Here is a 144,179-nt window from a genome sequence, read left to right on the forward strand (position 1 = left end):
GCATCAATAGATTTCTGTAGTAGTTAATTGCTCCTCTTCTAATGGGGTTCTTGGTGGAGTTGGTGGCTCAGGCCAAGCTTTGTGGTAGGTGATGCAATTTCTTGGAAACAAAGTGAGATTGATCCTTCCCCCACTATTAAGGCGTTGATTGAATGCTTCTTTCTGAATGTAAGCTCTACTTCAAAGGTTCCTTGTTAAACTCGTTAGATTTTCCTTGGAGATATAATTGCATATGACGCAAGAAAACATGATGTGATTTAAATAGTTGATGGTTGATGTAGAGAAATTTACTCCTCTTGATAAGTGCCTTAGGACTAGGTTGTCTCTTCTTCAAATTATTCTTTTGATGAAGACTTCTTCTTCTCAAAATATGGGGAGTGGTCATACAAATGATCAAAAAATGTTAATGTTGATGATTGATATGGATACTTTGTTTCGAATACTCAAGCTTACTAAGTCAAATAGAGGGTTTGTTTGATAGGCCCCTATGACAAAGTGCATCAAATTATATGGATAAATTCTCCTAATATGGAAACTTAATTTCACTAACTTGAATACCTAGCTAGGTATTGTTGCTGAGATAGTTGGATGATAAACTCTTGATCACTTGGTTTTGATACTCCTTTGTGTTGATCGGATGAAAATATTACCTAAAGATAGTTGAAATGTTGATAACCACCTTCAAAGGTGCGTGGTTGGATTTGAAAACTTCTCTCACTAATGACTTCTCCTTGTTTTTGAACAGATTTTTGAGTTTGATTTTGGATGTTTTTGCAAGATATTTGGGCATTTGTGACAAGAATACATGGCACACATGCAAACAATGGTCATCCTAATGCTAAACATTGAGTGTATGCTCTTTTGAGGATGTGTCCCCGATGTTTTCACTGGTTTGGATCACAATAAATACACATTAGATAGACTTTTTATTCAAAGGTCATTTACAATATCATAGATCACTAGTCTCGATACTCCGTCAGCCTGAACAACCTTGTCCCCCCTAGAGGGCGCCCGTTTTTTTGCCTTTTTCCAGAAATTAACCCAAATTGAATTGCTTCACAATTGGGTAGTTATCTTGGGAGATATATGGCGAGTAATCTTGGGGGCAAATTCTTGCCCACACTTGCACTATGATATTACCAATGTTTGGCAACTCCCTCGGCTCAAAACCTCTATCGCTATGACTTTTAGTAAAGGCTTATGTTCGAAGATACCTTTTGAATTTGCGCAAGCGCAATTGAGACCTATAGCCCAAAAAAGTACCAAACAATATGTAGTCACACAAGCATGATTGAGACTTCAAGGCCCTACAAAGTTCTTGATATGAGATAACTCAAATATTCTCTGTCCCTCGAAATTTTCATATCAAAAGGCGATTTGATTATAGTGAGTTAGAATACTTGGCTTTAGCTGTACTCACTTGGGTCGTTGTCTTCTCACTAGCCCCCTTAAGGCATTCAGGAAGACAAGCCCTCTAAAGGTTGTAAAATCCTTGAAGGTAAAGAAAGCATGAAAAAGAATGGGTTTGGATTTTTGGTCACTCAATTAAGGGGAGATCATATACCTACCACTTTCGAGACATAGAATACAAGTGTTCTTTTTACCCTTTCATAGCAATGTGATCTATCCTTTATTTGGAGATGTTGCTCTAACAAGCATGATGTTTATTTTAATCCCACATGACAATTTGTTTTCTAACTAGGAATGAAAATCCTGGTTAACGAAATGAAAGCACTTTGCTTGAAAGTAAATCGCTTTGTAAGAAATGGACAAGTTGATTGTTCTTTTTAATCCTGCAAGAAAATGTGGATTGTTCTTTTTACCTTTTGTTAGAAAATTGAAAGTTTGTTTATTCTTTTTAAGCACCAAAATGAAGCGTTTGTCCTAACTTGCAAGAAATCAAAAGTGTGATTTTGTTGTTCTTTTTACCTTGCAATGAGGATCTTTTCAAGCCCAAAGGAAAGTTTGATTTATTTTAAGCCCAAAATGAATGTATGAAGTTCTTTTTAATCCAAAGGAAAATGAGTTCTTTTTAATCCAACTTGAAAAGCTAGAAAGAAATCAAAATTCCTAATTCTAACTCCCCCAACCTGCAAGAAATGATTAGTAACTTGGAAGAGAAGGAAGCTAGTGAAAAATCAAAACCTTAGGTGGGCTTTAAACAAGCCTAAATTCAAACTTGGGTTACAAAATTCATCCTCTATCTCATATGCGCGAAAACAAAGATCGTATGCCCTATTTCATATGTGCTAAAATACAGGCCAAATGTGCCAAAATACGGATCAAATGTGCTAAAATAACTGTCATATGCGCGAAAACATCTGTTAAATGCGTCAAAATAATTGTCAAATGCACAAAAATAACAATCAGATGCGCAAAAATAACAATTAGATGTGCGATAAGAACTATTAGATGCACGAGAAAAACTGTCAGATGTGCAAGACTGTGGTGAAACTTTATGGGCATGAACCTACGCAAAAGAAAAATAGAAATTTAGAAATTTCAGGGGTCCAGCCCCACGATGTGTGCCAATTAATGTATGTTGGAAATGTGGTCTTCCACCTGCAAGAGGGAAAAGACTTCAAACACACCAATGAAACATTGCATTAGATGTTAGAAATCAAAACACATGAATAGATTAAAAACTCTAAAATCACCCTATTGTCCTCTATCTCTAAATATCTCTAAGATTCAAGGTGGTCGTCACTTGGAAGAGCACTTGATCCTTGATGCAAAGCATCATGAAAAACCAACCAAGAACCCCAAATCAACCATGGAGTCCCAATCATGGGGTGCTCAATGACCCAAAATAATTATCAATATGCAACCTTGATATGTTTGAGGAATCTAACAAGATTAATATCAACCAACCAATCCAATATCAAATATTTCATATCATTTATAACCCTTTTAACATTATTCAAGAACCAAACAATGCATTATGTTGTCCAAATTAATGACAGTCTGATAAACCCGTACTCAATTATTAATAACTTTCAAACCCGACCATATGTGAAAGATCGTTTCGGTGAGGATGTAGAAAACTAGGTTTCTAAATCCATATCAAAAATTGAGAACAATCCAATACTGGCGTTACGAGTTATGGTCTCTGCACTGAGACCATTTTGACAGTTACAAAAAAACAAGAAATTTGCATTCCCAGTCCGCCTAGGGCATCAAATATCTCATAAAATACTTAACTAATCACATTGAAACTGAATTAATTTGAAAGATAATTTAACCCTATATCAAACATCAAAGTTACAACAATTTCCAATGGTGCATTCAAAATATTTTAGTGAAACTCTCCACAAACCCCAATTGGAGGGTTTTTTGACAATTTTCACCAAATCTTGCATAACTTGCTTCAAAATGATTGAAATTAAATGAAACCAAAGGGAAAACAAAGTTAACTCATGCCATTATCATATCCAATACATTTCCAATTGATACAAATGATTTTCATAAAGAAAAACATGAATTCTCAAACTGCAATACCCAGAAAACAATGTGGAGTGTGTAAAAACTTCAAATGTTATTCATTTCCTTCCTCCAATTACACACACCCCCATTGGATTCGACCAAATCATGGTTTTTATAACCTCCACACATCTATATGGCAATTACAACTACCCAAGACCAATTAAATCCTTGGTTTGCAACTTTATAATGCATTTTGTGCTTGACAACATTTTTGACACAATTGACACTTTTGACATTTTGATAAATATGACCCCTAATCTTTGCCTGTGCACTTCAAATACATTTATATGGACTAAAAACAACCTTTTACATCTTATTTACCCTTCCATGGCTTGTTTATACAAATTTTACCTCCTAGACCTAATTAGGACTCAAATACACATCTTGAGCAAATGTCTTACAATGCTTCACAAAACGACTCAAAATACATTAAAATGACCATATAAACTCAAATATGAGTGAAATGATTCATGGATGATCTTTAACCTCCTAGTGTACATTTGGGTTAGGTTCTCCTCCACCATACTACCGACCTTGAAAGCTTTCCAAGTCCTTTGGAAACAACCTGCAATAAAATTTTGTGTCTTGGACTGAAACTTTGTCTTTGTCTTCATCTTTATCTCTGCCTCTTCCTTTCATCATTCTCTCATTATGCTCAGGCTGTTGCTACCAACTTCAAAAATTTAATCATCCTCTCAACTACTCACATCCATGGAGTATCCAATGGCTGCAACTCAAGGTATTCCTCAGACATCCACACAAACTCACACTTCCTTTGCCTCACCTAGGAGTCTCTTTTTCCTCTCTCCCTAGTCTTTTGGCAACCACAACCGGGCTCTCTCCTCAACCTGTTCCTTTACAGTTAGGTGGATTCAACACTTGCAACCAAACACAACATAAACAACCTTCCTATCCCAGATCTTTTGCTGGGCTCTGATACCAATTTGATGCTGAGCATCATGAAAAACCAACCAAGAACCCCAAATCAACCATGGAGTCCCAATCCTAGAGTGCTCAATGACCCAAAATAATCAGCAATATGCAACCTTGATATGTTTGAGGCATCTAACAAGATTAATATCAACCAACCAATCCAATATCAAATCTTTCATATCATTTATAACCCTTTAAACATTATTCCAGACCCAAACAATGCATTATGTTGTCCCAATTAATGACAGTCTGATAGACTCGTACTCAGTTATTAATAAGTTTCAAACCCGACATATGTGGAAGATCTCTTCGGTGAGGATGTAGAAAACTAGGTTTATAAAACCATACCAAAAATGGATAACAATCGAACGGTGGAGTTACGAGTTATGGTCTCTGCACCAAGACCATTTTGACTGTTACAGAAAAAACAAGAAATTTGCATTCCCAGTCCGCGTAGGGCATCAAATATCTCATAAAATACTTAACCAATCACATTGAAACTGAATTCATTTGAAATATAATTCAACCCTATATCAAACACAAAATTTACGACAATTTCCAATGGTGCATTCAAAATATTTTAGTGAAACTCTCCACAAACCCCAATTTGGAAGGTTTTTTGACAGTTTTCACCAAATCTTGCATAACTTGCTTCAAAATGATTGAAATTAAATGAAACCAAAGGGAAAACAAATTTAACTCATGCCATTATCATATTCAATACATTTTCAATGGATACAAATTAGTTTCATAAAGAAATACGTGATTGATCAGACTGCAATACCCAAAAAACAATGTGGAGTGTGTAAAAACTTCAAATGTTATTCATTTCCTTCCTCCAATCACACACACCCCCATTGGATTCGACCAAATGATGGTTTTTATAACCTCCACACATCCATATAGTAGTTACAACTAGCCAAGACCAATTACATCCTTGGTTTGGAACTTTATAATGCAATTTGTGCTTGACAATATTTTTGACACAATTAACAATTTTGACATTTTGATAAATATGACCCCTAATCTTTGCCTGTGCACTTCAAATACATTTAGATGGACTAAAAACAACCTTTTACATCTTATTTACCCTTCCATGACTTGTTTATACAAATTTTACCTCCTAGACCCAATTAGGACTCAAATACACATCTTGAGCAAATGTCTTACAATGCTTCACAAAATGACTCAAAATACATTAAAATGACCATAAAAACTCAAATATGAGTGAAATGATTCATGGTATGATATTTAACCTCCTGGTGTATGTTTGGGTTAGGTGCTCCTGCAACAATCCTCAAGATGACAACCTAGGGAACAAATTATATGAAAAATGCTACTAGAATCGAAATGGATGCAACTAGGATTCTAGTGAGTGCTAAGAGATGAAGATGAAGATGAAGGATGCAATCTAGGTGATTAGGAGACAAAGTATATTCCGAATTGAAAGATAAGTATTCTATGTGAGTTAATTAAACTAAGATGAGAATGCAAAACTTATAAAAGAAGTGAAATTAAGCTAGGATGGAAGGTTAAAATGCAACTAAATGAAGCTAAACTATGTGCTATGGATGCTTGAGGATAATGTTAATGCTTGGTGATAACAAAAAGAGCTCCTTAACCTACAATGTGACTATAATTTTGATGCACAAAATACTTGATCAATTGAAGAATGAATGGGCTCTATTTATAGGGAAAATAGAGAAATGGATGGTTGAGATTGAACAATCTCAACAAGGGCTAGGATTGAAAGTTATCAATCCATGGGGGAGATTCAATCCAATCCCAAGTTGACAAATGTCACCTTGAGAGGGCTTGAGAGGATGTTAAACAAGCATTAGATGCTTAGAAAGCAATTAGGGATAACCTCAAGGAGTGACATCACTGGATAATGTCATTAACCAGTGAGGCATGCTATTACCCAAGAGGTAAACTCTTGTGCAACATTGGAAAATGGTTAAAGGGGCAACCATCATGGCAAAGGGGTGTGGGTTTGTAAGAGGCATTAAATGACTTTTGAAGACATTGGAGGCTAACTTGCCCAAAGAGGAAAACCACTAGTGGTTTATGTAAGAGCCTTACATGTTTGGAAGACTCAACAAGTTAACTTGTTGAGATAGATAAAGGCTTAAATGCATTTGAAATACTTTCTTCCAAATTTGGAGAAGTGACTCCCCCAAATTTAGGGAAAGGACATGATTAGGAGATTAGACATGATTAGGATGGGATTAGGAGTTTCTAGAAGGATGATTATGGAGGCAAGTGGGAGATGTAGGATAATGCAAGTGGGTGAGGGAAAACAAGTTTTTTAGTTAAAAAACTTCTCTCACTAATGACTTCTCCTTGTTTTTGAACAGATTTTTGAGTTTGATTTTGGATGTTTTTGCAAGATATTTGGGCATTTGTGACAAGAATACATGGCACACATGCAAACAATGGTCATCCTAATGCTAAACATTGAGTGTATGCTCTTTTGAGGATGTGTCCCCGATGTTTTCACTGGTTTGGATCACAATAAATACACATTAGATAGACTTTTTATTCAAAGGTCATTTACAATATCATAGATCACTAGTTTCGATACTCCGTCAGCCCGAACAACCTTGTCCCTCCTAGAGGGCGCTCGTTTTTTTGCCTTTTTCCAGAAATTAACCCAAATTGAATTGCTTCACAATTGGGTAGTTATCTTGGGAGATATATGGTGAGTAATCTTGGGGGCAAATTCTTGCCCACACTTGCACTATGATATTACCAATGTTTGGCAACTCCCTCGGCTCAAAACCTCAAGGAGTGACATCACTGGATAATGTCATTAACCAGTGAGGCATGCTATTACCCAAGAGGTAAACTCTTGTGCAACATTGGAAAATGGTTAAAGGGGCAACCATCATGGCAAAGGGGTGTGGGTTTGTAAGAGGCATTAAATGACTTTTGAAGACATTGGAGGCTAACTTGCCCAAAGAGGAAAACCACTAGTGGTTTATGTAAGAGCCTTACATGTTTGGAAGACTCAACAAGTTAACTTGTTGAGATAGATAAAGTCTTAAATGCATTTGAAATACTTTCTTCCAAATTTGGAGAAGTGACTCCCCCAAATTTAGGGAAAGGACATGATTAGGAGATTAGACATGATTAGGATGGGATTAGGAGTTTCTAGAAGGATGATTATGGATGCAAGTGGGAGATGTAGGATAATGCAAGTGGGTGAGGGAAAACAAGTTTTTTAGTTAAATTAAAATGATTTAATTTAGCCAAAAGGGATGCAACTTGGATTTGTAGGATTTTGCAAGTGGGGGGATCTACAAATAAATTAATGATTTATTTATTTGCAAAGTGGATTTCCAATTAAATGTGAATTTAATCAAAAGGGGGAATAGAGATTTTAATCAAATAAATAAGATTTATTTAATCAAATGGCTAAGGGTACTTAATCAAACCTTAGTTTAATTAATAGGTTGGGCTAGAAGGAGACTTAATCAAATCTTTAATTTGATTAAAAGGTCAATTAGAAGAATAGGGCTATTAATTAAATCTTAATTTAATTAATTGAAAGAACTAGGGATAATTAAACGAATAAGATTCACTTAATTCATTGTGCAAAGTTTAGGTGTCTACAACACTAGCACCACTTAATCAAATCTTCATCGATCAATATGCTTATACTCAAGAACACTCAAACAACAACAACTGGGACTAGAAAGATAACCCCCATGGAGGACCAAATCACGAACCATCTGAATTGTAGATACACATGAACATCCTAAACATTCTCCCAAATTCGCAACTCAAGATACAATCATTTTGAAGCAAAATGAATCAAATACTAGAACAATACAACACTAAACACTAAAAAACCAATCCTCATATCAGAATCCATAACTCGATCAAATCACCACATAGAATCAACACATAATCAACTAGAGATACTTCATGTTGGCATGAAGTACTATTCCACTGACGCTTCAGTTGAGATTGATGATATTTGATGCAGGATATTTCTTAGGAGTTCTCATTGATGGAAACTTAGCCTATTGATCATATCAGGTATAAAGTTTGGGACATCCGCTATAGAGTTCTAGTGTAAGTCTATCAGTAATACTTTTTGTATAGCTTTGGTGAATATTTCACATTTCCGGTGATGTGGTTTTGGTTCCAGTGTTTTGAGTTAAGTTGATTGAGCATGAGAAGCAAATTATCATGTAATATTATCCTCCTGTGATGATTCTTTAGCATGTTAGAATTTCTGGTATCTAGTTGAGCAGTAAAATAGGGTTATCTTTATTTTGGTGGTGTAACGTGTGGACCGGTTTCCTTGAGGTGTTTCTGGTGGTTGTTAGTAAGTTCAAGGTGATTGGACCGACTTATGGAAAGCGTGTGATCATGTGTCTTGGATCTGGAATATGGTTTTGCGAAGATTTGAGCCCGCTTGAAACTACACATTTCATATTTTGATATTTTGTGAAGTCGACTTGTGGGAGATTAATTTTGCTAATGTGGATATATAAGATCAGCTTAGTTAATGTATTTGGGTGTTGTTATGATATGTGAGATGATTTTGGGAGTGGTTGAGCGTAGTTTCACATGTGCATCTTTAGCTGTGTTGATCTGGTAATCAGTAGCATGGTAGAACATAACAGTTTATCAAAACAGTGCAACAGATCACTTTGTGCCTAACCAGAACTGTTATTTGACATACTCAAATGCTTCTAATCAGTTCATCAATCATTGTAATCATTTAATATTAGCCTATAAGGAAGTGAGCCTTCCTCCGGGTTGTAGCCCTTTTGTAATTGAGTAGTGAGCTCTAGGCAGTGTTCTTGAATGCATGTGCATTGCCCTCATGTAATATTTTTTACTACTAGCGATAGTATAATAATATTGTGGGTTCCAATCCCATCGTGGTTTTTCCCTTTCCGGGTTTCCATGTAAAAATATTGGTGTTATGGTTATGTTCTTGAATGCTTTGTGTTTCTGCATTTCAGTTTCTTATCTATGCATCTGGTTGATAAAGAATTGGATTTACAAAGTCATAAATACCAAAAAATTAATTCACGCTCCCTCTCAATGTTCATTGATTCCAATACTTCATTACTAAAATTACAAGTCTGTACCAACTAAAACAACCAAACCAACTCATTGCAATCACCAGAACACCAAAACATAGGAATATGTTGATATCAATGACAACAACATATCCTAGCAGCAACAATATCCAATAGGTGATGCATTCATTGTATCTTTGGCCACTCATAGAGGTAATGATGCATAGTTAATTAAATTGGGTGCACATTTTCCATTTTCATATGACTTCCAATATGTTGCCATTTATTTTAAATTCAATCTTTGAAATTTTCAAAGTTAAGTCATTGTTTATTTGTCTCCTCGTCTATTAAATGATACCCTTCATAGTCAACCTTTTGCTTACCTTTTGAACCTAGTCACCAAGTTCTTTCATTCTGGAACCACTTGGTCACCCAATATTTTCTCAAGCATCTCATCTAATTATTGGTCATATAATAATCGTTCACCCCGACAATAAGAATAGTAACTCTAATTGAAGTCTCAACCTGAAGTTTGGACATTCATTTGGTAAAGTCACTATTTCTATAGCTAGTGTTCATTTGATTGTCAACCCGGGGACATAGTACTTGAAATGGGTCTGCACTATATATGCACTAAGTTCCTGCAACAACTATTCTGCATTATTGTAGCAACTAACATTATGAGGAAAAAGGTAAACAAGAATGGAAACTATGGAAAGGCTACATGAAGACTTATGCATAAACTCATAAAAGCAATTCTGGATAAGTTCAATGCTGATAAAAAGAAGTTACTTTGTTCTGGTTTGACTGCAAGAACAGTTAGTGGATCTGTTTCTAGTGGTTGCAGGAACAGTCAACACAAGAACTTCTACATCAACTAAGGAAAGAAAACTAATTTTAATGAATGCACAGGAACACTCACCAAGTGGGCCCCCTTGGATGAGTGATACCAGGCTTCCTGAAAACAACTCTTAAAGATCAAAATAACATAATTTTATTCATCGTTCTGGAAAGTCATTACATGATTCAATATGAAAATAAACTCAAAAATACTTGTGAAAATCCTCTGCTCAATTCTTTTCTCGTTTCTGTCTAACCTGAGAAGAAGAGCTTATTATTAAAAAGAAATTAATTACAATAGACAACACAAATCACACCCAGAAGAAGAGGTGGATGATTGATTGATAAAAGAGATAACTAGAGTTATGCTGCAGGAAACATGGATCTAAACCGAACCACAGTCATTGCATGCCGTGGTGGTATTTGCAAATTCAATGCCCACTGAAGTTAGACATTGGTAGTGTCGCTTGACTGCTCTGCTTATGCCGTCCCTTACGCTTGCTCAGCTCTTCTACGCTTTGATCTTCAATTATCTCTTATGTATCCTTCCCTTCATCAGGCTCGATAGGCGAATATCCATCGTGACATCATTTATTACCTACACTACAACAGAAATAACATACAAGGACATACATACGTATTTTATTTAATTAACACATCTATTAATTCACATATGATATTGCCCTAAATAATCCGCATGGTAACAAGTACAAATCACATGGTTGTAGGAATAAATGGCATGGCTGCAGGAATAGACTAGCGAAGATTAAACATGATTTAATAAGTTCAGGCTAAACATATGGAATACATATAGTCAATTTCCAATACATCACTACTATGCAAACTAAAAGATGTCAAACACTCGAGTTTTGAGGATAAAAATATGACAAAGTCTCAACTTATCATGCCCCCTAACTTTAAGAGCTTGCTGATCCTACATCAAAAGGAAAATTTTTGACTCTTGCACTAATTCTCAAATCACCAATGGTGCCCTGACCTGTTCCTCCTGAAGCCAAATTCCAATAAAATCCCTTCATTTTTTTCAGCCTGGACCATCTGGCTGATTCTTTTGTGACTGCATCATATGGCTGATCCATAGGCTAACATCCCAATAGTAGCCACATGAGAATAGGAGGCTGAAAGATTAGTGGTAGCCAGTTGTTGGTTTTCTTTTTGCCTAACTGTATATATCTGGGGGCTCTTTGCATAGCTGCCCAAAAATTCTGTAGTGAATAAGGTTCTCCTTGCTTCAACTTTTTTGGTAAGTTATTCCAGCGCTAAGTTAACCCTTCTATTGTAGTTGCCCTGTCAGTTTGAACTAAATGCTCAAATGCCTGGTAGATTTCTTCTCTCATTGGAAGCAGTAGTTTTCTAACATCATCCCTTACCAGTAATTTCTACCATTCATAATAAAGAACTCTTGGTTCTTTTGATTCTTTCCTTAATGGCAATGGACAATCAAACTCTAAATCTTTATATGCTCTGGCTTGTGCCCCCATGATGATCTCATTTTGGATCCATGACATTAAAGCTTTGACATGGATATCCCCAATATATAATAAAGTGTTCCACTCACTGTCTGAGGGTACAACATAGTTATGTAAATAAAATTCACATAGAAAATTCTTCACAGCTGGTGGAGAGGTCTGGTAAGCATAAAATAATTCTTCAGATGTTTCTAAAGAGGGGCTAAGGTCCCTAATAATGCGGTTCAATTTGAAATTCAAATACCGCTCCTTCAAATGAGCAACATAAACCCTTGGAGGTGCCCTACATTGCATCAACTCGGGGACCATACCAGCAATTGTTTCCACTTTAGCCTCTAATTCCTCAATTTTGTTATCCCTCTTTTCAATTTATTTTTGTTGTTTATCAATAATCCCTTGCAACCTAGCCCTCTCTATTTCCCATTGTCTATAAAATGTTGAAGTAATAGATAAACTACTTAAGGATGAAGGAGGTCTAATAGGTGTTACCTTAGGCTGTTGGATCTCCTCAATAAATTCCTCAATCTGTGTTGGCATCTCTCCAACATTTTCCTCAAACTATTGTGAAGTGTCTCCAACAATCTCTTCAAGCTGCTGCGAAATATCTCCAATAGTCTCTTCAAACTGCTCAGGAATCTCCCTAACAATTTCTTCAGGCTGCTGTAAAATATCTCCAACAGTTTCTTCAAGTTGTTGTGCCACAAAAGCAAGATTCGACAGTCTATCCTCATCAACCTCTACCTAGATTTCAACATCCATAGGGCTTCCTTCTTCTTGCATTTCAATATCTCAAGGGCTTCCTTCTTTTGATGTTTCGACCGCAATAACCTCCGCTAGATCACCTACAGGATGAGCCTTCTGTGTCTTACTCCATGTTATTCTCACATAAACCTTTGGAGTGGCTATAGGAAAGGTTTCCGTTGCTACAAGAGTTTTCCTTTTTGACCTACACCTCTTGGTTGCAGGAGAAATTTGAGTTGCATGCAGCTGGGCCATGGGTTCTTCATCTGTTTCATTCCTTTCCAACTCCTTCCCTTTTCTCTTAGCAATTGGTGACTCTCTTTGAAGAGAAGTGGAGGGTTGCTATACATTTGCTTCAGCCATCTCTTCCTCCACAATAATCGTAGCTCCTTCAGTAACAAGCAAATCATCCTCTGTAGCAACTACGGGGGAAGAGGGTTTTGCAACATTTTCTTTTTCAACTGGTGGATTCTCTGCAACAGGAGCATCTTCAACAGGGGCATCTTCAACCCTAAACTACAGTATATCCTCAAATACTCCCAATTCCATCTGTGAAATGTCTCTAAGGGAACATTCTACAAGCAAATTAACCAATCCATGATAGCTAACGAAACGATTTCCATTTTTCTGCATCTCCTTAGCACTTGTAGAAATGAGGTGGTATAGAAAATTAGGGACATTCACCCTCCGACCATGCCGTAAATGACTAAGTAATTTAAAATACGGTGAATGTAGATATGAATATCTCCCTTCACAAGTAATGTATTTCATGACATACAAAGCTACCTGAGGCCACTCTGCTGGCAGGGAAACCCTTCTAGTTCCTTGCTTGTCCACCGTTAGAGGTCCATCTGTGGGAATTGTGAACTTTGTCTTAGTGCTTCTTGCATCTTTTGATTCTGGAAATAATTCTCCTTCCTGCGGCAACCTTGTTACTTCAACTATTCGCTGCTCCATAGCAATAACCCTTAAACCTTTAACCATAGCTTCTCCTTCATTAAAGGAATGCATAAACTCTGCAGCTATTTCTTCATTAAAGTCTCTGATTTTCAAAAAGTAATCAATCCAGCCATGGTGTCTAAAATAATGCTCACAAATAGCATCTTGCAGCAACACCTCATGAACTATTGGCTCATGGTGGATTGGATCACCACCCATCTCTTACTTTTTTAGTATAGAACACTCTGCAGCTAAGAAACAGAGGAACAAAATATCCGATAGACTTGCTAAATTGAAAATTCCATACATATCTCAATTTCGGTGGCAAAATTTATTATTTCCTTGCGTGAAATAATAACTTGTTAAACAATGATGGCAAGCAATCAATTCTAAGTATCGAAAAGGACGGATAATCACTAACTTTGGAAACCGAACCATAAAGCACCCCCCCAACTTAACCTAGCACGTGTCCACACAAGCTGACGAGATTTCGGGGAGTGTACGGGGATTTAAAAAAGAATAATCATAATGAAATAATAAATGCATAATTAAAACAAAACACAATAAGTACATACCTGTAGTCGTACGAAAATTACGACGAAATGAAGTGAAATGGTAGATAAGAAAGTGGGATGGAATGACGTGGATGGAATTTTATTTATGGAGAAGAATATTCCCATAAGATATGGAGATATTTATTGTGAAATGATGTGAGAAGAATTATGAAGCGGCAAGCATGTTCACTGCAGTGGCTGCAAGAACCTTACCTTTTTTACTTTGCTCAATTGCAGCAGGAAGCTGATCAGTTGCTGTAGGATCCTTATCAGTTGCTGCAGGACCCTTGTTAGTTGCTGCAGGAACCTTTGTTTCATCCTTTTGGTCAAATTGTTGCAGGAACTCCTCTTTAGTGGCCGACTTATGATACAGGTGCAGTTGGTGACCATTCACCAAAAGCTTAAACCGAATAGGATCAATTGTGGTCAAACGAACAACTCCATTATTGAAAACTTCTTCTATCTCATATGGACCTAACCACCTGGTTTGCAGCTTCCCCATAGCATCTTTATATCTGGAATCATACAGTAATGCCCAGTCACCTGCTTTGAACTTCTTCTGTTTGATATACTTATCATGCCACTTTTCTCTCTGATTTTAAATCAGTTCTGTCTGCTGGACAACCATTTTCCTCCATTCGTCTAGAGTATTCAATTGCTGAATACGTTCTTTCTGTGCTTCAGATAATGGCATATTTAATTGCAAAGCTGTCCTCAGAGTTTTATGTTCAAATTCAATAGGCATAATTGTTGTTTTTCCATAAACCATCTCAAAAGGTGTAAAATCAATTGGTGTTTTCCAAGTTGTTCTGTATGCCCAAATTGCTTCTGATAGCCTATGAGACCTGTCTTTTTTATGAACAGATACTGTTGTGGTAAGAATAGCCTCAAGCTCCCTATTTGTAACTTCTACCTGTCCATTAGCTTGTGGATGATATGGAGTAGATTTTTTGTGCCTTATATTGTATTCATTGACCAAAGCTGCTATCAATGTTGAAGTAAATTGAGGTCCCTGGTCTGAGACAATCTCTCTTGGTACTCCATATCTTGTAAATATATCTTCATAAAGAAACTCAACCACCTTATTATCTCTTGCATGTGTCATGGCATGAACTTCCACCCATTTTGTTACAGTCTGTACATACCAAAATGTAGGATTTGCCATTAGAAAGTGGATCAATTGGGCCATCAAAATCTAATCCCCACTTATCAAATGGTGCAACTGATATTTGTGGATATAATGACATCTCATCAGATTTTGTAGGTCTTCCCATTCGTTGGCATCTGTCACATTTTCTTGTATACTGTGTTGCATCCTTATGTAATGTGAGCCAATAGTACCCTGTATTTAGTATTTTGAGTTTTGTTCTTTTGGTAGCAAATTGTCCTCCACATGGCGCATCATGACATGCATGCAGGATATCATATGTTTCATCTTCTCTCACACATTTTCTCATGACTTGGTCAGGCCCATTATAAAACAAACAATCAGCAATCCATGAGAAGTTAAAACTTTTTTCAACTAGCAACCTTCTTTCCTTAGGAGAAAACTGAATTGGCATTTTAGCAACAGCTAAATAGTTGGCAATATCAACATATCAGGGAGTGTGAGCTTGGATAAGAAATAAATGTTCATCTAGAAAAACATCATCTATCACTGTAGAATCTTCTTGTAACTGAAGTCTTGAAAGATAGTCTACAACCACATTAGACTTCCCTGGTTTATCAACAACTGTGATATCAAATTCCTGCATCAACAATAACCAATGAGCCAATCTACTAGTAATTGAAGGCTTATTCATGAGATATCTAATTTCAGTATGATCTGTATGTACAAATATGGGGTATCCCATGATATAGTGCCTGGATTTGTTGAGTGCATATATAACAGCTAACATTTCCTTTTCAGTGTCTGTGTAATTCAACTTAGGTCCCTGTAAGTTCTTGCTAATATAATATATTGCATTTTTGAATTTGTCAATCTTCTGTCCTAACACTACCCCTATTGCATAATCAGTTGCATCTGTATGGATTTGGAATGGTAAAGACCAATTTAGACCTTTAAGAACTGGTTTTTGAGTCAAGGTATGCTTAAGCTTCAAGAAAGATTCATTGCATGTTGAGGTCCATTTAAATTCCATATCTTTGGTAAGCAGTGAAAATAAGGGACTTTCAATTTTGCTGAAATCTTTGATAAACCTTCTGTAGTATCCGGCATGACCAAGAAAACTTTTTACATCTTTTTGCTTCACAGGGGCATTGATATGCTAAATGACTTCAATCTTTGCTGGATCCACCTATATGCGTTTTACAGAGGTATGATGACCAAGGACTATTCCTTCTTGCATCATGATGAAACATTTCTCACTATTTAATGACAAACTATAGTCCTCGCATCATTGCAAAACCTTTTTTAGGTTCCTCAATGCTTGTTCAAATCAGAACCATAAGTTGTAAAGTCATCCATATAGATTTCCATGATGTCTTGAAAAATATCAGAAAAGATACTAATCACTACTCTTTGAAAAGTGGCTAGAGCATTACACAACCCAAAAGGAAGAACAAAATATGCATATGTGCCCCAAGGACAAGTAAATGTTGTCTTCTCTTGATCCTCTGGGGCTATCTGAATCTGATTGTAACCACTGAATCCATCAAGGAATGAAAAGTATCTTTTACCAGCCAAGGAATCCAATACCTGATCCACAAATGGTAATGGAAAATGATCTTTTCTTGTTGCTAAATTCAAGGCTCTATAATTAACACATACGCTCCATTTTCCTCCTTTCTTAGGGACTATGACCAAAGGTGATACCCATTGGCTATTAGAGATAGGATAGATAAACTCGGCCTTTAACAACTTCTATGATTCTTCTTTAACTATCTCTTTTAAGGTAGGATTGATTCTTCTTTAAGGCTGTCTGAGTGGGCAACACTCTTCTTTTATATAGATACGATGGGTGAAAATTGTTGGCTCTATCCCATGCATATCCTTGTAATCCCATGCAAAAACATTTTTATGATATTTCAACAAGTCCACAAGGGACTCTTTTTGAGTATCTGAAAGATCTATATTGATATTCAAACATTTATTCAAATCAACTTCTATCTTGATAGTAAGATCAATCTGGTTCATATCAGAAAAATGAGAAGAAGATACTTCATGCAGCAACAGAGTATGCAATATATCAGTGGCTGCAGGAAAGTCCAAACCTGCAATATTTAGAACCAACTCCTGCAATTTATGTTCTTCTATTAACTCATTTATCATAATTTTATAAAGAATTGATTCTTCATCATGTAATTTTATGAATGACCCTCAATTAATCATCATAAGGTGATTAATAGAGTCAACTTCCTCAAATTCTTCTCCCAAAATAGGCCAAACAGCTTATTGTTGATCATACTGGGGTTGTGCAGGAGAATACAAGGCCAATGTTTTTGTAGATTTCCCATCTGAAATAGTCATATCCCCTGATCTACATCCAATATATGCATCAGCTGTGGCAAGCCAAGGTCTTCCCAAAATCATCGGATATCCTCCCAATGTTGCCTTTGGAGATAGAATCATAAAGTCTACAGGGTATTCCCAGGAATTCAAAATAACCACTACATCTTCAATCATACCACTAGGCCTCACTGTAGAGCTATCAACAAGTTGTAGAACTATGGGTGTAGGCCTTAGACTATTGATTCCAAGCTGTTTCATTACTTCTTTTGTCATCACATTAATGGCTGCCCCTAAATAATTCAAAACATTTCTTATCTAGTTGCCATTAATGACTATACTTACCACAGGACTACCTGGATCAGAATATTTTAGAATGACAATCTTGCCTAACATAATATCTGCCAGTTGACCCATAACATGCACTATTTGTGGATCCTTCTTCTTCCTGCCAGGTTTTTTTAGACATGCTTCTCTCAGTGCCTTACCATATATGGGAACATCTTTTATTGCTTTCAACAATGGAATTTTAACACAAATATACTTAAGTTGATCTATAATATCAAAGCCTTGCTCTTGTTCTGTGAGAACTTCCTTTTCTTGCAATCTTTGGGGAAATGGTGGTAATATCTTCTTCTGAGGTATTGTATCTGTTGGATTAGAGATTTCTTGTTCTTCTTGTACCTCGGTGATAACTAGATGAGATGGATTAGGTAGAGTTGTCCCAGATCGGAGGTGAATATCACTTAGAGATAGAGAATAGGTTGGGTATTGATTAAGATCAACTGAATAAGTTTGTTTTTGTTGTTGCGGAGGCTTAATATTAGGATTTGGCAGTGGTTGAGTAGGCAACTGCGTTGGTTTAGGTGGGACAATAGTGGCTGCAGGAGAAGGCATTAGTGTAGGAGGTTGTGGTTGTTGAATAGGCTGTTGATAACCAGAAGATTGGGCATTCCATGGCTGACTCCCCCTCCATTGAGAAGTGGGTTGCCAATTCCCTTGAAACTGACTTCCTTGGCCTTGAGGTGGGTACCAGTTCCCTTGTGGCTGCTGCCACTGTGGCATTTGATTACCAAAATGCTGCCCTTGGGCTTGAGAACCATACCAGTTTTGATAATTACCAAAATTTTGAGCATATGATGGTTGCCATTGGTTATTTGGTGCATAAGAATTTCCACTATAACCAGAAAAAGAAAGTGGATCCGGAGGCATACCTTGTCTTTGGAAATTCGACCTTCTTTGAGAAACATAGAAGACTTGCTTGTCCTCACCTTGTATTGTCTTGAAGTCAGGAACTTCCACATTTGCAACCATTTTACATCTGCAATCCTTCTTTCGTTGTCTACAATGAGGGCAAAATTCTGCAAGAAATGCATCAGCTTCTTCATGCTTCTTCTTAGCTGCAAGTGTATCCAATTGGGTAGCCATATTATTTATAATGTCCTCCTTAAAGTCCTTCAATAAATGACTAAGTTCCAATCTAGAAACTCCAGTAGTAGATGCTGATGATTGTGCTCCTGGCTTGAAATGCATGTTCTTCTTAGAAGCAGATCTAGAATACTTCTTACAAATTTGTCATATTTCAGCCCAAGTGGACTGTGTAATGTCACCTCCTCCCATAAGATCCAAAGAATCAGTGCATTCATCACCGATTCTCCTAAAAAATATCAACTTGAGGGAATCTTCATTGAGAGTACCATGTTTGGACTTTTTGACACTAAACAGGAACCTCTCCAGATAATCTTCAAGACTCTCATCTTCTTTATATGTCATTCTAAAGATATCATCCCCATGACGATCAGTGCCTCTACAATAATCTTTGTATTTTGCAAGAAACCATCTTAAGGATTGATTGTGCTACTACCCAAACTCATAAACCATCTCAAGGATGACTCCTTCAAGGTGGCAGGAAATTTTTTGAGTCTATGGGCATCTGTAGTATAGTCAAAACTCCTACAGAGAACATCAAACCCAAATAGAAATGTGTTTGGGTCCTCTATCACCAATCCATAGAATTTAGGGAGGGAAGATGATGGAATGTTCTTGAGATTAGCATTATCATGCTGATTAGATATGGGGAACTCAAACGTTGGGTCTGGTGGTGGTGGTGGTGAGTTATTTCCACCAGGAGGCGGGTTCCCTTGCATTGGACTTGTGGGGGTTGTTACTATATGAAATTCTTCTTCTTGAAGTCCAAAGAGAAACTAAAGACTACCTTCGAGAAATTCATATTTAGGGTGGTTCAAATTCTCTGGGGTTTGGTAAAGTTCAACAAAAGGATTTATATCTGGGAAATTATCTTTTGCATGATTAGGATGATTGGGCAGAAATCTACGTCGAACATCTCTTCTTCGTCTATGCATGTGGATTCATGAAATTTTTCGAACAATTAGGTGTACCAAAAAAAACAATTAATTGAAAACTGAAAAGATAATAACCATAGCAGGTTCTTAGTTTGTCACCATCCCTGACAACGACACCCAAAATGTTCACCCCAACAATAAGAATAATAACTCTAATAGAAATCTCAATCTGAAGTTTGGACATTCATTTGGTAAAGTCACTATTTCCATAGCTAGTGTTCATTTGATTGTCAACCCAGGGATGTAGTACTTGAAATAGGTCTACACTATATATGCACTAAGTTCTTGCAACAGCTATTCTGCATTACTGCAACAACTAACATTATGCAGAAAAAGGTAAACAAGAATGGAAACTATGGAAAGGCTACATGAAGTCTTCTACATAAACTCATAAAAGAAATTTTGGATAAATTCAATGCTGATAAACAGAAGTTACTCTGTTCTGGCTTGGCTGCAGGAACTGTCAGTGGATCTATTTCCAGTGGTTGTAGGAACAGTCAGTGGATCTGTTTCCAGTGGCTACGGGAATAGTCAATGCAAGAACTTCTACTACAACTAAGGAAAGAAAACTAATTTTAACGAATGCACAGGAACACTCACCAAGTGGGCCCCCTTGGATGAGTGATACCAGGCTTCCCGAAAACAACTCTTAAAGATCAGAATAACATAATTTTATTCATCATTCTGGAAAGTCATTACATGATTCAATATGAAAATAAACTCAAAAATACTTATAAAAATCCTTTGCTCAATTCTTTTCTCTTTTCTGTCTAACCTGAGAAGAAGAAGAGCTTATTATTAAAAAGAAATTAACTACAATAGACAACACAAATCACGCCTAGAAGAAGAGGCGGATGATTGACCGATAAAGGAGATAACTGGAGTTATGTTATAGGAAACGTGGATCTAAACCGAACCACAGTCATTGCATGTCGTGGTGGTATTTGCAAATTAAATGCCCACTGAAGTTAGACATTGGTAGTGTCGCTTGACTGCTCTGCTTATGCTATCCCTTAGGCTTGCTCAGCTCTTCTACAGTTTGATCTTTAGTTATCTCTTACGTATCCTTCCCTTCATTAGGCGTGATAGGCGAATATCCACCGCGACATCATTTATTACCTGCACTACAACAAAAATAACATACAAGGACATATATACACATTTTATTTAATTAACACATCTATTAATTCACATATGATATTGCCCTAAATAATTCGCATGGCAACATGAACAAATCACATGGCTTCAGGAATAAATGGCATGGCTGCAAGAATAGACTGGGAAAGATTAAACATGATTTAATAAGTTAAGGCTTAACATATGGAATACATATAGTCAATTTCCAATACATTACTACTACTATGCAAACCGAAAGATGTCAAAAACTCAAGAGTTCTGAGGATAAAAATATGACAAAGTCTCAACTTATCAGTAACGATGCTCTTCATTCTCGGTCGATCACAAGTTCTTTGAACCCTTGTACCCTGCATATCAACATTTCCATGATTCAACGATTGCTTGATCACCCGACTTAATAGGATTCCTACTTCTCAAGGTGTAATCTTTTTATGATGGCAACATATACAACACATTAATAACCATTAGTTGGCGAAAGACGTGGGGAAGTGTATTAGCACGATTTTTCAAGGAGGATGTTAGTGGATGTTAATGAGCTAGCTGATACTTCTCACTGCCAGAATTAATACTTCTTTTAAAGAAGCTTCCACCACGTCAATAATTCATTCTCTCCTAAAGAGTAACCAAAAATACTCAAGAGCTTCAACAATGAGAAAGAAGGCAAGGAGCACTAAAAACTAGGTTAGGCTAAAAATTCCTTTCTTGTTGGTGTCCTAATCCAAAGTGAGAATTCTTCTAAGTTGGCTAGCACAAAGGTTTTGGAATATCTCTCATGAGTTTGCATAGTGAGTCTCCTTCATGTATCTTGCAATCTGTCTAGTATTTTTTGGAACTATGAAAGCATTTATTAATTGTTTGTTATGTATGAAATTCAAATTCTTAGTTTCCTCAATGTTGCTCATAATAGAAAATGGCTTAGATGATGTGAAGAACACAAATTTGGGAAATACAAGGCTCTAGAGAATTTTGAGAAGAATGCAACAAGACACCAGTTCTATATTGGTAAGAAGATTGTTGAAAGTGGGCTTGTAAGTGCTGAAAGTTTCTTGCTTGCTATCCCATGCCCAAAGTTAGTCATTTAATGTGTTAATAATTACCACTTGAGTTCACAATAGATGCAAGCCTTTAATGGTTCTGTAATTGCAAAAATTGATTCTAAGGCTATCTCATAAGTATTAAGGATACCCATTCGGGAACAATTTGTGGGTGTGTCTATTAATTTAGGTTGGGACTACTTCAGTGATAAAAAGGATTGGCGTCTGAATTATATCACTAAGAAATGGCTAAAAAAGAAGAGAAAAGGAAAGTCTAGGCTCCCTACCTACCTCAAGAGATACCATTTTAGAGAAGAAATTGTTGATGACATCGCCTTGTTACATTGTGTTATGGAGAGTCCTGAAGTTGATGAGTTCCGACATTGGATATGTTAATTTATACAAATTATTTATGGAGAAAAAGTATATAGTTTGGGCCAAGCTTATGAGTGAGCATTTGCACAAGTAGTTGGTCAATTACAAACAAAGTTTTTCCTTCCACATGTGCTCTGTGTTTATTTACATTCTTGCCAGTAAAGAGGTTGTTTGGCCTGGATTGAGGACCCAAGGGTCTCTCACGATAGATACACCTATGTTGAATTTTTTCCCACAATTGCTAAAAGAAATATGGATGATAGATTTTCTCTGTGTTAATGATGCTTTCTTATGGGTCGTGATCAATTCTCTTATATAAAAATAGGGGGTTATGAAAATGCCCCATTAAAATTGCCAAGTTATGTCTCTAACTATCTTGTTTTCCTAGAGGTTTATCGTCGCCAAATGGCAATGGTAAATGTAAAATATGTTGCCATGAAAAATAAAAGGTATTACTTTCCTCTCTCTCTGATTTTTCATGCAAGAGTAATGAAGCTGCTAAGGGTGTAGAGAGGATTTTATAAAAAATCAATTTTCATTCTTTCTCTCCAAGATCACATTTCAACAACAAAGGATTTGATAAGTAGGAGATATTTTACACAACTAGTCAAATTATGATATTGCTATCAGGATTCAATAGTGTAGTTTTTGAATCAAACTCATTGGTCAACCCATGTTTCTTTATTAGTGGTTCACTAGAACCAATCTCTCATTAGAATGAATGATCCACTTAGTAATCATTGTATGTAGGTGATTCAAACAGAGGTGAAGCATTGAACCCTCTTGGGAGGTCAACCATCCTAGTACTACTCCAACTCAAGCACACTTAAACATAGAATTTCCTCCAAGGTTAAACACATGGATTCTATTCATTATATATCATTTGAAGGTAGCCATGCCTTGTAGATTAATCAGACTCACTATAAAATATCATTATCTGACTCGACTAGTTGTTTCATTTGTCATTTGTGTGGGCATGATAATATAGAGTTAACTGACAAATGTGCAAACAAACAGATTTTTGGTGACTCTACTGTGGATAAACTAATCAAAAAGTTATTATAATAGTTCACCTTATCAAGGTTAAAAATGACCTCGCCCCATGAAAATATATTTCCTCTTTTGTAGCTAGATTTAGCGTGGTGATATGAATAAGAAGACGTTATTTCTCAACTGAATACTCTCACTTGGAGAAGTAGGAGGAATGGTTGAAAGTATTTAATAATAAATTTTGTATTGGAAGAAGAATAAGAACACGCATAAAATATAGCAGTAGTTTTTGAAAGGGTAGTTGAAAGGTTCCATGTAGTCATCTTAGCAAGGAATCCATGACCCAATACACCTCCAATTCCAAGAAGAGAAAAACTGTTTCACCAAAGAAACTAGCCCAATAATCAACAAAATCCCCTTCCAAATAATGAGTAAGAGGTTGGAAACTCTATCTTATTCCTTTATCTTGTATAAATTTAGCTTCTAAGAAATAAACTAGAGGTGATAGAAGAAAAGGTATTTGTGATCTCGATTTTGACCTATTATAGTCTATGAAAATTTCTACATTCCCTCGTACTCGACTGGCCAAAACTTTAAGTAGGCCACCCTCTCCTCCTTATCAAACAACCCCTTCTAGTTCATCTTGGCAAGATTTGTTTCTTGTGGGAACCATCTTACCTATGCAAGTTAGTTTTCCCATTTCTAACTCAATCACATGGCTCAACAATTACCTATCCCATGGGGAGCTACTATTGGACCTCTCAATTTGGGAACCTAGTTAAATGATTTATCCAATGGATTAGGAAAGATAATACCTAAGTTCAAGGGAGATGGGAAGATTACACTAGAAGAATATATCAATACTTTCTTTGCAGCTTGCTCCATATTGGTTGGCCAACATGAAGATGTCGATGACAAATTATTTGTTGAATCTCTAATAGATGATGTAGTAGATTGGTTTTATCATTTACCGAATGCATCAATTAATAACTAGGCCACTATGAGTACTAAATTTTAAAGTAGATTTAAATATGTGGAGGATGAACACACTTTGGTAGCCCAATTTGTCTTCAATGAAGAAAGAAATATATGAGTCAATGTGTGATTTTGTGGTAAAATTTAATAAATTATCCAATAGGATCCCAAATAATATGAGGCCTGAAGATCCCCTTTTGAAGTGTTTCTTAATTAATGCTCTTCCTTCTGATGTCAGTTTCTCTACCAAGAGAGAAGGTGGTTGCCAATTTAGCAAAAACACAAGAATTGGTTGTTTCAATAGAAGTTGATTTGATAATGGTTGAAAAGTGGAAAAATGAGCTATACATAGGAAAGTCACAAACAACTAGCTCTACTGATCCTATGATCCAAAGATTGGCTAATGATGTAATTTATTGGAATTGAAAAATTCCCAAAGGCCTTAATTAGCCCATTTATCAAGATAATTGAAGAAAAGATCACGATCAACAAGGAAATTATCCCAAACGATTATACTAACTAGTCCTCCCCAAAGATTAGACGTCAAAGGACCTATAAAGGGAATCATATGGTGTGTAATTTTCACCTTACCATTGATCATGCTAATTCATCTTGTCCTCAGATGAAAAGACACATGCAAATGGTTTCAACAAATAAACAAGAGGGGAAGTATCAAGTTGAGGAAGAATCTTAGTCTATTGATGCTAGTGTTAATTTCTTTGAATACAAGTTTGATTCCAAAAGAGGGGAAGACGCATATACTTAGTTCTAATTGTGTGATTTTCAGTAGAGGGCAACATGCACAGAAGAAGGATCAAGAACCTCAAGGTTAAGTAACTTTTTTCAAACCCAAGTTTATCATGACAATGAATGGAAATTCTAGCCACAAAAAAGCAAAAGCAAATACTCTCAAAAATACTACTCTTGATGTATCTTCCAATCCCTCTTCTAATATTGTTCCTTGCCCTTTTGACATTGTTGAGTCTTGTAAAAATATTAAAATTCAAATATCTCAAGTTGAATATCTTAGGCTCAACCCCTCTAAATTGGATAGGCTTGTTAGATAGGTTAAACAAGAATCCCCAATGTCTACTTTCAATGCTCTAACATCTGATGAAGTTCCTCATGCCACTGAAAACAAAAATCATTCAAATTCCCTCTCAAAACCTTCTAATTCTAAGAATCCCTTTGAGAAACTAGAACCATTTTATGTATCCTTATACATAGCCAGATATAGGTTGAGGAATTGTGTAGTAGACTTAGGAGCTTCTAATAATGTCATGCCTGCTCAAGTAGCCAAATCCCTTGGTTTAACAATCACTTCAACTCATGGAAAATGTTATTCTATGGACTCTATTGAAGTACCCATCCTAGGCCAAATTAAAGATGCACAAGCCGCATTAGCCTTAGATCTGAAAAAGAGATTGAAAATCAGAATCATGGAGGCTGATATGCCTACGAGCTATGGGATGTTACTGAGTAGAAGTTTCTATAAAGACTTAGGAGGATAAATTGAAATGGATTGGTGCTATTCAACAATACCTATAGATGGAAAGAAGGTCTGCCTAGAACTTGAACCAAAAGAAAACTTGATAGTGCTGAAGTTTGGTGATCCAAGAACTAATATCTTGTATGTAGAGATTGGCCCCAGTACTTATATGTTTACTACTACTACTAAAGAAAGCACTACCATGATCTAGCCAGATTTATCTAATGAATTATGGACTTTAGAATTTTATTGAATTTGTTTCTCTTCTAGCTCTAGTTCTAGTATAGTTACTATCTCTTCATATGAAAACAAATTCCCTTTAGCCTACAAGCTAGAGTTTGAGAATGCAAACAATACGATAGGGCATGAAGCTTTGCTTTCAGGGTTAATAGTTGTAAACGAAAAAATAATCAAATAATTAAGAGCCAAGGGAGATGTTGAACTCACAGTTAAGCAAGTATTATATAAATTTTTAAGAATAAGAGGTTGAGACATTATAGAAATAGAGTGTGAGATTGCATTGAGGATTTGGAAGCTTTTGAAATAGAAGCAATGCTAAGAGACCAAACCAGTAGGGTTGGTTCTTTAGCCGTCTCAACATCTATCCTCTTTCCACACCTTGATTTTAAAGATAATATATATTATTGAGATGATATATAAACCCAACATAACTGATAATGTGAGCTATTGGTAAGTTTTCAATAATGAGAAAAATCATAGATTTTCTTGAGAAAGATGATGCTTTCGTCAACTTGTTCTTTAAAGGAAGCATTGAAGGAAGTAGTGACACCCTAGAAGGAGAAGTATAGTCTGAAGATGGAAAAATAAAAAATGATTCAACTTAAATGAAATAAAATTTCTAAACATTTGGTCTCCTTAGAAAATGGTTTTAATAAAAATGATCAATACATCAAACAAAAAAATATAAATTCAGTTAGGACATCTGTTGATATGAGCAAGTCTACATAGGAACCAAAGAAGACCCTTAACCTATACATATATTGAAAAAGGTTTCTCTCCATGATAAAAGGAGCGTTTAATTTTTTTGTCGACTCACTTTAAAGATATTTTTGCATGGTGCTATGCGGACATAAAATTCAAAAATGGAGAAGTACAACATTGCATCCCACTCAAGCTTGCCACATCCTCATTTAGATAGAAGTAAATAATATACAATGCAAAGATTGTCCAGGCCATTTTCAAGGAAATTGATAATATTCTCAATGCTAGAATCATTTAATGAATTTACCTTTCTACATGGATCGCTAACATTGTACCTGTCAAGAAGAAAAATGGTGAGATAAGAATTTGTGTGGATTTCCACAATTTAAATCAGACATCTTTGAATGACAATTATCCTTTGCCAATGATGGACCATATTTTTCAAACCGTCTTAGACTCAGAGATGATGTCTATGCTTGATGGCTTCTCAAGATATAACTAGATAGAGGTAGCACTTGAATATCAACATAAGACTACCTTCACTACTCCTATCGGTGTACCCTTCAGACTTATAAATGTAGGGGCTACTTTTCAAAGAGAAATGGATCTAACATTTGGTGACTTGAATAATAAAATTATTGTGGATTACTTAGATGATCTGAGTGTATTCTCTTAAAAAGGGCTAATCATTTATATGATTTATAAGTGGTGTTACAATGATGCAAAGATTATGGTATCTCTCTAAATCCTAAGAAATCTTTTTTTGCAGTAACTAAAGGAGAATTGTTAGGTCATATTGTCTCCAAATATGGAGTGAAAATTTATCTAGAAAGGGTAAGAGAAATTAAACAACTAATTGTTAGGGTTTCAATCAGATCCGAAGCAAATATGAACTAACAATTATATGCAGATTTAAATACAAAAGATAAAGAAATGAAACAAGACACAGATAACATAGAGATTTAATGTGGTTCACCCAGAATGGGTTACGTCCACCATACACAGTCGTCCAATCTTTCTTATTATCCATAAAAAATAGTACATCAACCTTACAATGCCTTAAGCATCCCAACCGCTTATAACATGCATTTTTAGGGCAACAAACAAAGTCAGCCTTTTTAGGGTTTTATTACAATGTCGGTTTTCATCAACGAAAAACGGCAAAAAAAAAATTTGCCCGAGGCTCGGCCCAGCCCCGGACCCCAGCGAGGATACATGTTGAGTGTACAGTACTTTGCTGATCAGTCACCACATTTCAACAATCTCCCACTTGGACACTGATTAGGCTCCACACCGAACAATCGCCCACTTGGAGACTGATACTACATGACACCACTGTACATGCAACATCCACTGGATAAAACACTAGGACTCGACTGGTATAAATTCCACAATTATCAATCAAGAAGACCAACAAAAACTGATGAAGAAATCAGCTTCTCCAGTGGAATTGCCTTTGTGAACATATCGACAGGATTCTCACTTGTGTGAATCTTCTCAAGCCGTAACTGACCCTCCTCCAAAACAGTCCCGAGCTGAATGTGCTTTGTCCTTGAATGAAAAGCAGAGTTCTTTGCAAGATGAATGGCACTCTGGCTATCAGTATACAATGGGCCATCCTCCTGTGTCTGACCCAATTCCTCCAGAAAACATTGTAACCAAATCATCTCCTTGTTGGCTTTTGTAGCAGCAACATACTCAGCTTCAGTGGTTGAAAGTGCAACAACTTTTTGCAGCCTAGAAATCCAACTGACTGCAGTTCCCCCTATAGTAAAAACATACCCTGTAGTACTCCTCCGTGAATCAATATCACCTGCTAGATCAGAGTCAACAAATCTACTTAGAGCAGCATTAGATCCTTTGAAACATAATGCCTTCGTAGTAGTTCCTTTCAAATACCGAAGAATCCATTTCACAGCATTCCAATGTTCCATACCCGGATTACTCATAAACCTGCTCACAACTCCCACTACATGTGCAATATCTGGTCTTGTGCATACCATTGCATACATCAGACTGCCAACAACTGATGAATACGGGATGTTAGACATTTTAGTAACCTCTTCCTGTGCCTTTGGGCACATCTCCTTAGTTAATTTGAAATGACTAGCCAAAGGCGTACTAACTGCTTTTGCATCCTGCATGTTAAATCTTTTCAACACCTTCTTTATATACTCACTTTGGGACAAATTCAAGGTTCTATTTTTCCTGTCCCGTGTAATCCTCATACCGAGAATTTGCTTAGCTACACCCAAATCCTTCATAGCAAATGACCTGGCTAATTTCTATTTAAGATCATTTATATGTTGCATGTTAGACCTAGCAACAAGCATGTCATCAACATAAAGCAACAGTATAATATAACTGCCATTATCAAATCTTTTAAAATATACACAATGATCAGAATGACATCTATGATAACCGTGTTCAGCCATGAAACTATCAAATTTTAAATACCATTGTCGGAGTGCTTGCTTTAGGCCATACAGACTTTTCTTCAACTTGCACACCAAGTTCTCCTTACTTTGACCTCATATCCCTATGGTTGCAACATGTAAATTTCCTCCTCCAGATCTCCATGGAGAAAAGCTGTTTTGACATCTAATTGTTCAAGATGTAAATCATCTATAGCCACAAGACTAAGTACAGTTCTAATTGAAGTCATTTTTACAACTGGAGAAAATATTTCATCATAATCTATACCTTTTTTCTGTGCAAAACCTTTTACCACAAGTCTGGCCTTATATCTTTTCTGACCTCCTTCCTCCTCCTTCAGCCGATAAACCCATTTGTTAGGCAAGGCTCTTTTTTCTGCAGGTAAAGGGACTAAGTCCCAAGTCTTATTTTTCATCAAGGAGTCCATCTCCTCTTTCATGCCTAGTTCCCACTGTTGTTTGGCATCTACCCGCATTTCTTCTTCATATTCTTTTGGTTCATCAGAATCCGTTAATAAAATAGAATACAAAGAAGGAGAAAATCTTTCAGGGGGTCTACTTGTCCTCGTAGAACGTCTAACACTTGCAGGAGTTTGTGGGACAATCTGTTGTTGTTGAGCATCAGGTACCTGTGGCATTTCATTTTCAGGAATCTCATCCAACACCACATATTCTTGTTTGTCCTATTCATGCTTCTTTTCCTGCATCTATTCTTTATACATAACCTTCTCATTGAATATAACATCTCTACTTCTAATTATTTTCTTATTTTCAAAATCCCATAATCGATAGCCATATTCATCTATCCCATATCCAATGAAGGTACATTTCTGAGATTTAACATCAAGCTTGGTTCTGTTTTCTTTATCAACATGGACAAAAGCTTCGCAACCAAAAGTTTTTAGAAAAGAATAATTTACCTTTTTACCAGTCCATGCCTCCTCTGGAATACCACCATCCAAAGGGGTTGAAGGTCCTCTATTTATCAAATAGACAGCAGTATGTACAACATCTGCCCAAAAAGGTAAGGGCAATCCAACATGCAATCTCATGCTCCTCGTACGTTCCATGATGGTCCTATTCATTCTCTCTGACACACCATTTTCCTGTGGAGTTCCTGGAACTGTCTTCTGCTTTCGAATCCCATTTAAGGAACAGTAATTTTCAAATGCTTTGCTGCAATACTCACCTCCATTATCCGATTTGAGACACTTCAACTTTTTTCCTGTCTCATTCTCAACCAAAGCTTTCCATTTCTTAAAAGTTTCAAAAACATCTAATTTTTGTTTTAGGAAATATACCCATGTTTTTCTGGTTGAGTCATCAATAAAAATAACATAATAACAAGAGCCACCAAAAGATGATACCTGAGCCGGTCTCCATACATCTGAATGTACAAGCTCTAACTTCTCACTCTTCTTCTCTTTCCCAACCTTGAGAAATCTGACTCTTTTCTGTTTACCATAAACACAGTTTTCACAGAACTCTAAATCAATCTTCTTTAGTCCTAGCAATAGATTTTTAGAGTGAAGGATTTTCATCCATTTCTCACTCATGTGCCCAAGCCTATGGTGCCACATTATCGAATCTGTTCTTGCAACATTTATTGTTGTTGTCCCTGCAGTAACTTTATCTGTAACAGCTAAGGTAGAGTAAGTGTTACAAGTACACAGATATAATGTGCCTACCTTCACACCTTTGGCTACTACTAATGATCCTTTAGTGACCTTCCACATACTGTCTGAGAAGGTAACTATGCAACCTTCACTACCCAGTTGCCCTGCAGAAATTAAATTTCTTCTTAAATTAGGAACATGTCTTACCTCCTGCAGAAACTAGTCATTACCATTCTGTAACTTGATCTTTATCTTTCATTTTCTAACAATTTGACAGGGCTCATCATCACCCAAATATACCTGTCCAAAATCACCTTGAACATAATCTAGAAAATATTTTCTATGGGGTGTAGCATGAAATGAAGCCCCAAAATCTATTACCTAGGAATCATTAACATTATTCAAACATAAGATTAAAGCATCTTGTAAAGTATTACTTGCAATATTAACTTCCTTACTATCATTTTCATTTTTGTCTCCTTCTTTGTTTTTCCGAGACCAACAGTCTTTCTTTAGATGACCAGGCTTTCTGCAGTACCAACAATCTTTCTTTCCTCTAGATTGAGAGCATCCTTTCTTTGACTTCCCTCGTGACTTCTCATTCCTAGGGCCTTTTCCTCTTTCCTTTGATCTTCCTCTGTTCTCCACATTCAAAACACTACCCGATGATGTTGAAGTCTCACCTGTGCTTTTCCTTCGCATTTCCTCGCTTAGGATAACACCAACAATATCATCAAATACCAAAGTATTTTTACCAGAGACAGAGTTACTTACAGCCATAACCAAGCTATTCCAGCTTTCTGGCAAAGAACATAAAATCAAGAGAGCCCTAACTTCTTCTGCAAAGGTAATTTTTACTGAAGACAATTGACTGGTAATTGTATTGAATTCATTTAAGTGCTCCGCTACAGATCCTCCTTCACTCATTTTCAAATTAAACAAACGCTTCATAAGAAATACCTTATTCGAAGCCGAGGGTTTCTCATACAACTTAGCCAATGTTGCCATCAAATCTACAGTCGTTTTTGCTTCTGTTATATTGAATGCTATAGACGACGCAAGGCACAATCGAATGGATCCCAGTGCCTTTCTATCTAAAATGTCGTACTCTTCATCTGATATTGTGGTCGGTTTCTTTGCCTTTCCTTCCAATGGCCGCCACAAATCCTTTTGATACAGGTAATCCTCCATCTGCATTTTCCATAACTGATAATTCTGGCCGTTAAACTTTTCGACCTTGAATTTGGAATCCTCCATTGCTCCCACTCAAATCCGAAAGTCCTGCCAATTTACATAAAACCTCGCTCTGATACCAATTGTTAGGGTTTCAATCAGATCCGAAGCAAATATGAACTAACAATTATATGCAGATTTAAATACAAAAGATAAAGAAATAAAACAAGACATAGATAACACAGAGATTTAATGTGGTTCACCCAGAATGGGTTACGTCCACCATACACAGTCATCCAATCTTTCTTATTATCCAGCAAAAACAGTACATCAACCTTACAATGCCTTAAGCATCTCAGCCGCTTATAACATGCATTTTTAGGGCAACAAACAAAGTCAGCCTTTTTAGGGTTTTATTACAATGTCAGTTTTCATCAACGAAAAATGGCAAAAAAAAAATTTGCCCGGGGCCCGGCCCCGCCCCGGACCCTGGCGAGGATACATGCTGAGTGTACAGTACTTTGCTGATCAGTCACCACATTTCAACACTAATCCTGCCAGTGTCACAGAGTAGTACTAGGTTTTTCTTCAGCTAGTTTAATTTCCTGAGAATATTTGTTCATAATTTTGTTGAGCTCACTAGACACATTATGGACATGATGAGACTTTCAAGTGGAATCAAAAGGGTAAGAAATCATTTGAATACATTAAAGTAGCCATTTCTAATGCCCCCACTCTAGTACACCTTGATTTTGAGAAATATTTCATTATATATTATTATGCCTCAGACCACACCATGTTAGCTATCTTGCTACAAAAGAGTGAACAAGGAATTGAAGACCCAATTGCCTTGATGAGTGTACCTTTGAAGAAACATGAACTAAATTATTCCCATATGGAGAAAAATGTTGAATATCCCAAACAACTAAGAGGGGGGTGAATCAGTTGTACATTAAAATATTTTAATTTTTTCACAGAAACAAATCTGGCAAACTAATCTCTAATTACTTAACCATAAGAAGATATAAACTTGAAATAACATGCACATGAAACATTGGATATGACATGGAAAACCCAAGAAAGGAAAAAACACGGAGAATATTATGAACCTCCAAAACACAAGAGCAATATCTCAAGGAAATATCCAACAACTTACCGACACATCATGAACACATCTACAACATATCAACAATGTAGAGAAAAACCAAACACTAAAACAAAAAATTAGTATGTTGACATTAATGACAACCATACTGACACATCAAACATCTTCACATTTGCAACAAAAAAATGCATATGTAATTGTGAAAGTGTTGAAAAACTTTAGGTTCTATATCCTTCGTTCTCATTATATAGTTTTTTTCCATGAATCTTTTGTCAAAGATCACATTGACTCAACAAGATATTGACTGCAATAAGAGAGATGCTTGGGTGACAAAAGTACAAGAATATGATATTGACCTGAAACGTACTACTCTAGTTAGAGGAAAAAGGTCTATGCAAGATGATATCTGAAAACAAAACCTAGTGAAGAGGAAAATTTGCCACTTGTGATATTTACAAGCACCATTGATGAATGGTTATCTAACATTGCATATTTTCTGATTTATGGTGAGTGCCCTCCTCATTTATCTACCAAGGAGAGAAGAAACTTGAAGTTGAAAGCAAACAAATATGTCCTATTTGAAGGGAATATGTACAAAACATGAGTAGATGGTACCTTCTTGAGGTGCATAGACTAAGAGAAATAAAAGAAACTATTGGAGGCATTTCATAATGAAGTGTGTGGAGGTCATTTCTCTACATCCATGACAGATTTCAAACTCCTTCGTCAATGTTTTTATTGCCTAGGTATATTTAAGTATGCTTATGAATGGGTATTTAAATGTGAGAATTTATGAAATTCACTAATAGAGCTTAGCTAGTTGCATTACCATTTAAGCTTGTGGCCATTGAAGAATCTTTCGAGTAGTGGGGACTAGATTTTATAGGTCCTATAATCCTAACTCGAGTGCAGGACACACTCACATTCTAACTGCTACAAATTACTTCACAAAATGAGTGGATTTCATTCCAGTAAAACAAACTACTTCTAAGGTAGCTCTCAATTTCTTGAAAGAGAATATTCTAGTGAGGTTTGGTGTCCCTAAGAAAATAGTAGCTAATAATGCTAGCAGTTTATCCTCTTTTGAGCTTTCTTTTTTCTGTTATGATTATGGAATCAAACTTTCTCACTCTTAAGATTACTACTGACAAGGAAACATACAAGATAAATCTTGAGTAATAAAAATCTCATCTCAATCATAAAAAAATTGGTAAATTAAAATCAAAGAGGATGGCATAAGAACCTTTATGAAGCTCTACGGGCTAATAAGATCTCACATAAGAGGACAATAGGAATATCTCCCTTCTAGCTAGTGTATGGGATTGAATGTGCTCTTCCTATTCCATTATAATTATCAGCATTGAAACTATAGAAATACATTGAAGATTAACACTTTCAGTCCTCATTAGAAAAGTGAATTATGTATCTGATCAAGATTAAAGGACAACGGGATGAGGTAGTATCTACAAAACAACTAAGCATTGTGAGTTTGTAAATAGGATCATTGATAGAAGGGCTAAGCAAAGGAGATTTTTAATTGGAGACTCAATTCTATTATGGGACCAGAGAAGAGAATCTAGAGGAGGTCACAATAAGTTTGATTCCTTGTGGAAGGGTCTGTTTGTGATCAGGTTAGTGATTGGAGAAAATGCTTTCCTTTTGGCATATCTTAATGGAACACCACTACCTCTTGCCTATAATGGGTAAGATATCAAGCTATATAACTGGTAGTTTAACCAGCTAGTCTTCCTCTTGTATTATACTTTTCTTTCCTTAGTGTTTTTAGGTTTTTGGTGTGACTCTCTACGCCCCTTAAAATAAGGTTTTTTTCCAAGCTTATTTTGATTATCTGCATGCTTTCTAGTCCTTGTCTCCCTTCAAAGCCTATTGTTGCCATTCATTTGAAATTCTATCTATGCAATTGTCAGATTGAAGTCATTGTTTATTTTCTCCTATGTTAAATCATACCCTTCATAGTCGACCTTTTGCTTACCTTTTGAACCTAATCAACAAGTTCATTCATTCTAGCACAACTCAATCACTTGACTTTTCCTCAAGTGTCTTATCTAATTATTGGTCATTATAGTAACGATTCTCTTCATTATTGATTGGTTGCAGGTTATTTGAACCCTTATACCTTGCATATCAATGCTTTTGTGATTCAGTCAATCACTCGACTCAATATGATTCCCGCCTCTCAAGGCATAGTCTTTTCATGATGTCAGAACGTACAACACATTAATAATAGTTAGTTGATGAATTAATTATTGTGGAGTTTACTTATATAGTTTTATTTGATTTATTATCTATCCCTTGGATTTTATTGGGTTTGATTTATTATTAATTTATTAATGTTTATAATATTATTGTTATTAAATATATATTAACCTTTGTTATTATATGGTTATTGGATATATTATATAACCTACCTAGCCTTTTACCCTATTGGTTGAGTTGTGGGTGTTGGCATTGAATTGTCATTGATGTCAACCAGTATTGCAGGCTACCGGTGTATTGCAGACTACTGGTAGAGGTATGTCACTCAGTATGAAGAAGATTGAAACCGACATAAGGAAGATTAACATGAAGGCTTTCCAACTAGTATGGTGGAAGACAAGTAGGTATTGAGACTATCAGTGACTTCATCGGTATGAGGTGAGATGCATGTGTGTGTTAGCATGTTCAATGATAATCGGTAGAGCGTAAACCGGTATGAAGGTTGGTTGCTTGTTTATGATGAAGAGGCAGAATGTTAAAATGATCACATATATCGGAGGTCAATATTGAAGCAGAATACCGAGGGATAAGGTGAGTTGCTGGTGTGCTGGGCGGTCAGTATGAGTAAAGTAACACAGTGTGTCGAACATACCGGTAAGAGGGTTTGCCAGATGATCAAGTATGAATCGACCCAAGTCGGTAAGTTGAATGCTAAGTTGTATGCCGACATGTGCAAAGAACAAGTACCAAGTGGTAATATGAAAGAGGTTGGTGAAATTTCCATCGACATGGTTGTTGGAACAATTAGTCGACATTAATGAAACAACCACAAATCACAGGATGATAATAGATTGATGCGGCTCGAGGAAGAATGAATGACAAAGAAAGATCATAGAGTGGTTGGCTCTTGGATCGAAGAAAAGATATCAGATTGCAAGAGGACCTCGAGAAGGAAACAACTAGGTCATAAATGAGTCTGACAAATTTCAAGGCTGAAAATCATGGTCGAGATTGCCATCTTTAGCAAATATGCATTGGATGATGGAAAACGCATACAGATGCATTCCTCCAATGCAAGTGATCGATCCAAGGAAGATTGGATCGGATCTGATGAAGATTTGATTGATGGAAGAAACCCTAACCACCTAGTTTTTTTTTTTTTTGGTGGGAAAGTCTGAGTTTAAATATAGCAACTTAAGATAGATAGAGTTGTTGCTGAAGAGTGAAGGTAAGGGTGAAATTGTTGTCTGAGAGCCGAAGAGATAAACACTTGAAGTGTTTATGAGTGAAGACTATACTGGTAAGGAGAAGCAGGGTAAACCGGTGTAAGGAACAAACCGATGGAGTAAGCATAGAACACAGAGGTGACAAAGCGACAAAATTTGTACTTGATAAAGAGTGATCAAGTGTGAGTTGAATGGTGAAGACATTGTGAGAGGGGACTTAGAAAAGTTATTAGCAAAGAAAAGTTATAGAGTGGGTGGAGAGAAAATAGATCGGTAAGGTTGAAACCAACAGAGAAAAATATTGTAAGGTTGCAAAACTTCTTTTGCAACAGAGATCTCATTTTGTATTTGAAATCTTTATATTGTTTTTCACTAAGTTGGAGCTTAGTGCAAGGGTTGTATCTCCTTTAGGTTGTAGCCTATAAATTGTGCAGGGGTTGGTGCTCCTTTGAGTTGGTGCTCATAAATTAGGGGCTGGTGCTCCTTGGGTTGGTGCCCTAAAATTGTAATCAGATCCTTTTCATTGTGAGGCTGGATTGGAGTAGAAGATCTCCAACAACTATTCTCATTGAGGTTTTTCCCACATTGGGTTTTCCTCATATATTTGATGTTGTGTGATGGATTCTTGTGCATGTGTTATGTTAATGTTATAGAAAATATTTTCACACACCTAGTTTGCACTATTTGAGCTACCGGTTAGCACTCAGTTTGTTTTATATATAACCGGTATATCTCTGTTGAAGAAAAAGTATTTAAATCACTGATTCACCCCCCTCTTAGTGATCCATTGTGTCCAATAGTGGGAGGTAAGTAAATTAATACTATTAAATATTATTTGCCTCGATATTGGGCATGGTAGGTATATTATATAGTTTTATAGAATATTTTGATTGTTTGATAATTTTCTATAGTTTTAAATTAATTGTTTATTTGTTGAGCTTTGTACTTGTTGTTGGGTTAGCTTCTGGGAGATTTTTGCTTGCACTTGGAGATTTGATTTCGTTGGAGCTTGGATTTGAATATTGTTTGCTTGGAATTGTTGGATTGGATTTTCTCTACCTCGAACTTTCTTGCTATCTCTCTGTTTTCCAAGTTGGAGCTTCAATTCAATTTTGTATATTGGTTTCCATAAAAGCTTTGTATTCACTGTGTCTTCTCAAAGATTGTTTTCAAGGATTGTTGAGGATTGGATATTGACATTATATTGTTTTTATTTGAATGGGAAAGAAATTTGTGGTGATTTCCTTGTTCAAGTATTATGGGATAGAAATATGTGACTGTAATGTTGTGTTTTGCTCTATGCTTGCTTGTACTGTGTTTAATATGGATTTTTCCTTCACTTTGGACTTGTGGGAACCATATTTATCCTTCTTTTTGGTGTTTTGAGTCTTCATCGAATCCTATGTCATGTTTTGAAGTTGTATTCTAAGTTTTGGGCAAGTCTGAGTAAGTTTGTGAGAAGGAGGTGTTGGGAAATGGTGTTGTTTTTTTATTATGAGATATTATAGTTTTGTTTTGAGCGTTCCTTTGGTTTTATTTTGGTGGCAATTACAAAATCTTTTGGAGATTGAAGTATGATGATAATGTTGTCTTTCCTTTCATTAAAATTAATCCCAATTCCAAGCATAAGAAAGGTGATGAACATTGTCTTTTTCATCGTAGTTATTCTCAATCTCTTGTAAAGCGTAACACATTTAGAACATTTATTAAAGAACAATATGTTAGAGATCGCATAGCTCTTAAAACTGATCTTGCACTCTTCCTTGGTGAAGAGGTAGTGCCTTATCACTCCATTCACCCTCTGTGTTTCTCCTCACCCTATGGCACTATTATTTAACTTAATTGGGGGCTCTTTGTCATAAGAGGTGATGCTATTTCAATTACAATCATCTTGGGGCAGCAACATAATTCATTCTTGCCTCTATTCTTGGGGGCAAGAATCTTATCTTATTCTTTCTCTCTATCTAAAATTTTCACTATTCCCTTAAGGATTTGCATTTTTCATACTTTGATGTCCTTTCTTGCATGGGATGGTATGTCTCTTAAGATTAATCTCCCCTTAGGGGAGTATGTGATCCTTCTTCTAATTATCTCTTCCTCTCTTTGAAGATTTCCTCTTCTTTAGAGTTGAATTTTTACATATTTTAATGTCTTTTCTTGCATTGAGTATTCCTTCATGTGAGTACATTGTGAATTTTCTTATGTCTAATCTCTCTTTAGAGGTTGCATAATCCTTCTCATTATCCCTTGGGGGGCATTTATCTCTCTTGTTCTTTCTAAGGATCCACTTTTCCTTTGTTGAGTGGTGTTTTCTTATGAGTTGATGTCAATCCTTGTATGAAGTTGTTGTTTGCTCAAGGATTCTTTCTTATGCAAGAGGTGTGTATCCTTGACTACAACCTCTTTTTCACTTGGAAATGTATATCTATTATAAATAAATACTTCACTTTGGGGTCAAAAGTGTGTCATCTTTCATCAAGGATCCCCTTCACCTAGCAATAGGCGAAAGGCAAGAATTCTTGTTCTCCTTCCCTTCTTTTGGTAGAAGATGTTATGTTTGTTCAAATACTCCTCTTGGAGGTGGATGTCTTTTGAGAAAATATCTCTTCTTCTCTAAGGATCCTTTTTACACTTGTTGCAAGATATCTCTTTTTCAACTATCTTATCCAACTATCTTATCCTTGCTTGTAAGAGTATTCCCTCTTTAGCTTGGATTTATGAAAATGGTTGCCTAAAAGGATATCTCCTTGGTGTTGAAGGTGGGTATCCTTTTTTCTAGCTTCCTTAAGACATGAACATAGTGCTATGTTGGCATCTTAAGGGGGGCATACATATCGCCCTCTTTGTTCTACATTGTACTATATTTTTGCATGCCTTAAACAAGGTGATCATTCTTGAAACCAGAGAAGACAAACTCTTACATGAGGTGATTCATGCCCAAAACTAGATGAAGCATTGATATATGTCTTAGATGAGGTGCACATTCTCGAAACCAGAGAAAACTAACTCTTACATGAGATGTCCTCAAAACTAGGCATATATCTATCTTACACATTCTTAAAACCGGAGTAAATGAACTCTTACATGAGATGTTCCCGAAACTAGACATATTTGCATTTTCATTTCATGTCTTACATAGGTTGTCACATTCTTGAAACCAGAGGAAACAAACTCTTATACATGATTCTTATCACTTAAAATGAAACATTACTTGCACACACACGAGGATGAGTGGAACTACCAAAACATAGCTAGACTATTCCTACTCTCCTCCCCAACATGGATCACCTAGGAAAACACATCTAGAATGTGTGTCCATGTCCTCTCTCATTCTTCTTCTCATGGATCACGTAGAAAAAAATATCTAGAATGTGTATCCATGTTTTCTCTTTCTTCTCATGAGCTCATAGCTTTGCTATTTGTAGTTCATGGATGATGCATGCTCTTTCTTTTTTATGTGGTCACTTGTGTTCTTGAGATGGAATTTTTCAAGAATGATATTAGTGGTTGAGATATTTTGATATTGAGGTCTCTTCAACTAGTTGACTTGAGGTCTTAGTTTGGGTTTTATCTTTTTGTGTGTGTCTTTTGACTTTTGTCTTTGTTTGACATTGTTTGTCTTTATTTGTCTTTTTGCTTTTGTCTTATTTCGTGTGCCCTTGCATGTGTTTGAGTGAGTTAAGATCCTAAGATTGGGGGCTTAGTTCCTTGAAATTAGTGATGTCTTATACTCCTTGTGATTATGCTCCTAATTTCTCATCTCTTTCATCTTTTTCGTCTACTTTACCGTGAATATTTGCATAGGCTCATACTCTGTCAAAGTGGGGGCTAAATGTAGCGTCATAAATTATCACTAGGCCTTTTACACCTCATGTTTGTGCCCCTACTTTGTCATTTTCCATCCTCATCACCTAGTTAGGTTATTTTTATGCTTATTCTCTAGTTTTGATGCCATGTACACCCACTGATTGATTTCCTGGATGGGTGTCCTTCTCCCTAGGGCTTAATGGTGGTCCCTTTCTAAGAAGGACCAGGGTGCCCATGACATGGTCCCTCTTATTTGGGCCCTATTGTGAAATGGGGGAGGGGTCCTATCTCTCTGGCAGGAATTCAATTTTGTGGCTCCGCATGACTATTGGAGGTCGACCTAATTAGTAAATGACCTGGATACCCCTATATAAACACATTTGATCAACCTAATTTTATCTCTCCATTTTAAGTCATGATCCTCAAACAATCAATCCTTGCATTCATGAAGAATTCATCATCAAACATTTTTAGAGGTCTTCAAGGTTGCATATTCTTCATTCAATCATTGTGGAGAAACATTACTTCATTCATATGGAAGCATGTGTGTGTGATTAGGGTTTTGTCATGTTCATGCCATTTCATACACCATATGTGATTGCAATCAAGAAGCAAAGCATCATCATCAATAATTACAGATCTAAGGTATATCTTTTCATTATTTATTTTAGTATTTGCATTATTTCGTTCAAGGTTAATTCCTAAACTAGGGTTTGGCTTAGGTAGACCCCTGTTCCCAACCATTTTCCCTTCTCTACTATGTGCAAGAATAGGTACAAAGTTGTAACTTTCATGATCAACATAATTCATAGAGACAAACAGGTTTCCCTTTGGACATCGAAAAGTGCGGAGAATTAGAGTGACATGCATTCTGGTCTTGATTATTCAGGTCAATCTTCCGGGAACGGATCCAAACACTCATATATTGCTTAGATCCAAGTTTGTGGCTTTGTTTGATGACTGTAGCTCACTATTTATGCATATTTTCTTCAACATCCACACATTTGCCCTAATTTCAACATCTTCACAATTCAACTTAAAAAGAGGGAATCAAAATCCAACCAGTGAATCTAATGAAAATTCTCAACCTTATCCTTGTTGGATTGAGGCTAGATTTATTGGATTCACCCATCTTTAATGTAATTGGTTTCTAAGCAAAAATTACCAGTTTTGTACTACATCATTGGGTGAAACCCTAATTTTCATCATTACAACATGCTATTTATGTTTATTTCTATTAAGTTTTTATAATTGTTGCAAAGATCTGTAAAGTTTTTTTGCATTACTCTCTTCTCAAGATTAGTGTAGGAAATTGTTCTCGCTTCATGGAAAACCTTAGGGATTTTTGCTACAAATAGGGGTTTTAGACAAGGAGTTCCTTTGTCTCCTCTTTTATATGTAATAACGGTTGACAACTTTGGGACGTTCATCTAGGCTATGAAAAGAGTGGGAATGTGGAAAGGATTATTGTGACTCCAAATGTGAAACCTATTAGTCATCTACAATTTGTATATGAGAATATGTTGTTTGGTACTATTTGTTTAAGAAGTAACTACTTGTCACAAAGGTAGTGGATAACTATTGGGCTTCCTTAGGGAAACAAATCAATAAAAGGAAGTCAAATGTATTTTTCTCAAACATGGGCCTTAGGAAAGAAAGCAAATTACAAACATATTGGGTTTCAAAATCAATTCGCTATCGAGCAAGTATACCTCTTTTTGCAAGGGAATTCAAGACACGTCTATGGAATCTTCTTTCATCTAGCATCTCCTAAAAAGAAGCATCTTAGAAAATTAGATGCTTTCCTTGGCTAGGATAATATAGTTATGTTAAAAGTAGTTTTTGTTGCCATTCCAAATTACACTTTCTCTTGCCTCATGTTGCCAAGGAAGACTTATATGAAGTGTTGAATAAAGAAGATGAGAGATTTCCTGTAGAGTGGTAATAAGGAGATCAATTATAAATTTTTCCTTGTAGCATGGGTAAGGGTCTATGTCCTGAAGGAGTTTGTTAGTGTAGGAATTAGTGATTGGCCAGCTCTCAACACTACTTTTTAAGACAAACTGGTATGGGACATATTTCAAACCCACAAAGGAAATGAGTTCAGATACTCCAAAATAAGTATCTAGACTCCCTAAAACTAGTGAGAATCCTTACGTTGAATCCCCCCAAGAGGCTTAGTTATTTGGAACTTGAACATGCTTTCATGTTGGGATCTAATTAAGAACCATATAACTTGGGAGATAACGAATGGTTGTTGGGCTCTATTTTATGCAGATTTGTGGAATATTGACCCTAAACTAAAGGAGATATATAAATTATTTTCAATTAGTGAAGTACTCTTGAATAGATGGGGTAAGAGGGTGTGCAATTATGCAATTAAGATTGAATTTGATGCAGGGCCAATATGGTAACAAAAATCTCTTGATGATTTTGAATTTGAAGAGAATGATAAGAACATCTTCAAAGCATAAATATAGAAACAAAATATTTTATTGTTTAAAGAGGACTATATTAGGTGGTGTGTTGCCTAGTCAGGGGTTTATAGTGTTAATAATGGTTATAAAATCATAGAAGATGATGAGGCCTCCCTTGATTGGCTAGGGCACATATGCTAGAGGAATTTGTGCCTCCCCAAAGTAGGGTTGTTTCATTGTAATCTAAAGCATAATTCTTATAGGAGATAGGTTGAGGAAGACTGGTGTCAATGACCCTTTTAGATGTCCCCTTTGTAAAGAAGAGGAAACAACAAACCTTCTACTCCTTAATTGCAAGGTGATGATGGTTTGTTGGCAAATAATTTTGCAAAAATTAAACTGGTTTGGAACGCTACCCTATGATCTATTATTTTTCTTTGGCACTTGACCTCCCAATTTCACATTTCTCCTAGTTTCAAATTTTGCAAGGTGGTGATGGTTTGTTGGCAAATAGTTCTGCAAAACTTAAATTGGTTTAGAATGCTACCCTATAATCTTTTATTTTTCTTTTGTACTTGTCCTCCCAATTTCTTATTTCTCCTAGTTTCATATTTCTCTTAGTTTGGGTTTAATATATTAATGTGTTCTCCTGTAACCTATTAGGTTTTGAATGTTTCTCATTGTTGGTGTAAATAATTATTCATCATGGATATTATTACACCTTACTTAAGTTTACTTAGGAAATGCATTTCATAGTAGTTTGGGTATGAAACACTTCTGTGTTTGTGCCACATTGGGATAGTGTGTGTAGGAGAATTTCCACCTTTTATGGTGTGATCTTATTACTACTTTATCCACTTATTGTGGAGTGATAATTCCACCTTCGGTGGGTGATCCACCTCATGTGGAATATTTTATTGTTTCTCCTACCTATTGCACCTATTTCCTACCTACCCTTGTTTCTTATTGAGCCACATGTCATGTTTGTGTGCTCACATATCCATATAGCCTTGCCCATATAAGCAGGCTCATGTTCATTGTATGTAACAATTAATGATCCAGTTGATCAGTATTTTCATCTTGATAGAATACAGTTTATTCCTATCGATATTTTGTCTCTCTATTGTACTTTTAATTGAGCTCTTGATCTTGGCAAAATCTCACCTGATATCATAGCCTAAAGGGCTTCTTTGATTTATCTTGGAGAGGCATTTTTAGAGGCTTCAATTTTTGAATTTGGGGAGGCGGTTGCATTCGGGAGGCCATTTCTATGAATTTTGACTATAAAGTCGGCCTATTTGGTGAGCTAATTTTTTTGCCAATTTTGCTATATTTGTACGGATTTTGAAAAAAAAAGAAGCCGTGTTTATATATATATATATATATATATATATATATATATATATATATATATATATATATATATATATATATTGGGGGGTCTACAGACCCCCTGTGACCCGTGACTCTGTACGCAGAATCATTTCTTTGCAGGGCTCTCGTACCTGCCACTGTCGCCACTGTACTTTCTGGTGGCCTTGCCATCGTGCTTCGTCCGACAGCTTCCTCTACCAACCGCTATTGTTCCCTCCGCCATCGTCGGCAACCATCTCGCAACAGCTACGGTCCCCGCTTTCAAATGTCGACGCAATAGCTCTGGTCCTCGCTTTCCGACGCCGACATCGTGCTTCTGTCGACGACCACTAGCTCCCCTCCAACAACGATCTCCTGGTCCCCGCTTTACCACTTCCTCCTGGTCGGCACCCACCCCACCAGTGCTCCACCGCTCCCAGCCCCGGTCCTTTCGATGCCGACTACCCTGCCAACACCGCCCACGTGGTGACAATACCACTCAGCCTGACACGTAAGCAACCACCTCTGCATACCGTATTGTCGTGCAATGTGTATGGAACCTCCCATTTTTGCCACGTCAGCATGTTCGTATGGTACAAACGCCATGCAGGGGGAGGTGAAGTTTTTTTTATGGCTAGACGGGTGTCAAATTTAAGCTCGTCATTTGTTGACTTCAGCGCCATGTCAGCAGTATTTTGAAATATTTTTAACCTCACTCTCTTTGAGCTTTTCAGTTTTGTAGTTCAACTTTGGAAGACCATATCTTGCTCATTTTTGCTCCTTTTTTGGTGCAATGTTTTTGAAATGGGCTAGAATTTTGTGCTCTTCGCAGTGGTGGAGGAATTTTATGATTTTGATGGACAGATTTTTCAGAATTTGCAGATCTTCATGACTGTACCTATCTAATTCTCAATTTTGCAACTTTAGAGGCTTCGTTTAGGGTCATACGACCTCCTTTTCAGGTGCTGCTTTTTTTGAAAGTGCATAATTTTTTGTCTACTTTCATAATCTATCATTTTTTTGTAGTGATTTTGAGTAGAAATTGTACTTTTAGTATTTAGTCATTTTTGGCCTATTTGGTACTTGTATTTTGCTTGGATCTCAATTTAGATCACTAGCAGAATTTGTTGAAGTCTCTTATATCTCATTTTAAGAAGTTGTAAATTGAAATCAAAAGTCCACTTTGTCTTGTTTTGCAAGTGGCCCATTATATATGCACTAAGTATAAAGTGTCAAATAACCATTTGGGGGGGGGGTTCTTGATTGAGTATTTTTGGGGGGTATCTTGTGTGATTGTGCCTCTCTCTATCTTGTGTTTTTTTTTCATTTTGGTGCTATGGGTTCTCCTAAATTTCCACTTTTAACTCCTCATAATTATGCTTCATGGAAGATTAAGTCTTGGAGTAAACTAATGGAAAAATGACTCATTTATTATGTAAATGAAACTATTACAACACCACCTGATCCTAAGGCTTATCCTAATGCTCAAATTGAATGACTCACTAAGAATGCTATGACACTTGGAACTCTTAGAAAGTATGTATCAAATGACCTCATTTTTCACATTGAGAAGTGTACAACAATTAAAGAGGCTTGGGATATTTTTGAGAAATTGTATGGTCAAGTTGATGAGATTAAGGGCTACAAGCTTGATAGTGAACTCACAACTTTGGATCCCAAGGATTTTGATACAATCCAAGATTATGTCACAAAAGCAATTGAGCTAAGAGAAAAGCTAAAGGATTGTGGAATTGACAAAAATGATGATCAATTGGTTTATAACTTGTTGGACAAGCTTCCTTTAGAGTATGCAGCCTTTGTATCTAGCTTTCACACCCATAGGTTAGCTCAAGGTTCCTCATACACTTCTCCCTCATTTGATTCATTGACGGAGATGTTGATATTTGAGCAATCTAAGTTGACCAAGATGGGGATTCTCAAATCGTCAAAATCACAAGCTTTGGTGGCTAACAAAGGGAATCAAAGCAATCAAGGAAAATGCAAGAATCAAAAGCAACCTAAGTCAAAACCACAACAAGATGGAGCACAATCATCCTCTCCACAATAAGGTGACTCACCTAAGAGGAAATCATATAAGGAGAATCTTTTTTGTGCATATTGCAAGAAGTTGAGACATGATGAACATCATTGTTACAAGAAGGATATTGATGAGTTGAAGAATCTTTTTGAGGAGAACAAAATCAACCTACCTTCTAGAATGTCTACATTGGCTTCTTCCAATGATAAGGATAAAGGAAAGGATCACTCTTTTGGGACAGATAAAGGAAAGGGACAAGCTCTTTGTGCTACTACAAGTCATGATTCAGGGAGATGGCTTCTAGATTCAGGGGCTTCTCATCATATGGCATCTTCGTAGTCTATGTTCTCTTCATTTGAGCCTTGCCACATGCCACAAATTTTGATGGGCAATCATACATACATGGATGTGATTGGGAAAGGATCTATTGCCATTGGGGATAACTCCTTCAATGATGTGTTGTGTGTACCCCACTTGACAAACAATCTTCTTTCCATCTATCAAATCACACATGGGGCAACTAGCAAAACTGTGGAGTTCACACTTGATCCAATTATCATTAGAGACTTGGAGAGTGGATATATCATTGCGACTGGGGTGGTTGATCATGCATCTTGGTTGTACTTTTTTTCACATTTTGGTCCTATTGATGAGGTTGATTCTTCCTATGTTGATGATTCAGATTTTGAGGAGAACTTTGGGTATTTGAACTTGGGGATTCTCACACGTGACCCCGTTCTTGAGTCTTCTATTTTATCTCCTCCTATTAATATCACACCACCTATTGTACTTGATGATGTAGGTACTGCGGCAATTTTGCCTTCTTGTGATTCGGTGCAACAGGATATTTCATGTCTTCTTGCTTCAGTTGATTGGGATGCCTACTTGACAGACATTGCAGGTTTGTTTGTAGAGTCCTACATTGCAGATTTGGGAGACATCATTGATGACATTCATCTTCTCTTTGATGAAGATGATCCTTCTTCAATTGTTGTGAGGGAACACTCTGGCCCTCTTGTGCATTCTCTATGTGATCATTCTTTTGAGGTTGACATGATTGTGGATACTTTTGTACAACAGTTTGAGGAGGTCTCTTTATCTTTAGAGGAGAGATGTGAGTTTTTGGATATTGTTCTACAATGTTCTCCAGTAGATCTTGGAGTACCTTTTTCAGCAGTGTGGAGTAGTTAACCAGCTTTGGAGGGGGTATCTTTCAACATCGACATGGCGACACTTGAGTAGTTTTTAGAGATTCCATTCATCATGAGTATTTTTCCTACATCTTCCCTTCATGATTGGGGAGACTTCATGGATACACCTTTGATTTTGTTTCTTCTTAAGGGGAGGAACGTTGTTCGACGTTCATGGAGCAGTTTCTTCATTCATCATCGAGCTTTTATCATTAGTGCAGATTCTACATTGAGGGGGGGCTACCTAGTCTGTCTTCTTCTTCTCTCATATGGGGGGGACTTTTTCCTCACATGGGGTTTTTTCCTTCACATACTTCTATGAGAGTTCTTTGTATATGGTTTTCATCTCTCTTTTGGGGGAGGGTTTTTCTCTCTTTCCCCGCTTTGTGAGAGATTTCATTGCATTGGTTTGCATGCATTTGCATTTGTACATGGGTACCTAACATGGCCTAGTAGTCGGGACCCATCTTGCTTTGCTTAGTTGCATTGTAGACTTAAGTGCATTCCCCTAAGTTGCACTTAAGGTGGGGGGGGGGGGTGTTGGTGTAAATAATTATTCATCATGGATATTATTACACCTTACTTAAGTTTACTTAGGAAATGCATTTCATAGTAGTTTGGGTATAAGACACTTGGGTGTTTGTGCCACATTGGGATAGTGTGTAGGAGAATTCCCACCTTTTATGGTGTGATGTTGTTACTACTTTATCATATCCACTTATTGTGGAGTGATAATTCCACCTTCGGTGGGTGATCCACCTCATGTGGAATATTTTATTGTTTCTTCTACCTACCACACCTATTTCCTACCTGTCCTTGTTTCTTATTGAGCCACATGTCATGTTTGTGTGCTCACATATTCATATAGTCTTGCCTACATAAGCAGACTCGTATTCATTGTATGTAACAATTGATGATACAGTTGATTAGTATTTTCATCTTGATAGAATACAATTTATTCTTATCAATATTTTGTCTCTCTATTGTACTTTTCATTGTGCTCTTGATCTTGGAAAAATCTCACACTCATTCTTGTAGCTTGCATAAGTTTTTTGATGGCCTCCATGAAAGATGCTTATATAATTTTTGCAAACTTTTAATATATGATCATAAAGCAAAATTCCTAACAAAGAAAAGAGATTATTTTATGTAGAGGATGGATTTGCTAGTCTCGAAGTGATGAACTCCAAGGAGCAAACCAACCTTCACTCTACCTCACTTTACTGGCGCTCTAGTGAGCCAGGGGATACAAAATATAAAACTTAGTAGGCAAACTACAGAGACCTTTGAATGACCTCTGCTAAGCCTCTATTCTCAAGACAAACACGTAGAATTGGGACACCAACACGACGCTTTAACATCATGTATGAACAAAGTACATAAGTCATAAAACGAATGTAGATATAACAAAACTACTAAATGAAAGGTACTTCATTGAATAAAATCACTTAGTATGAAATGACAACAGTTTAAAGGGAAACACAAAAAGATGAAGAAAGCTTACAACTGGTCCATGATTGAAGCCTCCAACAAAGCAATCTCCCTCTGTTGATAATGAACCTGCACACAAGCAAGAGAAAAATTGTTGGGGCTTTGTTAAGAGGTCTGCCTCAGTCAGACCCCCGCTTCAGTGTTTCGACCTCCACGAACAACCAAGATAATAGCCACAAATAAAGGAAGGATGACAAAGATACAAGTAGATAATCAAAATAGCAAATATGCTTGATAGAAAGCAATGGACGTGTAAATGAACAAAGAGAGAGAGAGAGAACTCCCCTTCAACACTCCAGGAGCTATCACCCACAGGAATGAAGTTGAGCATCAAGAACTCTCCAAAACTGTGATAATGGTGCACATTGAATGCTAGAAAACCCATGAAAGATGAAGAATAGAATGCCTAGAGCTCAAGAATTCTCAAAATGATTAAAAAAGGCTCCTAATAAGTTCAAAAGAACAAGATATGGAGCTCAAGGAAGAATCTCAACATCGGTGGCCACAAATAGAGGTACAAACTCTTCCATATGTAGACGTAATGCTCAAATGACCACCTGCAGGCTGACATATTCGCGGGACGATTACATGACGCACATATGTCTTCATGACATGCTAGCGTCCATAAGTCAAATGGTAAACATGGTCGGGAAAATGCCAGATTCTAAGTTGACAAGATAGTCTATGAGAACAAACTGACAAAGATACGAAGAATGACTCCAATCGACCTAAAGCGAAGACACTTATGTGACGTGAAATTACACTAGATGCAATTTAAGATATTACATTTTATATAATTCATAAAAATATCTATTTAATTAATTGAAAAATACTAATAGTTAACTAACAAAGACATTGCTAAATTAATTTTTAAAAATTAATAAAAATAAATAGATTTTAAATGTCTACATATAATTTAATATATAAAATTGTCTACTCCCTAATTTGGGCTCCACTATGCGGATGTTATGTTAGAATGCCCAATTTGTTTATCCCCAAAAGTAGGTTTCAACCTTTGATATGGGACACTGATTTTGGCCTTTCCTTGACCATTGATATGACCTGTGGAAGGGAAAGAAAATGAAGTTCTTGGAGTTTTCCTAATGCAATCTTCTTCTCTTTCTTAATAATAATAATTTATAAGAACTGATTTGGTAAGACTTCAATCAAGAAATGGCGATGAAATTGTACCGTTGGATATGTCCCATTTCAATTGCTGTACCCATCACTACTGTTGAAAAGCAAACCGCTAAACCGCTTTATTTTGACATGGATACAACTGTTATACTGTTCTCATAATGATAAAACTTTATATGTCTGGTTTAAAGCCCCATTGTTGGGGCCGGTTCGGGGGATATAGTCTCTCCTTTGGAGCTTCACACCATGCTTTAAGGCAATCCAGACTCCACGTGCCTTTTCTCTACTCACTCCTGACCAAATGAGTTTGATGTAGCCTTAAGAAGTAAATTATATTTAATGCAACATTAGCTTTAATTCTACTCTGCCAAATTCAATGGGTTTTTGACTGCCGTGCCAAATTGGCAATCCCGGATTGGTTTTAGAGTATAACGGCAGGGGAAAAGACGTGAGAAATAGTTTCCAGCGTTCACACACAAATGCCTCAACAACCACTGTGTAGCCTATAAGATATGCCTCTTCTTATTGCACCCTATGATATCTCTCTTTCATCTTCCATGGCAGAATTTAAATGGGCTTCTTTACTTGTCCTCACATGTTTAGTGCTAGGGTTTACTGCATACGCTGACGCGCAGACACTTTCTGAAGCCGAGGTCGATCCTCTCAGTATTGTGTTGTTTCAGGTCTGCAGCACTTCAACCTCAGTTTTACCTAAATGTTTTTATTTATTTATTTCTGATATGGTGACTTCATTTGGAGGGGATTCAGCTGCCTGTTTTGGAGTTAATTTATATTGATCAGATAAGTAGTTTTTCTTTATGTATGAGGGGATTTAGAAATCTGATGTTTAAAGAATTAAGTCATTCTTCTTAAAATTTCCCTTTTGCTGATTCATAGAGTGAATTGTGGAGATTCAAGGTTAGATTGCAGGTTGGCATCCATCAATCAATCTAATTCCAAAAATTCATCACAATACCTGTTTACATATATTATTTTTACAAGTTAAATGAAATTGAGTGTGACAAAATTTTATAAGTAGATCATATTTATGTGGAAGCAGGGAGTCGTTAAACATGTACATGGCTAAGTAATACTTGAAAAAATAATCTTCAAAATGAATTCAGATTTTGAACAAGTTCTGATTAAACTTAAACAGTACTTGAATACCTACTCGCAGGAGAGACTGTTTTTAAGCATGTTGTGTGTGGACTGAGTAGTTCTTGAAGAAATGACCTTAGGAAAATCTCAGTAATTAAATGTCCTGTTTAAACTGAATTAGTACTTGAATAAGTGAATTTTAAATTGAATCGATATAGAACTTAGAGAACTAATTAGATGCACATGGATAAATGAGGTTGAAAGAAATTTCTGTAATAGGTTTAATGATTTTTTTATTTTTTTAGGAGTAAATAATTGAATCATTTATTGAAATAAATAATTTTATAAATATTTGGATAGAAAAGACATTAATTTTTCACAGTTCATGCTGAGTGAGTACTTTCTGGAATCAATGTATTGATGCAAAAAAATCGCACAGTTGAATCCAGAAATTACACTCACTCAAAATCATTTCCATCACATCTATTATACATCATTTAAATATCATAAATATGAAATAAACTATTTGGTATTTCACTTTATGAGATTCATCTTTTTAAGAGGGACGACCTTTTTAGATATCTGAGAGACATAAAATTATGTAAATTTTCTGGATTGGATTTTTTCTCACAATGTTTCAGATCACACTCTATGATCCATCTTCTGTTCTCTTGCTTGCTTAATCTGATGAATGTGACCCATGTACAAAGAGAAAAGTCACATATTCTAATCTAAAAACTATTCAAAATAGTAATCTAATCCCAAAAAAAATTCAAAGAAACATCTCAATAGAAAATTGAGATACTCAGAAATTATGAATCAATATAGATTGGCTGTGAACCTGGAAAAGGAGCCCCTGAAATCTTAAAAATACAGCTAAATCCTGAAAAGTAGACAGTTTAACCCTGAAATATGGCAGCTAAACCCTGAAAATATATGCAATTTGTTTGAAAACACTTCTTGAATTAAACTGTGAAAACACTTCTTGAATTAAACTGTTTATTTGTGTTAAGTGACACTACCAAACGCCATTGTTTTCCAATCCAATTTGACCGGACTAAAACCATTGATGCAGGGCTTCAATTGGGAATCATGGAAGAGCGAATCGTGGTACACGGTGCTCAAATCTATCGCAAATTCTGTAGCAGAGGCAGGCATAACAGACGTCTGGTTTCCTCCTCCTAGTCAATCCGTCTCATCCGAAGGTAAGCTAGCCAATCCATTTACAAAACTACTACTTATACTCCCCTCTTCCTCTTATCCCATTTATCCTCATAATTAAAAAAATCCCCTTTGCAGGCTATTTACCAGGAAAGCTTTACGACCTAGACTCCTCAAAGTATGGAACAACAGAGCAGCTGAAGCAGGCAATACAGGAGTTCCACAACAACGGTGTGCGGTGCGTGTGCGACATAGTGATAAACCACAGAACAGGGTCAAAGCAGGACGAAAATGGCTACTGGTGTATTTTCGAGGGCGGCACAGAGGATAGGTAATCAAAATCAAATTTTAAGTAATAAAAGAAAAAACTTGCCATTAATTGTCTGATCATCGAACTCTTTGATATTTAAATAGTGCCCTAGACTGGAGCGGATGGGCCGTTCCGCCCAGAGACCAGCCCTACCCGTGCGGAACCGGCAATCAGGACACAGGCGAGGACTACACTCCAGCTCCGGATGTGGACCACGCAAACCCTAAAATTCACTCCGAGCTCTCCGACTGGATGAACTGGCTCAAATCCGACATCGGCTTCGATGGCTGGCGGTTCGATTTCGTCAAAGGCTACGCCGGAAATCTGCTGGGCCTCTACATAAAAAATACCGGCCCGGCTTTCGCAGTGGGAGAGTTGTGGGACACGCTTTATTTTGGAAATGGGCAAGAGGATGCTCACCGGCAGAGGCTTGTCGATTGGATACACTCCACGGGTGATGCTTCTTCCGCCTTTGATTTCACCACCAAGGGAATTCTTCAGCAGGCTGTGCAGAATAACGAGCTTTGGCGTATGAGGGATTCAAATGGAAAACCCTCCGGCTTGATCGGCCTCCTCCCTGAAAAGGCTGTGACCTTCATTGATAACCACGACACTGGATCTACGCAGAATTTGTGGCCCTTTCCTTCTGACAAACTGTTGCAGGGTTATGCTTACATTCTCACCCACCCTGGAGTGCCTAGCATTGTAAGCCCTTTAATTGTTCTGTTCTTTCTTGTTTATTTCTTTCTGTGTTTGAAGGATAAGTTTATACTGTACAGCAGTTGTTTTTGTGTTTTATTGGATAAAATTATTCTGTACAACCGTTTTTGTTGATGAATTGTCTCTCTGAGCGTAAATATAAACCCTTGTTTGTTTTTCCTCGGGATAAATTCAGCCACTGTCTGTTCGTTCTATCTTTCTTTCTCAGGAGAATTTTTTGTACCCAAAAATTTTATTGCCCAGATTCGAACTGTATTGAACTGTTTTTTCAGACATATTAACTAGTTAAGGTCTTCGGTTATAGCCAATGGCAGTGGTGAGCATAATTCAAACTAGGGTAATAATCACCATGGAGTTAACAGGGTAAAATAGAATTGTAAATTACAGAATCACAACCTTAAGCTATTATGGGGTCACTAACCTAACTCAAGCTATGGTTATTGTGGGGTTTGGCTTCTTTTTTTTTTTTTTGAATTATAGAAGCTTAGTTCTATATATTTTTATTATGCAATTCATATATTGTCATTATGTTTATTTTATAATTATAGTTTAAGGTTGATTTTTATCAATCTTGTTGTCAATCAAGGTTGATTTGGTAATTTTTAGCTAAGTCAAAATCAGAGCATAACATGTTGTCAAGACATGTTTTTGGCCCACCTTCAAGGCTCATGTATAATAATGGCATCTAGTTCTCTTGCATGAATTTATCATTTCCTCCACTCCCCTCAAAAGCATCAAGGGCTTACTCTTATTCTAAATCTATTAAAGTTAGTGTTATATTTGATCAGATCTTATTCATGTATCAATTGACATTGGAGGTCTTGGCAATGTGTGTAGTTTTATGATCATTTCGAGGACATGAACCTGAAGGATGCCATTCAAAATATGATAGCCATTCGCAAGAGGAATAACATAAAGGCCAATAGTGCTTGTCGAATAATAACTGCCGAGAACGACCTCTACATGGCAAGCATTGATGAAGTGGTTATCACCAAAATTGGAGCAAGATATGATGTTGGAAAGTACATGCCTTCACAAGATTTTCAACTTGCGACTTCTGGAGATAATTATGCTATATGGGAAAAAAAGACCTATGAGCCAATTAGTTTCTAATCATAAGTAGAAGTTGACATCATTCAATCCATGTTTTGTTGTCAAATTAATATTGATACACTTTCTTTAAATGTGTAGTACCATTGGGAATGCTTTAATCCATTTTAAAATATAAAATTGAAAGACATGCATAAGAAGAGTAAAATCTAATTTAATCATTAAAAAAGTTATCTTTGTGATTAAAAAGTTCTTTCCCTTAGAAGTGGAATATCTCTAATAAATTGAGAACCAACTAAAAAATATATAGATCTTACAACTGTATAATGTTTGACATATTTATCATTAGGCTTGAAAGCATAAAAAAGTATTAGTTTTGTTTTGTTTCATTTGTTAAAAAAATTGAGGACAATTTGGAAAACAAGAAAAGAAAAAAATTATAATCTTCACATATAAAAAAAACTTCAAGTTTTGATTAAGTGGAAATGGATGTTTCAACAATTATTTGTCAAGTTTATTTGTGTAATGGTGAAAATTGCATACCCATCCCTTGTTCCTTGTGTAGATTTGGGTCCACTTTGATTATAGTTGCCTTAATGCAATGGCTAGTCTACAAGTGACAATTTCTTGCATAGAATCCAAATCATGACATCACCATATCCCATTTCCATTATTGGCCATCTTGAAATATTGATAACGATCTTTGTATCTCCCATTTTCCACCTTGGATTAGATCTACAGGTTTAGACTTGACAAGGTTACCCCTTATTAGAACTCAAACAATGAAGATTGAGATGAACAAATTGCAAAAGTTAGATTTCTACCAAATAATTTATGTGATTTACATTCTAGATTTGTAGACTAGGTTTAGTTCTACACTAATAAATGCAAAGAATGAATTATCCTATTCTTCGTGAATGTCTTCACTAAGTAAACACTTTGAAAACTTATTCTCCTTGAATGTCTTTTAGACCTTACTTCAAGGTGCAAAATGATTCCTTTGATTGTACCACATTAGATGTAGGAAATAAAGGTTTAGGTTAGATGAACAATTACAAAGATATTGTTTATGTTAATTTGCATTAACCAAATGGTCAATCTCCATGTACCAATATTATTGGTCATTGCATCTCATTTTGTGTATAAGTAATGATGAGATTTGAGAAATATTTGATTAGCTAGGTAACCAAGGTCAATAGATCAACATAACCATCAATAGATCAACATAACCATGTTATTACATATTTTTCTATGTAAACGTTTAAGGTGAAAAATGACAAACATAGAAATGAGACAGATAAAAATATAAATCAACTAAGAAGATCTAAAATTTAAAGACATCTTAGAAATTTGTTACAAATGAGTCATAATTTAATTGATAGAGATGTAGGCTCATGGAATGCAAATATCAAAGGATGTGTACAACTTAATTTGTTTAAAATGGTCTTGCAAGCTTATAAACAAATGCACTTGGTAGGTATAAGGCTAGTCTCTACAACCTTTACTAGAGTCCTTCCAGTTTTTGGAAGAATGGGAGCTTTGCAACAAGGCATTGTCATCAGCGTATAGCATCTATGAATTTTTAGATGCAAGATTGTAGGATATACACAAAATATTTATTTTTTCCACAACTTTTTCACTACATTTTGCTTTCCTTTGCAAGAATAGTAGCTTCTAAATAGGATATGGACATTTATCAAAGGGTAAATAAAGGGGAGTTTTTAGATGTTCCAGTTGCAACTGTGGTAGGAATCCATGCAAAATGAGGATGCATGCACATGGCACATGTACTAGTTGAGTTTCATATTTTGGCAACAATATTTGACAAAACTCTTCTATGTATTATGCTTTGATAGATGTCGATAGTCTTATCCAGAGCTCACATTTTTGCAAAAGTGGCTAGATCATATATACTAGCTACTATTGATGCTATAAAACAACAAAAAATTTCTTAAATGAAATCAAATACAATAAAAAATGATCTAGCTTTGTATCAATTCCTTAAAAAACTCGTTGAAACCATGGCAAGCGACTTACCTCAATTATTTGCACAAATTGTATCATACAGTCAACAATGCCGATGAAGAAAATGGGCAGAGTTTGTAGGAAAAATATCACAGAGTTCACTAGCAAACTAGAATTTCAATTTTGAGATTGGGTTTGTTTTCACAATGAATAAACTAGACATGAGAAGAGTCAAACAAGCAATAAAATTCATAAATGAGCTCTCTATTTTAGTTTTTGTATACATGCATCCCAAGCTTCTTGATTTTCAAACCCTCAATTTTCCTTATCCTGAGTAGGGTAAGTGCACCAAGATGGTGAAAAAAAGGGGGGTATAAGTGGCCACTACTTTTTTTTTTCCTGAAAATAGGTAAACCTGAACTTCAAAGAGATATTTGAAGGTCATGCACTCAAAACTAGGAGTTGAGAAAAGAATAAGAATTGTAGTACTCTGAATCTAGTTTCTAAACTACTATTTAAAAAAAAAATTGGATAAGATTAAGAGGGCCAAACCTTTCAGCACGAAAAATTGTTCCTGATTTTTTCATAAAAATATAACATAGCTGTTTTCGTGTGTTGCACAAAATATATAGTTAGATTTAGTATTTTGCAAAACCTTTTGGTAGGATGATAGGTAAGAGTGAGATCTAGAAGTTGTGTATTATTTTGTAATTTTCTGTTGAGTATTTTTTTTTTATGATTTTTTGAAGTGACTGCATCCTAAAAATTTGGTACCTGTTCGTGCACTAGGCATAACTTGCATCAAAATAATAAAAAATGCAAACTTTTTTAAAAAAGAAAGTGTATAGAATATAGTGTAGAACAATAATATGTAATTTATTTTGAATTTGGTCAAGTATATCAAAAGTTATTAAAAAATGGTAGACATGTCTGTGAGGACTGTCAAGGCACTGATAAAGAAAATTAAAGTTTACTATGCTAATGTTGTCCAAAAATAGAAAAAATTATATGATTAGAAAACTAAAAAGATGTGTGAGATTATGGTGGTAATTTTAGAGATACCCACTTGATCATTTGGAAACCTGATGACGATGAAGTCGAGAAATCATGTTGGAGGATGAAAAAACGTGTAAAGGGGCAAAAAAGGGGCCAAAATAGGCTTGCAAGCCTTAGGGTCGTTTTCCAACCCTCTTACCAAGCCAAAACCTGGACGGGTTTTGAAAAACAAAAAGTAGTATTTGCAGTTCTAAATAACCCGTACGGGTTATGTAGAACTAAAAGCATTATTTTGTGTTTTACAAAACCCGTATGAGTTATGTAAAACTAAAAACATTTTTTTTTGTTTCACAAAACCTGTACGGGTTATGAAGACATAATAATGTATGCTTGTAAACTTAGTATTTACTACACATGTTTTAGACATACCTATATAATATTTGTTTATTTATGTATATATGCATATCTATAGTTATATATACATATATTTATATAGATATATGTATATATGTTTGTATACATGCATGTATCTCTTCTTTTCCTCTCTCTCTCGTCTTCCTTCCCCCATCATTGTCTTTGTCTATTCTAAGCCCTAATTATCTTCCTTGAGTTCTATCTCATCTCTCTCCCCCTCACACTTCTCTCTTTTTTAATTCTCTCACCCTTTTCTCCTTCTCGTTGTCTCTCTCTACCTCATGTCTCTCACCCTCTCCTCCTCTCTCTCTCTCTCTCTCTCTCTCTCTCTCTCTCCCCCCTCTCCCTCCCCCTCTCGTTATCTTATCTCTCTTTCTCTCTCCTATACTCTCTCTCTCTTCCTCTCCCTCTCTTTATCCTATTCTCCCCATCTCCGCCCTCCCTCTCCTTCTTCCTCTCTCCCAATTTCTCCTCTATCTCTCCCCCTGTCTCTCCCTCCCCCTCTCCTTATCCTATTCTCTCCCTCTCTTCCTATCTCCTATTCTCTCTCTCTCTCTCTCTCTCTCTCTCTCTCTCTCTCTCTCTCTCTCTTCTCTCTCTCTCTCTTCTTTTTCCAATCTCCCTCTCGCCCTCTCCTTTTCCCAATCTTCCTCCCTCCCCTTCTCCTTAACCCCTTCTCTCTTTGTCTATAACTCTCTCTCCATCCCCCTCTCCTTATCCTATTCTATTCCTCTCTTCCTATCTGCTATTCTCTCTCTTACCCCCTCTCCCCACTTCTCTCTCTCTCTCTCTCTCTCTCTCTCTCTCTCTCTCTCTCTCTCTCTCTCTCTCTCTCTCTCTCTCTCTCTCCTTTTCCTAATCTCTCTCTCCCTCTCCATCCACCCCCTCCCCCCTCTCTCTCTCTCTCTCTCTCTCTCTCTCTCTCCCTCTCTCCCTCTCCTTTTCCCAATCTCCCTCTCCCTCCCTCTCTCCCTCCACCTCTCCTTCTCTCCCTCTCTTCCTATCCCCTACTCTCTCTCTCTCCCTCCCTCTCTCCCTCCCCCTCTCCTTCTCTCCCTCTCTTCCTATCCCCTACTCTCTCTCTCTCTCTCTCTCTCTCTCTCCCTCTCTCTCTCTCTCTCTCTCTCTCTCTCTCTCTCTCTCTCTCTCTCCTATTCCCAATCTCCCTTTCTCCCTCTCCCCTCTCCCCCTCTCCTTTTCCTAATCTCCCTCTCCCCCCCCTCTCTCTCTATCCCTCTCCTTTTCCCAATCTCCCTCTCTTTGTATCCCCTATTCTCTCTCTCTCTCTCTCTCTCTCTCTCTCTCTCTCTCTCTCTCTCTCTCTCTCTCTCCTATTCCCAATCTCCCTTTCTCCCTCTGCCCTCTCCCCCTCTCCTTTTCCTAATCTCCCCCCCCCCTCTCTCTCTCTCTCTCTCTCTCTCTCCCCCTCTCCCCCCCCCTCTCCTTTTCCCAATCTCCCTCTCTCTCCCTCTCCCCCCTCTCCTTTCCCCAATCTCCCTTTGTCTCCCTCTCCCCCTCTGTCTCCCTCTCCCTCTCCCCCTCTCCTTTTCCTAGTTCTACATAACCCGTATGGGTTATGATAAATTGTGAACATTGACATAAAAGGTTTCCATAATCCATACGGGTTATGGGAAAATCTTAATATATTTTAGTCCCAATGGCCTAAAAATTAGCATTGCAAGTTGTTTGAAGGCCCCACTGCTTTTGCACATGATTTTATGGGACAGTAACAGTCAGGTTTTCATATTCTTTTGTCACTTTTGCTTTGGAATGATTGATTTGACTCGTATATTGGATTGTTTTTGAAGTTATTTTATCATTATTACTTTAGATTATAACAAAATCATGATCATTTGTTGTTTTTTTTCTTTGATCATGATTGATTTGTCTTGTATTTTGGTTTTTTTGAAGTTATTTTATTATTGTTACTTTAGATTATAACAAAATGATGATCATTTGTTGTTTTTTTTTCTATTTTATTGTGGATTATCATCATGATGTTATATGTAGGACAATGGGAAAGAACAAGAGAGGAACAAATGAACAAAGAGAGGCAACAAAGGGAGCGTATGAGGAGATTATGTGAAGGTACGTCATCTAATGCACCTAATGAAAGTGATGAACATTCAACAATTAAAATTGATATGATGAATGCACCAAATCAAAATGATCAACATACACCAATTCAAATACATATGATGAATGCACCTAATGAATGCAATGAACATACACCATTTGAAAATGATTCGGTGAATGCACATGTTAATGAAATTGAAGAAGATACCATTTGAATTTGATGTGATCAATGCACATAATGCACCTAATGAAAATGAAGAGCATGCACCAATCTTAACACCTCTTAGAATAATTCGTAGAAAACCAAAGTTCCTAATAGATATTGATGAAAATATTGTGAAGCCAATGCATGATAAAATATCTGAAAGAACTTGTAGAAGAACGGTTAGAAGAATTTGGAATAACTATTTTGAAAACTTAAATCAAAGTGGAAGATGCCAATTAGTTGTTGAAATAATTAAAAATCTGAAATTTAGAGAGACAATGAAAATTTTGGGGTTAAGAACATCCAAAAATAATAGTGAAAGAACCATTCTGAGAAATCTTTTTGATGCATACCAAGCCATTGGTTCGAAATCATGCACTAAAGATGCTAATGTTACTCGTCGTGTGCTCACGTCAACCATAATGGGAAAGGAAATGAAAAAATCTCGTTTATAAGCAAAACAAGCAAGTCATTAAGGATAAGTAGAACCACATTACACTATGCCTTAGAGAGGCGAGAGAAAATTGAGGATCCTAATAATAATTCTCTTTGGGCATTCTCGGGTAGACTCCCACGCAAGGACAAGGTTGTTGTTGATGCACTGAGAACGTTAATTGAGAAATATTGGCATGACAACACAAGGGTTTCACCCAACCAAAGATACGTTGTTAGAAGGTGAATTGGAATTAGTAATCATGAGCCACATCCAAAACACTATTTAGATACCACTCAAACACAATTTTATGAAAGGTTTCTTCAAAGCTTTCCTCAGATTAAAATTAGTCAAAGATTTTTTGAGATGACAAAACCATTTTATGTTAAGATTAATCATGCACATACTACATGTTGTTGTAGGGTCCATGTTGAATTTTCCATGCATTATGATATTTATCGCTATATTTGTTGTACTTTGCACACTAACGATGTTTTGCAGGAATGTGGTCTACAAGCACCTCCTAAGTCACCGAGAGAATTTATTTCAAGTGTACTATGTAGACGAGACGACAGGTGCATTTAGTATAAGATGATGTATTTGAGAGGTTTTTGTCCTAAATGTGGCTGTTTGCAACAGTTGCATAGATGCCTACATCTAGATAGCACAGATGAAATTGGTAAGGAACTAGTTTCTATTGGAAAATATAAGTCAGTTACATATGGTGTTAAAGATGGAAAAGAATTAAAGAGGTGTGAGTTAGTGAAAAGGGATATATGCGTCGCTGATTTTATAAAGATGTTTCAAGAGAAACTAGTGTATGAGTATATAGGTCACACACATAGAGCTAGGTGGTTAGATGAGCAATTCAAGTTGTGTAAGGACACTTTCCCCCTTGGCACTATTGTCTCTGTCGTTGATTTTGCTAAGAATTATACACTAAAGCTACAAAATGAAGTACAATCTGTGTATTACCACTCTACACAAGTTACAATTTTTGTACACATAGCATTCATGCATGCACATGATAGCACCGAGGAGGACAGAAAGGTTATAAGAGAATATCACTTCTATATCAGCGATGATCATACTCATTCCTCAGAGTTTGTGCAAGGATGATTTATAGTCTTCTATGATAGTTTAAGGGAAAGAGATATAAGATACAACCAACACTTAATATGGTCGGACAATTGCACCGCACAATTCAAGAATGCAAGGATGTTCTACTGGTTGACTAGGATGCACGTGACAAGTGGTGTGCAACATTTTTGGAATTTCATTGAGGCAAGGCATGGAAAGGGAAAGCATGATGGTGCGGGAGCATGTGTGAAAAGAGCTCTTACCAGAGATGAATTGAAGTACGAAGTTGGTGCAATGTTAATAGATGCAAAAAAAAATTGTGCAATGGTGTAACTCTATGATGGGACCAGGTAATGCAAGTAAGTCTATGGTTTCTAGATATTTTTGGTTAATAAGTGAATCTAACAGTGAAAACTATCTAGATTGTTGTACACTTACTGGATCAAGTGACATGAATTCATTTAGAAGTTCAAATGCAACATCACTAGTTATTTATACTAGATAGATTGCATGCTTTTGCTCTTCGTGTATGCATTTTGTGTGGGATGAATATGAATCAAAAGAGTGGGTAGACCAATGGTCTTGTAGACCTTTCCAAACCCTAGATACATATCAACTTCCTAGAGTACTACAAATGAACTAGATTGAAGCATCAGTGGATTTTTACCATGTATCAGACATAGTTGAACCAGGTAAAGGGTTGCAATTTGCTACAATTTTAAGCTTAATTTATTAGTATTAACTTATGCTGATTTGTGGTATTAACTTATATCCTTCTATTAAATGCAGGTCATGTATATGCAGTTATTGAGGATGAGAACAACGAAGAAGGAACATATTAATTTTTGTGTCATTGTATTGAGGCCAAAAATAAATTGATTTCTACAGTGGTTGATGGAGAGGGTATTGAGTACTCAATATGATCTGTTGTTGTGATAGGGACATGGCTTAGAAGGTACCGTTGTTGTGTCGAGTTGTATTGAGACCTCTTAAACTCATTTATTTAGAAGTCATTGTATTGATTTTGGCATTAAATTATCCTTCTATAAAATACAGGCACCCTATCAAAAATTCTAATGCTTGGTTGTTTGAGGACTTTGAGACACATAGACATATTCTTCATTACTCAAACCTTCTTGTTGCCACAAACATTCATTTGATTAAATATCGTGGTAGACCTCTTAACAAGGATTTGTGGAAAGTTCGTGAATCAGACCACGAGACAATACTTAAAACACTAAGGGTTAGAGTTGATCTAGAAGGTTCACTTGATTGATTTTGGACCATCTAGAAGAATAATTCTACAATATGGTAGAATAATTTTGACAATTTTTTTATATATCTTTTTCGAAACGTTGTAACTTTTCTTTTTTGGATGTGCTCTACATGCATATGAGCTGTAATGTGCATATGTAGATGCCAAATTTTGTACATAAAAATATCAAAGAGTTGTAATGTGCATATCTAGATGCTAAATTTTGTATAAAAAAAGCAACAATGAGTTGTAATGTGCATATCTAGATGCTAATTTTTGTATAAAAAAAAATGAGTTGTAATTCACATATTTAGATGCATAATTTTATAAATATAAATAGTAATGAGCTTGATCATTTATATTAGATGCCAAATTTTATATATGAAAGTTTCCATGGGTCTGATTTGCAAATTTTGAGAGCCCAAATTTGTACCATTTGATTATAAATACATTTGTAATAAACTTGTACCATTTGATTATAAATTTGTACTATTTGATTATAAATAACAAAGTCTGATTCTGACATATGTTAAATAACTTGCAAATGGGTATCTAAATATGCAATTTTTTTCCAAGTGTTTTGGGAAAGTTTTGAGTTATTGTTGAATTACCCGATTTGAAGGGCTAGTAGGAATAGTCGGAGACCAAGAGAGGCCTTTTTAGGCAGTGACAAAATGACCTCATAGGTTCAAATGGATCATCCATAAGTGCCACGGTCTTTGAGTTATGCGACGTCAAAGTTTGACCCTTTTTTCCACTTTGAGCGCTCAAGGGAAAACGTCGCTATGAGGTGGCTCAGAATGATCAGACATCTTGGGGAGTGAGACAAGGGCACACCTAGCATAAAAATGGCCACCTAGACATGCTCGCACTGATGGTTCATTCCCATGACAAGCAGAATGAAAGATGCACTATTTTGCCACCTCTCACTAACGGTTTTTGATGCGACAGAAAAAAGCTCACCACAAGAAAATGGAATCGAGTTTCCTGAAACCAATAGAGGATTTTTTAGGAAGAGAAAACATGACCCCATAGGTCCAAACGGATCATCCATAAGTGCCACAGTCTCCGAGTTACGCGACGTCAAAGTTTGACTATTTTTTCTACTTTGAGCGCTCAAGGGAAAACGTTGCTACAAGGTAGCTTAGAACGTTCAGACGTCTTGGGGAGCAAGACAAGGGAACACATAGCATAAAAATGGCCACTTGGATGTGCTCGCACTGATGGTTCATTCCCACGACAAGCAGAACGAAAGATGCACTATTTTGCCACCTCTCATTGACGGTTTTTGATGCAATAGAAAAAATATCACCACAAGAAAACGAATTCGAGTTTCCCAAAACTGAGAGAGGAATTTTTAGGCAGAGACAACATGACCCCATAGGTTCAAACAGATCATCCATAAGTGTCATGGTCTCCAAGTTACGTGATGTCAAAGTTTGACCATTTTTTCCAATTTGAGCGCTTAAGGGAAAACGTCGCTACGAGGTGGCTCAGAATGATCGAACATCTTGGGGAGCAAGACAAGGGAACACCTAGCGTAAACCTAGCCACCCAGATGCACTCTTGCTGACGGTTCATTCCCACGACAAGAAGAACGAAAGATGCATTATTTTGCCACCTCTCACTGACGGTTTTGATGCGACAGAAAAAATCTCACCACAAGAAAACGGAATCGAGTTGCTCGAATCTGAGAGAGGCCTTTTTAGGCAGTGACAACACAACCCCATAGGTTCACATAGATCATCCATAAGTGTCACGGTCTCTGAGTTATGTGACATCAAAGTTTGATCGTTTTTTCCACTTTGAGCGCTCAAGGGAAAACATCGCTACGAGGTGCCTAAGAACTATCAAACGTCTTGGGGAGAAAGACAAGGGCACACCTAGCGTAAAAATGGCCACTCGGATGTGCTCACACTAATGGTTCATTCCCATGATAAATAGAATGAAAGATGCACTATTTTGCCACCTCTCACTGACGGTTTTTGATGCGACAAAAAAAATCTCACCACAAGAAAACGAAATCGAGTTGTCCAAAACAAAGAGAGGCCTTTTTGGGCAGCGACAACATGGCCCCATAGGTTCACACGGATCATCCATAAATGCTTCAACTCTTCTTTTATAGGCAATTTGGATGAATAGGTGTGTCTCTTACCCTAAGGCCGACTTGTTATGGAATAAAACTTAAATGAAAACCCTACCTAAGCCGACTCATCCTTAGATAAATTTCAAATCTTCTTTGTGCGCTCAAATATTGTCTTAATTGGTTCTTGAAATGATGAACTTCACTCCAATCTCTTCATGCACGAAGGACTCAAAGAAAATTCACTCCATCAAAATACACAATATCAACATTACCGATGTCAGTACTTGGGTTTACACAATATGAGCAATAGATAGTTTAAAAGTATACGCCAAATGAGTTACAAGTAATGAACAAATTGGATCACATTTCAAGACATATACACAATGAACAAGTTTGATCACATTTCAATAGCAAATAACTAAGTTTCAAGTTGTGTCAAGTTTCATATATATCAATGAACAAATTTGATCGAATATCAAAATGAACAATAATTGTGTACATAACAAAAAATGGCATAGATGCCAAATAAATAATAGTTAAAAAAAAGTGACATGTGCCATGTCTGTCAAAGTCGATATATACATATACAAATGTCGAATATATAAAAAAATTGGTCCTTCAATGACCACAACTATAACTATATGTCTCTATCGGTATCTAAGACTATGGCGGATTATCAAAATCAAGCCTCTTCGAAGCAGTATATGGCTCTGTAGGTGGCTGCAAAAGGACAATTCAAATGTTGAATCAGATATATTTTCTCAATATAACATCAAAATAACTAAATACTGAACTCTATATTGTTTGAAGTTGAAATGTTGATTACCTCATCTCTGTCTTTTGCAATTGTGTGAGGCTGAGGATTTGTGGGATGTCCTGAAGGAGGCTGTAACTGGTAAAACAACATTAATACATGTTAATAACATATATTTCAAATAACACATAATAACTAAAAATGAATAGACTAAAAAACTAAAGCACACCAGAGCCTCAGATGGATGTGTTGTGGTCGTAGTAGGCAAAGTCACAAATGAATCAGTTATGACCATTTCCTATATCCATGGTAAGTGATCCAAAAGGAGTTAACTAGAGGGTTTCAACTCCATTGTGCACTTAGTGACAATGAGTTGATCTAAGACAGACATACCTTTTCCCTTGGTTATGTTGGATCCCATAATATACGTGTAGGACTTCTACTAAAATGGAATGGTAGAATAACAATAGGAAGTTTGGAAGGGGCCTGTAATAGGTTAAAGACAATCATACAAGTTAATAAACCAAAGTTGTTGACAAACTAGATAAAACAAATATTTTAACATATGTAGAACAAATGCACAGCGAAGCCTCGTATAGTTCTCCTATAGCCTTAGGAGGCCTAGTCAAATTTGATGCAGCTATTACCATTTCCTGTATGAAAAATGGTAACATATGATATAGACATAAAAGGATTTAGTTATTTCTAACAAGCAAGAATGCAATCCAAAGTGAATATGAAGATATCACCCCTTCCCTTTGTTGAATCTCATCGACATTAGGTGCATTCATTAATTTCGTAAACCCCATATGTTTATTTATATAGAACAAATAAATTAAGTGCATTTATCAATATCTACATATACATGTTTAATCATAATACATTTCAACAAATGAATTTAAATTGTACTGAATTACCTTCTGTCGTTTGGGTGTGTGAGAGGATATCTTTTTCTGCCTCGAAGTGCTAGAGGATGGCTTTCTCACATGAGATGTCCTCGAGGTAGGTGGGGTAAACTAATGGAAAAAAATTAACATAAGGGAAAAGAGCATGTATTTAATATATCACTTAAGTAAAAAATATATAAATCTAAATGGTACCGCATAGCTATCTTGGCCAAAGTCAATGGCCAAAAGTGTGATATCATCAAGTTGGGACATCTTAGCCACTGATAAGCACTATAAAATACCAAGTAATGATACATATAATTAACAAAAGATATTTTGAAACCAATGTATTATTATATTTTTAACAAATTTACAAGTCTTTAACTCTGGTGGTGAAACTACTCGTGACCGTCGAGTTGACTGAAAAGTATGTGGTGTACTCCCACCACCTGCTGCACCCTGCAATGTATTTTATTTATATGTCACTTTAAATTGTTCTAAAAATAAAAATTCATTTATTTTTATAAGATTTAGTCACTTAATTGTTAACATTGCATAAATAGAATTAAACGCACCTATGTCTGATAGAGAGGGTACAACATATTGATCAGTTCGTCAGTGACGGCCACATCCTCTGTAGTGGAAGCATGACATCTACTCCTACAACATGTACATGAATGAGATGTCAAACCATCCTCGTCTGCGTCAGTGTCTACACCAGAACATACACCCTGGCAGGTGGGGCACATATGTTGAATGGGCTGGCTCGTGCCAAATGATGCATGAGGTACTGTTGATGAAGGAGGTATTGTTAATGAAGGAGGTGCCACTGATGAAGGAGGTTCCACAGGTGCTAGTAAATCCTCTACTCTGACCAACTGTGTGCCATGCCGAACAATGACATCAGTCAATGATGCAACTACCTGAAGAGTCTGTAATTCCATAGACTCCTTCAAGGATATAGGGACAGTGACATAAACCATGGGTTTAGGAGTTGTATGCCTCCTATGCTGTGGCTCTAGCACCCTATGGCCCCCAGGTCTATCCTGCACAGAGCCTCTCCCTCTACCCTGAAATTGTCGGATGTCAAAGTAATTCGGCTTCTCGCCAAGGATAAACTCACAATATAACTTTCTCAAAAAATATAGAGGCAACTCCCAATTATTACAAGGTGGTTGGTCAAAGACCATATACCACCTATCCCAAAAAGCTTCTTTCAGCGTAACATGAACACACCAATGTATAGGAAACTGAGTCGTATTTAGTTCTAGGTTGTTACTAGTAATAGGATCAGTGAAAAAAGAACATATGTCAGCTTTACCTATGCCCTTTTTCTTCACTTGGTCATATGACAACCCATCTGCATAAAATCTTCGACATCTATCCCTCCATGAACCCCATTTCGTAACCTCCCTAGATACCTCATTTGCACTATTAGCCATTGTTTCTAGTGTTCTGGCGAGGGTTGAGTGGTGCTCAAGGCTAGAGGACCTCAACCTATTCACCAATATATAAATTTGGGCACTATTTTGTGTAAGGCAATTGATGAGATCCTCTTGTGTGGCATCTACATGATCTAATGGAGGACGTGGAGGGTTTTAGGGTGGCGGTGGTTGTTGAGGAGCAACATTTTGAGGGTTTTCTTGTTGCTCTTGTGCAATGTTTACAGGGTTTTCTTGTGTTGCTTGTGCAGGAGGAGGACTTTGTTGTCTATTTCATTTTGGGGGATTACTTAAAGAATCTGACATCAAATTTATAGAAACAAAACTTAAATCAATTAAAAAACCCTACTTCAATTGAAATGCAAACAAAAATAATCAAACCAATCAAATCTTACCTGTTCGACGAGGTGCCATTGTTGAAAATTGCTCTTAATGTTGGGAAAATCTAAAATAGTTGCAAACCTGTGAGGGTTCTATGTTTTTTTTGCTTTTCCTTGCTGTTGTTCCATGGGTTTTGGCGTTGAAAATGGCCAAAACCCATGGCCTAGACCCAAAAATAATGTTTCTCAAAACCCATATGGGTTTTGAGAAACTTTTAATTTTTTATTAAAAAATAAAATGTTCCTCAAAAACCCATACGGGTTTTGAGGAACTTTTGGTTTTTTTCATTGTTTTTCTCTAGGCTTGGTGTTACCAAGTCTAGCACATTTTTGAATTTTTAGAACCCGCATGGGTTATGAAAAATTTGGTTTTTTTTGGCATGTGGCCACTTTTCCGTTCACCATCTTGGTGCACTTACCCAATAAGCATAGATTCATTAAAAGGGACTTGCTAAAACCATGGCAAGAGACTTACGTCAAGATTCTGCTACATTATGGAAACAAGCACAAAAAGTGAAAGTACATCTCTCAATACCTCCCTTCAATGAAAAACCAAAGATGCCTTAGCAACCTTCTGCGAAACTAACCTTGTTAGGGCTTTCTGTGAAATTATCCTTGAAGGGATAAATCATAAAAAAAAGAAATATTCAACTTATAAATCTTCAAATCTTATTATTGTATATGAAAAAAAAACTTTTCTCAAAATTGAGTTGAATGATTACATTAAAATTTGAATGAAAAATTATAATAATTGTAAGGAAGTTAAGTAGCGGAACAACTTCCTACACCAACCTTGAGAGGAGGGTAATGCAAATTATTTTACAAATCTTCACAACAATTATAGAAAATAGAAATAGACATAATAACATTCAAACCATAACACAGTGATTTACGCGGGGAAAACCCTTTCAAGAGAAAAACCCCACACTCCAAAAGCCGCCCAATATATTATTCAATAATAAAAAATAAATTACAATATACTTGCAGAGAAAGCTCTTCGTAGGAGTACCACTAATCAAAGATTCAAAGGTAACTCAATAGCCATAATACTCTTACACACAACCTCTATCTCACGCACCTCATATATAGGAGATACAATACAAAAAACCATCAAACAATATTACAAAACCATGGGCTGAAACCACCCAATAAAGTATAGTCAACCTTATCTTCAATTTGGAGGCCCTATGACGTGTTAAAACACACATCAATATGTGTCCCTCCCTTTTACAACTCATTTATGTGTCCAATACAAATTATATTTCCTATTTTAGGAGTACAATCTTCTGGAGGTTAGGGCATTTCATAGGGTCTAAAGTCCCCAAAATTAAGTGTAAACCTTTAATCGCACCCCTCCAAAACAGAAACTTTAATATTTTCAAAACTAGCTGTGATCTTGTGATGAAACTTTACCGACATGCTTATCTAACCAACCAGAAGCTTCTAGGAAAATTTTGCAACATTTTGTGCTTAAATGAAAAGTTACTATAATTAGTAACCTCATGTAAATGCAAGGTTGAGACACCATTTTTTCAACATTCTCCCACTTGTCGAGCACCTTGCAAGAGCAAAGGGAGTATAAACAAAATGAATCAATTGCTAGGGGCCATGAGGCCCATAGACTGCGAACACCATCTGAACTTCTCTGTGCTAACAACCTTAGTTAAAGAATCTACAACATTCATCAAAGTTTCTACCTTAACCAGCTTCACCCTACCATCTTCGACCATATCTCTGACAAAATGATAGTGAACATCAATTTGCTTGGTCCGAGCATGAAATGTCGGGTTATTAGCTAGGTAGATCACACTCTAACTACATCATAATGTATTGTCACTGCTCCTTGTTTTATTCCAATATCTGAACACAGTCTCTTAAGCCAAATGGCCTCTTTACAAGCATGAGTAGCTGCCATATACTCTGCTTCAATAGTGGACAAAGCAACCTCAACCTGTCGCTTACTCATCCAACTAATTGCACCACCAAATAAAGTAAACACATAAGCACTGGTGGATCTTTTGCTATCAATATCACTTGCTCAATCTGAATCCACATAACCATGAATATCAAGGGAAATCACGTCTCCTGCTCAATTACCATGATAACACAAAGAATACTCTGAGGTGCCCTTCAAATATTTGAAGACTCTTTTGACTGAATCCCAATGAACTCTACTAGGATTAGACATATATTTCGATAGAACTCCCACTGCTTGGGCAATGTCTGGTCTAGTACAGACCATAGCATACATCAAACTTCCAACTGCACTTTGGTAAGGCACTCTGCTCATGTCTTCCATCTCCGATGGGGATGTAGGACAATCTGCAGCAGATAATTTCGTTCCAACTGTAAAAGGAACACACAATTGTCTACAGTCCTACATGTTGGACATCTATAACACTGAATTCACATACTTACTTTGGCCTAGCCTGGCCTAGCCATAACTTTCTGTTCACTCTATCTCTCTTAATTTTCATCCCAAGAATGTGCTTTGCTGCACCAAGATCTTTCATTTCAAATTTAGCAGCGAGTTGAGACTTCAGTTCTGAAATCATACCTTTCCCTTTATCAATTAATAACATATCATCAACATACAATAAAATGTATAGGAAATGATCACCATCAGATATATATTTAACATAGTGATTTGATTTGGAACGTTCAAATCCCTAACTCAACACATATGTATCAAATTTTTGGTACCACATCCTAGGATTCTGTTTGAGGTCATGCAAAGATTTCTTTAATTTACAGACTAAATTACTTTTACCTTTCACCACATAGTGCTCTGGCTATGTCATATAAATATCCTCCTCCAAATGACCATGAAGGAAAGCAATTTTCACATCCATTTGCTCAACTTCTAAATCATAACTAGCAACAATAGAAAACAAAAATCTAATGGATGTCATTTTTGCAACAGGAGAAAATTGTAGAGGAGGGGATTTGTCACCTCCAAGATGATGAATCTCAGAGGACAAATCGATCCACTGCTACCTCACTCGAACTGACGCTAAGGTGAGCTAGGGGATAAAAGTAACAGAGTTAAAAAGTTAACCATAATTCGAGTCTCTCAGATGACTATGTCAAGCCTTTGTCCAAAGGACAATCGTGCAGGTCTAGGACACCAGCACGACGCATTGTCATCCTCTACATACAAGGTATAGAGTTCATACAAAAAGTTCCAAGTGCGATTATAATGCAATAAAACACAAAAAATAATGAAGCTAAGATAGTAAATGCGATATACGAAATAACCAAGATAAAATGGAAGGAGAAAAAGGAATAGAATTGACAAACAATAGGTCCACGCTACGAAGCCTTTAGCCAAATAAATCTTCTCTAATGAAACCTGTACACAAGCTAGAAAGGAAAAATGTTTGGGGTTGCTTGGGGACTTACCTCAGTCAGATCCCTGTTTTGGTGTTTCCACCTCCACAGACAACCGAATAGATTGAGAGAATAAAAGATAAATGCAAGACAAGATAAATGATAAATGATAGAAGAGGGATGTGATAAATCCCAAGGTGCTCAAAGATAGGATAAATAGATAGATATTACCAAATAAGCTTGGCAAAAGATAAGGGAGTTGCAAGAGATATTACGAGAGTTTGAGAGTGTTGTAGCAAACTAGAGACTATTGTAGCAAGTGAGAGAGAGAAAGTTGGAGAAAGTTGTGAGAGCCCAAAGAATAAGAGTGATTGTGTCCAAAATATAGAGAGCTTGAAAGAAGAGAAAAGATGAATTTAAAATGAGAGAAAAGGAGGGAAAAGAAGGCTCGCGAGCTGTTTAGAAGATTTTGAGGCGTTTCCATCAACATGTGCATGTGATAAGTGGAAAGGTGTGCTCAAAACCGACATTCAAAGTTTAAGATGGCGTGGGACAAATGCGCGACACATGGACATCCGCGTGGTGTGCTAGTCTCCAAGCGAGTCACACTTAGAAACGACAAGTGGCAAGAGAAACAAGCGGCTAACATGAAACATAAACTGAAGGATAGTTGTTGAAAGATGTCTTGAGCATCCTAAGAGAGGGGAAAGGATAATGCAAGGGCTGAAGTGAGCCTACTTGGGTACTAGGGGAATGGACACCAAAGTAGTTACAAAAGATGTAGGTCGAATTACAAAGGGGTATGCAATTTTCGACTGTACAAAAATATCTCACCATAATCAACACCCTCAACTTGAGAGTAGCCTTTTGCAACCAACCTCAATTTATACTTCTCAATGCCTCCATCTAAACTAGTCTTTTTCTTGAACACCCATTTGCAACCAACAGGCTTTCGTCCTTTAGGAAATGATACAAGATTCCATGTATCATTATTTTTAAAAGCTACCATTTCTTCTTCCATAGCAATCTTCTAGGATTCTACATCATTCATACCTAATGCCTCTTCTACAGATTTCGGTTCATCCGCATTAGTATTCAAAGTAAAAATACATCTCCAACCATCAAGTGAATACCTTTTAGGTGGTTGACTATGTCTTGTAGACCTTTGAACAAGTTGAGTTGGAGGTTCTTCCTCCTCTTCTAAGGATTCAGAGCTAGACAAACTCTCCTCAACTTCTTGCCTATCTAAGGGTCTCGATTAAAATCTTTCACGTGTAGAAGGGAATTAAATCACATCTTCCTTTTTAGTTTGTTATGACAGCAATGTAACAATTCGAGACTTAATTTCTCTAAAAATAACACTTCTACTATGAATTACCTTTTGTGCAATAGGGTCCCAAAGCTTGTATCCTTTCACACCATAACTATACCCGATGAAGATACATTTCACAACCTTGTTCTCCAACTTTGTCCGCTTCTCCTTTGGCACATTTGCATATGCCTCACAACCAAAAACTCTAAGATGTGTCAATGAAGGCTTGTGACCCGATCATGCTTCCATAGGCATTTTATCAATAAGAGTTGATGTAGGGAGACCTGCTAATCAGGTAGCAAGCAGTGGCAACAAATTCAACCCAAAACTTTTTTCCTAGACCGTCACCACTCAGCATACTCCTAGCCTTCTCCATCAGTGTCTTGTTCATTCTTTCTGCAACTCCATTCTTCTATGGAGAATATATAGTTGTCTTATGTTTGTTAATGCCACAGACTTTACAGAATCTATCAAAATCATTAGAGAAAAATTCACCACCATTATCAATCCTCAAACATTTAGTTTTCTTTCCAGTCCGCAACTCAACCATTGCTTTAAATTCTTTAAATCGACTGAAAAGTTCATATTTAATCTTTAGAAAATATACCCATGTCCTACTAAAATCATCAATAAATGAAACATAATATGTGGATTTTCCAATTGAAGGAACATCAGGACCAAACACATAAGAATGAATAAGATCCAAAGCACCACAAATTTTATGAGAACTTGAGTAAAACTGAACGTGGTTATGTTTTTCCATAAATGTAATGCTCACAGAAATCAAAGTCAAGATTACGATCATTCAAACCTTCAACAAGGTTTTTATTTTTCAAGGTCCTTAGACCCTTTTCTTCAATGTGGCCAAGCCTCTAGTGCCATAACATAGTCTTCTCTGCAGGTAACTTTGTTGTAGAAGAAAAAGCACACTTAGGTACCCAAAAGCCATTTCCATATGTTGAAGGTGAAACCCTCAAATATTCTGATGAAGTATCCACATATTTACTTTTTACATAAGTACTATTACACTCAACAGTGCATGAGTCTAGCTTATACAAAATTTCGAACTTGATACCTCTAAAAATTACCATAACACCCTTAATCATCTTACATCCTTCAAAAATCTACACACCCACATCTATCATTTTTCTCACAGATAATAGATTTCATTTTAATCCAGGGATATGCAACATACCATTAATCCTTTTTATTCTTCCATCAGAAAACTAGATTCTAACTTTACCTCGACCAAATTTGTCTAAATGTGATTCATCACCCAAGTACGCCTTACCTCCATTAAATTTTTCATATTCAGAAAACCAATCTCTATTGGAAGCCATATTAAAAGATGCACCTGAGTCAATTAACCAGACATCAATACCTGAGTGAGTCACCAAAGCTGCAATAAATGCATCACCATCTTCCTTCTCAGACTCAGAATCAGAATCAAACTTTTTCTTTTTCTTCTTCTTTTCTTCTTTGCAGTCCTTACGGATGTGACCTGGTTTACCACAATTCTAGCAAATGACTTTGGACTTTCCAGGAGATTTCAACCTCCCTTTGGATTTGGACTTATTGTGCTTCTCATTCTTCTTGCCTTTCTCCTTAGGTCTTCCATGAATAGTTAGGGCTTCCTTTGAACTGATGGATACCTTCCTCTGCATCTCTTCACCAAGTAGGGCACCCACCATATTTTTAGATTTCAAAACAACAGAAGTACTTCTGATAGCCATATCAAGAGAATCCCACGAATCAGGCAAAGAACAAAGAAAGATCTGGCATTTCTCCTCTTCATCCATCTTAACACCGATAGATATCAATTAAGCCACCAACATATTGAATGCTTCTAGGTGGTCTACAATTCATCCACCCTCTTCCATCTTCAAGGAATACAATTTCTTCCTTAACAAAATTTGATTTAATAAAGATTTTTTTTGGTACATTTCACCAAGCTTAGTCCATAGCTTCTTTGCAGAGTTTTCTTCATAGACATTGATCAGAATAGAGTCTGCCAGGCATACTCTGATTAGACCCTTGGATTTTCGGTCCATAACATCATACTGAGTCGCTGCAGTAGGATCTGAGGGTCTGTGGACATTTGCATCAACAACATCCCACATATCTCGATCTATTAGTACATCTTCCATCTTCAACTTCCACATTTCAAAATTCATTCCATTAAATTTGTCCACCTCTATTCTCCCTAATGAACTTGCCATCTAAAAATTCCTACAACAAGATCAAAAAGTGTCTTCTGCACAAGCTCCAACTCAAATCTGGATTAGTTCAAAAAACCCAACAACCCACAACTGAAACCAAAGGTGATCAGGCACTGATAGAACTTGTAAGGAAGTTAAGTAGCGGAACAACTTCCTACACTAACCTTGAGAGGAGGGTAATGCAAAAACTTTTATAGATCGTCACAACGGTTATAGAAAACAAAAATGGACATAATAACATACAAACCATAACACAGTGATTTACATGGGGAAAGACCTTTCGGGAGAAAAACCCCACACTCCAAAAGCTGCCCAATATATTATTCAACAATAAAAAATAGATTACAATATACTTGCAAAGCAAGCTCTTTGCAGGAGTACCACTAATCAGAGATTCAAAGGTAACTCAATAGCCATAAGACTCTTACACACAACCTCTCTCTCACGTACCTCATATATAGGAGATACAATATGTTTAAAGAAACCATCAAACGGTATTACATAAGTGGAACCAATATAAAATCTACAGTATCAAGACTTACCATCACATCAAATTGCTCACTTTTGGAAACAAGTGGCATGCAACAGTAATAAAAAATGATCTCATTATACTTGATACCTAGTATTTCTTTGTGATTTCACAGCAGGTTTAAAAAAAGCCCTTCTACAAGTTTCATGATATTGGCCTTGTTAACAACTGTAACTGTTTTTGAAATGTTAAGATATGCATAGTTGGCAATCCGTTCTGAACAAAACTTTTTTATTACCTAGCAATATCACTAATTCATTTTAACATAAAACATAACACTAAAGTTTCTGAAAAATAAATGCAATAAAGTATCTATTTTTTCAAAAAAAAATAGAAAACAAACCAAATCTTAAAATATATGTAATCACAATGATTTATATGCACAAAATGGATTTTTTTGAAAAGGCTTCACAAACTTTCAAGCAAATGCAAGCAGGTGTAAAGACCGATTCAACAACCTTTGCTAGCACACACACACACACACACACACACACACATATATGTGTATATATATATATATATATATATATATATATATATATATATATATGTACATATATAAAAATATATATAGAGATCATCTATGTGTGTGTGTATATCCCTCTTCCTCTCTCCCTCTATCTTCACCTTTACCTCTATCCTTTTCTCTCCACCTCTATCTCTACATATGTCTCCCTCTCTCATCTATCCATCCCTCTCCCTCTCCCTCCTCCCTTATTCCTAGACTATATCTATTTCTTTTTGCATATCTATATTTATTCTTCCATATATCCCTCTATCTCTATCTCATTATATATATGTCTCTCTCTACCCTTTATATCTCTCCATCACTCTACCTCTCTCTCTCTCTATATATATGACTTAACATCTTTATATTCTTTCTATATCTCCCTCTCTCATTCTTTCTTCCCCCCCCACTCTCCCCCTTTCCCTATTCCTTCCTCTTTCTATACCCATCTCTCCCCCATTCTCATCTATCTCTATTGCAAATATAACACGAGCCTATTGGTAATGGAACTTGGTTATCATCCTATTTTTGAGGGTTTTTTTTAGTATTGTTTGGATACTTGTAAATGGATGAATAGCTTATTTGAAGCTATCATTTCTCTACAATTTTTTTTTGTACAAACAACATCATTTGTTGAATTGTGTACCAACTGATGTCATGTAATACATAAATGTATACAAAATATGCACCAAGATGTATCCTAGTTGAGCTTCCACAACTCTTTGGTGTACCCATTGCACACCATGGTGCAATTTCTAGTTATTATTATTTTTTATTTTTATAAATAATAAAAGAAGGCAACTATTTTCTTTGATGATAATATTTTTAATGTTACCTTCTTTATTTATTTATTTTTTGGCAAAAGTGTCAAGCCACTAATAATATATTAATATAATAACTGGTTCAAGAGCTCAATAGGGAAAGAAATAGTGAAGAAAACCCTATATCCTTACTCAAGTACAAACATATAGATAAAATCCCAAAGGAGAGCCCTAGTCTATAGTCTGAATCTGATACTATTAACAATATCCAAGGCATCAAAAAAGGATTACATGATGCCATCAATATGCATCTACCCCAACCACTAAAGCATATTGTATCTATTTTAATTACAAATTTTATATAAACCCTTGAATATACATAATGGGCTCTAATAAAAAGGAAGGGGATATTAAGCATTACAATAAAAAGAAGCCCCATAATAACATCCCATTATGAGAAATGACATCATGAAAATACCTTGACCTTCACTATGAATGTCGTACTGGAGGAGCTAACCATCATGCCCCGCGAGCCTCAACATCGTGCCACACATACCAAATAATCATATCTTTTGTACATTCGCATGTGAAAAAGTCTTGTCTTCATTAACAATCTTTACTAGCTAGGGGAATTCTGAAATGTTTATATCTGAAGCCAAGGAGTCAAGGAGTACTTGATCACGCCCCATATTAGCCAAAAAATCTGCCAATTTATTACCTTCTCTGTAGGTATGAGAAATGTAACATTCTTCAAATGAGTCCAACAATGACCATGCTTGTTTTAGTATATAAGAATTGCGACGATTGAAAGCATGCCCTTTGATACAAGCATTAATGATAATGGATGAATCCCCTTCTACATGAATATCCCTAAACCCCAGTCTTCTTGCCATGACTAGCCCATTCAACAAAGCGGTAGCTTCAACCACATTGTTCGTATCTGGTTGAATACTTGCATATTTCAAAGCCAAGAGATTACCCAAGTTATCTCTAATTGCAATCCCGATCCCATCTTTCCCTGGATTTCCCCTTGACCTTCTTTTATTAATTATTCTATTTTTTTAAAATTTATTTTGATTCTTCTACTTTTTTTTCTCAATATTAATATTATTTATTTATTAAGTTAAAATTTAATTTTAATTCTTTGTCTTCTTATGGAATTATAAATAATAATTAAAAGATATTAAAATTAATCTAACATGTATTTTTGTATTATTGCAATTTTGTTTATTGTAGAGTAATTAAATATTCAAAATTTATTTTAATTTATATAATAAAATAAATTCCAATTTAAAACCTAAATTAAACATTTAGAACAAGAGAGAAAGAGAGAGAAAATAAATATTTATTAGTCGTTTCATACCAATAATTAAAGGATGATTGTGTCCTTGGAGAGTTATAGTAAGGGCAACATGTCATTTGATTATTATCTCCATCTATATCTCTCTCTAGGCTATCTATATCTCCTTAGCTCTCCTTGTATCTCTCTCATTTCCCCATCTATCATTCCCACTATATATATCTCCCTCTCACTCCCTCTTTTTATATATCTCTACTTCTATGTCCTCTTTCTCCCTCTCTCCCTCACTATTTCTATTTATATATTTTTCTCCCTCTAGATATATATCTCTATATCTCTTTCATTCACACACATTCCATATTTCTCCTTCCTTATCTCTATCTCTATATCTCTCTCACTCATGCAAACACATACTCCCTATTTCTTCCTCTCCCTTTCTATCTCTATCTCTATCTCTCTCTATCGCTAGATTTTATAAAGTCCTCTTCCTTCATCTCTCCTACTCTCTCTCTCTATCCCTCTCTACCTCTTCACATTTCACTTCCTATATCTTTATCTTTCTATCTCCCTCTCTCTAAGTGTATCCCTCTTTCTATCTCTATGTCTACCTCTCTCTCTCTCTCTCTCTTTCTCTCTCTCTCTCTCTCTCTCTCTCTCTCTCTCTCTCTCTCTCTCGCCACATTTATATTGTACAATTTATATATCCTCTCTCTCCTTTCTAGATCCATACTCATATCTTTCTATCACTATATATCCCTCTCTACCTCTTTCTAACTTATCTCACTCTCTCTTCCTCTCTCCACATTACGCCCTCTTTTAATATCTCTCTACTTCTACTATTTTTTAAATGTATACACATACACTCCCTATTTCTCCCTCCCTATCTCTATCAATTTTATCTCTCTATTTTCCCCCCTCCTTATCGATCTTCCTCTTCCTAAGGTCTAATTTTTTTTGTTTATTACTTGTCTTTGTCGCCTTTTTTCTCTCTCACTCTTGGTGCCTCTATCTCTATCTCCATACATTTCTCTTCCCCTTTGTTTATATATATCATTATCTCTACCTCTCTCTCTTATTCACTCTATCTATCTTGTTCTCTATCTCTCTCACTCACTCACTCCACTTTCTATCTCTTCCTATACATATATCTCTATATCTTCTTATCCTTCTCTATTTATCTATATTCCCACCCCCCCTCTCTAACTGGTTTGTAGTGGTAGATAGTTGCTCCCTGCCTCTTATACCTCTTTCTCTCTAATTTCCCTTCTATTTCTCCAAGTATCTCCCTCCCTTATTCATTATCTATCCCTATATCCACCTCTTTATCTCTATTAGTCTCTCTCTTTCTCTTCATGTATATCTCTACATCTCTCTATTTCTCTTCCAATATATGTGCATCTCTCCCTCTATCTCCCCCTATTTCTCTCACCCTCTTTCCATCTCTATTTGTCTATCCCTAGATCTCTTTGTTTGCCAATCTCTTTATCTCTCCCCCTCTCTCTATATGTCCTTATATGTCTATATCTCTCACTCTATATTTCCATCTAATTATATCTATCTCTCCCTCTTCCTTTATAGATCTCTCTCTATCTCTTCCTCTATATCCCCCTATCTTTCTATCTTTCCATATTTCTATCTCTGTTTACCTCTCTCTATATATCTCTATCTATTTTCCCTCTTCCTCTCTCGCTCTATCTTCCTATCTACCTATATCTTCTCCTCTCCCTTATATCTGTAGACATGCCTCCTTCTATCCATCCATCTCTCTCTCCTCTCTCATTTTAGACCTCTATATGAACATATCTCTTTTCCTCTCTATATCTATCTCTCCCTCTCACTTCTTTCATCTATTTGATATAGACCTCTATATTCATGCGACATTTTTTTAAAATTTGGAGTATTTTCTTTTAATCTTTTTTTCTTCTTCTTTTTTTTCTCATAGATAAGCAGGCGTGCAGCGTGAGGTGTACATTTATTTGGAAATTCCTATAGATATATATTTATTTTTACTTTCTCGAGTATTCTGTTTTCAATATGAATTAAAATATTCTTTCCTCACTCTCTACAAAGGTATTGGTGTATTCTTTTCTGTATTTCTATTTATATATTTACTTTATTACCATCAAATTTGCATTAATTGCTGGAAATAAGTAACTTAAGATTGTTGGCAAAACTCAAATCTCATTACATTTGGCTGCGGTATTGATTTGAATATTTTGTCAACAGAATTGTTGTTACTTCACTGATTGGTACATGTATTGCAGAACTAGAGAGTGATAGTTGAGATTGTTCTACCCAATGCATTAATGAGGAATGGATGTAAGATGTCCTACCGTCAATACAAATTTTGCACATGTGAAGTCCCATGCCTTCTTGATATCCTCAATTAAATTTTCAACAGAAGATGCACAAAGGGATTGAGCAGGTGGTTGTGGTGATGTACCTTGCTCTATTTAATAACCAGACCAGAGAGATTAAAGATGCCATTCCCTGTGAAGTACTCATTGACAGGCATTATATATAGTCTGATTGATACTACCCTTGACTAGAGGTGGCATGAGTTTATGTATGGTTTCAATGTATCCTTTTTTTTTTTTTTTTGTCTTTTATAAAATATAACAAACCACTGGTTACATTAATATTATGAAGCACAAATTACTGGAAAATATGGGCGTCTAAGAGTGAGCCCGACTCCTTCAGCCATTAAGGAGTTTGGCTAGTGAAGTATAATATCATTCCGTAATGTTTCTATTTGTTGAATCCACTTCCTTTTCTATTCAGCCAGGTTCACTTGTACTCGCAGCTCTTTGCCTACAATGACCAACTGAAGAAAAATAGTACTTAGCCTCAAAGTTTCTGTTGGCACTTACCAAGAGAGGGCACGGTTCCTATTAGGAGTCATGGTCTTTGTATGCACACATATTCGAATTTCCTCAGGGTATCTGTTATTTGGCTTTATGAGGGGATCCAATAAATTATTGACTTAGGGTTTATGCTGAGAATGCTCAAGTAATAAGTATGATTCGATAATCAAGCTCACAATCAAAGAACATCATAGCATAAGAGAGATGAGGAATGTGAATGGTCATGTGACCATTCGGCTTCACATTCCAGAACAGAGACATCCTTAAATTTCTCTTTGAAAACAATCATAAAATCTTCAATCACTTAGGTATATACTAGAAAACAAAACACTAATGGAACCTTCTTTTCTATTACTTAACAAGCTTCTTAGCCAAAACATCATAATGTACCTTTCAAATTAACATTTTTTTAAAATAAACATATAGTCATCATTAGATGTATTCTAATGGAAAGAACTACCAAAAACTTGCTCTCTACCCTACTGTAAAGGCACCATGAAGCCTCATAGGCTCTAGCCATACCCTCAAGCAAGAATACTATTATAGACCCATATGAAATTCATGTATTCTTCTTATATGGCACAAAATGACCAAGGATAATATAATACCCAAATTTTCACGCAACCACTCCTAAATTCACTTAGATCTAAATATACCACTAAACCTCCCATATTAGCTTTTATTTCTATCAAATTAGAGATGGACCTTCTAAAGCTATATCAATCTTACAACACATAAGCAAGAAGGTTAGAGGGAGTAGTGATGACTTATCTCTCTAATTCCATGCATAATTGACCTCCATATCTCCATGCAAAGGCTCCTTCCTCCTCTCCAATCTATCTTTTTTTTTTGCAAAATGCTACTAGAGTTCTCCAAAATTTGAAGTGGGTAACAACCCATTCCCCCTTCAAAAATCAATATAAGGGAGATTAACTTGGAAGGCTTGGATGTGGAAGTAACATTTGTCACCTTCCCATCCTCCTCCTCCATGAGATCTTTTCCTCATTTAATAGGGGACAACAATTAGTACACCCCATTTCCCAAAGTCTTCCCTCATAAATGAGGTATGAGGGATGGACTGGGCACCCTCATCTCATCTATCCTTCAAATTCGTCACTCATCTTAATGAGGATTTTTGGAGGGTGAAATAAAGTCCTAGGGTCTTTATTGTATGCCCAATAGACCCCCACCTCATGGGTATAGACCTTGGGGGTCTATTTTTGTAATTAAAACATGGAATTTGACTCAAAAATTCCCATTAAGGACCCACAATAATAACCCTCATAAAAATATCTATATCTAATAATAAATCCCCATTTCCTTCTAAGTATTTCTTGCACATAGTAAACACATTCAAAATCATAGTTAGAAGACAATAATAATTCAAATTATTTGCTATCAATTTTCATCTTGCTTACTAGGGAATATCAAGAGTATTGACAATATATATATATATATATATATATATATATATATATATGATTATTTAAATTTTTTTTATTGTTGTAATATTTTAAAAATTCAAATATGAAATGATTTGGATGCAATAAAGAATAAGATAGAATAGAAAGTTACTTTTAAATTTAGAGTATAGTCTTTAATTTATTCTAAAATTATAATTAGCTATTAGAGATATATTTTTAAATTTAATTTATTTGTATAAATATTACAATTTATTATAAATTTAAAATTAATTGTAAGCTTTAAAATTATTGTAATGATTTGATTAATAATTTTAAATCCAATAAATCCTTAATCCCACATAGAAGTAATTTTTTTTAATTATTAATGTCAAATTTATAAATTGATATTAAAACATTAATAATTCTAACCATAACCCTTATAATACTTAATTATGGTTCAATTCTAGCCCAAGATGCACACAAGAAGTTAAGTTATTACACACAATACAATATGCAAAGATCGGATTTAAATACATACCCTAACTAGCTACATTCAAGGTATGATAAATCTTAGGGTTTATAATCTATTAATTATATTTTTTAGGTACATATTTTCTTCATATTTCAATTCTAATAAATTAAAAAAATAGTTTAATATTTTATCTAATTTTTTTTTCAGTTTAAAATATTTATTATTGAATATAATTTTTTTAAAATTTTTATTTTTATTAATATTTATAATTTCACATATTTTGACTTTGCATTTATTTTATTCCATTTTAATTTTTAATTTAGATGTAATTTTAAAATTTATTTTTAATTATTTATATCTTTTTATGAAATTGCAAATAATAATTAAAATTGTGAGAATAAAACTAATTAATGATTATTTATCTTATTAAAATTTTAATTTATTGTAGAATGGCTATATATTGAGTTTTTTATTTTAATATATATAATACATTTAACTTATCTCTCCTCTCTCTCTCTTCCTCTCTCCCTCTTCCTCTCCATCTCCACATCTCTCTCTATCACTCCCTCTTTCTATCTTTATCTCTCTCTGTCTCTTCATCTCTCCCTCTCTCTCCATCTATCTATGTCTCTCTCTCTTTCTATATCTCTTTATTTCTTCTATCATCTATCTATCTTTCACTTTCTCACTCACACACTCCTTAACATTACTCCTCCCTACCTCTATCTCAACATGTCTCACATTTTCAACATACTCCTTGTTTCTCCCTCCATATCTCTCACACACACTCCTTGTTTCTCCCTCCATATCTCTATTTCTATCTCTCCTTTCTCTCCATTACCTCCTTTATCTCTCTCTTTCTCCCTCTTGTTATATCTTCCCATCTCTCCCTCTCCCTCTCTATCTATATCTCATTATCTCTTCATCCCCCCCTTCTCATTGTCTCCCTCTTTCTATCTCTATTTCTCCTTCTCCCCCTTCCTCTCTCCTACCATATCTCCCTTTCTATATTGTCTCCCTCTTTCTATCTCTATTTTTTCCTCTCCCTTTTCTTGTCTCCTTCCATCTCTCCCATTTTATATATTTCTCTCTCACCCTCAATCTTTTCCAAGTTATATTTATTTCTCTATTTCTCATTTCTATCCCTATCTACCCCTCTCCCTCCCTCTTCCTATCCCTCTCTTGCTATCACTCCCTCCTTTTATACCTCTCTACTTCTCTCCTTTACCCTCCTCCCCTCTCTGCCTATATCTCTCCACCTATTGTAAACATAACATAATCCTAAATTGGTAATAAAATGTAGTTATCTTCATGATTCAAAGTTTTGTTTGTCATGTTTGAATCCTTCTAACATAGTTGATTTGGTAACAAAATGTAGTTATCTTCTTGATTCAGATTTTTGTTTTAGTCATGTTTGAATTCCTCTAACAAGATGCATAGTTGATTTTAAGCTATCACTTCTAGATTTAGACCTTGGGTGCACACACAACATCATTTTTTAAAGATCCTAGCAATTGATCCTACACATTCAATAGTTGTATGCAAAATACACAAAAAAAATCCCTAATTAATCTTTCACAATTCTTTGGCATACCCATTGCACACCAAAATACCATTGCTAGTTAGATATTTTCATTTAAAACTGAAATTCACTTCCATAGTGTCTTTAAATTAGACTATTATTGAGATTAAAATTTTAAAACATTGTATAGCTATTTTTTTATTTCTTTTACTTACTATATCTGAAATCATAATTAATTAATGGCTCTTATCAGATGTGGCCATCATCATTAGAGTCTAAGAAAGGGATTATCTCTCACACAAATCTGTTTTTTCTCTCTTGCTTTCTAGGTGGCATATCAATTGCATATATAAAATTAGTTCAAAATTATTTTAATTTGTAGAAAAAAAAATGCTCCCTATATATTCATAATTACAGAAATAACACAATAGAGCAGATATTCAAGGGAAAGGAAACAAAAGATCAGGCTGAACCCTAACTTGAACATTACTCACCTGAATTGAATCTTACTCAAATGATGAATTTGAATGTTATAACCCACATCGAATTACTCTGCAGTCTAGATATATCCGTTGAAGAGGATTCAACCTCAACACTGCAAAACTCATTAAAAAAACATGGTGTGTATCAATTTCAATGGAGATATGTAGACTGTAGAGTGATTCAATGGAAATTCTTTAGCCCATCGCTACATCTTCTTCTTCTTCATTTCTATTCATTCCTCTATTTCCAAATCTATCCACTTTTGTGTATATTATATAGAGGGGATTGAAACATTCGGTGGATTAAAATTAGGTGACAGAATGAGGTCTTTTAGAAACTTGCTATAAATGTCCCCACAATTGACTCAAAAAAATCTTAAACTTGATTTATTATAGCCCTTCAACTGCAGTAAAAGCAGTGCCAATAGCAATAAAATATTTAGCTATAATCTTTTTAGTGGCATTTTTTTTTAGCAATTAGAATTTAATCTAGTTGTTGGTAGTTACATTTATGTTTTGCTTGCTAAAATCATCGGTAGAGGATTTGAGTGTGATTAACCAACACGCTATTGCCATTTAATATCTTCGGCCATAAAGATGTTCACGTAAAAACTGATATATTATGTATTATTATGCAATATGTACTGCAATTCTAACTCTACAATAGTACTATGGTTAAGAAGGATAAGACTGTTATTTTCTTCTTAATTTAATAAAATGATAAAATAAAATTTATTGTAGACTATTGTTTAAATGAGAAAAACAAAAAGAATAAGATTGTTAATTTCTTCCTTATCCAATTAAAAATGACACATTTTTTCATCCAGATTTTCAATTTTTTTTTTTTTTTTTTTAAATTTACTTTCTCCACTTTAAATTTTTTTTTTTTTTTTTTAATTTGATATCTATTTCCTAATTTACATTAATTTAAGTATACAAATGTATTATTATTAGTTACTTATAATTATTATTCTTTTATCTTTATGTAAAAGAAGCTATGGAAATAGAGGTTGTTAATAGGCTGTACAAGATAGGATAAGCTAAATTCAATGTTTGTTTTATTTATTTTCAAATATCTTAATTGAAAATATTTTTAATTTTTATATTAAATATGAAATTAAATAATAAAAAGTATTGTTTTGTTAATTTTTAAAATTAAAAAATTTATTAAATGATATATTTAGAATTTTTAAAAGTGGTATATATAAAGAATACCTTTAACAACACTAAGATCTCCAACATATCATGAGGTTTACATTTTATTATAGTTAATATTAGAAAATATCATTATTTGGTCTGATGTCTAAAACTTTAAACATTTATTTATTCGTGTAGCTTCAGGATTTTGCTCCCATAATGATATTCTAATTCTTAATCATTTACATTATACTATCTTGGATACTATTTATGTAATTCTAGACTTGAATTTTATAAATCAATTATATTTATATATTTTTTAATCTATCTTCTACACTAGTATCCTTAGTTTCCATCTATTTTACAAATTCTAACAATATTTTAACATCTATATTGCTTGATTTTAATGCAAGATGTGTCTTTTGAATCCCTATTTAAATCTAGAATTGAATTAGATGTGAATGGTGAATCAAATTAATTTTTCAACCCTACAAAGTGGGTGAGTTCTTTCAATAGACTATTTTATCTTGTCATATATTGCTTTTTAATTTATTTCAAAATCCATATTTACTAGGTTTGTTGAATATTAAATTCTTTGAGTAGAAATATAATAAACTACTGGAAAAATATTGTTGCAATATTTTTCTAGTGAAAGAAATTTGAAGTGTATTTAGTTGTTTAATTTTTAGGATTAGAATAACTGACTTAAAACAAACAAACTAATATAGTTGGAAAACTACTATAATTTAACTTGACTCAATCTTTATTGGTCATTGAAAACATATCAAATTTAAATGAACTATGCTATATTTCGTATGAAATTGGTTAGGTGCGATGTGCCTTGGATCAAGTTGGTGCATTTCAAGGGTGCTTAATTATCCTTTCTATTTCTCCTTAATAATAAAGTGAGAAATGCACTCCCATTTGGCACCCAGACAAACCAATGAATCGAGGCTACAGCTTCTTACATTGGGTTATGCATGGCTATCAGAGAAGGGTTCGAAAAAGTCTAGCTTGAGAGCGATTCTCTAAATATCATCAGGTTTGTGAGTAAACAAACCGAGCCAAGCTAGACCATCAAGCATTTAATTTAGGAATGCCACATCATTATTGCAAAATTGGATGATTTATAAATTTCCCACATTCATTAGGAAGGTAACATGCTAGTAGACCACTTGGAAAACATTGGTTTGGATTGTGTAGACATAAGGTGGTAGACGGGAAAGGAAAATTTCCTGATATAATTGTGTGAACTGGCGAGGAAGGATGTTGAATGCATTGGCCATTCTTATTACATTAATGATGACATACTACCAAATGAATAAAAACCTTTCATGGGATTTGAGTTCAAAATTCAAAATGAGAATTTCTAGAGCCTTCTTTTGTATCTGGTTTGGGTTTGGTACAATCGTCCATAGTTGTAGAGGCAAATTGCTTATTGGGGGGGGGGGGGGCGACAAAAATAGATAGGAGCCTACTTCCTATGATAAATGGGAAAGAACAAAGAGCTATGGACATAGCTTACTGATGGAGGCCTTGTGTCGTATCTCGAGAGTCTTCATGGAAATGACCCAAAAGTGACAAGAGGATTTTATAAACAGTTGGGAGGAACGCATCCTCCTGTATTTTGGAGCAGAGTTTAGAATTGATGAAACCTTCATTTCAGAGATAACTGGATTGCAGATGGAAGGCATGAAGTTTTATAGAGAGGGGAAGGTGGCGAAAGAATTCATTGCATCTGTCTTTGACAAAGAAAGCAAGAGAAAAAGGGTGCGAAAGATGAAGGACGATGACTATAATAGAAAGGACCTGCAATCACTTTGGGTAGAGATGGTCGAAGTGATTATGAGGTAAATTACTCTTGATGACCGCTATGCCAGTATTTTGTCTTACCACTTTATGATATTAAACCATTTTAGGCATAACTAAAGAATTTCTCTGCCTTTCTATTTGTTATCTTCTCTTGAAAATAGCCTTGTGAATCATGCCAAAAATAGTGACAACTCTATTTTGCATGAGGGTTTAATCATGCTCATCATGGAATATACTAAGGATCATGGGGTTAAACCCTCCCCGATAGTTAAATCCTCCAATTCCCTGACCAACCTTGATGTACATTATGTGTCTGATGCGGAGATGGACAATGCAGAGTCTGGTATGACAATGGATTGGTGAGAACTCAATGTCTTAGGTGATTCGGAATACCGTCCTTCTCAAGAGGAGGTCCCCCAACAAATATTAGACCTAGCACTGGTAGCAGCTGAAGAAACAAACATCCTAGATGGTCTACGAGTAAATATAAAACCCCTAACCCCATTTTATAGAGTTCTAGCCCACCAAATACGAAAAGTCCAAAATTTGAAAAACTAGGGAATCCAAATGAAAGGAGAAGAAAATAAAGTTGTACATCCCCATTAACGTTGAATAGGGGGAATTGGGGGATACCCAAAAAGACTGATTTTGGAAATAACCTTAAAAGCTCTGTCAAAAGCAAGGAGAATTGCTTTCTTTGGGTCAATAAGGAGATTAAGGGAATCATTGATACTTTGACGCCCATGCCAAGCAAAACTGATAAATTCTCCAAATGACACAGAAACTTATAGAAGATGTGAAGATCATGAAAATGGATAATGAATCAAGGATTGATCAATTGGAAATAAGCTTGGAAGAGATTAAGGGAAATCTAAATAATCTGGTTGATATTAGTAAGGAAGCCATGAATAACAGTGCTCAGGGTCTTAAAAGGTCAATATGATAATTGCAAATCAAAGAGCTCAATCCACCACCAGTATTCCACCCTCAGACACCAAACAAAAGAAGAAAATCTAGGAGCCAAACTTGCAGGATACGAGACCTCAAACCACTATTGGCCCCTATACGAGGACTAGAAGTAGGAACTAGGAGAAGAGTACCTCTAGGTTCATCATGGATGAGCTCGAGGGCATCAACAAGAGTATGGTCCAAAAGAATTAGGAGCTAGTGCAATCTCTAGTTTAGTGTGTTTTAGGTTTTCTCTATTTCTATTTTGTTTTTTTGCTGTGTGGGCTTGGCCCCTATTTCTGTGGTTGTTTTGTCATTGGTTCTAGACTCCGTAGGGACTGATTTTTTTTTGTATTGCTCTTTGACTTTGGGTTTCAGTCCCTGTAAAACTCGATCATCTTAATCAAAAACAATAAATTTGGAAGCTTAAAAGCTATTGTAAATAAATTTTATAATTTTAATAAATCATTGAACCAAATTATTAGTTATAAAACTATATTGTTTGCCCAAATAATGTTATTGATTCAAGTGGATTAGGTTGTAGAATTTTAGATTCTAACTACATATTGAAGGTTTATGTGTATATAATAGTATATTGAATATAAATTGAATTAAGAATTGAGTATGATGATTGGTGCCTAGAAATTAATTACACATGATATCAATGAAGTAAAATTTAGTTGAAATAGAATGAGAAACTATATGTGATGAACTTAGATCAATGATTCTTACTAATGCATTTATTCTTGGCTCTTGATGAGGAGACACCCCTAGAGAGAATAGAGGCGTCATCATTCAAGGAAACTTTTGAAAAGGCAATTCAATTGGGATTACTAGCCAGACAATAATTAGGTAGATGAGGTAGATTAAGTAAAGGATAGAATTGAGTTTGTTTGAATTCATTTTCCTATGGTTGTATTGAATTGTTAAAATAAGTGCAATACTGTTAATAATTTTAATGCGAATTTAATTAGACCAAGTTAACAAAGAAATTTATTTTGGATGTCTTAACTATACTAATATTTATGATATAGTGTTGTGGTGCTTTATGTGTAAGATTTTAGTGCCAATGAGAGAAAAGCGAGATTCACCAATCATGGTGTGTTAAAAAGAGTTCAAATGTTGTATTTTTGTCTCTTTGATATTTGTAGTTTAGTTATTTGAAATTTTTATTTAACGTTTAAATCCTTGTGCTTTCATGAGAAATTTTTAGCTTTGTTAATTTCAAATCTTATTGTAATTGACTTTAAAAAAATTTAATTTTAAATGTTTTTAATTGTATTATTTTCATGTTTTCAAGAACCCTAGGTGTGTACCTAAGGTTTAGGTATGTTTTAAATAATATATTTTATCCTATGAGTGCATTTTAAATCCTTTTCACTAGCATTTAAAGTTTGTGATGAAATTTGAAGTTGTTTTAGGTTGGTTTGAGGATGGACAACCACCCCCATGACTCGCCCATTAGGATGGACGCATGAAGGTCTTTTTTGGGAGAAAGATCTCTCAATTTTCATGACTCATAAGAAGATAAGGTTGTTTAGGAATATGAAATGTGAAAGTGACAAATGTCACATTCACATTAGATAATTTTGTCTATTTATTCTTTTGTGGCTAAAGGTAAGAAGGTTTTGTGTACATTCTTATTTGCTTGATTTTTTTGAATGTGGGAAGAGAGATCAACAAGTTGGGAAAGTAGACATGGATCTGAGAGGAAATTTGTATGGAGAATTAAGGAGGCTTACCTCTAGAATTGATTTAGAAAGGTAAGTCTTCCTAACTCTAGTTATCATATTTAGATCTTTTTTATTGTAAGTAGAAAATTTTATAAATATATTTGTTAAATAGTGTGAAAATGGTTGTTTCATGGAGAATTTTTTTTTGGTATTTGACTAATACTTTTCATGTGTGCACTTTATTTTGTGTTGTGGTTTACGCAAGGACCTTGAAACTCTTGAACAACTTAATGAGGTTATAGCAATCTTTTTAATTTAAAAGTGTTCTCTTGTGTTTAAAAGAAATGGGTTATGTTGGTTCTCTCATGATGTCATTTTTGAAAGGCTAAAAAAAATGGGTTATGTTGGTTGTTCCTTTCTTCAAATATGGCTAGATCCATGCAATGACTTGATGATGCCATGTTTGGAAGGCTCAAGAGTGTTTCTTTTTCCATTAACATGCTTTCAAATTGATGCTTGGAATGTGGTTAAAAGACTCATTCCATTATTAATATATTTATAACATAAAGGGCCTTGTAAATTGGAATATAGTTACTTCTCTTTTATGTTATTATTTAAGGAATAAGGATTGGAATGTAATGAATTGATGTCTATTACATTAAAAAAAGAGCAAAATTGTTTCAATAAAGTTGCTAGAGTTTTTCTGTTCTAGTTCATGATGGTTTTGAATTAAGTTATAATGAAAATAATGTGAATTTCACTACTAATTAAAATATAAAAAAAGAAATGAAATTGTGAGAAAAAAATCTAATATCAGCAATAAGTTTCCTTTTATTTTATCATGGCAATGAGATGCTTGTGGTCAAGCCTAGAATTTGACGGCCACTCCTACCTATCATATCATTTTTTTAATGATGGTTTGTTAATTTCAATGTCTTTCATTTGACGTTTTAGAAAAAATATTAAATATCAAAATAATTCATCTCCTCTATTCTATGGCCCTGACATCTTATACTTCTTACAATAACTACATTTCATTACCTATCTTACTATCATGGTTTTTTTTCTTTTTACTTGTACTTTTTCCTTCCCTTGATTAATATTTATCCCTTCCCAACTTCATCTTTAATGTTCACTGATATCAAAAATTTCTTTAAATGTTTCTTTCAAATGCTTATTATGAGATGGTTGATTTAACATTCAATTACCCAAACTCTTCTTTCTTTGGTACACAAAAAGAAATTGAATTCCTTAATATCGATTATATTAAAATTTAGAAAATAATGATAAATTAGTAAAAATTCTAAAATAATATACAGTAATATTGTTGAAGTCCCAGGTATTGCCTTATTTTATTTATTTATTATTATTATTATTATCTTCAGCTCATCAATGAGATCACACATCTCATAATATATATGCAAGAGGTGCCCTTCCACCAAGGGACACCATACCTCATTATAAGATTAAATAATTAAATATTCATGATTATATATTAATATAATATTAATATATTATTATATTATTAATATTTATAACTATAGTTATTATTATCACAATTAATAATATAATTATATTATAACATAATATAATTATATTATCTTACAACTAATAATATAATAATTATATTATCAATATAATCACAAGCTTAGTGCTATTTAGTAGCCCTGTGGATTACGACCACGGCTACAATAAAATCAACTCTTCCTCTTAGCTAGAGAGGAATCCTACTATCCTTCAATAAGTAATAACACCTTGTACTAAACACAATAGCTCCATTTATTGTGTGAGACAAAGATATCACCTCACTGTAATATTAGAGGTTATGGCATATCCACGGATATTACGTCACATGATATCCACCATAACCACATAATGCAATATCCACCATTATGGCTTGTCCACAGATATCACTTCACATGATATCCACCATTATGGAATTTAAGGATATTATTTCATGGCATCTCCACATATATTACGTCACATAATATCCAACATGAATATCTCTTTATGTATTATCAACCATCATGGCTTATCCACAAAGATCACATCTCATGATATTCATCATGATGGTATGGTCAAGCAATATTGCAAGATTGCCACCTTACAATAATGATCAAAAGTACAAGTGTTCATCATTGTGCAATCATCACCTCTCAATAATGTTCACAGGGGCTCAACAAGCACTGAACCAAAGAAGTCATGGAGTCACACACATGACATCCACCATGAACCATATTAGAGGATGGAAATAAGGACTTTCACCTCAAGTCTCTCTCAAAGAGAAATGTATTATCAAATCACAAAAGATCACTAATGTTGAACCTCCCTCTCAATTAAAGCTTCATTCTTCCATATCTCCAAGCTTGTCTTGAAGGTTTGCATCACCCTTGGTGACTCCCAATCCCACCAAGTATCCATCCATCCAGGGATATCACATGGAACTCTATCTCATGACTCATAGATTCCTGTAGCTGCTACAATTTCTTGATCACTAGAGAAACCATCTCGACATGGTCTACTCCCTCTAAAACAATATGACCAATATCCTTGGAAATAAAGTAGATCCTCTAGCCACTCCCTTTGAAGCTTGAAGTACTAACATCAATCTCCTGACCATCTCGGTTTTATAAGTTTGTTAGACTCCCTCTAAATGCTGATTCTTCCTCTTCAAAGAAATGGAAGCAATTATCAAGATTTTCCTTCCTTGAATGCAATCTCTCATCATCTTTATGCTCTCTAATCCGTCCTATTCAGATTTTCTTGTGAGAGCCAAGAGGAGCGTAGACTTGCCCGAAGCAGGAGTGTAAGCCTATCGGGCTTCACCAATTATTAGTTAACCAAATCATTCGCCTTCAACACGGTGTAAAGTCTGCTCCCGTTTATTGGATCTTCTTATGTGTTGAACAAGGTCAACACAAATTGTTTGTATTTTCTACGTTGCGCCATTGTTCTTCATCCACGACCATAAATAGTTGACTTGGATAACATTTTGACTTGCATGCTAGTTCGATATACAGTTAGTATTGGAGTCGATTTATTGCCATGATTACGCCCATATTCTAGTTGTTTACATATTAATGTATACAACAATTATAATCATCACTGTGGCTTTTCTTCATGTGAAAACACATTCAATGTTTACAAATATAGTGATCAATAAGTATTATTTTGTCTTTCTTATCGATGACTGAGTTTAGATCACTGCTAAATGATAATTCTCAGCACTATGTTCAACCATTGTTCTGTAATGGTTGATAGCATTATCAACCGCAACAGCTGATATTAATTTTTGTATCATGTGTTGTGATCTCTATATTTTTGTGTTATTGTAGAATTTTGAACCTGACCTATCCTCTCTGAACCAACTGATTAGCAAACAATAACAACAAAATGAAGAAAAACACCAATATCTTTATTGAAGCTTAATTAAAAAATTACATAGAGGCTGTATATATAAAGAATTTGTAGTCTAGAAGAATAAATAATAACTGCAGTTCTAAATATATTCCTAGCTTTGCATGGAAAGCTACTAAGGCTCTCAAACTAAAAAAAGCAAACTACTGCCTAAATTAAGAATACAATAAGTGCATGCACAACATGCTTTATTTACTAAAAACAAACTCATGCAAAAAGAAAAACTAAAAATAGTCCTAAGGATTCATGCATGCTGGAGTACATGCTTTATTTGCATAAATAAACAAAAAAAAAACTATTAACTAAAATAGCTTATGCATGGTGATGAATGGATAGCTTCATGTCCAAACTAGAGTTACATGGAGTTGCATGCTAGAGCAACATCACTTATCAACATACTCCCCCTTGATGCTAAGAGGGCTAACAATCTTATCTCGTAGTGCTATAAACTGAGCTTTCGCAACCGCTTTGGTGAATATATCTGCTAGCTGATCCTTGGTGTTGATGTGCTTCAATTCGACATCCTTCTTTTGCACCAAATCTTGTATGAAGTGATATTTCAAATCAAAATGCTTAGTTCTGCTGTGATGAACCGGATTCTTAGCTAACTTGATGGCACTCACATTGTCACAATAAATTACTGTAGGCTGAATTTGTTTTTCTCCAATTTCTTCCAAAACTTTTTTGAGCCAAAGAGCTTGTGTACCTGCTAAGGTAATTGCAACATACTCCACTTCTGTAGATGAGAGGACAGCAATACTTTGCTTTTTTGAGCTCCACGTAATTAAACTAGAACCAAAAGAAAAACAATTTCCAGATGTAGATTTACGGTCATCCATACTACCTCCCCAATCTGAATCACTAAAGCCTACTAGATTGAACTTTTCAGAAGAGTAGTAATGAATACCAAAACTTAAATTCCCTTTCACATACCTCAAAATCCTCTTGGCTGCCTTCATATGTATTTCAGATGGATTTGTCATATACCTTGAAACAAGTGAAACTGAATAGGCAATATCAGGCCTCGTGTGGATTAGAAACATCAAGCTCCCCACAATACTTTTGTAAGTTGTCTCATCAACTAAATCAGCACCATCATCTCTACATAACAAATCTCCATGAGCACTTGGAGTGGAGGCAGGGTTACAATCAGTCATATTAAATTTCTTCAGCATATCCTATGCATACTTTGTTTGACAAATGAAAATCTCATCCTTACTTTGATAAACCTCCATTCCTAGAAAATATTTCATTAAACCAAGATCTTTCATCTCAAATTCTTTCATCATAGCAGCTTTGAATTCATCTTTCATCTTAGAACTACTACCCATATACAAAATATCATCAACATACAAACTTATGATGAGAATATCAGTACCTTCTTGTTTGTAGTATAGGGTAGGATCACTCTTACTTCTCTAGAAGCCATTCTCCTGAAAGTATCCATCAATCCTGGCATACCATGCTCTTGGTGCTTGCTTGAGGCCATACAAAGATTTCTTCAACTTGTAGACATAATTATCTTTTCCTTCCACTTCAAAACCTCGAGGCTGCTCCACATATACTTCCTCTTCTAAGTACCCATTCAAGAAGGCACTTTTCACGTCCATATGATGTATGCTCCACTTCTTTTGAGCTGCTAATGAAATCAGCATTCTTATGGTCTCTTGTCTTGCTACTAGTGCAAATGTCTCTTCATAATCAATTCCATACTTTTGTGTGAAGCCTTTAGCAACTAATCTCACTTTGTGTCTTTCAACACTCCCATCACTGTTAAATTTGGTCTTGTAAACCCATTTGGTGCCAATCCTTTTTTTGTCATGTGGAAGTTCTGTTAATTCCCAAGTGTCATTCCTGTGAATGGAATCCATCTCTTCTTCCATGGCTTTCACCCAAACCTCATTAGTACATGCATCTTCAAAACATGATGGTTCAAAATCAGCCTTGGCTAATAAAGCAAAATTCATTGTTTCACCTACTGGGTTTTCTTCATGTACTTGATTTCCACTCCTCTAGTAGATATCACTCAATCTCCTTACTTTCCTTGTAGAACTTGGAGAAGAAGCTGGACTTGAACTTGGTACTAAAGAACTTGATGAAGGGTTGCTTGGTGGAGTTAAACCACTAGATATAGAAACATTAGTTGGCTGCTCATGATCAATATCAGCAATTATATCATCATTCAAAATAGATTTTGGCTTCTCAAAATGGCCTTTTTTATGACCATAAACTCCCCCTTCATCAAAAATCACATCTCTTGAGACAATAAGCTTGTTAGTGAGGGGATTATACAATCTATAAGCCTTGCTTTTCTCACTATACCCAATAAAAATACATGACTCACTCTTTGCATCTAACTTCTGTCTATTCTGATCTGGTACATGCACATAAGCCAAACAACCCAAAAACTTTGAAATGATTAACATTAGGCCTTTTACCATACCAAGCTTCATAAGGAGTCATCTTTTCTACTATACTGGTGGGGCTATGATTGAGGATGTACACTGCTGTAGCAACTCCATCTCCCCAATAAGAATTGCTCAATCCCTTGGTTTGTAACATGCACCTTGCCATTTCAACCACAATACGATTCTTCCTTTCAGCTACTCCATTCTGTTGAAGTGTGTATGCAATAATAAGTTGCCTCTTGATGCCATTAAAATCACAATAATTTTGGAAAGCCTTTGAGCAAAATTCTCCTCCACGATCAGTCCTTAAACATTTGATCTTGCACCCTTTCTCATTTTCCACAAGGGCTTTAAACTTCTTGAATGTATCCAAGGCTTCATCTTTGGCCTTTAAAAAATATACCCAACAATTTCGTGAGTAATCATCAATAAAAGTGATGAAATATGATGACTTACCCAAACTCTTAGTTTGCATAGGACCACATATATCTGAATGAACAAGTTGAAGTGGGTGATGAGGCCTCCATGCATTGCCCTTTGGAAACTTTTCTCTTGCATGCTTTCCTTTAGCACAACCTTCACAAACCTCCTTGTGTTCCTCAACCTTGGGCAAACCAGAAACTAATGCATGTGAGGTTAGAAACTTCAAACTATGAAAATTTAAATGCCCATACCTGAGATGCCATAATGAACTTGAATCCTCATAAGCCATATTTGCCAAACTGTTGTTATGTTCACCAAACCTCAAGGGGAACATCCTATTTCTTGTCATAGGAACAACAGTGATCACCCTATTATCCTTATTCTTATCATAGATAGTACAAGTCTTATTCTCAAAGACTACTTTATAATTTTTCTCACATAGTTGCCCAACACTTAACAAATTGTGCTTCAATTGTGGAGTATAATAAATATCATGAATACTCTTTATACCTTCTTTTGTTTGGACCTCCATAGTTCCTTTGGCAGCAACCTCCAATGATTTATCATCACCAAGCTAGATCTTGGATTTCAAACTTCCATCCTTTATTGAGAACAACTTCTCATTCCTTGTCATATGGTTAGAGCATCCGGAATCTAGGTACCAAACATCTTTACTAGTATTTTCACCCTTGGCATAAGATAAAAAATAAGTGATCAAGAGGATTGTCACTACTTTCTTGAGCATAGTTAGCACTTTGCATTCTCTTTCAAAGTGGCCATACCTATTACAATGGTAACATTGAACATTTCTCTTATCAAATCTGTCTCTACCTCTTCCTCTAAAACCACCACTTCCTCTTGAGCCACCTCTTCCTCTACCTCTTGAAGAATTTTGGCTTTGCCCTTTACCTTGACTTTGATTGATTTTGGCACTACTGTTGCTTGCATCTTCATTTTTTGTGATTAGCAATTTAGAGGAAAAAGCTTTCTCTACACTTTCAAAAGAATCTTTCAATCTTTCTTCATGAGACATCAGGGATCCAACCAGTTGATCAAACTGTAGTTTTGTCAAATCCTTGCTTTCTTCTATGATTATTGCTACATGATTCCATCTGGGTGTCAAAGATCTCAACACCTTTTTTTATCAAAACTTCATTGCTTACAATTTCCCCAAGTGTAGCCATTTTATTGACCACATCTTTGACTCTGACACAATAATCACTTATACTTTCAACTTCTTGCATCTTCAAATTCTTGAACTCTCGCTTCAATTTCTAAAGCTTGACCACTTTAACTTGATCACTACCCTGGTAAGCTTCTTGTAGAGTCTTCCAGGCATCTTTGGCAGTTGTTGCTCCTGATATTCTTGGAAATAAGCTCTTATCAAGAGCTATCTGAATGTGAAACAAAGCTTGAGCATTCTTTTTCCTTGCTTCCTTTCTTGTTGTTCTTTCATTGGCTGTAAGGGCATTCCAATTAGTTGGCTCTTCATAACCTGATTCAATAATCTCCCACAAATCTTTTCCAATCAAAAAGGTCAGCATCTTAATGCACCAATAATCATAATCATTCCCATCAAATTCTGGAACGGGCATATGGTTAGAATTCGACATGATTAACTTTGGCGAAATTCCAACAATAAAACTTTAACCCAAAACAATTTTACCTGCTCTGATACCACTTGTAGAATTTTGAACCTGACCTATCCTCTCTGAACCAACTGATTAGCAAACAATAACAGCAAAATGAAGAAAAACACCAATATCTTTATTGAAGCTTAATTAAAAAATTACATAGAGGCTGTATATATAAAGAATTTGCAGTCTAGAAGAATAAATAATAACTGCAGTTCTAAATATATTCCTAGCTTTGCATGGAAAGCTACTAAGGCTCTCAAACTAAAAAAAGCAAACTACTCCCTAAATTAAGAATACAATAAGTGCATGCACAACATGCTTTATTTACTAAAAACAAACTCATGCAAAAAGAAAAACTAAAAATAGTCCTAAGGATTCATGCATGCTGGAGTACATGCTTTATTTGCATGAATAAACAAAAAAAAAAGTATTAACTAAAAATAGCTTATGCATGGTGATGAATGGATAGCTTCATGTCCAAACTGGAGTTACATGGAGCTGCATGCTAGAGCAGCATCACTTATCAATAGTTATAAGATTGTGCCACCTCCGAAAACATTTTGGATTTGTGTTATGATTTCTGCGTGATGCCATTTGTTGCGACTTACATGCTATTCTCTGTAGACACCATATGTCATTTACAGGGTCTATATAATTCTCTATCATTTTACAATTAAATTGGAGTTGTAACAATATATCAGATTATTGTAAAGTGATTAGTTTGAGACAATATAGGACCCGTAAGTAAAGTATCATTCAACCAGGGATTGTGAACCTCGTCATTAGCAGTGGCGTTTGTGCAAACTTTGTGCACAAGCCGCAGTTTGGCTCACCGCCGGTCACCTAGTTTGTTGGACAAGAGCATGGTGTAGCCGTCGACCCGGAAGAGGTAGCCGCCGAGCATGAAAAACTTATTAGTTCCCTCGTAGAAGTTTGTTAAGGACATCGTACTTACCCTTGTCATCGTAGCACCTCCACATGGCGTTAAGTTTTAGCATCTCGCTAAAACTGTCTGGGTCCCCCATCGCTTTCTCCTCAGCATGTTTTAGAATCATTCCAACCTAATTAATAGAGAAATCATGCAAGAGTGGCTTGTATATGATATCGGATTGACCACGCGAGAGATACTAGAGAAATAGAAGATAAACAAATACAGTTTGCAGAAATAAAAAAGATGAAAAATAGAGCACAAAGACTAAACATTAGATTTTATCATGGTTCCACACTGAGAACAGAGGTCTTTTATTATATCAACAGATTAAATTTTACAATGATACAGCAACAGCTTTAAATAAGCTTCCAACTACACCAAAAACTGAAGAGATAGTTTTGGAGGGAAGGTAATGATGTTCGTTGGTCTTCATCTTAACAATCTCCCACCTGATAGCTAACGGATGCTGCTATTGATCAATCATTCCCTTGCTCTTCCTACTGATTTACTTCTTCTTTACGAGCCCAAGAGAAGTCCTAGCACTTTCGAACTTCTCCTTGGACACACTTTTAGTAAAGATATCTGTCGGGTTGACATTTGTGTCAATTTTAACAACCTTCAACTTGCCTTCTTCAACCTTATGACAAACAAAATGGGTATGCACATCAATATGTTTAGAAAATCACTGAGAGGAATGGTTATGAGCCATAAAAATGGTGCTGCAACTACCACAAAACATAACATAGTCGCTTTGTTGGTACTTCATTTCACCAAACAATCGTTGCAACCAGATCATTTCTCTCGCACCTTCAGAAAGAGCCAAATACCCAGCCTCTGCAGGAGAAAGGGCAATAGAATGTTGCAACCTAGAGGTCCAACTAATGGCAGCTCCAACAAACATGAAAACATAACCAGTAGTAGACCTTCATTTGTCTAAATCTCTGGCAAGATCCAAATCCGTGAAACCTTGTAACTAAACATTGTTGCCACCAAAGCATAATGCATAATCTGAAGTTCCTTTTAGGTACCTCAATATCCACTTAACCACTTCCCAATGAATCTTCCTAGGATTGCTCATGAATCTACTCACAACTCTCGTCGCATGAGCAATGTCAGGACGTGTAGAAACCATAGCATACATAATGCTACCAACTTCTGATTTGTAAGGAATTCCTTCCATGAAATCCTTGTCTTCTTGTGTTTTTGGGCATAAATCAGAAGATAACTGAAAATGAGTGGCAAGTGGGGTAGAAACAATATTGGCATCAGTGATACCAAAATGATCAACTACTTTGTCAATGTATTCCTTTTCTGACAAAGTGATCTCCTTCTTCTCTCTATCTCGGGTGATCGTCATGCCAAGAATCTTCTTGGCTGCCCCTAAATCCTTCATAGAAAATTTACTTGCCGATTTAGTTTTTAACTCACCAACAATTCTAGAACTTGTACCAGCTACCAACATATCATCAACATGGAGAAGAAGAATGACGAATTCACCATTCAAAAGTTTATTGTAGTAGATACACGGATTAGATTCACATCTTATGAAGTTATGTTCAATCATGAAAGAATCGAACTTAACATACCACTACCTCGGGGCTTGTTTGAGCCCATACAAGCTACGTTTTAGTTGACAATAGAGATGTTCATGTCCTTTTTGCACAAATCCTTGAGGCTAATTCATGTACAATTCTTCATTAATGTCTCCATGTAGAAACGTTGTCTTCACATCAAGTTGTTCCAACTCAAGGTCCCATACAGCTGCAAGTCCTAAAATAGTTCGGATTGATGTCATCTTCACAACTGGAGAGAATATTTCAGTGAAATCGATCCCCTTTTCTTGAGCATAACCCTTTACCACCAACCTGGCTTTCTAACGCTTCTTACCTTCCCCTTCTTCTTTCAATTTATATACCCACTTGTTCTTAAGTGGTTTTCAATTTGGTGGAAGGACAACCAAATCCCATGTGTTATTAGCTTCAATCGAACTCATTTCTTCTTGCATAGCACCCTGCCATTTATCCCAAATTTCATCCTTCATAGTTGCTTGAAAATTTGAAGGTTTTTTATATTCAAAGAGCAATAAAGTGGGCTCTGCCTCTTCAACGAAGAGAAGTTCATAATCAGAAATTTTGGATGGAATCTTTCTTTGTCTACTTGATCTTTTGACATTCCGTAAATCAATTTTAACATCAGCTGGGTCTTTTTCTCTTATATCCCCATCACTATGTTCTTGGTATTTTTTCAGATGGTGAATTCCTTTTATCAGAGGAGACACCACCTTTCTGCACCCCAATGTTTTCATCATTATGACCATTATCACCACTACTTTTGCACATATGTTGGTCAATACTACAAATAGGAGAGTCAATAGATGGTTGCATACCAAGCTGTGAGTCATAGACAGGGGAATAACTTGTAGGTTGTGTATTGAACAAAGACTGTTGCTGCACTAAAGACAGACCATCATGCCACAATGTAGTATCCAAACCGGCTAAAGTGTGATGAACAGAAGAATTATTTCGAACAGAATTGCCACCGCTTCCTCTATGAGTGGAATCGCAGCAAGTATGTGGCTGCGTATATGACTACAATTCCAAGGGGCGGTGTGAGACGGTTTGCGTTGACTGGGAAGAGCACTGGGGAGTGCATAGAAAGGGATGTGGAGCAGCTGGAGTGGCACCCGAACCTTCCACAATGTCGGTCAAAATACCATCTTGCAGATTTTGTGCAATATGAGTTGTAAGGTTTTCAATCACCGTGCCATTGAGTGTATGCTTAGGTTGTTGAGCCTGTGCTACGTAGGGATTAATATTTGAAATCACTTCCCTACCGGTGTCATTATCTGGAGAAAACTCCATCATCGATTGGGATGAAGAAAAGGTAGGGGTTGAAGATAACACAGAGGTAGGAGAAACAGGGGGTGTCAAATATCTTACAGAATCACCATTATTACATAAATCTAGCAAATGTATGTATTCATTATTTGAATTGTCATGTTTCTCCAATCTTGGAAATACTGTCTCATTAAAGACAACATCTCTGCTATGGACTATTTTCTTTCCAACGGGATCCCAAAGTCTTAAACCAAATTGATCTTCGTCATAGCCTACGAAGATGCCTCGCTGTGATTTAAAATCCAGCTTTGTCCTCTTTTCTTTAGGGACATGAACATAGGCTTCACATCCAAAAACTCGGATGTGTGAATATGAAATCCATTTTCCTAACCATTCATCTTCTAGAATACTGAAATTCAACCGTGATGAAGGACTCCAGTTGATTAGATACACAGCTATATTACAAGCCTCAACCCAAAACTCCTTTCTTAAACCAGCATTTGAGAGCATGCACTGTGCTTTCTCAAGGATAGTTCAGTTGAGCCTTTCCACTGCCCCATTCTCTTGAGGGGTGAACGAAACAATTGTAATTCTTCTAATGCCATGATCTGCACAAAATTTATCAAACCCAAGGAACAAAATTCACCTCCATTATCCGTTTTTAAACACTTTATTTTGTGACCACTTTGGTTTTCAACAAGTGCTTTGAAAATTTTGAATTTTGAAAACACTTCAGATTAACGAGACATCATATAAATCCAAACTTTTCTAGTACAATCATCTAGGAAAGTAACAAAATAGTTTGAGCCTCCATAAGAGGTTACCTCCGTAGGTCCGAAGACATCTGAGTGCGCCAATTCCAGCGGTGTTGTCTTCATGTCGTGTCCATTCTTCAAGAAGCTAACCCGTATTTGCTTCCCATAAAGACAAAAGCTAACCCGTATTTGCTTCCCATAAAGACAATGTTCACAAAACTCTAAATTTGCTGATTGTAGACCCGGAAGTTGGTCACGGTTGAGCATCACCTCAAGGCCTTTCTTGCTCATGTGACCTAACCGTTGATGCCAAAGGGCTACATCGCTTCCCACAAGTGTCATAGCAACTCCCACCTCATCAATGGTTTTCACAATGTAGAGATTACCCATCTTGTCTCCTTTTGCAATAGCTAAGGAACCTATGGCTATTTTCCATGTGTCTGTGAGTTTGGTTTTAAATCCTTGTGTATATAATTGGCTAACTGAAATCATATTTCTCTTTAATTGAGGAACATATCCAACATCTTTGAGCAATAATTTGGCTCCTCCATCTAGATACAAGACAACATCACCTTTCCCAATAATTTTACAAGCTTTGTTGTCGCCCAAGTATACTTCTTCAAAATTGCCTTCTTGATAATTTGTGAATGCATCTGTGAGAGAGGAAGCATGAAAAGAGGCGTCAGAATCAATTACCCACGAATCAGATTTTGTATTAGTTGTAGCTAGTACTAGAATCCCATCATCTTTATCATGGACTATGTTTGCTTCATTTTCCAATACTTTGTCTTGTGCCTTCTTGTACTTTCTACAATCTTTCTTGACATGACCAGCCTTCCCATAAAACCAACAACCGCCTTCTCTTTATCTGGATTGTGATCTTCTAGCTGATTTGGACCTCCGATAGTTATTATTTCTGCCTCTATATTGGCTTCTTCCTCTATTTTCGGTGCTCACCATTGTGAGAGCATCACCAGATGAGGGCTCATCATTCTTCCTCCTTAAATCTTTGGAGAGAAGAGTGGCTGAAGCTTCATCAAAGGCCAACTTCTTGGAGCTTGATGTAGTAGTGCTTATGGCTGTCACAACTCCATCCCAGCTATTTGGTAGAGAGCATAAGAGAAGAACAACTTTATTTTTATCGTCTTGAGTCATTCCAACCGAATTCGCTTGGCTGATCAAAGTGTTGAATTCATTAATATGGTTCGCCATTGCGCAACCTTCCTTCATCTTGATTTTATAAAGTTTCTTCATGATGAAGACTTTATTTGCAATAGACGCCATAGCATATGTTTTTATCAGTTTGTCCCAAACTTCTTTTGTAGTTTTCTCCTCTGCAACAGAACATTTTCATTCAGCGAAAGAAAAATTGTTGCCTTGGCTTTTTCATCAAGACTCTCCCAATCTTCGTCTTTCATGGTAGAAGGATCCTTTGATTTTCTTTCAAGCGCAAGTTTAAGGTCTTGCTTGATCAGCAAAGATTCCATCTAAATCTTCCATATCCCGAAATTCTTTTCGGAAAATTTTTGCACCTTCAAATCCTCCATCTTCAAGAAATTCAATTACCAAATTTTCAAACAGCTCTGCACCCAACTCTGATACCAATTGTAAAAGATAGAAGATAAACAAATACAGTTTGCAGAAATAAAAAAGATGAAAAACAGAGCACAAAGACTAAACACCAGATTTTATCGTGGTTCCACAAACTTAGCCTACATCCACATTGAGAACAAAGGTCTTTTATTATATCAACAAATTAAATTTTACAATGATACAACAACAGCTTTAAATAAACTTCCAACTACACCAGAAACTGAAGAGACACAGTTTTGGAGGGAAGGCAATGATGTCCGTTGGTCTTCATCTTAACAAATGGAAGTGGCCATCATAAAATTCTTCTCGCTCTTTCTTTTTGTCTTCATCAACGATATATTTATTTGAATCCGATTTGCTATTAATTCTACAACATGGCCCACAAATGTTTTGCACACAAAGCTCCAGAATACCTCTGCAACATCTCCCGTCTATACAGACTCTGGAATAAAATATGTGTAAATTCCATTTCCTATGGAATCCAATAGAATATAGCTAGCAAATTCGTCGTTTTTTTTCACAATTTGGATCATGCCCAGTAGGACTTCTTCGACGGAATCTATGCCAGAATACTTTGTTGTTCTCGCCTTCTCACGCGTAGCAACTTCCTCATCCTGGAGTCTTCTGGCTAACCTACCTATAGCTGCATTCCTCTTTTGAAATTTGGAAAAATGTGGAGACATCGTCAATCAGAATGTCGATCTCAACCGCTTTCACGTTTGTCTTGGCGAACAGATAGTCAAGAACGGCGCCGAAACTTTCCTCCATTTCTTCCTGCGCTTCCTCCAGCAATGTCTCTGACATTCCTTCCTTGAAAAAATGAGCCACAAACACTGGTTTCTTCCCCCAGCCTAGAGCGCACGTATATTTTCCATTGGGAATCCAAACACTCCAAGTCCATGGGCTTCTGCTTGGCTTGAAATTATATGCTTAGCTCTGTGTTGACCTGTCGTTCCGGGGTGGCTTATAGCACGTGAAATCCACCAGATAACATTCATGGTGGCTTCTCATGGCGGTCTTAGAGGTATGGATTTTTTGTTGCATATAGGTACTTAGATCCAACTCTAAACCATAATAATATGATTACTCGAATACACTCTCTATATGTTTCTTCATTTTCGAATACAAACCTGGTATAGAACCCGCTCTGATACCATGTTGAAGTCCTGGGTATTGCCTTATTTTTTTTTTTTATTATTACCTTCGGCTCATCAATGAGATCACACATCTCATAATATATATCCAAGATGTGCCCTTCCACCAAGGGACACCATACTTCATTATAAGATTAAATAATTAAATATTAATGATTATATATTAATATAGTATTAATATATTATTATATTATTAATAATTATAACTATAGTTATTATTATCACAATTAATAATATAATTATATTATCTCACAACTAATAATATAATAATTATATTATCAATATAATCACAAGCTTAATGTTATTTAGTAGGTCTGTGGCTTCCGACCACAGCTACAATAAATACTATATAATATATATTGCCTACCATAATTCTTTACTATTTATTAATAATTTGAAGTCTCATATTTAGGTTTTTAGAAAAAAATAGCTAGTCAATGCATACAGTTCAATGTCATATACAATCCAAAAGTGAAAAATGGCCACATAGCCTGGGTATGACACTTCTCCTCACTAACATCTCACACTATCTTTCCTATACCATCGAAACCCTCTTTTGAATTAGATGTTATAAAATCACACAAACCACTGTCTTCATTCAAAATTTAGTTAGTTTTGCATCAAAGATTGTACAGTTCTTCTCAAATCCATCTAATATCATGTTAAGACTTTCTTGTAACATCATAAATCAATCAATGGAATAAATGAATGAAATTTTTTAATGACGTTCACAAGACTAATAGTCTATGGGTATTGATTTTGACTAAGAGGCTCACTGTTAGTTAGGTTCACGAGACTAACAGTCTATGGGTATTGATTTTGATTGAGAGCCTCACAGTCTAGTTAATTCTATCTTCCTCAAATAACTGGACAATACTGAGTGTGGATGTCATGCACTCCATGGCATTTCAACTTTAAAGAAAGTGAGTAAAAGATATATGAGTTTTCTATTGAGATCTACTTATAGCATCATAATTCCATCATTGTAATGATATTGCAATTTAAAAGAGAGCAAGTAGAAGATATGAGTTATCTTGTTGTGTAAGTATATAGATGTGGCTGCAAACTATTTATACATCTCTATTGGCATCACTATATCTTTAGGTGGCTTTCTGATATATGCAAGAAACATAATAACATGCATCCACACATTCCCAACTCACTAGGTTGAGTAATGCTCATCATTACAAATAAAAAAATAGAATTTAATTGAGAAATGATATTGAATCACACATATGCTAGCAAGTGAAATGGAACATCACTTAATATAAATTACTTCTTAAATATATTGATTAAAATACAACAAATACAACTTCTTAAATATATTGATTAAAATACAACAAATACAACTTTCTAATTTTCATACTTAATGGTTTTTTATATCTTCTCCTTACAATACTTTCTTTTCTACCACTTGTCAATCATTTGAAATATTTCAAATTTTTACCTATTTATTTAATATTTCATATTTATTTATTCTATTGAATTGAATGTGATAATTAAAACTGTGAGATTTTGCCAAGATCAAGAGTTCAATGAAATGTACAAAATAGAGAGACAAGATATAGGACAAGAATAAACTGTATTCTCATCAATAGATTAAAAAAGGTCGTTACATACAATGAATATGAGCCTGCATATATAGGCAAGGCTATATGGATATGTGAGCACACAAACATGACATGTGGCTCAATAAGAAACAAGGGTAGGCAGGAAATAGGTGTGGTAGGTAGGAGAAACAATAAAATATTCCACATGAGGTGGATCACCCACCGAAGGTGGAATTATCACTCCACAATAAGTGGATATGATAGAGTAGTAACGAGATCAACACCATAAAAGGTGAAAATTCTCCTACACAGACTATCCCAATGTGGCACAAACACCCAAGTGTCTCATACCCAAACTACTATGAAATGCATTTCCTAAGTAAACTTAAGTAAGATGTAATAATATCCAAGATGAATAATTATTTACACCAACACTCCCCTCAAGTGCAACTTAGAGGAATGCACTTAAGTCTACAATGCAAGTAAGCAATGCAAGATGGGTCCCGGCTACGAGGCCATGTTAGGTACCCATGTACAAATGTAAATGCATGCAAACCAATGTAATGAAATCTCTCACAAAGAGAGGAAAGAGAGAAAAAACCAGTGGGAAAAAACCCTCCCCCAAAGAGAGACGAAAGCTATACAAGAGAACTCTCATAGAAGTATGTGAGGAAATGGTCCCCCCCATATGAGAGAAGAAAAGAAGCAAGGAATCCCCCCCTCAATGTGGAATCTGCACCAATGATAAAAGCTTGATGATGTATGAAGAAACTGCTCCACGAACGTCAATCAACATTCCTCCCCTTAGGAAGAAACAAAACCAAAGGTGTATCCATGAAGTCTCCCGAATCATGAAGGAAAGATGTATGAAAAAAACTCATGATGAATGAAGTCTCTAAAAACTTCTTAAGTGTACCCATGTCGATGTTGAAAGATACCCCTCCCAAAGATGGTAAACTGTTCCACGCTACTGAAAAAGGTACTCCAAGATCTAGTGGAGATGAATGTAGAACAATGTCCAAAGACTCACATGTCTCCTCTGAGCATAAAGAGACCTCCTCCAATTGTTGTACATAAGTATCCACAATCATGTCAACCTCAAAAGGATGATCATGTAGAGAATGAACAAGAGGTTTAGAGTGTGCCCTCGCAACAATCGAAGAAGGGCCATCTTCATCAAAGAGAAGATGAATATCATCAATGATGTCTCCCAAATCTGCCATGTAGGATTCCACAAACAAACCTGTAATGTTTGTCAAGTACTCATCCCATGAATTTGAAGCTAGAAGACAATGAATATCCTGCTGCACTGAATCACATGAAGGCAAAAATGTTGCACTATCTGCATCATCGGGTGCAATAGGTGATGTGATATCAATAGGAGGAGATGAAATACAAGGCTCAAGAATGGGGTCACATGTGAGAACCCCAAGTTCAAGTACCCAAAGTTATCCTCAAAATCTGAATCATCACAAGAAGTGTGATCATCATGTGTAGAATCATCATATGTGAAATCATCATCATCAACAAAATCTGTAAAGGAGTATAACCGAGATGCATTATAAACCACCCCAAATGCAATGATAGCTCTAGTGTCCAAGTCTCTAATGAAAACTGACTCAAGTGTGAACTCCATAATTCTCTTAGTTGCGCCATGTGTGATTTGATATATGGAAAGGAGATTGTTTGTCAAATGGGGTACACACAACACATCATTAAAGGACTTATCCCCAATGGAAATAGATCATTTCCCAATCACATGCATGTATGTATGATTGCCCATCAAAATATGTGGCATGGTGCAAGGCTCAAATGTAGAGAACATAGACTGCGAAGATGCCATATGATGAGAAGCCCCTGAATCTAGAAGCCATCCCCCTAAATCATGACTTGTAGTAGCATAAAGAGATTTTCCTTTTCTTGTCCCAAAAAAGTGAGTCTTCCCACTTGTAGAAGCCATGAATGCTTGCCCTTTTCCTTTTGATTGTGAGGAAGTAGAAGTTGATGAATCATCCTTCTTGCAGGCATTAGGCAAATCAATGTTGTACATTTTAAGGATGTGTGTGAGCTCATCAATCTTCTTAGAATGGCAACGACGCTCCTCATGACCAAAGTTTTTACAATAGGCACAAGTAGGTCTCTCCCTCTTTGGTGAATTGTCCCTCTTGGAAGAGGATGAATCTCCTTGTGGAGAAAATGGTGCTTTGTCCTTAGGCTTTGATTGTCATTTCTTCTTGTTTTAATTGTCTTTTCCTTGATTTCCTTTGTTCCCTTGATTTGCCACTAATGCTTGAGACCTAGAAGCCTTAAGAATGCCCATGCTTATCAACTTAGTTTGTTCCATCATCAACATTTCAAAAAAAATATCAAATGTAGGCATTGTGTAGCTTGAACCCATTGTCATCCTATGGATTTGGAAACCGGAAACAAATGTTGCATATTCTTGTGGAAGTTTGCCCATCACATTGAAGATCAATTGAGTATCCTTCTTATCAATGCCACAATCCTTGAGTTGTGCCCTCAACTCTTTTTCCTTATTGACATAATCTTGTATAATATCAAATTTCTTGGGATCTAACATGGTGAGATCACTATCAATCTAATATCCCCTAATCTCATCAACTTGACCGTACAAGTCTTGAAACTTTTGCCAAACATCCTTGATTAGAGTACATTTCTCAATATGAAAAATGAGATCTTTGATACATACCTTCTTAAGGTACCAATTGCCACGATATTTTTAGTGAGTCAATCCAAGTGACCAACAAGATTAGCCATAAGATCAGTGGGAGCAATAATAGTTCCATCAATATAATGAGTTAGTCCCTTTTCCATAAGTTTACTTCATGCATCAATTTTCCAAGTAGCATAATTATGAGGAGTTAAGAGAGGAAACTTAGAAGAACCCATAGAAGCAAAAAGGAAGGAACAGAAGAGCACAAAAGCACAAGAGACACCCCCCAAATTCAATCAAAGTACCCCCCAAAAAATGATGATTTTGGCACTTTATATGTAGCACATGTACAATAGGCCACTTGCAAACAATGAAAAGGTGAACTTTTGATTTTCTCTTACAACGTCCCCAATAGGCTGAGAGATCCAATGCAAAAGACCAGCAAGATAGATCTATGCAATACAAGTGCCAAATTGGCCAAAAAGGACCATATGCTGAAAGTACAATTTCTACCCTAAATTGCTGCAAACTGATAACATATTATGATAGTAGAAAAAAAATTATGCACTTTTGAAAAACACAACACCTGAAAAGGAGTTCATATGAGCCCAAACGAAGTCCCAGAAGTTGTAGAAACGGGGATTGGATAGGTACAGTCACCAAAAACTGAGGTTTACAAAAAATTAGTCTATCTAAATCATAAAATAAGGCCTCTTCGAGGAAGTACATGAAATTATAGCACATTTCAAAAAACATTGCACCAAAAAAAGAGCAAAAATGAGCAAGATATGGCCATTTGAAGTTGAACTGCAAAATCAAAAACTTCAATGGCCCCTACAAAACTTTTTATTCTAAATGATGATGTCAGCAAGTCATGAGCCTAAATTTGATGGTCGTCTAGCTATCGCAAAAACTTTGCCTCCCCTGCTGACTAGGCGTCTGAACCATACGGACTACCGACGTTTCAAAATCTGACTGGCTAGATATGCTGACGTGGCAGTATGAAAATGCTGAGGTGGATGATGATGTGGCCGATGACGTACTATAAGCCGAGTGGGTGCCAACTAGGTGACCATACTCCTGACTCTGCAGGGTGACTGAGTTGCTTGCATAGATGCCTGTGTGGCAGGTTCCACATGGCGGGATGACTGGACGATCTACGACGATGGGAGGTCGTCGATAGAGTTGGCCAAGAGTCGGCGGGCGGGAGCAGTTACGGTCGGCGGGAGGGAGTCGGTGCCATCGAAAAGTGGAGACTATCGGCGGGAGGGAGATGGTGTCGTTGGGTGGTAGGGAGGCCAGTGCTAGAAGGAAGTCGGTGGTCGACGAGGCCAGTGCCGGCAGGAGGTCGGTGGTAGGACGAAAGATCACAACACTGCTATGAGAGAAGGTATGGCACAAGCGGGAGAAGATACATGGCAACCTGTAGTACACGACAATCTAGAGGGGAATTGAACCTGCAGTACGACAATCAATGAGGGGGGAAACCCCCGCAGAAAAAATATTTTTTTAATTTTTTTTCAAAAAAACTTTTCCAAATTTTTTTTTCTATGGAATAATGAATATATTTTTTTTTTGCAGAAAAAAAAAATTAATTTTTTTTTTCAAAATTCATACCGTACCACCTAAATTGTGCAAAAATTTTCCTCCAAGCCCGAAATTTGATTTTCACCAAAATAGGCCGAATTTATACTCAAAATTCATGGAAACAGCCACCTGAATGCAATGGCAAGGTTGGTTCTGGTCTAGGACGCCTCCAAAAAATGTTGCTCCTTAGATCTGCCTCTTGACGCCGCAATAATGTCTCTCAAAGATGAATCAGTGACACTGCAATAGCTCTAATACCATGTGATATTTTTCCAAGATCAAGAGTTCAATGAAATGTACAAAATAGAGAGACAAGATATAGGACAAGAATAAACTGTATTCTCATCAATAGATAAAAATAGGTCATCACATACAATGAATATGAGTCTGCATATATAGGCAAGGCTATATGGATATTTGAGCAAACAAACATAACATGTGGCTCAATAAGAAACAAGGGTAGTTAGGAAATAGGTGTAGTACATAGGAGAAACAATAAAATATTCCACATGAGGTGGATCACCCACCGAAGGTGGAATTATCACTCCACAATAAGTGGATATGATAGAGTAGTAACAAGATCAACACCATAAAAGGTAGAAATTCTCCTACACACACTATCTCAATGTGGCACAAACAATAAGTGTCTCATACCCAAACTACTATGAAATGCATTTCCTAAGTAAACTTAAGTAAGGTGTAATAATATCCAAGATGAATAATTATTTACACCAACAAAAAGTAATAAAATTCATGATACCACTAGCTTCCATAATCTTTTAAGCTTAAATTGCACAATGCCCACTGAATTTTTTTTAGAAAACCTCTCAACAACGCCCACTAATGTTTTTAGGAAGCTCCCTCCATAAGAATTACCCTTAGACTTTTTAAGTAGTGTGATCTACTCCCTTTTACCATTTATATGCTATCTTTAGACACATACAAATATATATTCATCTTATATACCTATTTAAATACAATACATATTATAGTAAATTTAAATGCATTAAATATTTATGATTAAATAAGTACTTCACACTTCACACTAATTCTGTTAATTTATTACAAAATAATGTAAAATTCACTTTAAAAAAAAACTAATATAAGCAAATAAATTCCCTTTTATTATGTCGAGGTGGTGTTTGATTAATCTAAGATCAACCATGTCCGTTCTAACACAAAGTGGTAATAACAAAGGCAAAGAATCAATGAAATTGGCATGATATTACAACTTACATTTTTTCTGTACTGTTAAAAAGAAACAGTAGAAAAAAATAACTGCTTATAAGGCATATATAAAACTAGATTATAACAAGTTATTAAATGGCACCTATGACGTTTATCTGCAGATTGCTAGTTTTGTTAAGTGCTTTCCATATTACCTGCTCCAAATTGTTTGAGCCATTTCAGTTGGTTCTTCAACACTCATACTTCCATGTTTTGTTAATAACAAATTTAACAGTTCTGAATTCGACTTTGTTGCAGTAACCTTCGCTTTTTCCTTATTAATAATGGAGGACCTCAGCATTCGCAGGAATGTAATGTAGTTCCTCCTTACATTACAAAAGAAGTTAATTCGTGATGTAGTACTGATGAAGCATACAAAGAAACCCTAACCCTAACTTTAACAGCACCCACTTTAATTGAAACTCACTCAAAACACATTTTGCCACATGAATTAGAATTTTGGTGACCCACATCGAATAACTCTGCAGTCTACATGTCTCCATTGATATTGATATTGATATAGTTCATGTTTTTTTAATGAGTTTTGCATTGATGTTGTTGAATCTTTATGTTTTTTTAATGAGTTTTGCATTGATGTTGTCGAATCTTCTTCAACGGAGATATGTAGACTGCAGAGTGATTCAATGGAAATCTTCTATGCGTGCATAGCCCATCGCTACATCTTCATTCTTCTTCATTTCTATCAACTCCTCTTCTTCTTCAACATCTTTCGTCACCTGCATTTTCCATTTCAAAATCTTTCATCACTGCATTCTCCATTGCTAACTTTCTATCTAATGTACGCTTCCTGTTTTATGTCTTAGGTTTTGTGTATATTATATAGAGAGAATTGAAATAGAACGAGGTCTTTTAGAACTTGCTATAAACGTCCCCACAATTGACTCAAAAAATCTTAAACTTGACGTATTTTAGCCCATCAACTGCAGTGCTGAATAGCAATAAAATACTTAGTTTTGATATTATTAATGACATTTTTTTTTTAGCAATTAGAATTTAATCTAGTTGTCGGTAGTTACATTTATGTTTTGCTTGTTAAAATCATCCGTAGAGGATTGAGTGTGGTTAACGAACACGCTCTTGCCATTTAATATCATCGGCCATGAATAGATACTCATGTAAAAACTGATATGTTATGGATTATTAGGGTAACTTTCCTTTCAACTCTTGTGTAAATGAAAAAAACAAAAAAAATCAGATTGTTCTTTATTCAATTAAAAATGGCAACTTTCTTTCAGATTTCTCATTTTATTTTTATGATATTTATTTTTTCTATTTTAATTTTATTTTTAAAATTTGATATCTATTGTGTATTTTATATAGATTTAAGCATGCTAGTGTAATGGGTATGTGGAAGAGGTATGGAAGGTCAATTAAGAAAAAAAACTGGTCTTTTTTTAGCATAAATTTGATTAGTACATGAGGTCAAGTGGTAGGCCATGATGTTGTTTGTGTACAAAGGTCTCAACAGAGAAGTGATAGTTTCAAATGAACTATGCAACTACTTACAAGGATCCAATCATAACTGAAACAAAACCTTTAAATTGGGAAGACAATAAAGTGTCATTACCAACAGGCTCATGTTATGTTTGAGCAAGAGAGATAGAGAAGAATATAGAGATATAGATATAGTTGGAGATAGAGATGGAGAATGGGGAGAGGAAGATAGAGAGAATGAGAGAGATATGGAGAGATAAAGAGAGAGGTGAGAGGAATAGATAGATATGGAAGAGAAAAATAAATAGAGGGGGGGAGATGGAGAGATAGAAATTTATATAGAGATAGGGAGAGATATAGTGGTAGAGAGAATAGAGATAGAGGGGTAGATGAAAGAAGTGATAGGGAGAGATATATAGAGAGAGAGGAAAAAAGATATACATATAGAGGTCTAAAAAGAGGGAGAAAGAGAGAGAGAGGGGGAGAGAGATGGATGGATAGAGAGATACCTGTCTAGAGATATATGGGGAGAGAAGAAGATATAGGTAGAGATGAAGACGGAAAAAATAGATAGATAGATAGAGGCAGAGGCAAAGATAAAGATAGAAAGATATGGGAATAAAGAGGGAGAGATAGAGAGGAAGAGATTTAGAGATCTATAAAGGAAGAGGGGGAGATAGAGAGATATAAATAGATAGTGAGATAGAGTTAGAGAAATAGAGATATAGAGAGGGGGAGAGGGAGAGAAGTAAAAGAACTAGAGATAGCCAAATAGAGATGGCGAGAGGGTGAGATAAATAGGGAGAGATACACATATATTGGAAGAGAAAGAGAGAGATATGGAGATATGCAAGAAGAGAAAGGGAGAGAGAGGTAGATATAAAGAGATAGATATGGGGATAGGGAGAGAATGAGGGAGGTGTTGTGCCCCTTGCACACACACCCCATACTTTGCATTAGCAAAATGGGAACCCCCTCTTGATTTGATAAAAAAATTCAATAAAATTTTGTTTTGTTTCTTAAATGCATTCATTTGATTTCATTGAGTCAATCTAATTATCAGTTGTTGATCTTAGCACACTTTTCTTGAGGTGTCTTATTTAAAGAGATACAACTTTTCTTCATTGGATGTTTTGGCTCACGTCGAGAATTTTATTGATTACGTCTTTGACATCATGCTACCATTCTTCAAAAATTTAAATTGATGGTGTGATTGAGTTTGAAGACTTGGTCTAATTGAAGCATGCTTGGAAAGCTTTCATTTTATAATGTGTGCCCTTGATTGGTCTTAGGATCTCCTAAAAATAAATATTTGGTGTTTGATTGGTCACATTTTAAAAATTTGGGCAAATTTAAGGGAAACGTTTATTCAAAAATTTAAATAACGATGGAAAATAAATTATTATTTCTAATTTTGTATTTATTTCCATCTTATGTTTGATGGTAAAAACTTAAAAGAAAAAAAAAACATAGTTAAACTGTCGCCCCCTTCACATTAATAATTTAATAAAATTTATAAGTCCTAAATGATTGATTTATGGATTATCATTTATGGTCCCACATGCTAATATTCACAACAAAAGGGAAATTTGGGAGGTGAAGAATTGGAATTTAATGATTTTTCTATTTCATAACTTATATCTATAGATACATGTTTGGTATCTCTTTTTTTTCATGCATTTTGCTCATTATTAAAGCTTCTCACATGTAGGATTTGTGCCATGCATGATTAATTTTCAGTATTTGGGGGTTTATTGTTCATGATTTTGGTGATAAAAGAAGAAAAAATTGTAATTTATGGTGACAGACATAGTCAAATTCATTGATGGTGATTGTGTAACATGGATTTAAGGGTTCGTCTCTTCATTTGAGGATTTAAATCATTTCATAGATTTGTATTTCATGTTTTTCTATTTTATATTTAATGATTTTATTCTTTTAATATTGCAAGGATATTATCACTATGTTTCCCAACAATGGTTCTGAAGGCTTCTTTATGGATTATGTTAACAACAAATACAAGGTGTCTTTATATTTTTTCTATTTTAAAAACTATGGTCTAGAGAATAAAGGGTTATTATTAGTCTTTTTTGATATGATAAAATATATAATATCAGATTAAAGACTCCAAAACTCTCACAGGCTTCAAAGATTTGAACACTTTCTAAAGTTTTCGAAGATCAAGGTATAACTTTCATTTTCAGTTGATTTGGTTGTGTTCGTAGGAATAAATACTTGATTCCAATGGAAATAAAAGGTTTGACATCAACTTGATAACCATATAGGACATTTAAAATCCATAAGGTGAAGTGAGCAATTGTGCAAATCGTTTATGCATCAGCTACAATGTTGTCCCAAACATGATCAACATTTTCTCTATTTGGGGCAATAGTATGGTGAATTTTTTATGCCCTAAGCTATTTCATTTTTTTAAAATGGACATTGGTAGTACTATAAATTAAGTAAATACATTATCCAATGACTTTTAGGGTATACACTTGCTAAAAATTTAATTTTTTATGAACTTAGTGACTGCTGCAAATAATGATTAGGTACAAAAAAATTAGAACTAATTAAAAGTTCTCTTATTTTGATCAAGGTTTATAAGATCTACCTTTTGGATGAGATGAACAAATGTCATTCCTAATTTCTAAAGTTATAATATCCATGAAAATACATGATTTTCATCCTAAATATAATCAAAGTGTAGCCAAAATCTTGAAAAAAATCGTGACTATTATAAATAGTATATATGCTATTTTTATCTTTTGGCATGTTTTGTGAACCAAGTATCACATTGTCCATCAAATGCATGCAATGTAAAGTTGCAAGATAGGGTAAATTTCATTTTGTTTATCTTGGACATGATCCATCATTGCAAACATGTCTAGGTAGGTAGGTTTATGCTGGGCATGGTCTTGGTTTGCTTCTCAAGTCACCTAAACATTCAATGACCTACCATTGCAATGCTATCTCTTAAGTTCCCTAAGTTCAAAAAAAATTCAAACTTTGACAAGTTGTTTCTTGAAATTTGAGGCACATACAACTGATCTGTTTGAACCTACAGGGCCATATAAGACCCCTCTACAATAACCTCGGTATTTATTTTCAATAATTGAAGCCATTTTCTTAAGACAATAATTTTTTATTGATGCAAAATTGTTAGATACATGCAATTCAAAGTTGCAAGATAGGGTAAATCTCATTCTATTCATCGTGGGCATGATTCATTAGCACAAACATGTCTAGGTAGGTAGGTTTATGTTGGGCATGGTCTTGGTTTACTTCCTAGGTTGCCAAAACATTCAGTGGCCTGTTGTAGCGACACTATCTCTTAAGTTCCCTGTAAGAAAGTTAAGTAGCGGAACAAATTCCTACAATAACCTTGAGAGGAGGGTAATGCAAAAATTTTACAGATCATCACAACAGTTACAGAAAATAGAAATAGATATAATAACATTCAAATCATAACACAATGATTTACATGGCGAAAACCCTTTCGGGAAAAAAAACCCCACTCCAAAAGTCGCCCAATATATTAATCCACAATCAAAAACATATTACAATATACTTGCAGAGCAAGCTCTTCATAGGAGTACCACTAATCAGAGATTAGAGGTAACTCAATAGCTATAAGATTCTTACACACAACCTCTATCTCACGCACCTCATATATACGAGATACAATACAATAAATCATCAAACAGTATTACAAAACCATGGGTTAAAACCACCCAATAAGGTGTATCCAACCTTATCTCCCTTCTATATGTCCTATGACGTATCCCTCCCTTTTTTACAGCTCATTTATGTGTTTGATGTATATTATATTTCCTATTTCAAGAGTACAAACTTTCAAAGGCCATAACTTGAGAACCATGTGTCCTATTGATGAACCGTTTGAAGCATCGGAAAGCTCACGAAGTTCTCTATTGCCTCATAAACTGCTATGCCATTTAAACCCACTTTTCAAGGAGTTTCATGGCCTCTAAAGTCCTCAAAATCAAATTTAAACCTTTCATTGGACACCTCCAAAATGTAAAATTTAATATCTTCAAAACTAGTTGTGATCTTGTGAAGTAACTTTACCAGAATGCTTATGTAGCCAACCAGAAGCTTCAGGGAGAATTTAGCACCATTTCATACTCAAATTAAAACTTACTATAAATAGTAACCTCATGTAAATGCAAGGTTGAGACACCATTTTCCCAACATTCTCTAAGTTCAAAAAAAAAAATTCAAAATTTGACAAGTTGTTTCTTGAAATCTGAGGTACATACGATCTATTCATTTGAACCTAAAAGGCCATGTGAGGCCCCTCTACAATAACCTCAGTTTTGATTTTCAAGAATTGAATCCATTTTCTTAGGGTAACAATTTTTCTGGTGATACCAAAATTGTCAAATGTGTGCAATGTAAAGTTGCAAGATAGGGTAAATTTCAGTATGTTCGTCCTGGGCACAATCCGTTAGCATGAACATGTCCAGATAAGCACATTTATGTTGAGCATGGTCCTGTTTTTCTTCCTTGGTTGCCTGAATGTTCAACACCCTACCATAGTGACCGTAGTGATGCTATCTCTTAAGAACCATAACGCTTATTTTTTCTGTTAATGCAAATATCGTCAGAAGCATGTAAAATTTACACATTGACAGAAGAATAATGCATGAATTACAAATTGACAAAAGAGTAACACATGAATTACACATTGAAAAAATAATAATGCATGAATTACACATGGACAAAAGAATAACACATGAACTACACATTGACAAAATTATAATGCATGAATTTCAAGAAGAATCATAGATACAAAAATTATCACAAAATTTAATCTATGCATTTATATTTATTTGGTCATTTATATATACAAAATTTAGCCTCTAAATAGGTACAAATTAGCTCATGGATTTATGTATGTACAAAATTGTGCCTCTAAATGGGTACAAATCAGCACATAGCCATCTGCGTGCCAAATTTGGCCTCTAAATAGGTACAAATCAGCTCATGGCTATCTATATACAAAACTTGGTCTCTAAATAGGTACAAATCAGCTCATGGCCATCTATATACAAAATTGTGCAAAGGATATATACATAATTTCTAAAATCATTCTATCCTTTTGTAGAATCATTCTTGACCATAATTTTCCAACATAGTGAATAATTGTGATTGGCCCAAATTCAATCTAATGAACCTTGTGGATCAACTCTAACCCTAATTGTGTCAAGTATTGCCTCACGGTCATATTCACGAAATTTTCATAAATTCTCATCAAGTGATCTACCACGATATTTAATCAATTGAATTTTCATTGCAACAAGAAGGTTAGAGTAATGAAGAATATGTTTGTGTGTGTCGATGTTCTCAGACAACCAAACATCAGATTTCTTGATAGGGTACTTTCTACGCCATGTTTTTGTTACAATTGATGATTGTGGTTGTGAATTTTTTTTTGCCTCAATACAATGGCACAAAAATTAATTCATTCCTTCTTCATTATTTTCATCAACAATAATCGTGTATACATGACCTACATTTTATTCAATGGTAAATTAGTACCAAAAACAATGTAAAATAAAATAAAATAGTAAAAAAATTATTTCTTGAGTAATAAGTCACAATACATGGCTGCACTAGGTTAGATACATGGTCAAAATCCATGAAAACTTTGATCTCGTTCAACTATAGTGCTTTGGGAAGTTTCTATGTATCAATGAGAACTAAAGGTATACAAGACCATTCATCAATGTACTGATGTAATTCACACTCTTCCCACAAAAAATCCATACATGAAGAGCAAAAACATACAATCTCCCTAGTATAAATAATTGGTGAGCTTGCATTTGATCTTCTAAATGAGTGAAAAGTCACTCGATCTTGTAAGTGTACAAAAATTTACATAGTCTGCAACATCAGATTCACATATCAACCAAAAACATCTAGAAATAGTAGAATTCCCTTGATTACCTAGTCTCATTGTCGAGTTACACCATTGCATAATGGTTTTTGCATATGTTAACTTAGTACCACCTTCATACTTTAGTTCTTCTCTAGCAAGGGCTCTTTTTACACATGTTCCTACACCATCGTTTTCTCCCTTTCCATGTCCAACCTCACTAAAATTCCTAAAATGTTGTACACCAATCCTCACATGCATCCTACTCAACCAATAGAATATCCTTGCATTCTTTAATTGTGATGTGCATTTAGCCAACCACATGATGTGTTGGTTGTATCTAATATTCCTTTCCCTTAAATTCCCATAGTAGATTTGAAAGCACCCTCGCACAAACTCTGTCAAATGACTACAATCATCTCTTATGTAGAAGTGATATTCTCTTACTATATTTCTATCATGTTTTGTGCTATCATGTGCATGCATGAATGCTATATGTACAAAAATAGTAACTTGTTGAGAGTGGTAATATTGGGATTACACTTCATTTTGAGGTTGTAGTGTATAATTCTCTACAAAATCTACAATAGAGATAATGGTACCGAGAGGAAATGTATCCTTGCATATCTTGAATTTCCCATCCAACAACCAAGCTCTATATGTATGCATTATGTAGTCATAAACTAGTTTCTCCTAAAAAATACTCATAAACTCTACTACAGGTATATCTTGACTCACCAACTCACATCTCTTCAACTCTTTTCCATATTTAACCCTATATGTGATTGACTTGTGTTTTCCATAAGAGACTAGTTTCTTTCCAATTTCATGTGTACTCTCTAAATGTATACATGTCTTTTCAAATGTTGCAAACAACCACATGTAGCACATGAACCTTTCAAACGCATCATCTTATAAAAGTTTCAGCCATCATCTCTTTGACATAATACACTTGAAATAAAATCTCTTAATGACTTTGGAGGTACAACATCATGGAAAATTCAATTTGCATTATACAACAACATGTAGTGTGTGCATTATTTATCTTAATATATAAGGGTTTTGTCATTTCAAAAAACTTTTGACTAATTCTTATTTGAGGATAGGTTTGAATGAATTTCTCATAAAATTGTGTTTGAGTTATATCCAAAAAGTGTTTAGAATGTCGCTCATGATGTCTAGATCCAATTTGCCTTCTAACAATATCTCTTTAGTTGGGTGAAACTCTTGTGTTGTCATGCCAAAAAAAATCAATTAATTCTCTTAATGCATCAACAACAACCTTGTCTTTCCATGGAAGTCTACCTGAAAAATACCCAAAGAGAATTATTGTTAGGATCCTCAATTTTTCACACCTCCCTATGTAGTGTTGTTCTACTTATCTTTAACGACTTAGTTCTTTTTAGTATTAAACAAGGTTTTTTAGTGTGTTTTCTCATTATGATTAATGCAAGAACATGTCAAGTTCTATGTGCATCTTTGGAGTGTGATGCTAAACTACTTGGTTGATACGCATCAAACAAATTTCTTACTATACTTATTTTACTATTATTTTCAGATGATCTTAATCCAATAATTTTCATTGTCTCTAAAATTCAATTTTTTATCATTTCAAAAATTAATTGGTATCTTCCAATTTGATTTAAGCTCTCAAAATAATTTTTCCATACTCTATTATCCATTCTTTAATGAGTGCATTCTGAAATTTTATTGGGAATCGACTTCAAAATATTTTCATCGATGTCAATTATATACTTTAATTTTCTACTAATAATTCTAGAAGGTGTTAATATTAGTGCATGATCTTGGCTTGCATTAAGTACATTTGTTTGATCATTGGTTACCACTTGTTCTTGGTTAGTAAATATTATTCAAATTAAATAAATAAATCATTTCATAAAACTATGAAAATTATTCAATTTGACAATCAAAAGTATTAAAGAAACAAAAAAGTATTGAAAAATCAAACTAATTACGCATTTCAATCATTCAAAATCATATTAAAAAAAAAAATCACACTGTCTAATCATAGGTGAAGACATAGTTGCAGTGGGTCCTTCACCATAAATTATGATTTTTGGCCATTATGAAACCACCTATAGTGAGAAAAACCCGATCAGGTTTTTATCATTAAAAACACAATCGAGGTTTTGACACTATAGACAAAGAGAGAGAGAGGGGGGGGGGGGGGGGGGGGAATGTTGTAGCGTCTATAGTGACCAAAATCTGATCAGGTTTTTATCATTAAAAACATGATCGGGGGTTTGACACTATAGACTTGAAGAGAGAGGGAAAGTGTTGCAATGTCTATAGTGACCCAAAACTAATTAGGTTTTTTAGATCATTAAAAACATGATGTGATTTTGACACTATATACAAAGAGGGAGAGATAAATGTCCCTAGTGACCAAAACCCGAACGAGTTTTTTATCATAAAAAAACATACAAAATTTTCACACTATAGACAAAGAGAGAGAGGGGGGAAGAGAGAAAGAAAGAGAGGGGGGGGGGTTGATAGAGAGAAAGAGATAGAGAGGGAGGTAAAGAGGGAGAGAGAGTGAAATATTTATATATAGAGAGATAGGGGGTGAGAGAGAGAGAGAGAGAGAGATAGAGAGAAACACAGAGAGACAAACAGACAGATAGACAAACCAACAAACAAACAAATAGAGAGGCAGAGAGAGGGGTATTGAGAGAGAGAGATTGAGAGAGATGGGGGTCAAGAGAAAGAAAGAGATAGAGAGGGGGAAGGGAGAGGAGGAAGACTCAAGTTGAGAGCTCAAGAAAGAGAGAGGTTCAAAGAGGGGGAAAGAGAGAAAGAGATAGAGAGTGGGAGAGAGAGAGAGAGGGAGAGAGAGAAGGAGAGAGTGAGGGGTTGAGAGAGACAAAAATATAGAGAGGGAGAAAGAGAGGTTGAATGTGTGTGTGCGTGAGAGAGAGAGAGAGAGAGAGACATGGAGAGAGAAAGAGATAGAGAGAGAGATGGAAGGGAGAGGAGGGATATATATATTAATATATGTGTATACATATATTCATATATGTATATCTACATATATTCATATGCATATATCTACATATATGAATATATATATATATATAAATATGTGTATGTCCACATATATGAATATATACATAAGTTTACATAAATGAATATAAATGAACGTAACCCGATTAGGCTTTTAACGAAGAAAAACTTCGATTGAGTTTTAAAATAAATAAAAGCCCAATTGGGTTCTTTAAAAAAATGAAATCTCAATCAAATTTTTTAAAATTAAAACCATGAACATGAACATTATGGCTTGTAATTAGCCTTGGATGGTAGGGTTGAGGCTTCATTTTCCTCCTTTTTGCGTGTTTTCTTCTTCAAATTTGATTTCTCAACTTCCTCATCATCAGGTTTACATGTTATCAAGTGGGTATTTTAAAAATTGTCATCATAATTTCACATGTCTGTTGAGATTTCTAACCATATAATTTTTTAAAAATTTAAACATTAACATATTAATTTTTAATTTCTTTTACCAATGTCTCCAAAGTTTTCATAAACATACGTGTACCATTTTTTTAATAAATTTTGAACTACTTGGTCCAAAATTGAAATAAAATATACATTATTGTTGTACACTTCATTCTTTACACTTTAAAAAAAATATTTTTTTATTATTTTGGTGCAAGTTATGTGGTGCGCACAAACAGGTACTTGATTTTCAGGACACATTCACTTCAAAAAATTATTAAAAAAAAACTCAACAAAAAATTACAAAAAAATACACAACTTCTATTGCTAACTATTAACTATATTTCTACCAAAGGGTTTTTCAAAATACTAAATGCAACTATAACTTTTTTGTTGCACATTCCAGACACTATGTTATGTTTTCTCTGAAAAAAAATAGGAACACTTTTGTGTGCGTGAAATATTTGACCTCCTTAATCTTATCAAATTTTGAAAAAATTTATTAGTTTGGAAACTAGATTTAAAGTACTACAATTGTTGTTCTTTGGGCATCTTCAATTTTTGAGGGGATGAGTCTCAAATTGCTCCTCCAAGTTCAAGTTTAGCTGGTTTCAAGAAAGAAAAAAAAAAGTGCCCATTTATACCCCCCTTTTTGTTTTTTTAATAATTATTATTATTTGATTTGTTTGGGTAGTGGGGAGTCGAACCCACGGCTGTGGGCGGCTCAACCCATAGACGTGGGAATCCCACGCTGTGGGGACTCCTCCCACTGTCGTGGAGGCTCAACCCATAGCCGTGGGGAAATCCCATGATATGGGGAGCCTTCCCACAACCGTGGGTACCCTGTCACGGTTTGTGACTTTGTTGTGAGTTGCCGATTGCAATTTTTACACCTCCATAATAAATTGTATGTTTTTCATTTGCTAGTTAGTGAATATATATATAATTTTGTGAAATATTTAAAGTTAGTGAATATATATATATAATTTTGTGAAATTGTTTGGTATAAATATTTTGTATAGATAATTTTGTAAAATTGTGGTATAAATATTTTGTATAAAGATTGCATATAAATTGGTTTATTTTATTTCTTAAATAAAAAATATAATAAAAATCTTGTGGAAATTGTCTTTTGGAATTTATTTATTTGTTTATTCCCTTTAGAACTAGTTTATTCAATGTCTTGAAAGATATTTCATGTAGAAATTTACTAGTATGGTGGATTATGACTATTGAACATCAAATTATTGTTTGAGAGTTATATTGGATTAATGAAGAAAATAGAAATACGCATGCCTTGATGTTTAAATGTTTTATTTAATATTTCTTATAGATTTCTTTAATATATATATATATAGTAATTTCTATGAGAACGCTTGTTGAAGGATGCGTGTTTATTTGTTTATGTACCTGTCAATTTGTGTTTATCATTATCCATTAGTGGCTTTGTCAATGTGAGTTGACCTGTTTTAGTCATTTGTGTTTTTGTAATCTACCAGTCAAGATGTTGCATGTGGTCAAGTGTCGTAAAGTAATTATAATGGATCTCACTGTGAACGCTAGTGTGGTTTATTCCTTGGGGTTTTATTCTGTCTATGTCTCTAGTGTCATAAGGGGGAGTGTCTTCCAAGTCGGGGTCGGGGCCCAAAGTGGTTGCGAGGATAACCCCTTTGATGTTTTTCTTAATAAGTGATAACCTAATAATGAACCTAGGGGGGTTCGGTAGATTAACACATTAATCAAGATAATGATTGCCCTACTCAGGGCTTGAGTGCTTGTTTAGGCTAAAGATGAGGTGGGAAGGCCTGGAATGGCATGATCACTACCTTGTTCTCTTGAAATTTATGTTGGTTTTGCATGAGACTTGAATGGGGACCAGGGGTCGGGAGAGGTTGCCAGAATAACCCAGGATGGGGGTCAGGGCCTATGGAGACTTGCCCGGATAACCCATCTCAAGCTATGCAATGACACTCTTCCCTTGTGTACATTGGCATCTTGTTTTTGTGTATGTAGCTTCTGAGTTAACCCATGTTGTTTTTTTATCTATGTAAGCTTGATTGAGTCCTTACCTAGTGGAAATTTGCCTAGACCTTGTGTTGTTTTGCTTGTTTGTTTGCTTGAGGGCCTTATGTTTTCTCCTAGCATGGGGGTTGGACCTTTGGGTTCCACATGGTCGAGAGGTAGTTGCCTTCTTCCATCAAGAATTTTGTTCTTGTCTTGTGTGGATTGTCTTCTCTCATGTTCCCAATTGCTACTTTGGAGTTGGTCAGCTCAGTGTTTCTGATGGCGACAATATGTATCTATCAATGGTGCTTATGTGTATCTGATGTAACCTATGTATATTCATGCCTTCATGGAAATGTTGCAATCATGATGTAATAATGGTATACTTATGATGCAAACTTTATATATATGAAATGAGATTCAAACGATAGGTTCTATGTCAATTATTGGAAACATTGACCCTGAAATTGAATATATTCATGTTCATTATTCATTACTAGTATACTATGTTAATCGTTAATATTGGTTTTCAATGAATATAGTTTTAGAAAAAAAAATTATGATGCTATGCAAATGTGTAATTCAGTATTTGGCTTAAATGGAATACTTTAATTGTTATTTATAAATATATATGCTTTCATGTAGTAATGTAATCCTTGATTAGTCTTGATTTCTTTGACTATTGTTAGTTGGGATTGTATCAACATTGAGAAACCTTAGGGTAAATTTTGTAGATATCTTCCGCATGTGCATTATAGTTTCACATAACCTTCTAAAGCTTAAAACGTTTATTAAATAGTTTTCAAAAAAAAAAATTCACTTTTATTTGGTTAAGTTAGTCTTTTCCTCTAGGGTTTCTTGGCAGGACGTTACACATGGACAAGGGGTAAATGGTAGGTGACACAGGAATTGTATTCATGAGTTTGAGAAGCTTGGATCTCCTTGAAATGAGGGCATATTAATTAGAAACACTGATGGGACAATGACAAACATGGCTTTTTAAGCCAAGGAGGTGGGCAAGTTGGTATTCATTACAAAAGTCTGGATAGTCTAGAATAATCTAAAGAGTGACAAGATTTAGAAGTTAAAAATTACAGGTGACACTCATGGAAGTGAACTTTTCACTTCACTCAATAAAACAATAGTTGGCCATTTTTTTTTGTAATGTTTAATGTCAATTGTTAATATTTTAGGTGTAGTGCTGAGATAGTTGCATGCCATTTTGGGGGATGGAATAGTAATTTTCATAGTCTGGATAGTTGCAGAGCAACAATCAGGTAGCTAGTTTTAGCTTTTCAAGTCTCATGGACAATTATTGGGATTAATTCCCAATTTTTTTATATTTTAGTATGCACTTTCTCTCAAATATTAATATAAAGATATACTGTTACCGATCAAAAAAATTATTAGTTTAAGATCATATATTATTTTAAATATATTTATGTAATATTAATTATAATTAATCTTAATAAAATAACTGTTAATAATTATAAAACTATATAATATAAATAATAAAGTGAAAATAGGTATTTTTTAATGATTAAATGAATATTTAAGTGAATGTATGGAGATTGATTGTAGACAATTGAGATAAAAAAATAATGATGTATTGTGGTATTTTGAGACCTCTAGTGATAGTCTTTATGGTCCACGGTTGTGATTCAATGAAGTATGATTGTTTTGGTGAATAGTTTGTTAGTCAGGTCTTTGGTTCAGATTGTGGTGGATATGTGTCAGATGATCATGCAATTGTAGTATGGTACTTATGAATATATATGCTCATCATATTTGAGATTGCATATGCTTGTGTGTTTTAAATTTGTTCAAGATATTTAGGTTTGAGTTTTGGTTGGTTCAGTGATAGAGTAATAGTGTGCAGGAATGCATTGCATTCCTCTAGTGATGTGGTTCATTGTTATGGGTTCAATGATGTTTTGTGTAGCTATTTTGGTCATCTGTGAGTATGTTTGGTGGTTTGCATTGAAGATTCAATCAATTGTGTTGGTGCACATTAACAGAGTTATTATTTAGGGTCAATTATGGTATTTCGGTCTATGTGGTAGCATGTCACTGCATAAGAGCTATTTTGGAAGTGTCTGGAAGGTGTGCCAACATGGTGTGATCCTTGGCACGCTTCATTTATCTTTTGCATTATCATGGAGAAAATGAGTGAGCCAAAATGAGTATGCGAAATGTGAAAAAATTAAAACAAAGCATGTGAACGGTTTTGATAAAAATCCTTGAAGAAATATGGTCTCTGCACAGATTGCTTGCAAAATGTAAGTATAGACAAGGAGAAGAAAAGGTTTTAAGGCAGTATGTTTGTCATCATCAGGAAGTTGATAATTCCTCCTATATCATCTAAGTTAAGTTCCTAATACATCCCATAACATCAATGAGGAGACAAAACAAAGAATTAAGCATTGTCTATAGATGTTGTTAACAGATCTCAAATCGCCAATGAAAGATGTTAGTCCTAACTATTTCTCAACAACCAACATTGACACACAAGCATACAATGTAAAGGAAAGGCATTGATCGACATGTGTGCAACATGACAAACATGTACATGGCATTATAAATAGTTCAAAAGGATTCTTGAAAGAGACATTATTTCATGTTCATGGAATAAAATTGTGTCAACATTGAATTATGGGCATTTTGTGATTATCAATCCTTTTTCATCAACATGAGGAGCCTCGGAGTCATTTTATCATTTGAATGGACACCTATATATTTTGTATTATTAGAAGGCTAGATGGTGAGATGACTACAAAGACAAATGAAGCAGATGAAGACAAAGAAGTACTTCAACATAACACATTACATGGTTATTCATCAAAGCTTAAAAGTTTCAAACTCTCATTTATAAAAGTTATTTAACTCACTTATTATAACTAAAGATAGAATCTGAAATTGACTTTTGTAAAAGGTTAGGTAAATCCTAACTTGTCATCGAAAGGGTAGTTATCCTAAGTGATTAGTTAGGTAGTTACAAAAAGTGGTTATGGGTTGGTTATCAAGCTAAGCCTATAAATACAAGGCTTTTGCATTGTAAAGGAGAGACTCTTATGGAGGGGAAACTCTGCAAAATTTTGTAGAGAAACTTTATAGAACTTTTGGTTTTGACATTTGGTACTCAAATCTTTTGGACTTGTATATTTTTAAAAGAATAACAAAGAATGCATTTGATTCGTATGTATTGAATGCAGTTATGTGTTATGATTATCTCTTTCTCGTATGTTCAATTGATAATCCTTTTGCGTGTTAGTGGAATCCATTTATTCTCTATTCCAAAATTTATGTAATTGATGAATCACATCATTTCCTGGTATCTTGACTTGCATGTGACAGTACAACTCATCTCTTCATATGTGGAGGTTTATTATACTTCTTTCATAATCATTTCATGTTTCAACCTATTTGGTAGTAAACCCCTTTTGTAATCGTTATTAGTTATGGAATATCAATTGGTTTTCATATGTCTACTGTTCAGGTTTCTATGAGTCATCTTTCCTTAGTTTTATGTTTTCTCCTTTATATACTTTTAGGTTAAAAGTACACAAAAATCCAAAAATTGTAGATTGGTTTTTGGTCTAACCATTTTGCATGTACACATTACACTTGTTTTGGCCAACCTAGTTTATTATATTGTGATTGTGGATGGTATATAAAGGATAGAATGAATAAGTAGATAAAAAAAAGAATTGTGTATATTGTGCAAAGTGCATGTGAAGCAGTTAGAGGTTCATATGTATAGAAGAGCAGTGATCAAGGAAGTTTGAGATGTATTTTGAACAATGAAATGTGATCGACATTTTAGTGAATGTGGTTCTCTGCAGTTCAACCTTTTTGATGTTTTTGTATCAAAAATCATGTATTTACCTTGAAGAAGTAATCTCCAGTTTTTGCAATTCCTTATTATATCTTGACCTAAGTTTGTGTGCCTTAGTTTTACAAGTCCACTCAAGGGTAGTGAGATCTTTGGCCTTTGGCCTAAACATTGTAATTAGTTTATTATATTATGAGTGCGATTCTTGTCATAGTTTCTCTCATGATATGATTATATATTAATAACAATGAATCTTAATAAAAAATTTGTTTTGGTAAAGAGTTTAATAAAAATATAACAATAATAATAATTTGGTACTAAGAGATTTTTTTCTTATGTAAATAATTTAATAGAAATATGAAAATAGAATAATAAGAATATATTAAAACATAATAACATAATAATCATATCTTAGAATTTTTAATATTAATTATAAATATAATAATTTTTCAAGTGGAATAATGCACGGGGGCTTCATTGGCTAGGCAATATTATATTGCATGCATTCATATTGGGGGATTTAATATCGCAAAAATGAGGGTACAATATATTTCCTATCAATAAAAATTGGGGGTTTTCTAATTCGGGCTCTAAAAAAATATAATATCTAGAAAAAATAGGGGAGCTTTTAATTCAGGCTGTGTATTGGGAGGGGCTGACAAAAAAGGAGTTTAGGGCAATATGTTTTGAAAATAGGAGGATTCTTTAGTATGTCATGAACACACATGATATAACCTAGGTTTGCTAAGTGAATCCCAAGTAGAATAATGAGCACATATGATATATTTGGCATACTTCACCTACATTCCTCTAAAGATAGGTACATGCTAGTAGAAATATTTGTTGTGTAATGTTTGTAATGAAATAGTTTAAGTTTTTATTTAAATTTTCATTTTATTTAACTTAAATGGTTTGAATCAAATCATTATATTTTACTACCTATATTTTCAACAATAAAAAATATATTAATATATATATATTTATTTATTTATTTATTTATTTATACAGAAAAATCACTTTATTTACAAGATTATCAATAAAAATGAAAAAAATAGTGTGTGTAACATATTCTAACTAGCTGAAGAGGGAGGAAATGATGGCGTGCGAGGGCGTGCAAGGGCGGTGAGTAGAGAGGCCAAGCTAGGGCATCTGTGCCCTAGCTCGTGTTTGCTTTCACGCAGGGGGGTTTTGAGCGGTGTTGCAGGGAGGGGTGCAAATATTATTTTCTATTTGTTGCTAGTGGTAGCTCAGGGGTGTCGGTGTGATAGGTCCATGGTTCTCTGTCTGCTGCTATGGTTGGTGGTGTAGGCGAGGTTGGGAGGGCTTGTGTTTGGGAGCCTTCTTTGGTGGAGATTGGGAGGTGAGAGGTATGGGCATTTTTAGGGGGAGGTTTTCATTTTCCCATTTCCGTTTGGGGTGGGGTCTTTTTTGTCGTGCATGATGGTTGGTTCACGAGAAGTGGCTTCAAAGGCTTCTTCTAGCTTGGATCTTCGAGCAGCTTTGGGTTCGAAATCCCCGAATCATGGCGTTAAGACTTTTGATAATAATATGTTTGCTGCCGACTCGGGGGTTGTTGGCGCTAGTGTGTCCAATGGATCCCGTATTTTGAAGTTTAACGGTTGTCTGGAGAGATGCAAAGAGAGGCCAAAATTGGTAATTCCGCTTGAGATGATTGCCGAGGATGTTGAATATTTTTCAAAGCATTCGCTTTACTACAAATTTTTGGGGATGAGGGTTTCTTTGCAATTTCTAGAAAATTGGGCTCAGAGGACTTGGGCGCCGGAAGGGGAAATGGATATTATGTTGCTTGCGAACAATTACTTCATGGTTACATTCAATTGCATGGAGGATCACAATAGGGTATTTGAAGGAGGCCTGTGTTTTTATAACCAGATGGGGTTGTTCATCAAACCTTGGCATGTAGGATTTAACCCTTCGGAGGAACTCCCGAATCGGGTCCCAATACGGGTTCGATTACCTCATTTTCCAATGGAATTTTGTCAGGAGGATGTGTTGTAGATGATCAGTTCATTGCTTGGGAAGCTTGTTGGATCTTCATCGTAAACCTTGGGGAGAAAGGTAATGACTTTCGCTCGTATCTATGTTGAAATTGATCTTAGTAAGCCTTTTCCAGATGCTATAGATATTTGTGTGGGCTCTTATTCTTGGGTCCAACAGCTGGATTAAGAGAATTTACCATTTCAGTGTCGCCTATGTCATGAGTATGGTCATCTGCAACGCAAGTGCCCTAGGTCTAAACTGTTTGTGCATCAGCCTCAACAGTAGTCTCGTAACCAAGTGATGGGGCTGATAAAGGAAAATCTCCCATGTCTTGTGTGGCTGTGGGTGTTGATGGCTTTGTCCTAGTTAAGTCAAAGAATAGGAACTATGGTCAAAAGAGATCTTTGCAGGAGAGTTAGGAGGAGGATTCTTTTAACAAATTTGAACCCTTGGATGACCTTAGTCAGCAGGAGGTGAATCTGGGGTTGAGGCCTGATAGTGTGAACTTGGATCCTACCCAGGGTCTGCAGGAGGTTAGAAGTCAACAGATGGAGATGGATCAACAGGTATTGGCTCAAATTGGACCCATCTCTAGTGCTAGAATGAAGATAGTTGGTGGGGATGTTTCTCCTGCAACACAGAAATTGGACTTTATTGGGGTTAAAAGTAATAAGATCTCTTTACATATGGGTCTTCTTCAAAAAGATATCAAGAAAGGTGCAACGGAGAAGAACTCGAAGGTTGGCAAAAATAAGGATTTGGATAAGATTAAATTGATGGGGGAGAACTTGGTTGAGTCAGGGTCAGTAAAGACTCTGGATTTTCATTTTTCTAATCCCCTGAAATGATTGTGCTTTCATGGAATGTGAGGGGCTTGAATAGTGGCCCTAGACAAAAAGTTGTTCGGGAATTGATTAGGAGTCATTCTCCTGATGTCCTTTTCTTACAGGAAACTAAACTATTAGTGGAAAGTATGTTGGTTCTGGTGCCTAATATATGGGGGAGAGGCGAATGTCAGTGTATTGGGGCATTTGGCTCCTTTGGAGGTGTGGCTTGTCTTTGGAACCCCTTGAGGATTCGCCCTATTTGGTGGGTTTCTTCCAGATCATCTTTATCTGGGGTTGCCTCTAGTCTTGAGATTGGGGAATATATCTTGCTTACTAACATTTATGCCCCCACTAATCTTCAGGGTAAGAAGAATTTGTGGTCTCATATTACTTTTATGCGTGGGATTTTTCCTTTACATCTGTGGATTATGGTAGGTGATTTCAATGCCATCTTAGAATTGAGTGAGAAGAAGGGTGGTGTTATGCGGTTGGAGCCTTCTTCCTTCCTACTCCAGGATAGTTTATCATCCTTGAATCTTGTTGACATCAACCCTAGTAATGGTCTATTCACTTGAAAGGATAGGATATTAGGGGAGTATTGGATTGCGGAGCAGCTGGATCAGTTTTTGGTTTCTAGTTTTTGGATTGGTGGGGGATGGTCCACTTGCTCTGAGATTTTAGATTGGAAAGGTTCGGACCACTAGCCCATCAAATTGGTGTCCTCTTTTGTATGGATCGCTGGCACTCCTTCTTTTAAATTCTATCTTATGTTGTTGCGAGACTCTTCTTTGTAGGTTCAGGTTGCAGAGTGGTGGAAGAAAGAGAGGCCAACCTATGGCACTACCATGTACACTTTTGCCAAGAAACTGCAATTTGTTAAGTTTCAGCTTAAGTGGTGGAATCGTCAGTGTTTTAGTAATTTCTTTCATGCTAAGACACTTGCTCAACTAGAGTTGAATGGCATTACTAGAGAGATTAGAGAGCATGGTTTGTCAGAATCCTTATTGAAGGAGGAAGCCAGGGCAGTCAAGGTTTTAGAGGAGTGGGAGCTTAGGGAGGAAATCTACTAGAAACAAAGAGCTCGGATTGATTGGCTTCAAGCGGGAGACAAGAATACTATATTCTTCTTCAATTCAATGAAAGAAAGAAGGCATGACAATTCCATCCATGTTCTGGTTAATGATAGAGGTGAGCAGTGTTTATCCTTGCAAGAGATTTCTTGGGAGTCTATGTAGTATTTCCAATCCCTTTTTAGGGAGGATTCTCAAGGCGATTCGCGAGAGGAAATTTAGATTCTTGCTTGTATCCTTTCTCTAGTTACTAGGGAGATTAATGAGCAGGTAATGGGCCCTGTTTTGTTGGACGAACTTGAGAGAATTGTTTTTCACATGAAGAAGGGGAAGGCACCGGGACTGGATGGGTTTCCGATTGAGTTCTATCAAGAATTCTAGGATATTATCAAATTGGACTTATTGGAGGTGGTCCAAGAGCAATAAACAGATGCTTCATGCTTTGAATGTGACTTTCATTGCGCTCATCTCCAAGTGTGAGGGGGTTGACCGGTTAAGCCAGTTTCGTCCTATCTCCCTTTGTAATGTAATTTATAAGATTATTTCTAAGTTGGTAGCGAAAAGGTTGAAGAATTGGCTTGGGGGGTTGATTTCAGAAGAGCAGAGTGGGTTTGTGCAGGGCCACCAAATCTTGCATGGAGTGTTCATCGCTACTGAGACCATTCATTCTATGGCAACTTCCAAGGAAAAAGCTATGTTTATCAAGCTAGACATGGTAAAGGCTTATGACAGAGTCCGATGGTCCTTTCTCCAAAATATTCTTAGGGCATTTGGTTTTGTTGATGAATGGATCCAATGGGTTATGAGTTGTGTTTCATCTACCTCATTCTCGGTGTTAATTAATGGACATCATACGGAGTTGTTTGGTGCCTCCAGGGGCCTTCGCCAGGGGGACCCTCTTTCCCCATACTTATTCATTCTCCTGGCTGAGGGTCTGGGGAAATTGATTAAGTATAATGGGGGGCTTGATACTATTCATGGCTGGAGTTGGGGTAATGGCATACCTCCTTGGTCCCATTTGCAGTTTGTGGATGATACGGCCCTGATGGGATTAGCTAGGATCAGTGAAGTTATAAATCTGTGTAAAATCTTGGATGTATATCTTGGGGCTTTAGGCCAGCTGATCAATGAGGATATATATTTCATTATCTTCTTCAATACTCCAGGAACATTGCAGTTGAGAATTTCTAATATCTTGAGATTCCATGTCGGGTCTCTTCCCTTGACTTACCTAGGTATTCCTATCTCTTTCGATAATCCTCCCAGGGACTCTTGGCAGGGTATTTTGGACAAATTTTGCATGAAGGTTGACCATTGGACTCATAGATGGTTATCCTTTGTTGGGCAGGTTCAACTAATCTAGTCAGTGGTACATGCTCTTCCGATTTATAGGTGTATGCTCCAAGTGGCCCCAAAGTGGTTTGTGAAGGAATTGGATTCTTTGGCAACATAATTCTTATGGGTAGGCAACCTGTCCTCCCATAAATGGAGTCTTGTCAATTGGGACTTGGTGTGCAGCCCGAAGCAATTGGGGGGGCTTAGATTAAGGCAGTCTTCTTTATTTGGGGAGGATTTGGCAACTAAATTATATTGGAGGTGGTGTGTTGAACAAAATCGAAGCTGGGATAGGATTTTGTCTTGAAAGTATATGCAGAGGATCTCGAAAGAGGAAATTATAAGATATCTGCTTGTGGGAAAAAGGCTCTACGATTTGGAGTACTCTCAAGAAAGGGGCTACATTGATAAAAGGTCTTTTTTAGATCTGTAAGAAGGGAGAAGAGGTGCTTTTTTGGTTTGATTCTTGGGGTGGTTATCCCCCCATTATTGATCAGTTTCCTAATTTAGTGAATCTTTGCCAGAGGTTCCTCGAGGCAGGGTGGTCTAGAGTGAGCTACTTTAAGTCTGTTTATAGGTATGGGCAACTGGAGATGGTGCGGTGGAAGGTTCCTAATGAATGGCCGGTTGTTGAGATGGAGGAAGACTATGCTGAGCTTTATGGCATTTTGGCTAGTAGACATTGTAGTTCCCTTAAGGATAGGGATAGACTTACTTGGTCACCAAATCCTAAGGGTGTTTTTACTGTTGCCAATGGGTACCAAAAGTTGTTGTTCCATCGCTTGGAGGGGAGGGAGGTGCACTGGTGGAAATATGTTTGGAATAATTTCTCTTGGCCGAAGTGTAACTGTTTTTCTTGGAATTTGGCTTAGAATAGGTGTCTAACCTGGGACAATATTTGCAAGCATGGGTTCCATGGGCCTTCCATCTATGTTTTGTGTGGTAATGGAGAGGAGAATTCCTCTCACCCGTTCGTCAGAATCCTTACTAAGGGAGGAAGTTAGGGCAGTCAAGGTTTTAGAGGAGTGGGAGCTTAGGGAGGAAATCTACTAGAAACAAAGAGCTCAGATTGATTGGCTTCAAGCGGGAGACAAGTGAGAGACAAGAATACTATGTTCTTCTTCAATTCAGTGAAAGAAAGAAGGCATGGCAATTCCATCCATGTTCTGGTTAATGATAGAGGTGAGCAGTGTTTATCCTTGCAAGAGATTTCTTCGAAGTCTATGCAGTATTTCCAATCCCTTTTTAGGGAGGATTCTTGAGGGGATTCAGGAGAGTAAATTTTAGATTCTTGCTTGTATCCCTTCTCTAGTTACTAGGGAGATTAATGAGCAGGTAATGGGGCCTATTTTGTTGGACGAACTTGAGAGAATTGTTTTTCACATGAAGAATGGGAAGGCACCGGGACTGGATGGGTTTCCGATTGAGTTCTATCAAGAATTCTAGGATATTATCAAATTGGACTTATTGGAGGTGGTCTAAGAGGAGTAAACAGATGCCTCATGCTTTGAATGTGACTTTCATTGTGCTCATCTCCAAGTGTGAGGGGGTTGACCGGTTAAGCCAGTTTCATCCTATCTCCCTTTGTAATGTAATTTATAAGATTATTTCTAAGTTGGTAGCGAAAAGGTTGAAGAATTGGCTTGGGGGGTTGATTTCAGAAGAGCAGAGTGGGTTTGTGCAGGGCCTCCAAATCTTGCATGGGGTGTTCATCACTACTAAGACCATTCATTCTATGGCAACTTCCAAGGAAAAAGCTATGTTTATCAAGCTAGACATGGCAAAGGCTTATGACAGAGTCCGATGGTCCTTTCTCCAAAATATTCTTAGGGCATTTGGTTTTGTTGATGAATGGATCCAATGGTTATGAGTTGTGTTTCATCTACCTCATTCTCGGTGTTAATTAATGGACATCATATGGAGTTGTTTGGTGCATCCAGGGGCCTTCGCCAGGGGGACCCTCTTTCCCCATACTTATTCATTCTCCTGGCTGAGGGTCTGGGGAAATTGATTAAGTATAATGGGGGGCTTGATACTATTCATGGCTGGAGTTGGGGTAATGGCATACCTCCTCGGTCCCATTTGCAGTTTGTGGATGATACGGCCCTGATGGGATTGGCTAGGATCAGTGAAGTTATAAATCTGTGTAAAAGCTTGGATGTATATCTTGGGGCTTCGGGCCAGTTGATCAATGAGGATAAATATTTCATTATCTTCTTCAATACTCCAGGAACATTTTAGTTGAGAATTGCTAATATCTTGAGATTCCATGTTGGGTCTCTTCTCTTGACTTACCTAGGTATTCCTATCTCTATCGGTAATCCTCCCAAGGACTCTTGGCAGGGTATTTTGGACAAATTTTGCATGAAGGTTGACCATTGGACTCATAGATGGTTATCCTTTGTTGGGTGGGTTCAACTAATCCAGTCGGTGGTACATGCTCTTCCGATTTATAGGTGTATGCTCCAAGTGGCCCCAAAGTGGTTTGTGAAGGAATTGGATTCTTTGGCAACATAATTCTTATGGGCAGGCAACCTATCCTCCCATAAATGGAGTCTTGTCAATTGGGACTTGGTGTGCAGCCTGAAGCAGTTAGGGGGGCTTGGATTAAGGCAGTCTTCTTTATTTGGGGAGATTTTGGCAGCTAAATTGTACTGGAGGTGGTGTGTTGAACAAAATCGAAGCTGGGATAGGATTTTGTCTTGAAAGTATATGCAGAGGATCCCAAAAGAGGAAATTATAAGATATCTGCTTGTGGGAAAAAGGCTCTACAATTTGGAGTACTCTCAAGAAAGGGGCTACATTGATAAAAGAAGGTCTTTTTGGATCTGTAAGAAGGGAGAAGAGGTGCTTTTTTGATTTGATTCTTGGGGTGGTTATCCCCCCATTATTGATCAGTTTCCTAATTTAGTGAATCTTTGCCAGAGGTTCCTTGAGGCAGGGTGGTCTAGAGTGAGCTACTTTAAGTCTATTTATAGGTATGGGCAACTGGAGCTGGTGCGGTGGAAGGTTCCTAATGAATGGCCGGTTGTTGAGATGGAGGAAGACTGTGCTAAGCTTTATGGCATTTTGGCTAGTAGACATTGTAGTTCCCTTAAGGATAGGGATAGACTTACTTGGTCACCAAATCCTAAGGGTGTTTTTACTATTGCTAGTGGGTACCAGAAGTTGTTGTTCCATCGCTTGGAGGGGAGGGAGGTGCACTGGTGGAAATATGTTTGGAATAATTTCTCTTGGCCGAAGTGTAACTGTTTTTCTTGGAATTTGGCTTGGAATAGGTGTCTAACCTGGGACAATATTCGCAAGCATGGGTTCCATGGGCCTTCCATTTATGTTTTGTGTGGTAATGGAGAGGAGGATTCCTCTCACCTGTTCTTTAGATGCCCTTTCTCGTTGCTTCTTTGGCATTACTGGTGGGGGATGTGGAATAACCCCTGTGTTCATGTAGATTCTTTGGTGGGTTTTGGAGCAGTTTGGGCAGGCCTCCTATTTTGTCCTCTTTTCTCCAAACTGTCTAGCACATTGGGCCCATTTTTATACTTTGGCAGATTTGGTTAGAGAGGAATAGGAGGATCTTTAGGGATGTCAGATTGTGAGTTCAGCAAGTGTGGAATAGAATAATTGGCATGATCCAGGAGACGGTGAAAGCTAAATGTGAGGTGAATTTTCCTCTGGATAGAGGAGAGGCTGATATTGGAGTAGGTTGGGTTTGTAGGAGATGTTTCCTGTCTTAGCTTGTGCCAAGAGAGTTAGACATGCTAAGTAGAAGGTCCAAAGGGAGGGAAGTTGGTTTCCCCCTCAAGATGATTTCATTAAGATTCACACCAATGGCTCCTCTCGGGGTAATTTAAGCCCTCCTGGGATTGGGGGGTTGGTAGGGATTGTATGGGGGTTGTGGTTTTCTTATTTTCAGTTCATAAAGGGCAATAGTCTAATAATTTTATGGAGGGATTAGCAATTTTCTATGCCCTGGAGTGTGCTTTTGAGTTGGGGTGGTGTAAGGTTATCTGCGAATCGGATTCACGGATTATTGTTAACCTGTTGAATGAGCAAAAGGTGATTAATTGGCAGCTGGCAGGGATTGTTCACCAGATTTTGCAAATTAGTGATATGATGGAGAAGGTGTCCTTCATCCACATTCCTTGTGAATGGAACAAGGCAACTGATTGCTTGGCTAAGTGAGCCTCGAAACATGGTGATGATTGGAAAGTTGAGGATTGGGAGCATCTCCCCCCGGATTACTGTTAGGACTTGCATTTAGGACTTGCATAAGATCTAATTTGTTGAGGATATGGATAGTTATGAAGCTGGTTGATCTTTGGTCGGGATTGTTGTTCTCTTCTGGAGCTTTGGGGCTCTAGTTTTCTTTTGTAATTCTGGATTCTGATAATTAATAAAGTTTTTACCCCTTTATTCAGAAAAAAATTTAAAAAAATGAAAAAAAATCTATTTAAAATAGACATTTATTTTTTAAATATAAAGAAATCTGCAAAAAGCCTATGAAATCTATAATTCCTATAAAAAAAATTCCTACAACACCAAATTTTTTCATCCAATAGATAAATAATTTATAGTTTAAAATTATAAATCTCAACTTTTTAAAAATCAAGTTTATTTTGAAAACAAAAATAATAATCATTTTTTATTGGTGCAAGAAATCGATTAATTAGTATAAGTGAATCCTACGACAAGTACTAATAAAATAATTATTAAACTTTACAAGAAAAAGAAGAAGAATAAGAATTCTTCCTTTTTGATAATAAAAGAATAATAAAGTTAATTCTTTCTTTTTGATAATTTTTTCTTTCTTTTTAGAAACTTAAAAAATAAGATAATAAAAGAAAAATATTAAAAGAGACTTTTATCAAAAGAAAATAATAAAAGATAGATTATTTCTCTTATGAATATTCTTTTTCTAATTAATAATATTAAAAATTATATTTTTTATTTTTTATCATCAAAAATTATTTTTTTAAAATTAATATAAATTTAAATATGGGGTTGAAATAAATTTCATAGTCTTGCATCCTTCTCCTCAATTTTGAACTATTGATTTCAAAAAGTAGGTGGTTCATTAGGGAATGTGTTTGACATAATTACTTAGAGTTATTATTCTTTTATCTTATGTAAAAGAATCTAGGAAAGCCAACATTATTAGTAGAATGCTCATAGATTTAAGAAAATGGGATAAGTTGAATTCAATGTTGATGTTGTGTAAATGAAAATATAGTTCAAATATTTTAATTGAAAATATTTTTAAGTTTTATATTAAATATAAAAAGTTAAGAATAAAATGCAGTGATTTGGTATTTTATAGTTTAGAAAATTTATTAAATGATATATTTAGAATTTTAATAGTGGCATATATTAATATGTTTCTACATAGATTATTTTTTCACTTTGCTACTACTTATATATGGATAATAGTCATTTAATTGAATTCAAAGGAGTTTGATTTCAAGTGGATTTTTTAGAGAGCTTAAATGTGAAACAATTGTATTGCAAATTTTCTACAAATATTTCTTTAAGAGTCAAGGGTAACTTAGTGGTGTTGAAAATCACATAGTGGTAACCATTTATAGTTCTTTTTTCTTTCTAAATAATGGATAAAAGAGATGTTTTGAAGGGATCCCACCCTTTTACAAAGACTAAGAAAGGCATATCATAGACACCCAAACATCAACATGGAACAAACTATCAACCTCTTATCAATAGCTATGAAAATATAATAGATAAGGCAAATTACCCAATAACAATATTAGATCCAATAAGTTGAGGCAACATAAGACAAATCATTTCAAGGAACTCTACACCCTACACACCACCTTACACTTTTTCTCTATCTATCCAAATTGTTTTCATGAAAAAAAATTCCTATTACTCTTCTTAGCCTAAACCATCTCCCTTTTTTTCTTATTAGATGCCATTAAGGTGGACAACCCTTGAGGCACAAATGTAGACCTAAGGGAATAAGAATCAAGGATTTCCTCATCTAGGCCCTCCCTAACAATTTCCTTCTCCTCGTGAATCGCCTCAAATCAAATCTCATCAAGACAATACCTACAATCAAAAGAAAGAATAATGTCATCCAAAATAGTCTTATCCATGAGAGAGATAGCTGCCTCTCCAATACATTTTATAGAAGTCTCATCCACAACTTGGGGTATATTAAATAACTTGTTGGTGCCCAAATTAATTGTCCAAGGATTTCCTATGAAATAGCCAATTTCAATCTTTGGACCGCTTGATCTGTGGCCAACAAATGAGAATCAATATTGAAATGATTGATTTCTCTTGCACTTCTAGCTCTGCTAAAGCATGGTGGATATACCTATACAATGCCTTCATATCTACAACAAATTCTACATAAACATTACTCTAAGCAAATGGCTATCAATAAAATTTAACCAAGAAAAGTATATTTTAACCTCAAATTGGCTCCATTCTTGGATATTTAAGAACCACTCAATAGTTGAGAACAAGTTCTAATTTTAATTCTACTCCTACAACAAAAATGTAAAAGAGATTTTGATAATTTGAATTTTTCTAAAAAATAGCAGACCAATGACAGATCGATGCCTAATCTTTAGCCATGGAGTCAAATAAGAAAGTATAAAGGCAATTCCTTGGCAAATTAAACCTAATCAGTAGATCTTAATATGTGAATACCTTGTATTAACAAGTCCTCTAGTGTTATCACAAAGTTCTACTTACAAATCCAACTTTTGTACTTAAAATCACAGCTATTTGACCAAAGTATTTAATTCTTCCCTTGGAAAGAACAATGAACAAATTCCACAATCGCAAGGAAAACCACAATAACAAATTCAAATATTTTGGATATATTGAATTCATATGAATTAGAGTACACAATTTATAGACAAGTTTCTGATATTATCAGTGATACTTCTAAGTGACATTTACTTTTGAAACACATTTACAGTTTACAATATTTTATCAATGACTTAGACTTTACACTCCTCTATTCTATTTTCCTAATACAGAGTTTTTAGAACCCATTACAATGAGAAATAATGAAAAAAACTAGAAGAGGAGGAGGTCTTCAAATTGAATCTAGAGCTGACAATTGGCACCATTTTCTTCACTGATTTGCAATAGGAATATTTTCATCTTTCCCTCTCTTTTCTGTTTTCTGCTTTTGATCTACATTCTTGCAACTGGATTTTTCTTTTCCCCCTTTGTCTGGCCTTGCATGTGAAATAATTTTTTTATTTTTATTTTTATTTTTTTTTTGGCATCAAACCTTATTATGTCTCATTCTCGTGAAACATTTGTCAATTAGTGAAAAATAATCTGCAACTACATTTTATCCCTCTTTTGGTAATAGAAAAACAATACCCCATTTTATACATATTTTGGCCTTTCCTATGAAAATATTTCATTCATTTTAGAGTTTCACATTTTTGTTAGATAACACTCTCCATATGTATTTTACCTTTGGCTATAGAAAACCATTAATCAAATAGATTGAACTTCTATTACAAATTTGCACCTGTTGCACTCTATTTAATAATTTGATACTTCCCCAAGCATACTCATACTAAACAATATCACCCACTTTCATAAATTAGAATTGGCAACATATGCATAATTCTTGCAAACCCCATTCCCATCCCACAATAAATCAGTCCCACGTACTCAAAGCCCATCTAAACTACGGCTTCAACGATGTTGTTTATAATTCAATTTCATTCCTTTGAGGTATAAAACTTGTAGACTGAGCTCTTTCAAACTGAGAAAATCTTTTGTAGACTGAGCTCCAAGCTCACATAATTATCCACACACTATCGTCTCCCATAGAACAATTGATTCCCAGTGATGCACAACAGTGTTTACATTGAAGCGATGCAAAAGAACAAGCAAAAGATCAACTGCACAATGCTTGTATTGTAAAACTTAGAGCTCCCACTCATCGTTGAAACCTTGTAGAATGTTATCATACGTCTATTCCAATTGTTGAAAGTCATCTGAAAGTGTTTACGGTACATGTTACTTAAGTATGTTACTCAGACACTATGTATACGCTGACAACTTGTTCTATACCACATTCTACCGTACTAATGTGTTATGGCTTGCAATTTCGAAGTAAAGTAAAACTACATAATGAAGTGTCCAAAGTTTCAAAGGTTGAGCTTTAGCAGATAGAAACTTAGAAGTGACAAGAATGTTCATCGTGCTAAGTTGGTCGACTACGTTGATGTTTTGGATGGATGTGCCAAAAGATTGTAATGTGTGTCAGTCGAAGGTAGTCTGTGGATGTTCATGGCGTCCAGTAGATTTCACATTGAGTAGCACATAGCATGTCCCTTCTCCTGAAGTAATGTATGGGCTTTAGGATCGAGCCTATTACACATTTGGTTAAGCAAACTATTTGAGATTGACTTGCGGATGGTGTAATTATGTTCTAAATTATTTTGCGAATGTAATTATCATTGTAATGTACATATATTGATGATCATATTCATTTTAAGATGTATGATGAGGACATGTGAAAAGTGTTGTTGATTTGTGAGTATGTGGATAATGATATTGAATGAGTAGCATGTAAATTGTATACACAATCATTATATGCAAATTCATTTGAAGATTTTATATAGTGTGAATGTTCTAAAGTTGATCAAATCAAGAACCTGAATATTTAATGTTGAAGGTCCACATTACATATCTCTTATATTATGTTTGAGATTGGTCTCTCACATATTGAGTTGGTGCTCAAATCATGGCTTAGGGGATTTGTGCCTCGTGTAGGTTGGTGCTTGCAAATGTAATTGGGGATTGGTGTCTCTGGTAGATTGGTACCTACTTCTTTTCATAAATTTCTTATTATATTATTGTGAATCTAGATTTAGGCATAGATCCAAGAAATTATTCTCACTATGGTTTTTTCCTTCTAGGTTTCCATATAAATCTAGTGTTCATTTGTGTGGATGTGTGCTTATGTTTATCATTTGATCAAGTTGCTTGATAAATGCTACTAATAATGATTTGGGTTTGATATTAGTTGTGATGCTTGAAAATTTATTAATGATTAATGTTCAATTGAGTTAGATTTGGCATATAGTGATTCATCCCCCCCCTCTCAGTATATATGTGTGCTTAATAATATTATCCTAATATTTCTCATTTATATCAGGAATTAGTCTCATTCATCCATCCACATTTACCTTAGTCCTTCTAATTCAAGTATTAACCTCACAATCTTTAGTCATATCAAACTAGTCCTTTCCAAAGCCTTAGTCCATATCCATTACCCAAACCAAACTAGCTCTTAGTAATTTGATACTACTTACCCATACAATTTTACCTCAATCCACCCTTTAGGTTAATCACTTATCCAAGGAAAACCTTAGTTTCTTTGTAATTCAACCCTCTTTCCATTTGTCCTGCCCAAGTATACCAATCACAAGGTGCCACTTGGAGGCCTCCCCCTCATCTAAATCTCTTAAGTTCCATCAACCATTGATTTCATAGTTAACTCAATTGTTGAGCATTCATCCTCATGTTGCTAATTTGAAGAGCAACTAC

The 144,179-nt window shown here is 35.6% G+C and overlaps 1 protein-coding gene across 1 annotated transcript; it reads left to right on the plus strand.

Annotated features, from left to right (window-relative positions):
• Positions 1-50,185: 50,185 nt before the first annotated feature.
• Positions 50,186-54,567, plus strand: LOC131076623 (alpha-amylase). The gene is made up of 5 exons (XM_058013905.2): positions 50,186-50,660; positions 52,151-52,280; positions 52,375-52,567; positions 52,651-53,251; positions 54,104-54,567. The coding sequence occupies exons 1-5, from the start codon at positions 50,490-50,492 to the stop codon at positions 54,377-54,379; spliced, it is 1,371 nt and encodes a 456-aa protein (XP_057869888.2). The 5' UTR covers positions 50,186-50,489; the 3' UTR covers positions 54,380-54,567.
• Positions 54,568-144,179: the final 89,612 nt, after the last annotated feature.

Source organism: Cryptomeria japonica, chromosome 5, assembly GCF_030272615.1.
Source record: "Cryptomeria japonica chromosome 5, Sugi_1.0, whole genome shotgun sequence".
Lineage (NCBI taxonomy): Eukaryota > Viridiplantae > Streptophyta > Pinopsida > Cupressales > Cupressaceae > Cryptomeria > Cryptomeria japonica.

Bases quoted from the DNA above. Each gene is read 5' to 3' on its own strand.
- LOC131076623 (XM_058013905.2), top strand. From the start codon at position 50,490: ATGCCTCTTCTTATTGCACCCTATGATATCTCTCTTTCATCTTCCATG. The intron at 52,281-52,374 runs GTAAGCTAGCCA...TCCCCTTTGCAG, and splicing joins TCAATCCGTCTCATCCGAAG to GCTATTTACCAGGAAAGCTT. The intron at 53,252-54,103 runs GTAAGCCCTTTA...CAATGTGTGTAG, and splicing joins ACCCTGGAGTGCCTAGCATT to TTTTATGATCATTTCGAGGA.